The 144179-nt window shown below is 35.1% G+C and overlaps 14 protein-coding genes and 1 pseudogene across 21 annotated transcripts in view; 12 read left to right on the top strand and 3 right to left on the bottom strand.

Moving 5' to 3' along the window:
- Positions 1–11347: 11347 nt before the first annotated feature.
- LOC125195363 (B3 domain-containing protein REM9-like) lies at positions 11348–12521 on the bottom strand. The gene is made up of 5 exons (XM_048093521.1): positions 12490–12521; positions 12301–12376; positions 11932–12196; positions 11679–11761; positions 11348–11587 (listed from the first exon to the last, which is right to left on the bottom strand). The coding sequence occupies exons 1-5, from the start codon at positions 12519–12521 to the stop codon at positions 11348–11350; spliced, it is 696 nt and encodes a 231-aa protein (XP_047949478.1).
- A 1885-nt stretch (positions 12522–14406) lies between these two features.
- On the bottom strand, positions 14407–15438 carry LOC148929396 (uncharacterized). Its single transcript, XM_089056834.1, has 2 exons — positions 15106–15438; positions 14407–15000 (listed from the first exon to the last, which is right to left on the bottom strand). The coding sequence occupies exons 1-2, from the start codon at positions 15376–15378 to the stop codon at positions 14407–14409; spliced, it is 867 nt and encodes a 288-aa protein (XP_088912960.1). The 5' UTR covers positions 15379–15438.
- A 33509-nt stretch (positions 15439–48947) lies between these two features.
- LOC125195719 (low affinity inorganic phosphate transporter 1 pseudogene) lies at positions 48948–51885 on the top strand (annotated as a pseudogene). The gene is made up of 2 exons (XR_016128915.1): positions 48948–49069; positions 50066–51885. The product of XR_016128915.1 is annotated as a low affinity inorganic phosphate transporter 1 pseudogene (transcript).
- A 762-nt stretch (positions 51886–52647) lies between these two features.
- Positions 52648–54680, bottom strand: LOC125192863 (phosphoenolpyruvate carboxylase kinase 1-like). The gene is made up of 3 exons (XM_048090532.2): positions 54296–54680; positions 53151–53589; positions 52648–53015 (listed from the first exon to the last, which is right to left on the bottom strand). Exons 1-3 carry the CDS (start codon positions 54638–54640, stop codon positions 52960–52962), a joined length of 840 nt encoding a protein of 279 aa, XP_047946489.2. The 5' UTR covers positions 54641–54680; the 3' UTR covers positions 52648–52959.
- Positions 54681–58989: 4309 nt separating this feature from the next.
- LOC125196231 (malate dehydrogenase, cytoplasmic) lies at positions 58990–61163 on the top strand. Its single transcript, XM_048094657.2, has 7 exons — positions 58990–59148; positions 59591–59749; positions 59839–60014; positions 60164–60441; positions 60532–60667; positions 60749–60860; positions 60969–61163. The coding sequence occupies exons 1-7, from the start codon at positions 59106–59108 to the stop codon at positions 61061–61063; spliced, it is 999 nt and encodes a 332-aa protein (XP_047950614.1). The 5' UTR covers positions 58990–59105; the 3' UTR covers positions 61064–61163.
- Positions 61164–62205: 1042 nt separating this feature from the next.
- Positions 62206–64803, top strand: LOC125192523 (Sas10/Utp3/C1D family). 2 transcript variants are annotated; one of them, XM_048090122.2, is made up of 9 exons: positions 62206–62334; positions 62467–62563; positions 62661–62748; positions 62903–63082; positions 63307–63486; positions 63612–63785; positions 63868–64022; positions 64141–64267; positions 64501–64803. In XM_048090122.2, exons 2-9 carry the CDS (start codon positions 62517–62519, stop codon positions 64510–64512), a joined length of 963 nt encoding a protein of 320 aa, XP_047946079.1. In that variant the 5' UTR covers positions 62206–62334; positions 62467–62516; the 3' UTR covers positions 64513–64803. The 2 variants fall into 2 exon arrangements, with proteins under 2 accessions (XP_047946079.1, XP_047946078.1); XM_048090121.2 differs by having other exon boundaries at positions 62216–62351.
- Positions 64804–65557: 754 nt separating this feature from the next.
- LOC125191997 (uncharacterized) lies at positions 65558–70270 on the top strand. Its single transcript, XM_048089450.2, has 8 exons — positions 65558–65839; positions 65992–66087; positions 66485–66568; positions 67543–67703; positions 68186–68303; positions 69013–69148; positions 69244–69422; positions 69766–70270. Exons 1-8 carry the CDS (start codon positions 65576–65578, stop codon positions 70003–70005), a joined length of 1278 nt encoding a protein of 425 aa, XP_047945407.1. The 5' UTR covers positions 65558–65575; the 3' UTR covers positions 70006–70270.
- A 1185-nt stretch (positions 70271–71455) lies between these two features.
- On the top strand, positions 71456–75257 carry LOC125195871 (putative E3 ubiquitin-protein ligase XBAT35). Its single transcript, XM_048094137.2, has 9 exons — positions 71456–71748; positions 72227–72341; positions 72709–72789; positions 72889–72977; positions 73058–73149; positions 73466–73547; positions 73685–73787; positions 74196–74281; positions 74357–75257. The coding sequence occupies exons 1-9, from the start codon at positions 71647–71649 to the stop codon at positions 75035–75037; spliced, it is 1431 nt and encodes a 476-aa protein (XP_047950094.1). The 5' UTR covers positions 71456–71646; the 3' UTR covers positions 75038–75257.
- Positions 75258–79549: 4292 nt separating this feature from the next.
- On the top strand, positions 79550–80717 carry LOC125195872 (protein LIGHT-DEPENDENT SHORT HYPOCOTYLS 4). Its single transcript, XM_048094138.2, has one exon. It carries the CDS (start codon positions 79897–79899, stop codon positions 80485–80487), a length of 591 nt encoding a protein of 196 aa, XP_047950095.1. The 5' UTR covers positions 79550–79896; the 3' UTR covers positions 80488–80717.
- Positions 80718–87757: 7040 nt separating this feature from the next.
- LOC125195870 (putative methyltransferase PMT3) lies at positions 87758–91807 on the top strand. Its single transcript, XM_048094136.2, has 8 exons — positions 87758–87948; positions 88888–89329; positions 89420–89584; positions 89705–89887; positions 90010–90604; positions 90690–90802; positions 90894–91114; positions 91201–91807. The coding sequence occupies exons 2-8, from the start codon at positions 89063–89065 to the stop codon at positions 91511–91513; spliced, it is 1857 nt and encodes a 618-aa protein (XP_047950093.1). The 5' UTR covers positions 87758–87948; positions 88888–89062; the 3' UTR covers positions 91514–91807.
- A 5986-nt stretch (positions 91808–97793) lies between these two features.
- LOC125192696 (uncharacterized) lies at positions 97794–103465 on the top strand. Its single transcript, XM_048090323.2, has 14 exons — positions 97794–98164; positions 98844–99188; positions 99494–99668; positions 100157–100240; positions 100324–100565; positions 100651–100870; positions 101341–101420; positions 101510–101594; positions 101793–101924; positions 102005–102118; positions 102201–102248; positions 102713–102797; positions 102913–102969; positions 103048–103465. Exons 2-14 carry the CDS (start codon positions 98965–98967, stop codon positions 103146–103148), a joined length of 1647 nt encoding a protein of 548 aa, XP_047946280.1. The 5' UTR covers positions 97794–98164; positions 98844–98964; the 3' UTR covers positions 103149–103465.
- Positions 103466–104109: 644 nt separating this feature from the next.
- LOC125192697 (uncharacterized protein At4g14342-like) lies at positions 104110–106276 on the top strand. The gene is made up of 4 exons (XM_048090324.2): positions 104110–104232; positions 104345–104430; positions 104552–104675; positions 105997–106276. The coding sequence occupies exons 1-4, from the start codon at positions 104227–104229 to the stop codon at positions 106042–106044; spliced, it is 264 nt and encodes an 87-aa protein (XP_047946281.1). The 5' UTR covers positions 104110–104226; the 3' UTR covers positions 106045–106276.
- A 97-nt stretch (positions 106277–106373) lies between these two features.
- Positions 106374–109372, top strand: LOC125192694 (Tetratricopeptide repeat (TPR)-like superfamily protein). Its single transcript, XM_048090322.2, has one exon. The coding sequence runs from the start codon at positions 106593–106595 to the stop codon at positions 108528–108530; it is 1938 nt and encodes a 645-aa protein (XP_047946279.1). The 5' UTR covers positions 106374–106592; the 3' UTR covers positions 108531–109372.
- Positions 109373–112404: 3032 nt separating this feature from the next.
- CKL10 (casein kinase I-like 10) lies at positions 112405–129781 on the top strand. Of its 2 annotated transcripts, none has more exons than XM_048090345.2 (14): positions 112405–113142; positions 113242–113282; positions 113577–113646; positions 113740–113888; positions 113976–114071; positions 114786–114856; positions 115263–115324; positions 115461–115524; positions 115610–115694; positions 115847–115973; positions 116078–116151; positions 116250–116310; positions 128860–128990; positions 129072–129781. In XM_048090345.2, exons 1-14 carry the CDS (start codon positions 113067–113069, stop codon positions 129345–129347), a joined length of 1383 nt encoding a protein of 460 aa, XP_047946302.1. In that variant the 5' UTR covers positions 112405–113066; the 3' UTR covers positions 129348–129781. The 2 variants fall into 2 exon arrangements, with proteins under 2 accessions (XP_047946302.1, XP_047946301.1); XM_048090344.2 differs by having other exon boundaries at positions 112407–113142; positions 116247–116310.
- A 13056-nt stretch (positions 129782–142837) lies between these two features.
- Positions 142838–144179, top strand: part of LOC125196083 (COP1-interacting protein-like protein) — an 8110-nt gene continuing 6768 nt past the window's right edge. Inside the window, exons 1-3 of one of the 5 annotated variants that reach the window (XM_048094446.2) lie at positions 142838–143018; positions 143139–143241; positions 144064–144179. The exon at positions 144064–144179 is cut by the window's right edge and continues 64 nt beyond it. In XM_048094446.2, the coding sequence (XP_047950403.2) occupies positions 143183–143241; positions 144064–144179 (175 nt within the window). In that variant the 5' untranslated portion in view covers positions 142838–143018; positions 143139–143182. The remainder of the gene's footprint in view (positions 143019–143138; positions 143242–144063) is intronic. The other 4 variants (XM_048094445.2, XM_048094448.2, XM_089057379.1 and 1 more) reach the window with 4 other exon arrangements.

The following is a 144179-nucleotide window of genomic DNA, read 5'->3' on the forward strand; positions in this document are numbered from 1 at the left end:
AATAGAATTGAAATGCGGAAATGTAAATACTAAAATTAAAAAATATTGAAGAACTTTGAAGACAACATTTTGATAAATGGCTTGATTGGTTTCTTCAATAATATAACACCCTTATATAGGGTATTACAAAACTTGTGCTCCAAGTATTCTTGGGCACCAGTCACCAAGCTAATGTATTTCTTAGCCTCTAAGCTAATTGTTTCTTGTCCTCCAAGCTTTCTTGATCTCCAAGCTAATATCTTTTCCTTTTTCTAACACTCCCCCTCAAATTGAGTAGTGAGATCTCCGATACTCAATTTGCAAAGAACATCTTCAAAGCTTCTTGAGTTGGCTTTCTTGATTCCTTAATTTTCTCTTAATTGATTTCTTCATTCCAACAATTACATCTTCCTTGCGCTACTGCGGGTGCGGTGTATATAGACAGGGAGAAAAAAATTAATTCTATTTGGTAATTAATTCAAATGTTATTTAATGAAATACATGTATATATGTACATATATATTGCATTAATTTTTACGTACTCAATTACAAATTTTTACATGCACTAATCATATAAGAATTTAAAACGAAGGAGTAGTAATTTAGTAAACAAATTCGGATGCCTATTCAAATAAGGTGGATAGCCACTTTATTTATTTTACCAGTTTGGTTGGTGTGAAAGTATTTTCATAAAGCCCAACAAAACATTCAAAGCCCGCTCTCTCGACCAAAATCTTTTTGTTTGGGCCCAAAACTTCGTCTTCGTAATAAAGATGCAAGATTATTTGTGGAGATCCGAGTTTAATTTCCAATAATTTTTGGTGGGTGTGTACTGTATTTTCTTCATAACAATTTTGTAATTGTTCAATGCATAATGTTTCCATTGTTCTTCATAATCTTAAAAGGTATCGCAACTTGAGTATTTCCTCGTTCCGAATTTAGAGTCTCACGGAACAATTCCCTTTACATAAATAAAATAATAACGCAACAATTAGCGCGAGAAAACTACTAATTAGATGCATGCATTCTAATTAAAAAAAATTTCTCGTTTCTCGATTTTTGCATAATTTTTATTATTCGGCGGCCGCCCAAGGCGTCGCGTACGACGCCGGTCGGCCGCTTGCGCCCACGAACTCCTCTTTTGAATCCTCGTATGTTTCCCCCACGAAGTAGAATTCAATCCCAAGATTTAATTAAGCGTGTAATTAAATGCGCACAGTTTATTTTTCCCCGAATTAAAAATTATTTCAGACTTCTCATAAACTATTCACCCTTCGAAATATTCGTGAATTAAATAAATAAGTCCCCCAAAAATTAAATAAAAACTTCGGCCCAGAGGAATTAAAACAGCCCAAGTCTTATAATTAAACTAGCCCATCAATTTAAGTCACAGCCCAACTAATAATTAATTAGTAGCCCAAACAATTAAAAGGATGGAGGCCGAAGATTTAACTCTCAATTTAAAATAGGAGGCCCAAGAGAGCAGCCCAATTTAAATTAATTCACTCCCAAAATAATTAATTAATAGCCCTCTATTCTATATATAGTGCACAAATTTGTTATTAATACATTATTATATTTATCTTTAATAATTTAGCAATGTTGAAAATATATTTGATAGGGGTCCTATGCTTATAGCATCCTAATCCAAAATCAAGAGTAAATCTCTACCATTGAATTTTAAAATGAGTGGATGAGATTAAAGCTCATAAATCTCAATAAATAGTAGACAAAATATCAACAAAAGGGTAATATCGTCATTATGTTATCATATGATAATTTTCGTGTGTGTTTTTTTATATCAATATTGTGTATTACAAATATCAACAATATGACATTAGAATATCAATACAAGGACAAGAAAAATATCAACACATTTTTATTGAGATTGGACATGCATAATATTGAGATTTTGACTACAATATATTGAGATTTTTTGTTCATTTGTTGATAAAAGCTGCTTATCAATATGTACGAAAATTGAAATATAATTTATCAAATTTCATCACCCGAACATCGTCGAAACATATGCAATTGAGATCTCGTTGGAATCCTTATTAAATTATATTTAATTTGATATATTTTTTGCGAAAAAATAATTTAAATTGAGAGAGCTACGTAAATTTAAAGATTTGAGATGATTTTGAGGAGAGAGAAAGTAGTTAGTTATAATTACTACATGTAGGATTTGACATTAATACCCTTTTTATTTAATTAATAATTATTTAAATTTAAAATACATTACACTTGACATTATATTAACCACAATATGTTCTAATCTAATGATTGAAAATTAGTCTCAATTTAGGATCGATAATTAGTTAGCAATTGATTAGAGAAAATTTCTAAAAACAAAAAGTATCCGACAAATTTGGGCTTGACTTTTTGAGACCTTTCATAAGGGGCTTGAGGTGATAGTATTTGGGCCGATAGTATGAAGGAGGGAGAAGAATTTTAATTGGGCTGATCCTCTATTTTTTTTATCACACTTTGGGCCAGCAGGAATAGGGAATTAGAGTGGGCAACAAATCTCATACTCCCTCCATCCACAAAAAATAGATCATTTTGTGTATGGCACGGGTTTTAATATATAATTGGTAAAATAAGAGAGAGAAGAAGAAAAAGTAGGTAAAGTAAGAGAGATAGGGAGAAAAAGTGAGTAAAGTAGGAGAGAGAGAAGAAAAAGTGGGAAAAATATGAAAGATAAACTTTCCATTTTAAGAAAGTTTCCATTTTAAGAAAGTGATCTATTTTTTGTGGACGTCCCAAAATGGCAAAAGTGATCTATTATTCGTGGACGGAGGGAGTATTAGTACATTGGAATAATTAAACTGTTGGGCAAAATAATGTAATTGCTGACCAAATAGTTAGCTAAGCATGTGGTGACAATTTTAATATCAGAAAGTATTCACCCTTTTCTCCAAACTTCAGTGGTTTAAAGATAAATTTAATTCATAGCCTCATAGCTCTAAAACTTGAAATTAAAATCAAGTACGACTAGTTAATCTAATGAGACAGAGACGATAGTAACGGGCTGCTATTGCATTTCGATTTGCTTGGGCTGGAGATGAATGCTTTTGGGCCCATAGTTAAAGAGAGGAGGAAGAATAATTTTCATTGGGCTGATCCTTTATTTATTTTTATCACACTTTGGGCCAGCAGGAATAGGGGTTGGAGTGGGCTGCAAATCCTTATATTATTAATACATTGGGTTGAGTGGACTAACTTATTGTTGGGCCAGATAGTTAGTTATCGGATTGACTAATTAATTTCCGAGACAACGATTTAATTAGTTATCGTATTGACGAAAGGTGAACACACACGAGATAGAGGCAATGAAACCTCAAAGACAGCGAAAGTAATATTTCAAAGCGAGAATGTTATATAAGACTTGAAATTCGCACGGTGTAGAAAACAAGGTGATAAATTAAAATCATTTCTTTGCAATGAAGTAAAATAGATTCAAAATATTAAATAAATTGGATTATTCTAGAAGATGAGTCAACAACGTTGAAAATGTTAATTTTCTAAGAGAAACTTGAAATTCGCACGAGAATATAAAATCTAATTAAAATTTTGAAACGCTTAACTGTAATTTGTTAGTAATAAAATGGATTTTAGTGATGTGAATTTTGTCTAAATGTAGTTTTATTATATATAGACATCCTTAATCTAGATAAAACTATCAAAAAATTAGGCAGTATAGTTTCCCACTCCCACTCCCACGGACATCTGGGTCAGCCTTGGCTTATCATTTTATTTGGACTGATATTAAAAGAATATTTTAGAGGGACCTCACGGTGGACTCCTACATCTACATCGATTGAACGTCTGAACGGATCTTTCTTAGTTATGCTTTGTTTTACTACTTGTGTATTGCCCGCGAGATACTCCTCCACAGTCAAGCTCCGGGCAGACGCCGGCTTGTTGACAAGATAGATGTCCTCAATGTCTAGCATATAGACACTGAAGCTTCCGTTCATGCTCGGAAATCCTGCATTTACATAAAAAAAATTAGTAATACTATGTAAAATAAAGTAAAATACTTAATAATAATAGTAATAACACCTTTGAACGCCGAGTGGGCATTGAATAACGCCCCCTGCGCCCGGGACTCTTCGTCGGAGTTTGGAGCCAGCTTGCGCAGCTGAAAAAATGAATTGATTAGAGCGTGAGAGAGAGGCAAAGAGAGAGAGAGAGACCTGGCCGAGGAAGGTGATCTTAGAGAAAGCGGGGGACTGGGGGTCCGAGCCTTGGCAGTCATTGAAGCTGATCTCGGAGACGGCGAAGCTGGATCGCACATCCGCCAGGACGTCCATCCCGACTGGGTCGAACCGGGAGAAGTAGAACAGCGGGAAGCGTTTCCATCGTCGGCGTAAGACACTGGGTAGGTGAACGAGGTGGAGGAAAGGGTGTTCGACGCGATCACCCCTCACCGACGGCGAGATACACCTCCACCGTCAGGCTCCGGGCAGTCGCCGGCTTTTTGACAAGATAAATCTAGTCGATGTCTAGTGTATGGACTTTCATTCAGGACTCGGAAATCTTGTATTATAGAATCAAAATTAGTACTAAAATGTGAGTAAGAATGAGTTAATGGAATATGAGGTATAATACCAAAAATGGTAAAATAGTGAAATGCACCAAATTTTATGGGAGGGACAAAAATGGAAAAATATGACAAAACTTAAGGGACAGAGGGAGTACTATTGAATAAATAATGAATAATCTCACATTTTAATAACTTGAAATTCGCACGATAATATAAAAAATAGGATTAAATTCCAGAAGATAACGCGACAATGTTGAAAATGTTGATATAGAGTGACTTGAAATGCGCACGGTAATATTAAAATTCAATTAAGTTTCAAAAGATGACTCGACAATGTTGAAAGCGCTTATATAGAGTGACTTGAAATTTGCACGGTAATATAAAAATTGAATTAATATTTTGATTGTATTTTGTTAGTTATAAAATGGATTGTAATGATATCAACTTTGTTGAGTCATTTTCTAGAATTTAATTGAATTTTTATTTTATCGTGCGATTCTCAAGTCATTCTATATCAATTTTTTCAATATTGTCGAGTTATCTTATGGAATTTAATTGAACTTTTTTAATCGTGCAAATTTCAAGTTACTCTATATCAACGTTTTCAATATTGTTGAGTCGTCTTCCGAAATAACACATTAGGTTTTTAATATTAAAAATTAATTATTTTAAATTTATTTTACTTCGTTTGCAAAGAGGACTAGTGAAGCGAGGGAGAGTGGGAGTGTGAGATGAGAGGGAGGATAATAAGCAAAGTGAGTGACAGATGATAAGTATTTCATTAATTCAATGCTATATTTATAGTTACAAATTTATAAAACAACAATTTGGCAACTTCTCACGATTTTTTTTTTCTTAATTCAGGATAAGTATTTCAATAAGTCATAGCCATGTGCCTTAATTCAAAGAGTATTTCAGCCAAACCTAACTTGCCTGTCTTCTTACAATTTGTTGATATTGTATCCATTTTTAGTATCCAATATGTGGTAGATAGCACTAATTTTTCAATTCAAATACCCATGATCTTATAACATGCAAATATAATTAAGTCGGCAGTAAATATTGATCTGATATTTTCTCTGGAAATAGGTATTGTCAGAATTTCTATATATATTAAAAAATGGCAAGCATGATAAAATTGTTTCACTTTTATTATTGGTTTCATAATAAAATGTGAAGGATGTGAATTAGTGAAATGTGGAACTTACTTACAATTTATGGTAAAAATAAAGTATGACTCTTGTTATAGGATAGACCAAAATAGAAAACCGTGACTTTTAATCAACTACTCCCTTCGTTTCTTCATAGTTGAGGAGGAACTATTTGGCACGGAGTTTTAAAAATGAATGTTGGGTGTGTTGAATAAATAGATAAAAAAAGTAAGAGAGAATAAAAGGTAGAGAGAATAAAGTATAAAGTGAATAAAGTAGAGAGAATAAAGTAAGAAAGAGTAAAGTAAGAAAGAGAAAAAAATTACTATATATAGAAATGACTCAACTATAAAAAAACTTTTTGAAATGAAAAAATGACTTAACTATGAAGAAATGGAGGGAGTACTACATAATAGGACAAAAATTTGTGCAACGATGAAGGACAATTTAGAGAAAAGTGCAAAACATAGATTTAATGAACATGTGTTCGTCTATATTAAATAAAGTCAACGGGAATATTGATATGAATGCACAATGTCGTGGCCCGTGGGTGATGGAAAAGTAGTTATAGGATTCAATATTTTTTAAGAGAATGACAAGATAAAGATGTTCTATTATGGATGACCTAATAGTAAACATATACTCCAGTTAATTAGATAAATAATTAATTTAAAAAATTAATAGAAGTATTAGCAATAATAATTTATTATATGTGCGGAAAATTTTGTGCTATTTATTTCCATGAAGTTTGTGTTTAAAAGGCAGTTTTCTTTTACGGATCTCGCTAGGATTATTCACTTTGTTTTGTGAGGAAAGAATCCAAGCGTATTTCGGGTTCGATTAAGAATATTATAACATTAATTGTGTGAGTTATTATTATAATTTTATTACTACTATTATTTATGAAATATGGGCATGCACGTACTTGTTAATTTTTCTATCGTGGTAGAGTTCTTTTAATTAAAGATTAAACAACTCCACTAATTATGCAGAGGATCCCTCTCTTTACGTTTTTATTATATAATTATGAGCCGGTACCCAATCAAACCAATCTCTACGACGTCTACGTAACAATAAAAAAGTCTCTGATTCTTAATTAATGTCTAATTCACGTATGGAAACTTCGAATATAAACGATGATGGAAGAAGCCCCATAAATGTTGCAACTATTTCAAAGTTCTCAAACTAAGAATCAATTATCGTAGTAAGTATAATTGGTGAAAGCATAAAAAGGAGTCGACCGTAGTAGATTGGTTGACCGGGAATATCGCTACGGTGCTAATAATTATTTTTGTTGTCTAACGACATTTTTTTTACCAAGAAATAATAATTTATATGCTACGTCTTAAAACTACTTAGAAAATTAATTGATTTCATAAATCTTAACAAAAGTAGATAGGATCGATTATACCAACTCAATAGTGTAACATGTAAGAAACATTGAAATACTAATTGTCTTTGATTTTGATTTTGATTTTGATTTTGATTTGTTTTCTATCAAAACGTACATTTCTTTCTTGAATCAAAATAGTAGTACTAATGTGATGGCAAGATTAAAAATAAAGTTTCAAAAAAAAAATTAACGGTAGCCCTTGAAATGAGACCACCATTTTCGAGCACGTGCAATGAGAATGCGTCACTTGTTATGATCTTACTTCTAAACATTAAAGCGGGAATGAAAATGCATATACAAATAATTTCTTAGAGAAAATCCAATCTGCATAGTTTGAATAAGTCTTAAAATTACAAATTCAAACTCGTCAAAATCATGAAACTGACCATGATCTCTATGCGAAAAATAAATATCGTCACGAACGATCAACTATAATGAGCTACCGTGGACACAATTTTCAAGGCATGCATCTAAAAGTAAGTACAAGTTGGATATTGTGCTTCTTAAGGAGTCGTTCGGTTGTGGATAATTGGCCAGATAAGGCCCCAATTCTTGGGAATAACCAGTGTTCGGTTGTCATTATATATTTCTTCATGGGCCTAGAATTAGCACAAGGCCCACACTGTTCACCAGAAATGAAGCAGAATGAAAACCAAGAAAATGGATGGTATATAATTCTGCATTGATTTACGTCTCAAGATATGGAAGTATGAAAGACTAAATTAACCCTTCTAGAAAGGTTTCCCCCATTATTTTCACCCAAAAAAATCATTTGAACCCTAGAACGACCTCTCACCAGCTACGGCGCGACGACTAATCTGAAACGTCTCGCGCCAATTCTTCCGGTGGCTGGCTTGGTATCGTGTCATTGTTTTTGCCCGGAATCGTTTGGTATGTCATAAAATTGTGCTGAATTTTGATATTCCTCTGTTTTGTGAATACCCATCTAAGTCAGCAATACGTAAATTTGTTGCAGCAGTTCGGGCGATCTTCGAACGTCTCCAACATTGCAACTTTTCCCGCAGCTGAAGTACGAAAGGTACCCTCTGAAAAGTGTGAATTTATTTGATTTGTCAAGTGTTTGATGTATATTTTGTTATGGTCCTACGCACAAAGATAGTTTTTATGCTACACTATGGTTTGTCTGCTTCAATTACTTTGAAATACGGTTTTCTGTGGGAACGACACTGAAATTATGGGCAAAGCGAAACGAACACCGCAACTCTCCCCATTGCTATGTACTACTCTATTTGGTTATTGTTCACTGTGAAAATTAGTGGGGGCTGTCTAAACTGATAACGCATGTTGCAGTGGTTATTGTGGGGTTAGAAACTACCGTAATGATGCGAATACGTTCTTGTACTTATGCTCCGTTGCGAGAGCTACTTGAAGATATAATGCTTATATATCGCCTTGAGACAACTGTCCTGTTACGCCGATATATGAGTGCCCGAAGCGGCAACCGAAAACGTCGAATTTTTGAGCAAGCCAGAAAGTATAGCATTCTGAATAAGATACCTCGACAGTTAGAACACATAGACCGACTTGTCCACCTAACGGACGCAGATTGTATTGCTAACCTCAGAATGGACCGTAACGTGTTTGTGAGGTTGTGTCGTGTTCTACGTGAACGGGGCGGACTACGTTGTGGTCATCATGTAGGGGTTGAGGAACAAGTGGCCATTATGGTTGGAGTACTTGCACATCACAATAAGAATCGGGTTGTCAAGTTCACATTTAGGAGGTCTGGGTCAACAATTTCATATTATGTTAACAAAGTTCTTGGGGCAGTTCTTTGTATGTCTTCAGTGCTCCTTCCTAAACCAACACCAGTTCCGGACAACTGCGATGACAACCGTTGGAAGTGGTTTAAGGTATCTTCAATGTTGTTGATTTCATATATTGCATCACAAAGCATTTTATTGTTAGTTTGATTTGTTGAATTTTTTTTTTAAAGGGATGTCTTGGGGCTTTAGATGGTACACACATCAGTTTGTTGGTTAGTAATGAGGACAAGCTTCGGTTCAGATCGCGGAAGGGGCAAATTTCAACTAACACGCTGGCTGTATGTGACCGTAACCTGCAGTTTGTTTACTTCTTGGCTGGGTGGGAGGGGTCAGCCGGCGATTCCAGAGTACTGAGGGATGCAGTTGCCCGTCCAAGAGGTTTGAAGGTTCCACAAGGTCGGACATCTTTCACCGTACTTCAATTAGACAGTTTTACTATTTATATAACATAATATATTTTGATATTGCAGGGGGTTATTATTTGTGCAATAATGGCTATGCCAATAGTAACGGTTTCCTAACTCCGTACAAGGGCGTACGGTATCACCTTCGTGAATGGGGTCCTGGTAATTCAATGCCTGAGAACCATAGAGAAATGTTCAACATGCGCCATACCAAAGCTCGGAACATAATTGAGCGCGCATTTGCAGTGTTAAAAATGCGGTGGGGTATATTGAGGTCTCCTTCGTTTTACCCGATAAAAACTCAAATTCGTTTGATCATGGCCTGCTTCCTATTGCACAACTTCATCCGTCTTGAGATGCCTATTGACCCTTTCGAAGCTGAAATTGATGGAGATAGCTCGGTGATGGGTGAGGAAGAACAAAACATCGGGCTGGAATATGTTGATTGCATTGAACCAACGGCGGAGTGGACCCAGACGCGTGATGATATAGCCATGCATATGTGGAACAATAGATAGAGATGTTTTTTTTTTATCGTTATTTATTTTTTCCCCTCTAGACTGATGTGAATCTTTTGTACTTGGCCTAAATATTATGCATTGATAAGTATTAGCTATGTGAACTCCCTGTGAACATGGTTTCTTGATTTATTGCAACCTTATGTATAAACCTTATGTATACAGGATTTTCGATGTCTGATATTCCACTGTGTTCCTGCGGCAATGGGAAAATGGTGTTGCGCCGTGCTGGGCCGGAAGCTAAAAATGCTGGAAGATACTACTACAAGTGTCCAGTGCGTGGGCAACACTCGGGTGACTTCAAGTGGGCTGACGAATATCACGCAGACAAACCACGAAGATGGCAGGTTGTCGACCTTGACAAACACCAGTGGGGTGATTTTGTAGACCAAAAGCCGGTGTTTGCTGTGGGTGGCTGCAACGGCGGTGCGGCCCAATGTTGTGGAAACAAAACATCGTATCGCATTGTTGCGCAGGTTTTAATCGGTGTCATGTGTGTGGTATTGGTCATCATTGGTATTTTAATTGGAAAGGTCATGTAGCAAGCTACGAGTGATGTGTGTGAATTATAGGCACTCCATGCTTGAGACTCGCAAATGCCTCATTTTGTTTACCGCTTTAGTTTGGTAGGGTATGTAACTGCAAGCACTAACTTTCCTTTATGTAGGCCTTTTGGAAATTTTTTGATTCAGCGTCTCAATTATAAGGAACTGTCTGTGAATGTAGATATATTTCATACCCTGACATTGCTACTAATATGAATACATTTTGCGTACACAAGAGTATTTTATAATATTACACACCAAGTCATATTACGTACTTGATGCGTATTTTAAAGTCTCTGATTCAGTTCACACAAATTATCAAGTTTAATTAATTAACTCTAATAATACTACGATACTGCAATATGTCTGAATCCCCTCCTCTCTTTTCTCTCTTTTCCTCTCCCTTTTCTCGTGTCAATCCCCTCCAAAACCGCCCCAGAAACCAATTTGAAACCTAAAATTTGGCAGTATTCGAGAAAAACGCCCGACCGGGCAAAATGAAATGCTGACCCGGGCGTTTCCTCTGTCCCCGGGCGTTTTTAATGCTGAAACGCCCGACCCGGGCGTTTTTGCCGGTTTTTGACTGCTTCGCGCAACCTTCGTCAAATGACCATAACTTCTTCATCCGAGCTCCGATTAAGGCGTACAATATACCCACGCAAAGTTATTTCAAAGACGAAGATAATGGTGGTAAGATAAAAGAATTTGGACACAATCTTGATAGGCAATGAACAGTTTCAATAAGACCCTACTCCACATGTACATCTATCAACTAATATATAATAATCAAACCTTAATGATCAATTGATAGATGATTTAAATATACAAAATAGGAGAAAACTTGGAGTAGAATTAGCATCATTTGATTCACATCAGTACTACACATACAAACAATTCATTCACTACCCACCTTAACATATCCATACTAAATACTAGTACCTAACTGTCACTGGACCTTGTTCTAAGATATCACAAAATATGAAAGGTCTAACCATCGAGGTGATTTTATTTCTTTGGATCACCGTTCCACACTAACATGGAAGTGGATACCATCTGACGGAACAAGGTTAAAGGTGCACCGGTCCCCTGTTCCTAGGTCGTTATCACGAATGAAAGTCTTCCAACCACCATGAATGGCATATCCAATGATCTTTTTGGCTATAAGCACATCCCATGTGCGGTGGTGCACGGTAAGGCACGCCTTACACTTGTCACCATCCATTGATATGTTAGCATTCCAAAATTCAGTTGGTATATTCTGTGGCCATGAAGATGGAAGGTGTCAACTAAGGTAATAGAACAAAACAATATATGAAATAGTAGCTAACAATAGAGTATCTAACACGCACAAGATGTTGTTTTATCGGAGACCCCCCTAGAACGATGGTGAATGATGGTTGTGTGACAATTTCGGTTATCTCGGCATCAAGGCCTGGACCGGGATAGTGAATCGATTTCAGACAGTGAATCTAACCATCCGTCAGACGAATCCACATCCACTTGGTCGTCGTTTGGTGTCATTGAGAGACCCCCAACTACAATAGAATTCTTTGTTACTATACAACTATAAAATATTACATTAATAAAACCATCAACACTTACTCTCGAGATCACTACGAGGTGGGCATCCACTCGTAAATAGAAATCGCTTCACATAAAATAGTCCATCGCCCGTGTAAGTGAATGTGAGCCATTCTCCATTCGAAACATGATTGTTGTACACAAACTCAGACCACCCCTCGCCAAAGTACCAACCACCAGGCCTTTTTGCTATAGCTACTTCTGTTTTCTGGAAATTTGGCATTGCGAGTAAACATTGCTCAGGGATTGTGTCGCCGTGCTCCGACACAAACTCGGGAGGTATGCGCTAGAAATTTTATGTACAAGGGTTAATTGAAATGATCTAAAATTCCAAATCTTTTTGGATTTAACTTCACAAATGTAACGCAGGTATGTACAGCTTAGACTCACCAAACTGTTCGAGTGTTGGATCGTGTAAAACAATTTGAAAAACTGGGGGAGCAAATTGTATTCTTCGAAATAAATTCTGGCACCATATCATCGGGGATTAGTCACTCTCAAATATTACGAAGTACACTGGCTTAAAAACAAGTGGTGTAACCACTTTTACGAATACATGAAAGCTAATGAGTAACATACCTCTTGTCATTCATGTTGGGATCGACAGCCATGTCAACTTACTCAACAGAGATGGAGAATGTGGATATGTGTTTAAGGCAGTTTTGGTTCAGTGGGGAAGACATTATGGAGTTAATGCAAAGCCACCAACTTCATCAACCAAATTAATAGCATCTAGTCAATGTTAATGTGGTTGAGCACGTTTCCATTTACTTCATTCGGCTGTGAATAGTAATGAATGACAAACTAGCCAATAGAATACACACAGCTGCATGAGGTCTTCTCAGATGATATTAATGTTGGTAGTTTGATGTCAATCACATTAGATGCATTCAAATTTTTGTTTATAAAATATACAAGCCAACCGCTCTGCATTCCACTTGCAAATAGAACCTCCGAAAATACCATAATCTTTACTGCAAACATGAATATCCCACCCCAATCAAAATTCCTCTACGAAGGAAAATGGTCCCCGTTGGTGGACAATATCCTTGTTGATACTATAATTCGTTTAAAAAATATGACGGCTTGGACTCTGCTAGAATTCCCCTCCTACTTCTTGCTTACGGCAGCAAAGGAGATTCACACCAAAACTTCGGTGCATTTCACTGAAGTCGAGCTCACTGACCGTGTGGGAAAGCTTCATATGAGGTATCGGACATTCAAGGAACTTGTCGCGGTAGATGGCGTCCAGTGGGATATGCCTACAAAGTACGTCAGTGCCGAAGATTGGCTCTGGAAGAGAATATGCAAGGTAAGTATGAAACGGTTTGTTATATGTAGCTCAGCCCATGTTGCACCAGAATGTATACTACTATTTCTCGCGTTTGCTCATATCTTCTCATTTGGTGTTTAGGAAAACAGCTTAGCCGTTGCGTACTACTACAACGATGAGCCTCTCCATAAGAAGCTTGCATGTTTGTTTGGCATTGACGACATTAAGCTTGAGTCAGAAGAAGAAGTGATTGTCATCTCTGAGACTACGGAGAAGATTTCGATTGACGAGGGTCCGTGTTATGATGCGGGTGAAGACAACGAGGAAGTCAACTCTCCCTTTGTCATGCCGCCAACGAACGTCCGCCGCAAGCTTTTCGTAGAGACAGAGGATCCTGACGATAGACAGTCTACAACGGAGAAATGCATCGTCTTTGTTGATCTCGGAGAGGATGTCCAGGTAATTACTAGGGTCGACAAGGGTAGGAAGTTAACTAAAAAGCTACGGACCAAGCCGGACAGTGCAGGGCCGTCGGCATTCTCTCCGCGTGGGAGCTCATGTGCCTCCAACTCGCCCATAGGGTCGACCGCACGCCTCCACAAATGATGACAGCACCGGGGGTGAGGGGAGATAGTGGGCGGTCCTCGTAGGTTGATGCATAATATATTCATGTAGAAGGGGAAGGGGTCTTGGCCAATATGGCCATTTTTTTGGTAATTAGATGACTCCCGGATTCATATATTTGCTCTAGTTTGTTATGAATCTGTTTGTAAGCGTCCTTATAGCCTAGTTTCTTATGTTTTGGCTATGTAATTTGGGCTATCACCATAATATGACATTAGTTTCCAGAGTGTATTATGGTAACTAACAAGTGTTAATGTGGTATGCAATATTTGTAGTATGACCAAATGTTACTCTGAAAGATATGTCCATACAAATTGATTACAGATGGAATCCCAAATGCATACAGATGATAGTTATATTATGCATCCATAATGCATGATTCAACTGAACCAAGCAACAAAAGTCACAAGAGATGTCTCAAAATAACAACTGCGATACCTAAAGGGGGTAGTGGCTCACCCAAAAATGATCAGGCCATGCCATCATATACTATGGCTATGTATAAGGCCGCACCATACGATAAACTACTTCAGAATGCAATACTTACATTCAAAACATAAAAATCCAATAACGACTGAAACAACACGCTGCCAAGCTACTTAACTGTTATCCTCAATGAGCATGAGAACGTATCCCAGCTTATCACATTCTGGTATGCCATTCAAAACCTCAAGACGCTGCGGTTTGTCACCAAGGATATTACACAACTTGTACTTATGTGCCAGAGTAAGCCCCTCCACACTCCCCAGCTTGGTGTAAATTGTCTCCCTAGCCTTCGCAACATCGAATTCATACCCAATCCTTTGAGATATGGCGTCCAATTGAGAGTTTGTATCTGCATGAAGATTTCCAAGGAATTCCATCAATGCAGCATCAGCAGGATGGAGTTTACGTTTCTGACTCCCAGATTTGGTGCTCGACGCTTGCTGCTCCGTGTTGCCAGAAATGTTGTTCTGGTTTGGTGTTTCGGGCACAATATGTGGCACATCATTTGGCAAAAAGTCCTCGAAGCTGGGATGGTAGTCGTTGTCATGGTCAGCACTTCCCCCAGCCATTCGATCACGAACCTCATCAGCTGCTACTTCAAGGTCTTCAGCAGTTCCTCCAGTCGCACGATCTTTGCCGAATATGAGTTTCCAATCCTCCCACAATGGCCAAGACTTATACCGCATAAACTTGGCTTTCTTATCCATCTGCAAATGCCGATGTATAAGTGCATATCAGACACGATTAACGCTTGCAATCGCATCAAATGAGAAAATAATTTATGATGATACTTGGATAGATTGAACACGCACCTGAACGACTTGTGCCCACTGGTCGTCATCTATGTCGATCCTGTGATCCCCATGGTTGTTGTACCCAACTCCAGTCCTTGCAAGAATGTTTCGAAGGCTGTTGTAGTTTTTTTTCCATGCACTCATTCTGGAGGTAATATGCGGTGTCGCCTTGACATCAGAGTTGGGAAACTCCTTGCGGATGTTCTCTTCTATCTTCTGCAAATATCCAGAACGGAATCCATTATCGGCTTTCCAACCCCGGGCCACAAGATCCAGCAACGTGGCGGCCATTATTTCCTCTTCCCTGATGCTCCACAGTCGACGAGTGCGATCTCCCTTCCGATACTTCCGAGGTGTAGAGTCATTACTACCTGATACAAAACAAGGAGACACACACAAATATACGCTTCAAATAGAACATACATGAACATATCAACATATAGGGTCACTGATGATTAAACCACCTTGAACGGAGCCACCACCCTGACTAAACCCACTTGCACGTATCGAACCAGACATACCACCTGTCACAGTCAAGACGGCACAATATTACAGAATGTGAGTCACCGGCAGTTTAACTGAATAAATAGTTCACCGATCGTTGTCATTATTTCACATAAGATTGCACAACACGAAAAAAGTAGAACGAAATTGAAATCGCATCAAATTACGCAGATGACAGAAGAACACAATGTTGGAAACATTACGATACCGGTTACGGAGGGAGGGATACCAAAGGGTCGAACTCTATCTTCGTCGACGGCAATCTTCTAACACGTTTCACAATGAAAATACCGGTGATTAAAACTCATCAATGGATTAAATACAGCGCGGCTTCACTTCAAAATTCAATTTGGGAGGGAAATGTTTGGTGAAAATTTTCATTTGCCGCGCTTTAGGGAGGAAGGGTGGTGTAGGGAATCCATAAAAATATTGAGGGGTTTTTAGTCAGATCATTGCAAAAAAGGACCCCTAGTTTAAAAAAAAAGAAAAAAGCAAAAGGAAAAATCGCCCAAATCACAACAACCGAACGCATGTATTGAATTTCAGTTTGGTGGGGCCCCCACCCTCAAATCTGACTGCATACAATTCTGCCCATTTAGGAAAAAGGGCAAGCGAACGACTCCTAAATAAATAATGAAATTATGTACTACTACTAACTAAAATACCCAAGAATAATATCACTATCATTGACAACAATTCAAAGAATCAAAACAACAATGCTTGCTCACGACTTAAACATAGAACCAGCCAATTACCACTAGTAGTACTCATAGTTTCAACATATATACAAACAATTGCATGAACAAGGTAGGATTTAATGTAAATTTAATTACCGCTGAAGCCATGAAGAGATTAAGGAATAAACGGCTTGCATAATGATTGAGTACTAATTTTATTATTATGTAAAGTTCTGACCGAAATCGACAGAACACAATTACTGATCAAATTGTGTAGGAAATGAATATTGATATTTAATTCACAAATACAACTATACAATAAATCAAATTCCACACACTATAGTGCACTTGGTGTAGCTATAGCAAAACTAAAGATGATCAATTTTAAATCGTAGTAGCATTTTAAACAAAATCTTAATGAACAAATTGGAATTAAGGAGATAATTTGATGAATTAAGTACATGCATATTATTCTTAAATAAAGCCATATACTCGAATTAAAACTTGATCCTAGATCCGTTACTAATGATATCATAAATTACTTTGTTATTCAATTTTAAGCATAAGCCACTAATCCAATCATTGGACTATGTTAGTTTCACTAACACATTTATTTTTTTCATTTTCTAATTATTTGTGTTTAGCATACAGTTTGCTCACTTCTATCACGGCAATGACCAAAAAGAGAATATTATCAATACCAATTTAATGGTGATGTTGGATGTCATGAACTATGAACTCTACTTGTACGATTTATTTTGTGTACCTAACAAGGAATATTAAAAATGAGGGCCTTTCTGAACCCTCTAATACAAGAAGTGAAACAAGTAAAACTCCTAAATATAAAAGTATGCTGCATTTAGGAGGATTTATTATGAAATCATAGAGGAAAGCATAATAGCACAAGTTATATACTCCTACTTAAGAAACACGAAATCTCACAAACGAGCAACTAGCGGATGGTGATTACGTTTACGTATGATCAAGATTCAAGGCCATTGGGTACAAGGGTATGCAATTCTTATTTGGTTCACCTAGTTATACTAAAAATGACATGTAAAAATTAAGAGCCCAAATAAGACTCTGGAAATTCTCTAATGCTATACTTTTATTTTGTTGAAGACTCAATTCAACTAGTTATAAGTAACGGATTCACCCGTATAAAAACATGTTACACTTGTGACTAAAAATAATAGCACGTGGTACTAAAAAAATAGGTCTATTATAAACGATTGTGATTGGGAGAGGGCATTATTTGTGATACATAGAGGGAAAATAAAAATTGTGCCAGGGCATAATAAGCATACTTTATTAGATCATTTATCTTTTGATGTACCTTAGCTTGCTGAGAAACTACAAGAATAGAATAGTTCAACTCATCCTAGATAGTTTTCTATAAAGTAATCATATAAGAATGTAAAATGAAGGAGTAATAATTTAGTAAACAAATTAGAATACCTATTCAAATAAGGTGGATAGCCACTATATTTACCTGTTTGGTGTGAAAGTACTTTCCTAAAGCCCAACAAAACATTCAAAGCCCGCTCTCTCGACCAAAATCTTTTTTGATTGGGCCCAAAACTTCGTCTTCTTAATAAAGATGCAAGATTATTTGGGGAGATCCGAGTTTAATTTCCAATAATTTTTGGTGGGTGTGTATTGTATTTTCTTCATAGGAATTTTGTAATTCTTCAATGCATATTGTTCTTCATATGGATATTTGATGTTAGATTGTTCAATTGTAATCTCAAATAACCACGAAATAAAACATTGATATTACTACTAACATAATAATGAAACACACACATACATACTAATATATAATAATATTTAAATACAAAAATAAAGTAATAAGGTTATTTTGGTAATGTCCAAACTATCTACGGATAAATAGAAAGAAAAGTGAGTTAGTGGAGAATAAATCACACCCTATTAGAGAGAAATCAATTTTCTTAAATAGAAAGTTTTTAATTTTAGGGGATGAGCCAAAAAGAAAAGTGTTTTTTTTAGGTGACGGATGGAGTAATTTTTTAGACAATCATATTGATCAACAAACATCATACTCCCTCCGTCCCATAAAAATAGTCTTATTTTTCCATTTTGGTTTGTCATATATAAATAGCCTCTTTCTATTTTTGGCAAGTCTATTTTCTCTTATAAGGTAGATTCCATTATCATACTCCAATAACTTTTTCTTGCAGCAAAAAAGGCGAGTCCGTCGCCTTGGCGGCCCCCACACTCCGGTCCGACATTATATGAGAGGGTTACATCAAAGTACGCAGTAGCCCGTTAAGGAGGAGGCCTTAACCCACTGGTTGCCAGAAGCCGATGTCCCAAGGCCTCACACTGTGCCTGAGAAATGGAAGCAACTACACGACAGCAGTGAGATTTGAACCCAGACTCATTACAGCAAGATCTGTCCCTCCGTTGCCAACTGCGCTACGCCCATGCGGACAACTTTTTCTTTTTACACCTCTCTCACTTTATCAAAATCACTTTAAAAACCGTGCCGTCCCGAAAAATTCTATTTTTATGGGAAGAAATGAGGGAAAAAATGTACTAACATTATCTTAACTTCGGCTTGAAAACTCAATATCAATTATCTGGTTAATTGTCTTAATATCTTATTATATTCAAACCCATACAACCAAATAAGCCCTTAATATATTTACCACTTATTGGAAGTGAAAGTAATTAAAGAAAATACTGATGAAAGCCAAGTAGGAAATATAGATTGTACTGATGAAATGCTATATTATAATTCACGAACTTATTAAGAAAACAAAGAAAAATTGATTCTTGGTAAAAAAGCCATCTCGATTTTCAAAATTTTCAGTTCAAACGAGACATGTTAAGAAGTACGAGTATACAACACAACATCACAAGTGGTAAAGTCTAATTTGAAGGATTTATGAATGATGTCTAATCTAAACCGAGATAATGAAAAACGAAAGTAGAAAACATTTGTGAATTGTGATATTAAATTTATGTACTAATATATAAATTTTACATTTAACATTAATAAAAGCAAAACATGCAATATTATTAAATGAAAAAATAAACGATAATAAAAGCCAAAAAAACTTGTATAAGGAAATGCCATATGAAACGAATGACATTGTTCTATTTTAATTTTGCCAACTCCAAATTGTGAACTATCAGACCACCATATGTCTAAGGAAACGCCAATATAGTATATTAAGTTTGCGATACATATTTTTAGACAGCGACAGCAGTCCCCTCTCTATTCGGTCCAACGTCGTTTTGTATGCTTACCGTTGTCTGAATTTGTATTTGGAAGTTTGCAGTAGACCAAATAAACTCATAGAGGAGGCAGTAGAGCATTCAAAAGTTAATGAGCAGTTATTATTTTAATATTTTAATAGTAGTTTTTAGTAATCCTATTTCCTTAATTATTAACAGTATTATATTATTAAAACTTAAATTCTTTAACTATTATTATTATTGGGGAGTGATCAATTGTTAACTCATCATTTAATTGCTAACTACAACTAATTTAAGGCCATATGATTTTAGAAAACGTGTGGTCTATAATTTGCCACGTGTAATTTTCGTTTTTATTAATTAAATCGAAAAAGATAAAAAAAAAACTCCAAATTAGGGTTTTGGATGAAAATGTCAATATAGTGTTCCGAAAATATCAACTAAATGCTTTGAGAATGTCAACACAATGCTTTAAAAATGTTAACCCATTGCTTATATTGACATTCTACATTTATTATATTGACATTATTTTATATAGTATGTTGACATTTCTGCTTGTACGAAAAAATTAAAAATTTTTGATTTTTTTTTTAATTTTATTGTCGGAACATATGCATGTATGATATCGTTGGAATCTTTATGAAATTATCTTTAATTTGATATATATTATATGAATTTAAAGTTTTGGGATTTCTTTTAAAAGTTAGTTATAACTAAACATGTAGTTAATTGACATTAATACCCCTATTGATATTTTTTGGAATTAATCATATGGCCTTATTGACGTTTTTCGTTGATCGTATTGACATTTATGGATTAATGATCTAAGCCCTCAATTTGAATATGTAATGGCTATTATTTAGTTATAGTTAGCAATTACGTTATGAGTTAGCAATATAACACTCCCCTATTATTATTATTATTATTATTATTATTATTATTATTATTATTATTATTATTATTATAATCACTTTTAAATTATTATTTTTCTTCCTTTCAATTTATTGATACAATATTTGAATTTGTTCATAAAATTGTACACTTGCTCATATGTAGTAGTAATAGTATTATTAAGACTCAAGAGTTCGTTTCACAGTGCCGTTTTCTTTATAAACTATACTTTAAAAATGCAATAGATATATACAGAGAGAGAGCGTTTTAGTAGTAGGGGTCATCTTCTATTCCTTATAGCATCCTAATCTAAAATAAAGATCAAATATCCACCCTTAAATGTTAAAATGAGTGGATGAGATTGAACCTTACGAATTTTAATAAATAGTAGACAAAATATCAACAAAAGGGTAATATCGTCATTATGTTATCATATGATAATTTTCGTGAATGTTTTTTTATATCAACATAGTGTATAACAAATATCAACAATATGACATAAGAATATCAACACTAGTACAAGAAAATATCAACACATATTTATTGAGATTTTTATATGGTTTTATTGAGATTTTATATGCATTATATTGAAAATTTTTGATGTATTTTTGATAAAAATTTGGTTATAAACATTTACGAAAACTAAAATATCAAATTTCATCATCCGAACGTCGTCGGAACATATGCAATTGAGATCTCGTTGGAATCTTTATAAAATTATCTTTAATTTGATATATTTTTTTTGTGAAAAAATAATTTAAATCGAGAGGTTACGTAAATTTAAAGTTTTAAGATGATTTTAATGAGAGAGAATTGACATTAATATCCTCTAATTTTATTTATTAATTTTCTTAATTAAAAATATAATCCATATTACATTATTTCAACTACTTGATCTTTTAATTTAATGACTAAGATTTAATCTTAATAATTTAAGATTGTTAATTAATTAGCAATTGATAACTCCTATTAGTAATAACATATGTGTTTCCTTAAGGATTTAAATAAAAGAATAGAAAACATGTTCGGTCTTTGACTTTAGAAGGTGACTTTATAGACACACATGTGTCAGTTAAATTTACTTTCGAATCTTCGATGTCAATTTGTCATTCGTCTATCGTCGTATCAAATCCTTCGTAGTATAATTTTCGAATATATATCTGCTTTTTTCCAGTAATTTTCTCTTTTTTTGAGAAAAGGCACCCAATGAATTCTCTACGCAAACAACCACTTTATTAATGATTGACCTCATCAATTAAATATTCATTTTTCAAAACCAAAATCACACATTTAATGGGATTTGTTACCTAATTAAGTTAGAAGACTCCAATTGCTAATTTTCTCGTTCGATGATGGAATAAATTCATAGTCGTTTACAAGTTAAATTAAGTTAGAACCGTCTACTTTACCATTATAATTTTGAAAAAAAACTACCTTATTATCTTTTTATATTCCAAAAATAAAAGAATCACAATTGAAATGAAAACCATTAATAATTACTTACGGCTGTGATCAACGCATAAATTTCACAAATCTAAGAATTTATTATAAATTATACTCCATCCGGCCCCGAAGAATACGTACTTTGGGGACGTATTTCTTTTAGTCAATTCAACTAGTTATAATAGTTTCGCCCGCATAGCACTACTAGAAACGATTGTGATTGAGACGAAACTAAAATTCTTTCGTGATTGTAATTAGGAATTGTGAATTTATGATCTTGGTTGATTGTGTTATTATTTATTATCATGTTTGATTTGTTTTAGATGCTTTTGAACTATGTTTAAATTGATAAAGGTGTGCAAATGTGGAGAACGAAAATCATATTCGACTGCATACGTAGAAGAACGGATATCATGTCCATGAAATGAAAATTTATTTGTTAAACAAACTGAACACCACAAACTTCTGAAGAAAAATTAATCAAACTATTTGAGAATATTGACAGAGGTTATTTTTTAGCTACGTACCGGCTGACACGACACACACACATCACAAAAATAACAGTAACTTTAGCTTGTCGCGTTATCATTTTGCCACTATAATTCTCAATCACTAAAAAGTAAAGAATAAAAATAAAAAAATCCAGGTTTTAGATTGGAGAAATCAAAGAATTCATAATCGACGATTTAAAACAAAACAAAAAAAAAGGAGAACCCACTCAAATGGAAATAATTAATACTTATAGTATAAATAAATACTCTCTCCGTCCCGCTTTAGCAGTCTCATTGACTTTTCTGCACTCGTTTTGTAAAAATGATAATAAATAGTTAAAGTGGAGAAATAATAAAGTAAAAAAAAGAATAATGTAGATAAGATTTTTCTCTATATTATTCTCTTTTTTACTTTATTATTTCTCCACTTTAACTATTTATTATCATTTTTATAAAACGAGTGCAGAAAAGTCAATGAGACTGCTAAAGCAGAACGGAGGGAGTATTAAAGTAGATGTCTGTAGATTAATGTTTTATAGATATGTTTTGTACACTATCTATCTGTTCTTTTATTTGTTGCGGGCATTAATATTGTGATGACAGTGATTTGCTTAAATTGGTGCAACGGTAGAAAAACAGCTAGAGGTCAAGTCAAAGAAATGCGAAACTTCTGATTTTTTACTTTAGAGTTTAGACCCACTCCAAAGTCCAATGTTCAATTACTTGTAAAGAGATTTATATAATTAATTCTAATAGCTGTATATTATTATCATTTGCATAAAAGTGAATCCATCCTATCTTTCATATTATTCCTATCTCTTTACCAATTACTACCTCTGTTCCTGAAAATTTGATATAGTTTACTATTTCGATCCGTCCCTGAAAATTTGATACACTTTACTTTTACCATTTTTGATAATGGACCCCATATTCCACTAACTTATTCCTACTCATATTTTATTATAAAACTAATACTTTAAAAGTAGGACCCACATCCCACCAAACTTTTCAACTCACTTTCCATTACATTTCTTAAAACCCGTGTCGGGTCAAAGTGTAGCAAATTTTGAGTGACAGAGGTAGTAATAAATACTAGTACTAGGCAAAAGTACATTTTAAGGTCCCACTACTTTTACAGTTCCGTATTACTACTATGTTTTAGTAGCTAGATTCTTATGTACATTTTTTATAATAAGACTTATATATACTTATACTAATTGATAAGATCAAATTCTTATTTAATGGAGCCAATATATCTTATAACTTTTTCGTCAGATATTATTGATGGAGAGTGACAAAGAATTATCATAATAATAATGTGCATCATGCTCGTGCTTAGGAACTAGGAGTATAATACTCCACTACTTCTATATCCATAGGCACGTCTGCGGCTTCCACTACTTCCACTATATAGAATAGAAGAGAGATTTGGACTTATCATACGTACTTATATAAAATATGTTTAGATAAATTGTAAATTAGTAGTACTTCTCAACAAAGTGGTGAACGAGTTGGGAAAAATTGAAATTCGACTTTTGAACTACTAATATCGATCTTACCTCTTTATATTTTATCAAAGATTGATCTAAATTCTGATAGTTTTGAGTTCAAATTTATAATGTTAAAAGTCAAGAGTACGAATTATTTCGAAGATGTGCCCCTCTCAATCCTATTAGAAAAAGTTACGTACATTTTGGTAGTGATGGGCGATTGAATTTATGCCTTGGATATACATTACATATTGTAGACTAACCATTCGCTATTTTGCATAGTTTAATTATACCAAAACAAAAAGGCAAAAGTATTTCAACGTCTTAGTAATTTTTAGATATTCAATATCGGGGGAGAGTAGAAATAAGGTATAAAATTATATTCTCTCATTAAACACTCTTTCAAGTTCTTTTGGAAGTTGAAAATTTCATTCATTTTGGATTTATTTTGCCATCGTTTTCGTGGCGTGCGTGGGTTGTTTTGCCGAATCGTCTTCCCTACCTTGAAGTATGTATGGCATACTATTATGGTCTCAAATCGAATTTAATTCGAAACATGAAAATTGGTTGTGAAAAACCCTCGGTCAAAGCAGATTTTTGAAGTCCATTTCAAAACATGTTTTGTGGCAGTTTTTCGCGCGACTTTTCCGACTCGTTTGAAATCATTTTCCTTTGAAACTTTGCAGATCTGTAGCTTGATAAACCAGCTACGTATATATGTTTTTAGACATGAATTATGTGAATGTTTGATAGTTGTTTTAAGCCTTAGAAAACCCATTAAAAATGAGACTTTCATGTGGAAAATGATTTTGTTTTGAAGTCTGATTTTGATTCGATATTTTAGATTTAATTTAGCATTATGATGAGTGCTCACAAACATGTTATTGATTTTGGATTTGTGTTGGGGAGTGTGTTTTGGAGTTGGTTAAAAATCAAGTAATTTTTTGAATTACCTTAAGGTCTATTTTTCAAAGTATTTTATGGACTGTCTTTTTGAACCCTATATTCAGGAACAATATATATTTCCAACTATTGATTTTCTGTTACAAAGTTATTTAGTTATTTTTAACCAAAAGGAAAGTGTATTGTTTGTGTCAAATTACTAAAAATGTAAAATACTATGAATATAGGGTTTTGTAATTTTGGAAATGTTAATGCATTTCTAATATTATTGCAAACAATTAATATTAAACCCAAACAAAATATTTTTAGCCTTATATCCCTATTCCACATGTTTTGCTTACTTGGGCCTCGTTTTATATCCTTAATGGGCTCATCCCGAATTGCATGTCACCCATCTCAATAAGTACATCTTCAATAATTGGAAGTTTAGAAGTAAATGTTGAAGTTTATATATTTTGAGACTTTACACCAAGTACATTTCATTATTCCTATAATTAGTCAAACCAAATAAGAATTTCATACCCTTGGTTAAAATTTAATTCACCGTACATAACATATGTATATTCACCACGATCCACCGCCCGATTATAACTAGTGTCTTTCAATTGTTTCTTTAATGCATCAACTTGTCTTAATATAATATCCTCAATAATATCACTATTAACCCTTCTAACAGCTGCATAGTTATGTTTAGATAGTTTTACTTGCTTTATTTCAGATTCCAGGGGAGTACGAAGTACGAAGTTCACCATTTTGATACTTTTCAGGCACGTAATAATACACTGTGTGGGTCGAATTTAAGGCAGTAGAATTTGAAACATCCATCATTAATACTGGGCCTATATTAGAAGTATCAAAAATAATCACTCCTTGGATATACATAACATATTGTAGACTAACCATTCGCTATTTTGCATAGTTTAATTATACCAAAACAGAAAGGCAAAACGTCTTACTGTCTTGGTACTTTTTAAATACTCAATATCGGGGGAGACTAGAATGTTTAATATATCCATGTTACATAAATTTATACTCTCACCATATATGTAGAGTTGTGTCATACGTAATTATGCTAACACACAAGATATCATAATAACACAAGTACTAGCTAGGTAGTTAATTAAACTAATAGTAAGATTGCAGAATAATCATCAGATAACCCCTCATTCCAGCTCCGCGGCAAGATACTCCTCCACAGTCAAGCTCTGGGCAGACGCCGGCTTGTTGACGAGATATGAGACTATCCAACCACATCAATAAACACATTTTTGAATCTTTACAATGCTAGGAACTCTACCGTAATAAATAAGTTCTAGGAACTCCATAAACAACAAATAGTGGGCAGCCATTAAGTACTTGTTTCTCTTGTTACTATGAATGAATGATAATTATTTACCAAGTACAATGGAGTATTATTTATGTATTGAACGCGTAGCTACCTACTAGTGTTGTTTTTAAAAGTACATCGAAAACAAAATATAGTACTAATAGGCCAAAAATTTGTACGATGAGTGATGATTGAGTAAAAAGTGAAATGTGCCAAATTTTGTGGGAGGGACAAAAATGGAAAAATATGACAAAACTTAAGGGGCGGAGCTATTGAATAATCTCACATTTTAATAACTTGAAATTTGCACGATAATATAAAAAAAATGGATTAAATTCCAAAAGATAACGCGAAAATGTTGAAAACGCTGATATAATGTGACTTGAAATGTGCACGGTAATATTAAAATTCAATTAAGTTTCAGAAGATGACTAGACAATGTTGAAAACGTTTATATAAAGTGACTAGAAATTCATATGGTAATATAAAAATTGAATTAATATTTTGATTGTATTTTGTAAGTTATAAAATGGATCGTAAAGATATCAACTTTATCGAGTCGTTTTCTTGAATTTGACTGAATTTTTATTTTACCGTGCGAATTTCAAGTCACTCGCAATCAACGTTTTCAACATTGTCGAGTTATCTTATGGAATATAATTGAACTTTTTTATCGTCATGCGAACATCAAGGTACTCTATATCCGAGCCCTGGCAGTCATTGAAGCTAATCTCGGTGACGGCGAAGCTGGATCGGACATTCGCCATGACGTCCATCCCGACTGGGTCGAACCGGAAGAAGTAGAACAGCGTGAGTGTCGTTTCCATCATCGGCGTACGACGCAGGGTAGGCGAACGGGGTGGAGGACGGGGTGTTCGTCGCGATCACCCCCCATTTCCCCTGGCTCACCAGCCAACGGGCAAAACGGGGGACGTCGTCCACCGCCGAACGCTCCCCACCATAGGCGATGCTTAGCACCACCAGCACCATCAGTGTGAGTGTGTTAGTGCAAGCTAGTGAGTGTGAGTGAGAGAGTGAGACTGAGAGTGAGAGAGTACAAATTAGAGAAAAATTGGATCTTTTTACAATGATTATATCTTACTAATAATTAGTGATTGGGACAAATACCCAAATCCAATCATAATAACCTTGATCAATTTTCTCCTTGCACAATCACTAAAATAACTTATGCCCTGCATTTAGGATATCTTGGAAGTTGTAATAACCAAATTAGTTTCAAAGATCCTTTCAACAATGTATGCATATTAGTCCTAAATAAAGCAATATACTCGAAATAAAATTTGATTTAAGATCCGTTACTAATGATATCATAAATTGCTTTGTTATTCAATTTTATCATATAATATTGTAAATAATATAGCATCATCCCTTAAACCTTGAATATGAAAAATAAAAATTTGAAATTAATCATGTCTTTTAAACTAAATATATTTATAACCTAAAAAAACCTTGTTTTCAAAAATTTAATGAATACAATTTTGGTACCACCAATTGCACATTATGTGTGTTAAGAAGGTACATTTGTGCGGCAATTTAAAAGAACAATTTGAAAATTATTGTTTTACACCTAGAATTTTCTCATCATCTGACATTACCTAATCCCATGTGAATATTTTACCAAATTTTGCTTGCTAATTTTGATAAAAATATACTATAAAGAAGTAAGAGCCCATATTTTGAAAATTTTGGGGAAAAAGTTCATCAATGACAATTACTACTACTCCCTCCGTCCCACAAAAGATGTCACATTTCCCTTTTTGGAAAAAGTTTTTTCTCACATGAATATAAAAATTATATTTTTTCTCTTCATTTAACACACAAAACAAAACCTCCTAAAATCCCGTGTCGTCCCACAAGTGTGACATCTTTTGTGGGACGGGGAGAGTACTATATTGGGAATCTCAAAATTTGTGGTGTTTAGATATAAAATAGAGCATAAGTTTTCTGGTATAAAAATTGACATAAATATTGTGGAAAGCAAATAAAATTAAATACTTGATCCTTAGACCCGGGCTTTGCAGGGTTCCCGAAGACCAATGGGAGCTTCAGCGTCTACCGGCTGGACATCCTCCGCCTGTTTCTCGTCAACCGGTCTGGGCCGAAGAGGGACCTCACGGTGGACTCCTACCTCTACGTCTACTGAATCTTGCCCAGTGGCATTTTTTAGTTAATGTTAATCTTTGTTAGTTATGCTAATAGTAGTACATACTTGTTTCTCTTGTTACTATGAATGAATGATAATTATTTACCAAATACAATGGAGTATTATTTATGTATTGGGCGTGTAGCTACCTACTAGTGTTGTTTTTAAAAGTACATAGAAAACAAAATATAGTACTAATAGGCCAAAAATTTGTATGATGAGTGACGATTGAGTAAAAAGTGAAATGTGCCAAATTTTGTGGGAGGGGCAAAAATGGAAAAATATGACAAAACTTAAGGGGCGGAGCTATTGAATAATCTCACATTTTAATAACTTGAAATTCGCACGATAATATAAAAATTGGATTAAATTCCAGAAGATAACGCGAAAATGTTGAAAATGCTGATATAATGTGACTTGAAATGTGCACGGTAATATTAAAATTCAATTAAGTTTCAGAAGATGACTAGACAATGTTGAAAACGTTTATATAAAGTGACTTGAAATTCATATGGTAATATAAAAATTGAATTAATATTTTGATTGTATTTTGTTAGTTATAAAATGGATCGTAAAGATATCAACTTTGTCGAGTCGTTTTCTTGAATTTGACTGAATTTTTATTTTACCGTGCGAATTTCAAGTCACTCTATATCAACGTTTTCAACATTGTCGAGTTATCTTATGGAATATAATTGAACTTTTTTATTGGCATGCGAACATCAAGGTACTCTATATCCGAGCCCTGGCAGTCATTGAAGCTAATCTCGGTGACGGCGAAGCTGGATCGGACATTCGCCACGACGTCCATCCCGATTGGGTCGAACCGGGAGAAGTAGAACAACGGGATGCCGTTTCCATCATCGGCGTACGACGCGCGAACGGGGTGGAGGACGGGGTGTTCGTCGCGATCACCCCCCATTTCCCCTGGCTCACCAGCCAACGGGCAAAACGGGGGACATCGTCCACCACCGGATGCTCCCCACCATAGGCGGTGCTTAGCACCATCAGTGTGAGTGTGAGTGTGTTAGTGCAATCTAGTGAGAGTGAGAGTGAGAGTGAGAGAGTATAAATTAGAGAAAAATTGAATTTTTTTACAATGATTATATCTTACTAATAATTAGTGATTGAGACAAATACCTGAATCCAGTCGTAATAATCTTGATCTGTTTTCTCCTTGCACGATCACTAAAATGACTCATGCCCTGCATTTAGGATATCTTGGAAGTTGTAATAACCAAATTATTTTCAAAAATCCTTTCAACAATGTATGCATATTAGTCCTAAATAAAACAATATACTCAAAATAAAATTTGATTCTAGATCTGTTACTAATGATATCATAAATTGCTTTGTTATTCAATTTTATCATATAATATTGTAAATAATATAGCATCATCCCTTAACCCTTGAATATGAAAAAAAATTTCCGAAATTAATCATGTCTTTTAAACTAAATATATTTATAACCTAAAAAAACCCTGTTTTCAAAAATATCATGAATATAATTTTGGTACCACCACTTGCACATCATGTGCGTTAAAATGGTACATTTGTGCGGCAATTTAAAAGAATAATTTGAAAATTATTGTTTTACGCCTATAATTTTCTCATTATCTGACAATACCTAATCCCATGTGAACATTTTACCAAATTTTGCTTGCTAATTTTGATAAAAATATACTATAAAGAAGTAAGAGTCCATATTTTGAAAATTTTCGAGAAAAAGTTCATCAATGACAATTGCTATTACTCCTTCCGTCCCACAAAAGATGTCACACTTTCCTTTTTAGTTTGTCCCACAAAAGATGGCACATTTTCATTTTTGGAAAAAGTTCTCTCTCACATGAATATATAAATTATATTTTCTCTCTCCATTTAACACACAAAACAAAACCTCCTAAAATCCCGTGCCGTCCCACAAGTGTGACATCTTTTGTGTACGGAGGGAGTACTATATTGGCAATCTCAAAATTTGTGGTGTTTAGATATAAAATAGAGCATAAGTTTTCTGGTATAAAAATTGACATAAATCTTGTGGAAAGCAAATAAAATTAAATAATTGATCCTTAGATACTCCCTATATTTTACCAAATATACATAGTACTTACTCTCCCTAGGGGTGGAAATTGTGCGTGTCGGGTCGTTATTGTGTCGACACGATAACGACACGAACATGATAATAACAAAACGAACACGACCCGTTAAGAAAATCCCAAACACGAACACGACACGAACCCATTAACGACACGAACCACTTCGGGTCAACAAGACACGATAACAACACGTATTGGAAAGTGATTAAATATTTAAATGATTTAAATGAGATATGACCGTATGAGACTATGAGAGTCAATTTAATAAGTATTGAAATGAAAATAATAAGAATTAATAATTTTAAATTGTTATTTGTTAACGAATAACATGAACCCTGCATGAACACGACACGAACACGTATTGTTAACGGATAACATAAACCCGACACGAACATGACACGAAAACGACACGAAATTTTTGTGTCCTTAACGGGTCAACCCGATAAGGACACGAACCCAATAAGCTCTGATCCAAACCAATTAATTTCGTGCCGGTTCGTGTCGTGTCAAAAATTGTCAGCCCTAACTCTCCCTATAGATTATTCAAAACATAAAATATAATTATGAGAAAGAAAATGAGGATATCATAGTATAAATACATTAAATTAAATAAGCAAGTTTCCTTTTTCTCATGTCAGCATATACAATGGCAAGTACTTGTATGAAGTATAAGCGAAATTGAAATTACGGCCGTTATGATATTATTATATAGCCGACTCTTGTCTTATGGGCTGTGTATATGGCAATAATGTATCATATGTAGATGATTTTTCTAAGTATAGTTTTCTAATGGCATGGGAATATACATGTTGAAGCATTTAGTAGGTGAATATTTTATCAGAAAAAAGTTAATAATACTTAGATGAATATGTTGGAATCGTGTTTGGTTAATGGACTTTGACCAATATAAATGTGACGAGACATTTAATTTTGTAAAATTAAATGCAATAGCGACGATCTACTTTTGGAGTAGATGTTTGTGGTATATTCATTTTCTCTAAACCGATTCCTAGTGAGTGAGAAATTATGAATTTAAGTTTGTCACAGTGGTGAGCTATAAAGGAGCTATGAGATAAAACCAAGGGATTAATTAAAAGATTTAATTATCTCACGTTGGTGTAGAGAACCTTATTAAACATTGATTTAATATGATAAATTATTACGTGTAATAATTTTAGTGGACCCAAGTGCACAAAATATGCTAAAAGGTCCACGACGGACCCCGACATATAGCGGGTCCCAAGAGGTCTATGACGAACCCCGCCGCATAGCGGGTGACAAAAGGTCTCCGATGAACCACGACGTATCGTATGACCAAAAGGTTCACGATGAACCTCGTCGTGTAGCGTGTCCAGATGCATCAGTCTCCTCTAGCTCCTGTAATGGCTAGTAACCCCAGGCGATTACAGTCAAAGTCATCATGGCACACATAATGGTCGTTGACTCCATCAATGCTCATGAATGGACTTGACCTATAAATAGGCATGCATCCACTGCATTCTCTGCACAACACTAGACACAAAAGATTGCATATTATTTGCATAGCTCTCTCACCCTCTCTGCATAGTCTTCCATCGAAGCTCTGCCCTGGTCATCATCCAGTTCGCCGGAGCTTGTTCTGTTTGCGGTGCTGCAACGAACAAGACGAAGCCGTTTTATCTTTGGGGACGACATGCCAATCAGAGAGCACTATCGGGGCGTATCTTGTCTTGCGGAAAGAGGACTCCTCGACTCGGCTTACAACTTAATTACAGTTTATAGTTTCGATTATTGTTTTGTTATTTCAATTCAGTTTATTGTAATTTTATCTTCGTTTACGCCCGATTAATGTATCTTTGTACCACAGTGAAAATAAAAAAAAAAAAAAAAAACAACAAACGTAACTCAATCGCTTACACTTCATTTTATTAGGAGTACTATAAATTAAGTGTTTCATGATGTATAATTAGTCTCATATAAACACTAAAACACAGCACATATATTAAACTTAAGAAATTTAAACGCACCTACATAGAAAAAGAGAATCGATTATTAAACCAATACTAGTAATTTTGTGAATTTGATTGTGACAAAACTAAAATGAGTTATATCTATGTACACCAGAAATCACATGAATACCATGTAATTATATTATACCTATTCTAGTTTAGGATCCAATTAACTAATTACAATTGACAATTAAGTGCTCAGTGAAAGGCCAAAAGTGCTCGGGGAAATTGGGAAATACCGATGACTTCAAGTGCTCGTTATTTGTTTCGTTGGAATATTTATCCGAGCAACGATAAAGCTCACCAAACTGGTCAACGCAACCTTGTGCGATCATTCCAAGCACTTGTTGTGCTTGGAACACTTGTGCTGAATAAAGCGAGCATACTTTTTTTTCACATTGGTGCACCATTAGGCATAATGCAAGTGTTATAAAAACTAGAGGATACGGAGGAAATAATTTTCTGGTCGTGTAATGTATCAAGCTTGTCGACCATTTACTGTTATTCACAGTGGAAAAAAATTGAAATCATAAATCACAGTCAACCTTTATAAATCACATCTCCGATCTTCCACTCTGCATTTCTCCGAACCCAATTCATTCGCTAATATTTGATCATGAGCTTCATTTTGGTAGAAAACTTGCCCGGAAACAGGAGATGCATTGGCGACAGCACGAAGAGAGGCCGGGGGGAGAGGAGGAGGAGGAGAGGGTGGCGGTGATCATTGTTTTGAAGATGTGGTGAATTGTCATGGTGTATTTGATTGTGAGTGAAGTTGGAGATTATTAGAGTTTTGAGTTTTGCTCATTATATAAGTACTTTTGTCCATGAAAATTTTATTTTTATTGATTGCTCAACAAAAATATCGTGTATACGAGTAGTATATATTATAATTAGTATGATTGACACATTTCACAATATCCACCATGCATTTAAATGACCCCTCTCAACTAATTACAATAATCACGACACAACCAATTACGAATTTATTAAAACTCGTACCAGCTACATCAAGATACGGATGTAGTAAATTATTAGGATTAGGGATGGTTTTATCCATAATTAATGTTTGACTCGTAGTATATGGTTTCTAAAATTAAATTCGTACGTATTTTTATTGGTTTGAAGTGTTTGAGTAATCACCAGATGTATATGGACACGATGATTCGTTCAAAATTCTCACAACTCAAAAACTTGCGTCACAATGAAATTGTATAGAGAAAAATGGGGAATATGCACATCTTTTTGAATCTTTTGACTAGATTTCTACTTGAGTCTTATGACAATTAATTAAGTTTGATGACCAAATAATATATCAAAAAATTAGAATATGAGTATATCGTTTTATTTTAAATTTTAAAGATTTATATTAATAAAGTAATAATAAAAATATTATACGTATGCAATTTTGAGTCGGTCACCACGATTGTCATAAATGAAAATTGGTGGATAGAGTTGTGCATGCTTGTTGCATTGATATATAAGTCGTACCTAATTTTTTGTTCCAGAACAAAAGAATAAATACAATATTATCATTAAGTACTAGTATTTGATTTTCTTAAGTAGATGAATTGTTATGTGTATGTAGTATGGTTTATTGACAGCTTATCATAGCCAAAGAATTGAACTCGTCAAGCAAATTTGGGCATTATATGGGGGCCATTTTTGTAGTTAATATTGATTCAGACAGTAATGCACATAATTATACTTTTCCAATACTTTAAAACGAGATATATAATTATATAGTACGAAGTAGATCTTATTTCATAGTATAGATTTGCAATTTTGTAAATCGATATTGAAATTTATTATAAGAATGGTATGCGATTTTTGAAATATGAATTTAGTCCGGCTACTACAAACGTGGTTAACCAATTTTTTTCTTTCTAAAATATACTCATAATTTTAGATGAATTCAAACAAACAAGTATAGTACGAATATAATTATTTGTAAAATAGAGTGGAAAAATTAGCACTTAACTGTTCAAACGGCGTCGTATACTTGTGCACTATTCCTGAGCTACCATCGGCGGCATATTTTTTTCAATTTAATTACTTACTTCGATTAAACTAGCAATTTAATTATTGCTCAGTAAATTAAAAAATATCTGAAGTAATATTATAAATCATTTCTTAAAGGAACTATTGTTCAAAATCATTCTCAAAATAAATATTGTCACAAACAATCGACAATGAGCTACGGCTACCATCAACAAAAATTTTATCTTTATCTAAAGCACCACTTTCACTTCACTATGCGTTGAATCTAAGAGACAAAATATTTATGAATTTAGTATAAAATATTAATAAAAGGGGGATGAGTTCGGCCAAAAATCATTTCTTAAGTTAAATTCAACGTGTGATTAACGAATTACACAACATTTATAATTTACCCTTTAAAAAATAAATTAGATAAGCATTCTAAATCAAATTTTAAGAGTGGATTCCTTGTGACAGATTACTAATTTTAGAAATAAGAATCGGATGCAAGTTGACATCTATGATAATCATTTCTTCCCTGAATTTGGTGTTCAGGCAGCCACCGGCCACTTCTTGCAGCAATAAATATTTTCATTGCGTGAGAATTAAGTAATGTTTGTTTTTATTGTAAGAACTTTTCTTAAAATTGAAATATTTTTCCCTAGTAATGCATATATAATTGAAATTTTCAATTTAAAAATATTAGTACAAACTATGTATACAAACTTGAGAACGTTGGTCTCAAACACAAATCATTTGACCACTAAATCAATATTTACATGTATACACACTTAAATAAGGAGTACAATTTTTAGATCTCCTACATTAACCACTTTACTATTAAGCCATAACACCGCTCATTTACTTTTTTAACACATCCCTCATCCCTTTGAGCAATTGTACCCACATGCTTGTAATAAATTTGGTTATATCAGAAAAAAGAAATATGGACAGCCAATGGTCCCAAACCATATAGTAGTAGTAATACATAAAATTACAATCAAAATCCAATGTATATTTAATTATATATACATATGCTACTGATTCGACCAGCTGAACCGTGAACCAGTAGCTTCACCGATTGCTTACCGATTCGATTTTTAAAACATTGAGGATATAAGCAACGACCGGAGGTGGCCCAAAAAGTACACCCGGGATCGAGGAGCCGAAGGCTTTAATTTGGCATGCATTTTCATCAATGCAACAACAGATAAGCAACGACCGGAGGTGGAAAAAATACAGATATCTTAGAATAAGATCGATATGAAGTTTAACGAGTATAGGGCACTTGAACATGATTACGATATGCTATAACTTTTGCTTCAGCTTTTATCTCGAACTAGACGAATCCAGGTCTAAATTCCATATTTCGTAGTTGGGAGAATTTTTTTAGTTCCATCAATTGGGTCGCGATAGAATTCAAGTAAATCCATCGATTGCATTTTCATACTATTAGTTAATTCGTACACATGGTCCCTCTAATTCTTAACATAGAATTTCCTGAGAAAATCGAGTATATGAAACGAGCATTATTAAATTTTAAAAGAAATAGTTATTCAATAATTGAAACACCATAGCATAATTGCGTTTATTATTAACAATATTTCTTGATGGAATTTAAAGCATAATCTCGTTTATTATCAATAAAATTTGACGTGGTGCATTTTAAACTATGTTTATTTCAATCCGAAATTTCTTTATTAATTATATAAATATTCAAGGCCAGTACGTACTGATAATATGAACAATTCCTCACACAATACAAATCTTTAAAGAATATTTTTTTTCAACTTTTTATTTGTCGTATGTGGAACTGGAAGAGGTTGGGTTGTGCTATTAATGTTCACTAACTATTCTATCTTCATCCAAAAGATTTAAAAGGTGTCAATATTCAAAACATAAAATATAAACATAAGAAAGAAAAATGAGGGATATGTATATGGAGTATATATTATTCAAGCAATTTCCTTTTTCTCATATCACTATATCAGCACATATAATGGCAAGTAGTTGTGTGAATTGTAAAACGCATTAGAATTAAGGCAGTTATGATATTTCATTATGGTTAATTATGTGGTGATCTGGCAATTAATCTTAAAAGGTTGGCCCGAGTCATGGAAATTAACTTTTTCATTCACGTAAATGTTATTTTTATTAAAGTATATGGTAGTTTTTATATTTTAATTTAGAATAATTATTAATTAAGTTAATTAGATTATAATTAAGTCAATTTTTTTATTTTAAGTGAATTTCCTTTTAATTTAATCAATTTTTATTTTAAGTGAAAAATATTTTATAAATTTTAATATAAAATTAATTAAGTTAATTAGGTTAATTAGATTATAATTAAGTCATTAATTTGGTCAAACATCTTTGACAGTTAGTTTTAACACCCAGAAGTTTTTTCTACATTCTACATTTAAGTATACGCACATATAACCTCCAAACACTTTCTTATATTTGCCCTCTTTTATTCCATAAAAGAAAAGAATCAGAATCAAAATCAAAATCACACCATTAATTATTTCTCAATCTTAATTAATGTAGTCTAAATTACATGTACAGATCTCAAATTCGAAACGCCAACATAATCACAACTTGTCACATATGGTTTATTACAATATTAATGACTAATTTATGAGAACTATTTTAACATGATTCTTTGTGACTATATATATACCTCTCAAATCGAGCAAATGACAACATTATAAAATCAAGCTCTTCCATTATTTTCTTCGAGAAACATAATTTTTTTATCGATGATTTTTTCTTGCATTGTTGTATCAAACTGCAAAGGTTATGAAACTGAATGATACGGTGGAGATGGTGCTCTGGTGTAGTGTAAAAACATTATTTGTAGTGACAAAAACTTTCAAATAAGAAATTACAGCCAATCATTATGGATAACAGCTTTGACCATCAAACAATATTCAACTATAGGTGGTATTTAACAAGGTGGACGAATGTAAGTTTTTTTTTTCAATATCATTCATTTTTATTTTTCTATGAGCCATACACACTAAAAATCTTATTCTAATAAACAACCATCAAACATTTCAACCACGGGTGATCTTAAACAAGGTGGGCAATTATAAGATTTTTTTTTCAATGGTATTTATTTTTGTTTTTCATGAGCTATAGAAATTAAAAAGTTTATTCAAATAAACTTATTATGATTTGATTTTATTTAATTAGATATTCGGTGTGAAAAGATTCAGTTCAGTTCATCCATAAGATTTTCAAACATAGATAAGTTCTCAAATAAAACCAGAATTCATTATAAAGTAGTTATAGTTTTCCTTTCGAATATTGTCTTGATATAAATCACGGATTATCTTATTAAATTACTCAAAATAAAAGGAGTATTTCCCAAAGAATATTCTAAGGACTCGTTTGATACAAAAGATGAGATATGAGAAGATATGTAAAACAAGATAAGAAATACGGGCTTCATGTGAAGATATGCAAAGATATGATTTTTTCGTTGTTGTTTGATAGAAAAGAAATTATCTAAATTTGTATTGTATATTAAATAACATGGCTTAACTTGACAAATTGGTGGGATACATAAACAAGGTTAATGTTATAATTTTGGTAAGATTAGATAGGGCTCTGGTCTTATATTGGGCTTTGAGTTAAGCTTAACTATGATATCAAACAATTAGAAATGTCCATATATAATTTTCTATCTTGGTATTACTAACTTATCAAACATGTCCTAAAAGAATAAAAGAATCATGATTAAAATGAAAACGCTTATTATTCTCCTCCGTATAAATGCGTATATTTTACAAATTTAAAACCCATCAGATTATGGGGAGTACGTTACGCAAAATTTGTTATATCATCCTAGTCAATGATTTTTACTATATTTAACTTTACCTCTGTATAAATGCATATATTTTACAAATTTAATACCCATCATGGGAGTACGTAACGCAAAATTTGTTATAATCATCCTATTCAATGATTTTCTTTTTCTACGTTTAACTTTACGAACTTTTGGTAACGCAATCACAACTTGTCATATATACTTAGTTACAAGATCAATGACTAATTAATGAAAATATTGTCTAGTATTTTCCGTGACTATATATACTCCTCTTAAATTGGTAAAATAACATCGTTACTATTAAGTTTTTACAATGTCAACAAACACACTTTGTTTATTGATCATTTTTTCTTGCATAGCTTTACAAGAATGCAAAGGTCGTGAAACTAGAGGATATGGAGGAAATGGTCCTCCAGTGCAGTGTAACAAAATTGATTGTCCGTTATTTACTGTTATTCACAGTGAAAAAGATTTCGAAATAAGACAATACAAACCAGCTATATGGGTAACAGCTCCGAGCGTCGAACAATTATCAATTCAGGGTGGTGTTGATAAAGGCGGAGAAGTGTAAGTTATTTTTTCTTTATCAATAACTTGTTTTTTTTTTTTTTTTCTCTAAACAATAGAAACTGTAGATTTAATTTAGATAAGTATATTTTAATTCGCCTCTACTAAAGAAATTCACTATTGAATCAGTGTCATAACATATTCGATTTAATTCATTAATTAGACTTTGAAATTCTCCATTTTCTTAACTCTTCTAATTATTTGTATTTTGCTTGCAGATTGTATGATTACTTTTTTGAGGATAATAACGGTTTCGTGGACATTATGGGGAGTGATAGAGGTCCAGTATTGATGACGGATGTTTTAAATTCTACTTATACGGTCTATTATTATATACCTACCAAATATCAAGATGGTGGAATCCCGGACCCTGTAGATCCTGATGTAGTGCAAGTGACACTACCTAAATCCAGATATGCAGCCGTTAGAAGGGTCGATGGTGAAGTTATTGACAATCTCGTATTAAGCCAGGTTGACATACTAAGGAATAATTTGAAAAGGACTTATTACAAGTGGGCAACGGATCCTCATCAATTTACCTATGTTATGTACAATCAACAAAATTGGGTAGAAGGTTACGAAATTCTTATTTGGTTGAATTAGATAGACTAGAAACTTTTTGTTTAGTTTCATCTTTATGAACAATAGATTCATAATATCCTATTTTTGTTTTTAACTTCAGTAAAAAAAATTATATTATCATATCAAAATATGTGATAATATAAACGAATCACCATTGCTAACGCATAAATATAATGTTCACAAATGGATGGGAGATTAACGTATTATATGATTTCCAAAAAAAAAACATAACTCGTATGAACAAAAACTCAAGAATTTATTGTATGTTTTAAATTAATTATATCCAACAACTAAATAGATGAAATTAAGTGCCTAAATATAATAGAATAATTTGAGAATTACGATTCATTTACCCTTGCGCTCCTTTGGCAGTACGCCAGACCTGTCCTAATTCCATAGTAAAATTTTCTTTTTTATCATTTTTTTACTGATTTTATGGAAAGTAATTAAGGAAATAAAAGACAAATCCTAATTTTCTTTTTTATCATTTTTTTACTGATTTTATTTATTTTCTCTAATTTATTCCAACCTAATATCATTGATCAAATCCTAATTTTCTATGTAGTTTGAAAATCAACTACTGAGATCATGGAGTACAATTTTTTGCTAGTATTCTATTAGTGAAAAATCGGTAAACTATATATCTTAAATTATTGACGTATAGACTGCCTTAAATTTGATGCTATACTCCATGTGAGCATTGAAAAATGATGTCATTTCTTAAAAAGAAACCAACATGGTTTGAATTTTATGAAGAAAAATTGGTGTATTTGTGCATGATATAAAAAATAATAACAATAAAGCGTATGAACAAAAACTTAGGAATTAATCCCGTCTTTTATACTAGTTCATTCTCTAACTATATGAAATTAGGTGCCGAAATATGAAGACAATATTGGAACTAAAAATAACTTAAAAGAATAATTTGATAATTACGATCATTTTACCCGTGCACTCATTTGACTGTACCTATCTTAATTCTAGAGTAACACTGTACAATTTTTTACTAATTTTAGTAATACTCGTATTTAAGCAAGAGAGAATTTTAAAATATGTTGCGGAAATTAAAGGAAATTTGGTGACATTGTTTGTTTGTTTGTGTGATTCATTATTATTAAGAAATATGGATGAACACGTACTAGTAGATTCTCCTATCATGATGGTTTAAATTATACACTCCTCTATATAATGTGGTTTAGCAAATTCCTTCTTTATTCTTTGATAATTTTAAAGTGCTGAAATATAAAAAACAATATTGGAACTAATTAAATACAACAACAAAATAAGGAATTAGAAGTTAGAGGCGATTATAAAAGTTGAGTTAGATCGCTAATCTTAACCGAATGAAATTCATCAACCAGTTTTCGAGTTGAACATCAAGAATTCATCCAATGAATAGTATTGGTACCAATTGCAGAGAGATCACGTGAGTGATATTTGCATTTGTAAGGTAAATTCGTGTTTAAAAAAAAATACTACTTTGAGAACTAATTCTATTATGTACCCTGCCCCCATCTGACAAAGTCTATTCCAGAATAACATTTTACAATTTTTTACTTATTTTAGGTAAAAGTATTCACAAAGGGAATTTGACAGAAGGAATAGAAATGGAGTACTCCCTCCGTCCCATTGAAGATGACCCACTTTCCTTTTTAGTTTGTCCCAATCAAGATGATCCATTACTTAAAATGGAAATCCTTTTATCTCTACTTTATTCCATCTCTCTCACTTTACTCTCTCCACTTAACACACAAAATAAAGTTGCATAAAATCCTGTGCCGCCCAAGAAAAGGGTCATCTTCCTTGGGACGGAGGGAGTACCGTTTATGGAGAATTAGATACGGGTAAGAAATTAAAAGATAGAATGGGTGAATGTGATTAGACGTTTACCCAACAAATTAATTTTGGTGATCAGCATTGTTTTATCAGACAAATTATTTGAAAAAACGTCATTTATGATTGTAATAATTTTAAAAAAATTACAACTCACATACAGCTATGGTCAGATGGCACAAACTTCAGCCTATTTATTTTGAGGAAGACGTTTTGCTAATTGATTTGTGTTAAATCGTCAACATTATTAGTACTAGTTTTAACCCACGCGCACTATGCGCGACTTAGAATATTTCGTATTATTATTTTGATTTTATGAATAAATAAAATAAAATAAGTGACAATATCATTACATAAGATTAAAAAATGTAGGAGTATATACCAAGAGTATAAAATCTAATAAAATATTTAATATACAAATAAAATATTAGGAGACAATAATATCATCGCAAAACGATAAAAATGAACTACAGAACAAATAAAAAGCACAAATATCAATATTAATAAAACTTAACATTAAGTAAATAAAACAATAATTCATAAGTTATGGAAAAAAAATTTCCTATTTGTAAACAACCTTAAAAGTACATTAATAAGAATAGCAAAATAAAGAAAATAAATAGTAAAACAAAAACCAAACCAAACACTCACTATCAGCGCACGTTGCAACTCCTCTCCCTGCTTATTTATACACGAAAGGCCGAAACTATCGTTGACTCTTTCCCTCGGCCTTATTTTCTTCTCTAGTCTCCAATTTGATAATTATGTACGTGCGCATAAAGAATATGATATTTTATATTCTTCGTCTTCTTTCCTCCCTTTCGCCATTTTGTTGACTTTGAGTATTTTCTTTGCATGAAACCTATCGAATTATCGTTGACTCTTTACCTCAACTTTATTTCCTCCTTAATCTCCAAACTAATGATTTATGGAGTGAGAAAAAAAATGGGATATTTTATGTTCTTCATCTTCTTTGCTCCCTTTCTCCATTTTGTTGACTTTGGATGTTTTTTTTGCATGAAACCTATGAAAGTAGGCGACAAACGTACAATTTCAGCTTCAAAATATTACAGATAGTCAGCTTCTGCGATTTCTTTATTTGAGAAAAAATCACTATTATAGCTAAGATGAAAAATATTCAAACAAAATTAAAAAAAATAAAGAAAAAATAATAACAATAAGAAAAAACTTAATTATGAACTAAAACATTCAAATAGAGAATGGTCCTCAAAATAAGATTTAAAAGTGCTATTTTCTTTTCACCTTCTCTTACACGACCCTCTCTCCACAACTTCCGACTCGTGTCTTCGGTTCTTCGCCTTTTACAGGACTATATCTTCACCGCCTCCGTCTCCATTAATTGTTGCAAAAGAGCTCCTGTCGTCGATCGCTGAAGTTGAATCCTTTGAGGAGTAATTTTGAAATTTATCTAATGTTCATTGAAAAGATAATTCTACACTGAAAGAACGTGTATTTATAGAAAAAAACTTAAGGCTACCAATAATCCTAGAAACAAAAATGCATTTGTTTAGGTAATCCATAATAATTAAAATGAATATTAATTTATGATTTAAATTGGATACATTTAGTCATAGATTTGAAAAGTCAAAAAACGCATAGAAAATTCCTCATAAATCATTGAATAGAATTATTTAGTATACCATAATCACATTATAATCGGCCGTTACATATGGGGTTACATTATATTATTAATGGTATTAACATTAATTTGGCCATAGATTGCAAAAGTCTATCAATTTTAATCTTTTCCCCAACCATCGGCAGTTACATATTCCTACATTATTTTATAAATGACATTTACTTTAGGGAGTCATTATGTGATTTTAATAAAACGTTATGTAACATTTTATAACCATCACCCAAAATTTCTAAATTTTAAGATATTGTCCAAAACTTATATATAATCCAAATAATGGCCAAAACTTGTCTTTTATATATGTATAGATTATACAAATGAATTAGGAAACTCAATAATATACAAATACAACGGCCCAACTCTAGAAATAAATCCATAGGTTATCTATTAAGCCCACCCATAATAAAAATCTAATTTTCCACCTAATTTCAAATCATTTGTCACATTTCACACACACACGCCCACACTATTCATAGGCCATAGCCATGAATTCCATTCTTAATCTTCATTTATTATTTAATCTATTATTTATGGTCTTAAATATAGCCAGCAATCAATTCTTAGATGGACTGTTAAACATAATTCCACTCTGAATGGCCTTCATACCAGCTGGGTGGGGTGGGGCTCCTATAGCCTTTACTATAAATTAGGAAGAAACTTCTATTCTCTATATAGGTGCACAAATTTGGTGTTAATATATTTTCATATTTATCTTTAATATTTTAGCAATGTTGAAAATATATCTGATAGTAATAGAAAAATTCTAAATACAAAAAGTATCCGACAAAAAAGGGCTTGACTATTGAGCTCTTACAAAGTGAAACTTGACTTTTGAGCTCTTTCACTCCAAGGTATGCAAAAGATATTTTCAACGATGTATGCGTATTCGGTATTATTCTGGGGAAAAAAAATACAAATTACGTGACAGTTTCGTAAACAATATTTTCACACAAACAAATCAATTTTGATTGCTCACTAGTATAAAACGTTACCATCAAATTAGAAAAGAAGTCACATATACCATGAAACCAACAATATGAAAGCATCAACCACCTATATTGTTTTTCTATGGAAACTTATGACAGTGTTCATGAATCATGATTATGAGTTGAATAAAATAGGGGCAATTTCTTTTGTTAATTAGTAAACTAGTTTGTTTGGTTTTGCTCCTGGTATCTTTAGGTTATTATATTGTCTAGTTGTCTTGTATATATAAAATTCAAAATTAGTATGCTAATGTGTGTTTTTTTTCTCGCATTGAGGGGCCTAGCTTGAGAAACTTGTGGTATAGTATAATATTCTTGACTATTATTGACTACACAAAAATACTAATTAAGGTAACAGTTTTCAAATTTGATACATTTTAGTTCACACACTTTATTGGCACTTTCCGGCGAACGAAATATAGCAATATTCCCATTTCCCAACATACTAATACTCTTTCTCCGTCCACTACTTGAATCTCGAAACATATTAATCTTGCAGTTGTCTCATTATAATTGAATTATTTCAGTTTTTAATAAAAAAATATATATATTTAGTTCCACTTATTCTATTATCCATTTATCCAAGTAATTCTCTCTCGCACACTCTATTTTCTCCATTTAACTAAATTCAATTTTCTTAAAATTATAGTATGCCCCCCAAAAAATTGGCCTTTCTTCATTTGTTTCTGTTTTATGCTTACAAAATAAAACATACTATTATTCTGTATATTTTATATGGATCAAGATTAAAGCTATTTTTTAGTAATAGCCCTTATATCAATTACTCCATGTACTTAAGGTGTTGCTCACAAGCATGCTACCCATTGACTATTCAACCATAATCAATAAATATTAAAGGTTTCTATGATATTTCTACATAATTAAATAATAAATTTTCTTTCATTATTGTACTGTATGATATGGCTGATATTAAACTCCATCTTGTTGAAAGTCGTCTTCCGCGAAATTTTTATTATGAGGATGACCCCATTGCACTTTTTTGAAAAGAGTAGTATATATATTGAATTTTTTAATAAATGAAGTCAAACTTGCAATTTCTTTATGTTAGACTTCTATAATAATTATATAATGAACTGTTAGTTTTAGTCTCTACTCCTAAAAGTCCTATATTTCAGTCCTTTTTTTTTGTAGGACCGATACTAAATGTTTATTTGTGTTAACTTAGAAAAGAGCGTTCAACATTTTTTTGTTATATGAAGATTATTAGTATGGATTTTTTTTCTTCATGTAAGTTATTAAGATATACTCTCCTCTATAAATAATTTTGATAGTAAAAATCATAAATTTTATTATAAAATTAGTAACGTACAAGTGAAATAGACTGAAAAAATAGTTGAAATAGTTTTAAAGTACCGTGAACGGAAATTGAGGCTCTAGATAAATTGGCCAAAAAATATACGACTATTAATATGAACATATGAAATATTGATATTTGATTAATCTGAATTAAGATGTCACATAGAAAGAGACATATCTGTCTAATTAGTACCACTGAATTTTCTATAAACTATACATAGACGAAAAGTACACTCCTACTATATTATATAAGCAAAGTATAGATGGAGTATTTTTCATGACGCATTAGCTATACTTAAAATAATATTTGAATTTAACACACATTAATTTTTTCTACTCCGAGATTATTATTAATTGAATACCTAAACTAAAATCTTTGTTCCGTCACTAATGATATCATTGCTTCGTTATATAAATTTAAGCATAAGTCGCTAATGACGGTCTACATATATTTGAAACGTGTCACACTTTTTTATTAGTAATTCGCCGCCCGCCGCTGCGGTGTGCGGCGGAGAAACGTTGTCGGATGGCTACACTATCGTTTGTTGTTTGACATTAAAATATAAAAAAATGAATATACAATGATTGATTAAACTCTAAAGTTGGGGATTTATTCATTCAAATTTTGTCCTCTCAATGTGGATAGGTGGAATTCCCACAATAAATGGCACACTAAGTGTTTTTGTGTAGTTTATTTGTTTTCTAATCGGACTTCTTTTATAAACTGATCGAACGCTTGAGTCAGAAAACGACGAGCTAGAATTCATTATACAAATAAGAAATTCAAACCGTAAAAATAGAAAATTTATGGAAGTAAACAAAAATTAATGGAAGTTATTTTTCACAAGTTAATGAAAGATGTATTTCTAAGTTATAAGTAAACGTATATTAGAATATTATCGATTGAGACAATAATTGGACTACCTTGTGCGCCGCGAAACCTGAATAATTTAAGCACTTATGTCAAACTAGGAGTTCCATTTATTCTTCTAAAGTACTTATTTTATCACTCCATGAGACTTAAATGACAAATCGTTCTCTTCTACATGCATTTTCTTTCCCTTTTTCTATTTTTTTAAAAAAATATTATAAATTCAAAAAAAGTGTATCTATGTAAAAGATCAACCATATTTAAACCGCTTTTCCAATACAGTTGTTTGGAGATTGTTTCTTTTGAATTGAGAGTAAGTTTGACGAAAGCCTAGTTTCCAACTAAAAGTACTTTACTAATACTAGTATAATTTATTTTTTTGGTGATTAAAATCAGTTAAGGTTGGTTTTGTGATCACACTTATTTTTAATAATATCTATAAATATAGAAAAATTGCCGGTGTGACAGCCAAAATTATAAAACAGAGGATCTCACATATCTTTCAAACTTGTAATATTTGGTAAAATTGAGCCTTTAATCAATTCTAATTGCTTCATTCAGTCCATTCTAGATGTTTAATGATCTTGTCAAAATATACATTGGAATAAATTTTACCGACCCACTAACTTAGAAACGAGATTAATTAGTCTGATAAATAAGTTATAGTGTTGGATTCATCATTGTATCATAAGAATTGATGCAATTTAAGAAAGGACTGATCAAACTTATATGCGAGGATATTCCTCAATATAATTGCTCCACTATGTAAAAAATATTAAAAGAATTACTATCCCATGATTCTCATCATTCGAGTTTGGATTTGTTGCAGAAAATAATCATTCTCTTTTTAAATTGTCCAATTTTACAAAAAATATTCGGAAGTTTCCTAGGAGCTCATTACTAATTTTCAACTCTAAAATATATAATTCACATATATATCATTCACACACAAAAATCGGAAACAATTAATAAAGTACAAAATATACTCCATTTATATGACACACACAATACGTATTGGTATGATAGATTAAACGTCGCAATTGAGGTATTCAATTCATGATAACTCTAGTGTGTCTGTGACAGTTGACTTGGACTTTTCTCATATGTGCCAAGAAAAATAAAGATGAATATGGACCCCTAAATGATAATTAAGTGTGAATGGGCCAGCTGCAAGCATGTAGTTGGGGAACAATAATAATTTAATACTACTATGCACGAAATTACTATATACATATAGGGGGCAGAATTCCTAACATCAAATTAAAAATTAATACCAAAATATTTAATCTGGTTGCAATTATTCGGTTGGTTTAATTGTTGTTAGCGCTTAAAATGAAGCATCGCTTGGTGTGACTCTTACTTTAATTTTTCATTATAACCTAAATTAGAGCATTTTCACTATAATTTTGGTGTAACCAACGTCGTATATTATATGATCAATGTAAACTCAGCTTGTACGCCGAGGTCATCTTAATCAACCACATATTTTAAATTTGTTTTTGTCGTAAAAATGGATTCACCACTTCTTATCCTATAATTTATAATATACTATATTTATGTAATGTGTAATTTGTGTGCATATCATTTATTGGTGATTACTTCATACGGTCCAGCATCGTTTACTCATCGTCGACTTTCGATGTCCTACTGAATTACATCGGCTTGCAAGCAAAAGAAGAAGACCTCGTTTTTATATTTTTATGTGGAAAAAGTACTCCACTTTGTGATTGAATATGACAACTTAATTATAGGGAAATAAACTCGATTGCATGATTAAGTTGTTTAAACTTAGAGTGATTTTTTGTACTAAAAAAACCTTAACAATGAATTAAGGTTACATTAGGGTCTCAGGCACATACTAAATCATTACAAAAACTTAACTATATATATAAAAATTATAACGGCAATCGATTATTTTATGTTGTTAGGTCCAAATTATAGAAAACTTGTGTTTCCAACTATATAACCAACACTTCAAATTCAACTAAATGAAAGCATCCTAGTAAAATAAAAAATTAAGATAATTTATTCTCAACTTTCGGTCACTTTCTTTTATATCCTAAATTGCAGTTAATTTTTAAAATTTTCTACACAAAGTAATTGCGTATAAAGATTAGCCTTATTAACTGTATGTATGGATAATGGATTGAACATATCAAGACGTATCCATTGAAAAAAAGAGAAAATGACTTTTTGATGCAATTTTTCCATGTTGTATTTAATTCTACTGACGGTGTGTCAGTTACGTTGCTATGGAAATTTCATGGAAATCAACCAAATAAAATGACAAGGATGTAGGTCAAGAATTTCCTTGGTCACAAAAATTAAAACACAATTTTTCTCTCAAATTTAATTTGCTGAAATTACTAATTGGCAAACATTCTTTAACAAAATACCAAATTTGACTTTCCTCGGTCACGAAAATGTTTTCTCTCAAATTTAGCCGAAATTACAAACAGGCAAAATTCTTTGAAGTTCATAATTTTTGTGAATACCAAATTTGATTTTTCTATTCTCTCAAGTTTAGACGAAATTACAAATAAGTCCATAACTTTTGTGAATACCAAATTTGCCTTTTCCTTGGTCACGAAAAGTCACAAATTTGCTCTCAAATTTAGCCGAAATTATAAACAGGCAAAAATTCTTTAAAGTTTTTAATTTTTGTGAATACCAAATTTTATTTGATGTTTGGTACCGCTAGCATACTAAAATACTACTACCTCATCTTAATACTCCGAATTATACCTTTTCCTTCTTAGGTAACAAGGATATTCTTTTTAAAATACCAAAGTTTTACTTTCCAAAGAAAAGAGAGATATGAGTAAAGAATCTGATGAGGTAAAGTTAATCTTTAAATCACCCATCCGTTGACCAATAGAGTACGAAGTCTAACCAAGGGCAAATTGCATTCAAGGGAGGCCCACCAAAGATGACACGTGTCAAACCTAAAAAGGCAGAGCTGTTTGGATATTGGACCCGTATCCCGAATATGCCGCTTAGATTCTTCACTTCGTATATAAATACCAACCAAGTATTTCTCTACTTCCACATCAAATCGAATCTGTTCCCTCTCTCTCCTCGTCTTGATTTTTTTCTCTGATAATTACTGAAAAATATTTGAAGGAAGAGTGAAATATCGATTCTGAAGCACAGCTGAGGTCAGTGCTGTTAAAATATTTATGTTTTCTTCTTTTATTGGTTTATATCTGAATCACATATATGAAGTTCAAATGCATTTGCTGCTTGAGGAATGAATATGTGAATAGAGGACTTTTTTCACCTTATTGAAAAGGGGATTCCATCTAATTATATAGCTCTTGAATTGATTGTGAATTTGAGTTTGAAGAATCACGTAACGATTATTACAATTCCTTATTTTATGCTTGTAAGTTCTAATAATGAAATTAGGAGTAGAACTATTTAGTTTGCCCTATTTTCAAACGGCCTTTCCAAAGTTTCTGGGAAAGTGCCAACTGCCAACCTTTTGCGATCTCTTTTTGTTTGTGAACCACACGTTTATGAAATAAATCCAATAAATTTCATTATACAACATAAAATTTTATTTTAAAACTTTGATTAATACAATTATCATACTCAATATTTTGTACTTAATGGTACATATAAAAATATTAATTATAAATAATTAATAAATGTATATTTTCTATTTGACGGCGTGGGCACATACGTAAATTGCGGAATGAGCATGTTCGATAACGATAAGTATTGAAATTTCAACGTTCAATAAAATAAATCTAGGGATCTGTGCCATAATAGAAACAGCTGTGGGCATTAATTCAAAATCCGGTCATTGATTTTAATCCATATATTGACTTATACTACCATTATTGACTTCAGAAGGAGAGTTTTCCCCATTTCCATGTCCTATCTAAACAACCATTCAACTCTTCTGTTCAATAAATATCTTAAATAAGTAGAAGTAGTATACTTGGAAATATATCGTTTTCCTATATGATTTATCTCATGTACTACTACTAATTCAGAAAAAAATAATATTTTCTTAATTATTTAAAATCATGTCAAAATTTGACATGATTTTTTATAGTCAGAATCTTCCAAAACAATGCATTTTAATTGAAGCACGTTTATCTTGATTCGCATCATTATTTTAATTGTATCTTGGATTAATTTTTCAGGTAGTTATGGCTAAGAAACAATTAGAAGTGCTAAACGCACTAGACGTTGCCAAAACACAATGGTACCATTTCACGGCGATCGTGATCGCCGGAATGGGATTCTTCACCGACGCCTACGATCTCTTCTGCATCTCTCTCGTCACCAAGCTCCTCGGCCGCCTCTACTACACCGTCCCGGGCGCCGACAAGCCCGGCACCCTCCCTCCTAACGTGGCCGCCGCCGTCAACGGCGTCGCCTTCTGCGGCACCCTCACCGGGCAACTCTTCTTCGGCTGGCTCGGCGACAAGCTCGGCCGCAAAAAAGTCTACGGCATGACCCTCATGATGATGGTCATCTGCTCCATCGCCTCCGGCCTCTCCCTGGGGAGCCAGCCGAAGGCGGTCATGGCCACCCTCTGCTTTTTCCGCTTCTGGCTTGGCTTTGGCATCGGCGGCGACTACCCTCTTTCCGCCACTATTATGTCCGAGTACGCCAATAAAAAAACCCGCGGCGCATTTATCGCCGCGGTCTTCGCCATGCAGGGATTTGGCATCCTGGCTGGCGGAATGGTGGCAATTATTATGTCGGCCGCATTTAAGGCGGCCTACCCCGCCCCGGCCTACGAGGTCAACGCGGCCGCCTCCCTCCCGCCCGCCTCGGACTACGTGTGGCGGCTTATTGTTATTTTCGGCGCGCTCCCTGCGGCCCTTACCTACTACTGGCGGATGAAGATGCCCGAGACCGCCCGGTACACCGCCCTTGTCGCGAAAAATGCGAAACAAGCGGCGGCCGACATGTCTCGGGTTTTGCAAGTGGATTTGGAGGCGGAGCCCGAGCGGGCCGGTGCGGAAAATCAGAAGCAATTCGGGTTGTTTTCGAAGGAATTCCTCCGGCGACACGGGCTCCACCTCCTCGGGACCACGAGCACGTGGTTCCTCCTCGACATCGCCTTCTACAGCCAGAACCTCTTCCAGAAAGACATCTTCAGCGCGATCGGCTGGATTCCGGCCGCCAAAACGATGAACGCTCTAGAAGAAGTGTACAAAATTGCGAGGGCTCAAACGCTGATCGCTCTGTGCAGCACCGTCCCCGGCTACTGGTTCACCGTCTTCTTCATCGACAGAATCGGAAGGTTTTTCATCCAAATCATGGGCTTCACGATGATGACAATCTTCATGTTCGCTTTAGCCATCCCCTACGACCACTGGACTCACCGGGACAACCGGATCGGGTTCGTGGTCATGTACTCGCTGACGTTCTTCTTCGCGAATTTCGGCCCCAACGCCACGACGTTTGTAGTCCCGGCGGAGATTTTTCCGGCGAGGTTCCGGTCGACGTGCCACGGGATATCGTCGGCGGCAGGGAAGGCCGGGGCGATTGTGGGCGCGTTTGGGTTTTTATATGCGGCTCAGTCAAAGGATCCGTCGAAGGTGGACGCGGGGTACAAGCCCGGGATTGGGGTGAGGAACTCGCTGCTGGTGCTCGGGTGCGTGAACGCGTTGGGGGTGTTGTTTACTTTCTTGGTGCCCGAGTCGAATGGGAAGTCGCTGGAGGAGATGGCGAGGGAGAACGAGAATGAGAATGAAGATGGGAATGGAAACGAGATTACGGAAATGGGTGTGAGAGATTCTAGGACGGTTCCGGTGTGATTGAGATGGAATTTTTATAAGTGTTCGATTTCCTAGATAGTAATTTTTAAGTCATCTTGTATTCGATGAGTCGGATTTGAATGTGTGTGGTACATCACATAATCGATTAGTGATTAAGTCGTAAAACGCTTTTGTTAGATTGGTACCTAATTCGATTCACCAAAGTAATGTAAGTTGGAGTATTTTGTTAATATTTCATTAAAAAAAATATATCATAATCAATATTTATTTGGATATGATATACTCCGCACCTTAATTTGAGTCAACTCTAATAATCAATTTTTATCTAATAAGAATGACAATAAGTTAAAAAAGAAATTATTACATACTATAATTTGATGCAACAAAATCTTGATGATAAAAAGAAAAATCAGCTGAAGTATATAATAAAAATAGTAAGTGATTTGGACTCTGATACAAACTGGATCTCATTTTGGCTATGTGCAACTATGAAGATTCCAATCGCCACCATTCCAACAGATTTGCCAAAATATTGCGGCTGATTTGTATACAAGTTTACTCACATAGTGATACAGATTAATTATTTTTCCTATTGTTTAGTTGATTATGTCTAGTATGTTTAGAAGTGAAAATTTTTACACCAACACAAAATCACTAGACTTGATGAAATTGATGGGCTGAGTGTATAGCCTTATCGTATCGATCCAATAAGACTCGCAGTTTCATGTTGTGTTTGGCACTTTGGGTAGATCCGTGTCATTTTGTATAACACGATAATTTTATGTCATGTTCAAATCAATGTCAATGCACGTTCTAGCTGTGGGAGATTGTCTTCTTGAAAAACTAGAAGATAAATTCTTACAAAACAATTTCACTTGTTCTTGATTTCAGATTAATTAACAAAAACTTAACAGTACAAAGTGGAAATTTGGCAACTTATAGCATTAATATATTGACAAACATAACCTGATGCAGATGAGAAGTTCAAAATCTTATAAAAAGAAGACTTGATTCCATCAGCCAAATTTACAGGTGATCTTGGGGGTCTCTTCTCTTCAACATACTAATAAATTGAGAATCAAAGAAGGGAAACACAAAAGGCTAGTGCTTATACAAACACTTCCATTGAAAGGAAGGCACTCGCCATTTGATGCTACTAGTTCCGATTTCTGAACGAACTTTGTACAAGACCACGGTGCAGAACATTCTTCTACTATATATCTAGCTAAGTTTATGGACACGGTGCCTATAAAACGGGTTCATATCCATTTACTCGGTTCTTGGCTGCATTAAAAACAACATTCTCAAGCAAGAAGACCCACGTCTATGGAGTCGCCACCATTTGTCATCCACAGATGCCCTTCACAAACAGATTTTGAAAGCTAGTTTAGTATCACATTGTTCATAGTATATAAAAGCAAAAAGAGAGGATATGCAGCTTCTAATCACTAAAACAGAGAAAACAAGACGGTTATTAGTTGGCATATATGCTTACTCAAGACTTGGTCAGCTGAGAACCTTCGAGACACATCCTTACAAAGCATTCGTCTCAGCAGATCCTTAGCTTCTGCTGAAACTGAGCTGAAAACCTTCCTCGGGAATCTCAGATTCGCCCTAAGCACAGCCTCAAAAATCTCCTGTGCCGACTCTCCATAGAAAGGAGGGATCCCAGCTAGCATTATGTACAATATGACACCTGCACTCCACACATCCACCGTTTCGTTGTAGTCCCTGCCTGCTAATACCTCCGGGGCAACGTAGTAGGGGGTCCCGACAATCCCAGACATCAGCCCTCCACCGCCAAAACACTCAGCTGAACCAAAATCCGCAAGCTTTAGCTCGTTGTAGCTGTTGAAGAGAATGTTGTCGGGTTTGATGTCACGATGGGCTATTCCGTGGTTGTGGCAGTGTGCTATGGCCTCCATTAGTGGCAACTGCGTTAGTGTGTCATGATCAAGTAAGTTAGCATAAATATCATACAACAAAACCATCTTTGAAGAAGGCAACTCCTCTACTTTTACTATAGTTGGGAATACGTTACTACAGACAGTTACAGCTATCAACTAATGAAGAAAATTGGTTGCAAAAACAGAAATTTCCCTAATTCATTATCTCAAACAAGGAGAAACTTTACATGTGCTCAAATCCCACATTATTTAACTCAAGAATGGTCAATGACAATCTCGTGTAAATCTTTCCAATGTCCATTCCAAGTAAATAATCATATAATTTCCTAACTTCAACTTAGGATTTTATAAGATAAATAACCGGATTATAAATAATCATATAATTTCCTAACTTCAATTTAGGATTTTATAAGATAAATTACCGGATTATAACTACAATGAACACCTTGTCAAATTTCTCTAAAAATTGCAGTAAGATATTTTTATTTTCAAGCTCAACCATGATTTTACCAGAATTCCTCTGGTTTTTAATTTTTGAGAAACTGCTTCAACAAAAAAAGGTTTTCTGGTAACAAATTGGGGGAAAAAGGGGATTCTTTTGAACCAAATTGGGGGAAAACATTCTAATAATAATTTTCAAAAAAACAAAATTCCAGAAGCTAAGCATAATGTGTGTACAAAATCGCATTCAGCAGAAGAATAAAAATGAAATTCATGGAAAAGAAGAACTAACGAGGAATCGGCGGGCTTCGGACTCGGCGAGAGCGGGGCGGGCCGTGATCCGCTGGAAAAGATCGCCGCCGGCGCAATACTCGAAAATAAGATGCAGGAAGTGGTCGTCCTCGTAGACATCGAAAAGTCCGACGACATTGGGGTGGGCGGAGACGAGGTGCATGAGCTTGGCCTCGTTTCGGAGGCAGAGGCTGTCGACGGGGTCGTCCTGGATGAGGCGCTTGTCGATGGACTTGAGGGCGAAGCAGTCGCCGGTGAGGGAGGAGTGACAGGTCGAAACGACGCCGTATCTGCCCCTACCGATCTCGTCGCCCACTGTGTAGTCTCTCTCTAGCTCTCCACTCATCACTTTTTTGTTTTGTTTTTTCTCTACGGGATAAGCAGTTCGTACGGTGGGTGGGGTATATTTATGAGAGAGGAGAGAGAGAGAGAGAGTGTTTGGTAGTTGGAATTTCGGAGAGGAATATTCGGTTTAAATAGGAAGCCAATTAGACGAGCACACGTGTTATCCGAGTTGACGGAGGCTTGACGGTTTCCGATCAGGTGTTTCCTTGTTGCGTCGTAGTAATAGATGAATATTTTATTTTTGCTTCAGCATAACCATACATTGATTAAAATACTCTATTTATAATCGTGATTCCAAGTCTATTTAGGATTTCTAAATCAAAATTGAAATATAAAATTGTAATAACCCTTCATTATAGGAATAGATAGAAATAAATATAACGATTAATTGTGGGAAAATCATGAATTTGGGATTTAGCTGCGAATATCCTATGTGGAATATATCAGATTGTCTACGCGTAATATACTATTATTAATGTTTAATAATTCTTTCTCTTTCTTTTTGGTACACCAGCGGGGAACACTCATTTTATATTTCTTATTCATATTGATTGCTGTAAAAGTATTAAAGATGGAATGTTCTTCATGTGGTAATCAAGATATTAAGATGATCGGTAAGGGATTTACTCCATATTATGTGGATAAGATCACTCCAATTCTGGAATTTGTTATTAGGATTTAAGGATTTCATATTAATCATTAGATGCGTAAAGCTAGAGGATAATTTCGACTACTTGAAAAAAAAAAGAGAGAACTTAAAAGATCTAGAAGATATATACAGGGAATTTTCTCTATTTCATGTTAACATCAACTATATTATTATAATCGTAATATTATAATAAATGGTACTAGTATAAGATTTGTAATACTTTAGTAAAAGGAGTTCATATTAATCCGGAGATATGTAATTAATGTGATATTCGATTACTTTAAAAACGAGAAAACTCAAAAGATCTAGAAGATATATCTATAGGCAATTTGCTTTATTTCATGTAAACATCAACATACAACAATATTATAATAATCGTATATTATATTTTAATATTAAGATTTAAATAAAGAGCATGCTGCTTGATCCAAGGAAACACAAGTGATGTGGCAGTAATTAAAGTAGTGTACTGTATATCTTAAATATTATGATGGGAGCTCACCACTAGTAGCTCGGATAATTATATTTGGAACATCATGAATTTGATCATATGTATAGTTATAGTGTGAGCATAACGGTCATATTGGTTGAACAAACTTTCCCCTCATGTTAAAATTAGATAATCAAAGACTTAATTATTTTCATATATGTCAATCTAACAAATATCTTCCATCTATTTTTATTCGATTAGGACTTAAGAGTCTAATTTTTAGATGTACATTTGTTTGCTATAAAAAATTACTTATTCAACATAAGTTACATAACTTATTATGATGCATGAAGGCAAATATGATATTATAAAACATGTCAGTATCCTAAAGAGTTTGCAATGTCGCCCCAACATACACACGTCGGCAAAATGTGTTTGTGCAACTTGAATTTTAGCATTGTAAATTATAATAATACTTACTTAATAGGCTTAGGTATAGTAATAGATTTTTGAAGATGGAATCTGCTTTAAAAAAATAAACGGCGTGACTTAGGAATCAAGTGGGACGACTCCGTACGTAGACGGTTGGATTTGGAATCCAGATAAGAATCATGAACCGCATATTATAGATAGGGGCGGGTTATTATTGTCTACATGGGGTCTATAGTAAGCGGGTGGTGTACCCCAATGGGCGAGCACCATAGGCCCACCCACGCCCCTTCGCTGCTCTCAATGGCTGCTTTATTATAACTTAAACTTTGCTTTTGTAACACCCAATTTCTTAGTGCGGCTGACTATATATCCAACACCATTATTTTACCAAGAATAATGGAGTAATATATGATTTGCATGATTCCATACCTGGAAATTTGCCTAATGTTACTATAATATTTTTCATGAGGTCTGGTTTGAGTAGCATAGTTCATAAAATGCAGTGTGGAAAATACTTCATCCATACATTTAGTATAGCTATAAGTTTTAACAAATGTTAAGGACTATAGATGAAAAATATTGACCATGTACTTTACATATTCACTTATAACTTAGATCCAGTGCAACTCAAAAGTGAAAAAATAAATTCAACTCATCAGTTATATGAGTATAAATTACTCATTAAATTTTTAAATCTTTGTCAAAATTATGCTAATTATGGACAACCCTCTAAGCAAATCGTAATAATATAATGTCTCAAAAAATGAAAACAATATGATTCTATAAAATTAATCAGAGCAAAATATCATGATAAAAAAAGGCTAGTGCATTTGACAGATCCTATGGTTGATAACTTATAAGTACTAGTGTGAGTCCCCTACCTATATGGTTGATATCTTATACTCCATATATATGAGTTGTCTTTATTATAAATATCCGAATGTGTGTGTGTATTAGAATACTATTCATGGCATATTGATATAAATATAATAATGATAATTCAAGAAGGTCTTCAGATCAATAGATATGTACATTCCACAACCATACAGATCGCAACTTGTAAATTTGAGGGCTTATTTCAGTGCCTTTTCAATGGAAGCAAGGGTTGATATATCATACTTCCATTTGGAAATCAGATTTTTTTTCCCCACTTTTTTTCAGATATAGACATTTCGAAGATACAAGACACATAACAATCACAATAAAAGGTTGAATATGACAATATTTCTTCTAGAAAAAGACAACAATTTAATTCTTTCATTGTTAATATAAACGACACATATATAGGGACGTGAAGACTTTTCCGAGCATGTCTTATTTGACAGCTCACATTTCTTAATTCATCCTTGGAATTCTTTTTGTACATATTAGTACTTGTCCAATTCCTTTCGTGTCGAAATAAAAAATGCACAAAAATAATACGGAGTAACATTTTTTTTTATATTCGTGCCAGGCTATACAACATTATCTTCTTCCTTAATGATAAGGGGATTGATTGTTTGTCTAACGTAGAAACTTCTTTCTTTTTCTTTATTTCAAAAAAATGGTTAGGAAATTTATGTTTTGGTTGATATCTACATAAATACTTTAATGTTGATAATCAGGTACCGCCCTAGATGAGATCGAGGTCGACTTGGTTGTTGCTCCTTATATATTGCAATAAAACTTTGTGCTCCAACCACACAACCACCCTGCATTTGCCCTAATTCGTGAAAGGATACCTGAGATGCCAAATTAAGATATACTATATACTCTTGACTCCATACTCCATGACACAATTTTGGAAACATATTATCGGACATGGATGGTTGAGATATAATGAACATAATGAGCCAATATATGCTCATCTGGAAAAAGATGAGTATATGTTGTTGTTTATTTGAAGATTTTTTAAAAAGTTACGGAGTACTATATATTTTGGCGACGACCTTCTTCTTCACCTAATGAATTTCAACCTGACAAATAAATTGCTTCCCGATCCTTTAGTGAAGAAATTTCCATCGTATTTGTATGGATTGATTATTCGGTGATTTTGTTGTCATTACATGTCAAAAACTAACTTTAAATTATTGTTCATGCTCGTATAATTAAGTCATTCATCAAACTTCGAATATAATAGAGAAATTACGCATTTGTTGATGTTTATAGTTTGTTTATTCAACTTGTTGTATCCTACGAACAAAGTAAGTCGCATAGTCATAATATTATGCCGAGAGAAATTTATTCAAAGTGGCAAAGCTACATCTTACTACATTCCTATATTGGAGTGAGTTGTAAATTTAATACTTAACATTCCAATTTATTCAAAGTGGCAAATCAGTTTGCACCTTACATTCCTGTTGGAGTAAGGTGTAATTATAATAAATGTTACATTCCTTATTCCTATCCTATGTCTATTTGAGGTTTTAAATAATGATAACAATATGAATTCTTTTTACCATTCTAAACACAAATATCTCATGAAAATATGAAAAAGCATCAATCTCATAATTAAACAAACATTACCCACAGTTTATTTTATGTTAGAAAAAAACCATGCATTTTTGTCAAATTCTGATTCATTATGCAACTTAAAAAATCAAATCATACAAATCATTAATTTTAATATTTTTCTCAAATTTTCAATGTGATATTCAAAAAATTACTAAACTTAATAACGCATAAACGTCATCAATTTAAAAATGTGAATTTGACCAATTTTTTTCCCTAATTTGCCATTTATTCTAAGTGAAACTACTGTATTTAATTAGTGAAAACCAAGTGCACTCCGGTTTGAACACAAATATTTAGCGGGTTCGTTTTTTTTTTCTCATTCCTAATCACAGTAGTTTGTTAATGCTAATCGAGTTTTCCTCATCAACAATTTTGCATATAAATACTTGACGTACCTAAACCATCGCTTTCACCGCAGATTTTAAGCAGAATCGATCTCACATCACAATTCAGTACGAAGCAATGGCGAAGGAACCACTACGAGTTCTCGTCACCGGCGCCGCAGGTGAGATTTTTTTTTTTTTTTTTAAATCTAATGATTTTGGATCAGTTTTTAATTAGCGAAATAGTAGATCATAAATCCGTTGATCTTGTGTGAGTGAAGTTTTTCTGTTTAAACGATTGATGCTTATTGAAAGGAATAGCTGTGTGTTAAAAATGTGGAAATTTTTATCGTCATTTCCAGAGGTTTATGAGATTTCTGGTATTAGCCTGAATTTTAATTGTTTCAGTTCTATCATTTGACACTGGAATCTAGGGCTTATAACATGATTGGATCTGTGATATTGCTTCTGTGCCTGTGGTGTTTGATGTTTGAACCACAACGCTGCATTTCGAAATTAAACTTGTGTGATGAACTCGATCTACAGTTTCATGATTGCTTTAAGTGGTTGTAAATGTTATTAGCAGCGGCATCCTGTTACTAAGGGCTTGTTTGTTTTTAATAGGACAAATTGGATATGCTTTAGTGCCTATGGTTGCTCGTGGAGCTATGTTGGGACCTGATCAGCCTGTGATTCTCCACATGCTCGATATTGCGCCTGCAGCTGAGGCGCTCAATGGCGTCAAAATGGAATTGGTCGATGCAGCATTCCCTCTCCTTAAAGGTAGCATATATGCTTGTCTTGCTAAGTCCTGACTACTTGTATGTATGCTTATAAACTGAGACATGTTTGATTGTGCTGTTGAAAATCAGGCGTTGTAGCCACCACCGATGTAGTTGAAGCTTGCACCGGTGTCAATGTTGCTGTCATGGTTGGTGGCTTCCCAAGGAAAGAGGGCATGGAGAGGAAAGATGTGATGTCAAAGAATGTGTCCATCTACAAGTCTCAAGCCTCTGCTCTTGAAAAGCATGCTGCACCTAACTGCAAGGTTAAATTAGTTTCTGGTTTCAGTGAACACTAGTTAGTAGTAGTATCATTTATTTGGTTAGAAACCAAAATTTAGTCATAGTTTGTGTGTTTACATACTATAAACCTTTTACCTCTTTAATTCTTACTGTGTGTAGTTTGTACTTGCAGGTTCTGGTTGTTGCTAATCCTGCCAATACGAACGCGTTGATTCTTAAGGAATTTGCTCCATCAATTCCTCAGAAGAACATTACTTGCTTGACTAGATTGGACCACAACAGGGCCCTCGGACAGGTTTCAGAGAGATTGAAGGTGCAAGTAGCAGATGTCAAGAATGTGATCATTTGGGGGAATCACTCCTCAACACAGTATCCCGATGTCAACCATGCATCCGTCAAGACTTCATCCGGAGCAAAGCCTGTGCGCGAGCTCGTTGCCAATGATGAATGGTACTACATGAGTTAGTTTGGTTGAACAAACAAAGAAAAAAAATAAAAATTCATCACCTTAGAAATTTAAATTCTTTTGTATATTGCCAGGCTGAAAGGGGAGTTCATTACAACTGTGCAGCAGCGCGGGGCTGCTATAATCAAAGCTAGAAAGTTTTCTAGTGCGCTATCTGCTGCGAGTTCTGCTTGTGATCATATCCGCGACTGGGTCCTTGGCACTCCGGAGGTATGTTTTTGCTTGCTTGTTTATTCAGCTTCCTTTATGTAGACTTTAGATTTATATGATATTTTGTTGGATATTTTATAGGGTGATTGGGTTTCAATGGGTGTATACTCTGATGGATCATACAATGTCCCAGCTGGTCTCATCCATTCATTTCCAGTTACCTGCAAGAATGGAGAGTGGTCAATTGTTCAAGGTTAGAATACATTACTCCATTATATTTCTGCTTCTTACTATCTTACTGCATATGAGTTTTCGGACATATCATCGTAGTTTCGTGTCACTAATTTAATTGTGTGTTTAGGTCTGTCGATTGATGAGTTTTCGCGGAAGAAGTTGGATGCAACTGCTCAAGAACTGAGTGAGGAGAAATCGTTGGCGTATTCTTGCCTTCAATAGTTTTGATATAGTTGCAGCATTAATAATGGCATTTGCCTCTTCTATAATGATATTCGTTTTCATAACTTCCATAAAAAGAAATTGCGTACATTTTATAGTAGCAGTATTAATTATTTTGTGCATTTCAAATTCGACTATCACAAATTGCATGCGAATAAACCAAACGTTGATTATTATTATTGAAGAATTGAACATGTAAAGCAGTGTATACTGGGTAGTCCTCCTGGATATCATTCACACGACACGAGAGTATTATTTGAGTTAAATAGATGGAATTTGACAACAATCGAAATAGTAATGTTTATAATTTATATTAATTGTATGTGCTAAATCACGCGCACTATGTACACACATAAACTAATGCAATAACTGGTAATTGAAAAATCGTATTCGAGATTGGAGTAGAATTCAAAGAGAATAATAAGAATAGTTAATCAAAATAAGCATCTTTGATAAGAAAAAATTTTGGTTTGAGAAATAGAAGTGAATAATAAACCAAAGTTTTCTAGTAAGATCAATACTGGTGCGAACCATTAACCCATAAGTAACTTTAATATAAAAAATGGTTATAAATCAGGACATTCATTAAGGATTTTAAAATTGCTTATCCAAAGTTAATGATCAATATTCCATCTACTTTTAGTTAAGAATGATCGAGTCTTTGTTAAATCGTTTCAATTGATATGTCTCAATCTTAGGATAATGTGGAGTTATATTCACATTTCAATTTTCTCTTAAAAATGTTAACAGAAAATATTGAGATTATCAAGCAAATACCAAAATATACTAGTATAATTTTCACAATTAATACATTCACTTTTGTGAAATTTAATTTCAATACATAATAATATGTTTACACATTTCAATATTAGAGATCAAAATCAACTCAATTCTAACTATGTATACAATATTTAGCTATTTAAATATAAATATTTTTATAAATTATACAACTTGAATACCAAATATAAATAACTAAATTTATTTACAAATATAAACCTTAAATAATTGCAATATGCAGAATACTGAGAATAATAAAAAAGTGAATAAATTTGTATGTACTTAAAAGTTACTACTACATTTACTTAAATAAAAAAGGATTTAAATTTAACAATAAGTCAACAATTTAAAAGCCCAAACTAGTTAGTCCAAACGGTATGCACACACCAATATATTTTCTCAAACCCTACATATCCTTCTCTCTTCCCTTCACCGGCGAAACCAGCCCAGCCAGTTTCAATCGCTGCGCCTGCCTCACCGCCTTGCCGCCAGAGGTAATTTATCATAACGAGTGAGTTTTATTTGTACTTTGTTGCGCATAGTATTTCGTTTGTTAGTTAATTCAACCAAATTCTGCATTTTGAGTGAATGCAAATTTATTGAATCTCTACTTCTTATATGCTCAGGAGCCATAGACATTGATAGTTTGTGAAATCAATTTTGAGCAGCAGAAAGAATGACCGAGGTACTTAGTTCTACGCCTAGCGATGAACGAATTAGTAGGTAAGGATATCAGTTATCATTCGATTTTTTTTTCCATTTTGTCAAAAAAAAGAAAAAACAAAAAAAAACTTACGTTTATATGAAATGAATGGTCCAGAGAATCTCCACAGTTGGTAGCTCTGTTGAAGGAAATGAAGGAAGGTTTGGATAATGTGACGAATAAAATCAAAGTTTTGACTTCTAAGGTGTGTCTTGATATCTTTTGGATCTTGGATCAGCTGTTATTTGATTTGATGCGATTTATGTTATGAACTTCTCATCTCTCAAGCATAATAGGGATGAATATTGGATGATGAAATCGAAGGGTTCCAATGTTCACGTAAACTGTTTTAATTACAGGTGAAAGCAGGAAATTTCCCAACATCAGATGGGATAACCTATCTTGAGGCCAAGCACTTGCTTCTGTTGAACTATTGCCAGTCTCTTGTCTATTTTCTGCTTCGCAAGGCTAAAGGATTATCGATTCAGGGGCATCCAGTTGTGAGGAGTCTTGTTGAGATTAGATTATTCTTGGAGAAGGTATCTCTTTATATCTCCCATCACATTGACTGTAGAAATAGAATGAAAAGAGACGAGAATAAATAGCGAACCAATTACTTAGGGAAGCGTGTGTTAATCTATGCTCACATTTGTATATCAAAGATTTGAAGCTTAGATGACTTGTAGTGGTGGTGCACTGTGGTTTTCAATTCAGTTCAGTTCATTTAGGAAATCGATTCCCTTATCTCTTGGTTTTCTTGCAGATTCGCCCAGTAGACAGGAAAATGCAATACCAAATTCAGAAGCTAACAAATACCACTACGACAACGGAAGAACCAACTCTTGCTCAGAAGGGAACAGATAAAAGTGAGAAGCAGGAGGACTTGTTAAAATATCGCCCAAATCCAGATTTGCTTATCAGCAAAACCAAAGCAACTTCAGAGGTGATTAATAGTACTCCTACCTTAATTCAGCAGCTATTAGTTATTAGTATAATTATCTATTGCTAGTGTTTGTGGGTTATCCTCCCATCATTTCCTTTAAAGAATAAAATGAGATTGTTCTATAGGATGGTTCTGGTGTATATCGACCCCCCAAATTCGCCCCAACTGCTATGGAGGAAGATAAGATGTCAAAACAAGAGAAAAACGCTTTGAGGAAAGAAAAACAAATGATGCGACAAGCGAAACAGAGTGCTTATGTTAGAGAGTTAATGGATGATCTTGAGGGAAGACCTGAAGAGGTGAGTTTATGGTAGAACATTAACAATATAGTAGACATTTTTTTGTTATGGGTTTATATGTGCTGAATCATGCTGAATGCAGATTAGAGAAAGTGTGGGAGCAGAGAGTAGAGAAGCAAGGAGGTACATTGAAAAGATGGAGGAACGTGCACGACAAGAAGAGGAACTTTTTACTCGTGCACCTATAACCAAGGCTGAGAAACAGAAGATGAAACACTTAACTAAGTCTAGAAACGGGTAAGTTCCTGGGGACCATAGACCAAAGCTGCATTGGATGAGTCATCTCCCATGATAATATTGTTTCCCCTGTGCTATTCTAATAAATCAAGTGCTGCTTTCTTTTTTGTTGTGCCAGGTTGCTTGGTCTCACTGAAAGTTTCTTTGACGAGATAAAAAGTTTACCCCTTGATGGTAGTGCCCCGGAAGAAATGACCAGTTTTAACAATGCTGGCAGCGGAGATAGGAAATTTAAGAGGCGCAAGGTATGGCTCTGTATTCTTATATGTCTACTAGTTGCCATCCCACGAATTAGCTGAAAATTGTCGTGTATGGTTTTTTATGGATCCACCATTCAATTCTAGGCACAGGATCTTGATATCATGAGATTGAAACTGCTGCTGCTCAAAGCAAATCTCATTTCCTTTCCTCATTAATTTGATTTATTTTGCCTAGAAAATCTCCTAACAGAAAGCACTGTGAATGCCTTCTTTTACAGAGAAAGCATTGAGTCGAGGAGATATCAGGAGACATTGAGACAGGAAGACATGCTTGAGAATAGGATGGCCTTTGTGCTGTTGTGTTGAAGTTTTGCCAAATATAAGTAGAGACCATTGTGTTGGTCTCAGCCTAATGAGTCTAATGACATGAGCTTATATGTTTGGCATTGAGAGATTATATTGTAACATATGTATTATTTTTCTCCTTGACTATGAGATAATGACTAGTGTAACACACATGAAAGGATCCTTTTGAGTTACAAATCCATACCTTTCATTCATAAAATATTTTTGACCTTTTACTTTTTCTTGTGCTCTGGTGTTGTTAGTCTTGATCAACTGTTCAATATAATGATATGAATAAGATGAATGTCTTGAGTTAGTAGTACTTTGCTTAAAAAAGATGCTAGTGAATATGGTTCAGAACATTTTAATACATGCTTCCAATTTCACATATTGAATTTGTATGTTACAGAAAATTGACGATTAATTTAAATTTTTATGTTATAGAAAATTGACGATTAATTTGAATTTTTATGTTATAGAAAATTGACGATTAGTTTTTTGAAGTCACAAAAATACTTCCATAGTTGCATCTAGCATGATATTAGTGTTACCTTGCGCATAGTTGCTTCATGAGCTCATAGAGATAGAGATGGAGATAATTGTTTTTCATGCTACTACTAGCTAGTACTACTCATTAAAATTTAAATGGAATTAGGTAGGGATGATCGATTTGATGAATTATATGAATATTAGTAGGAGTATTATTTATTAGGTTGAGTTAATATAGTGAATCGATATTTAATAAGGATAATGACATACTATTAGAGTAGACTGAGTAGTCTTGACTTAATGAATTTTAATCTTTCACGAGAAATGAATATAGGCAAATTCAGTATTGAGAAATGAGAAATGCGGCAAATGTGACTACAACGACACCCATTCAAAAAGTAAAGGGTGTGAAAAATAATAACTTAGTAGATGGAGGACCTAAGCGCAATATAGTAATAATCTAGAGAACTGGTTAGGCCATATAGGCTCAAAGGCAGCTATCGTGTCATCAACGAATCCATGGCTTCATCGCTCAACTCCTCCGTAATTCTCGCGTCTCTCCTCGACGCTAGATGTTCCACTTCCGCCGTCACTCGTTTCCCGTTACACCAGGCGCCGCCGCCGGTAGGCGGCAGGAACCTCGCGGTGCTTTGGAGGTCGAAGAGGAAGAAGAGGAGCAGCAACAGCTTCGTTGTTTTCAGCAAAAAGCAGCAGGAGAACTCGTTGCAGTACAGAAAGCTCGGGGACTCCGACCTCGTAATCAGCGAAATCACTCTCGGCACTGTGAGTTCTCTCTCGATTTTGATTCGAATTGCTGCGTTTTGAAATTATCCGTCATTTTATGGCAGAATTTTCAATCACATTGTAAATTTGTAATGCGGAGGTTTTAGTTATTCTAATAGAGTGATGGAATTGTGTGGTTATGGATATTACAGATGACTTACGGCGAGCAGAACACGGAGAAAGAGGCTCACGAGCAGCTCAGCTACGCGTTTGAGAGTGGAATTAATATTCTAGACACCGCGGAAATGGTAAGCTCAATCACACTTCACCAAACTATACGTGCCACTGCGAATTAGAATGTGATGAATTCATTATAAATAATCCTACAATGGGATGGGTTTGCTAGTTATATTTGGATGGAGACTACCAATTTTTCCTGCACTTTGTCTCTGCACATTGAATCAAGCATGTTAAGTCCATCGTTTTTCATTAATTTTTTCAAGTTTTTTGTTCTGGCTGTGATGCTTCGCAACAGAAGTTTCATAAGTTTAAAACAGCCTGTTTGAGCAGCTTTTCTGTTTTAACAGACGGATTAGAAGGGTTCACATTTTCTGCAAAATAGTAGTACTATCTTCTAAGCACATTTTCTGTTTGCCATTTCTGGTTAATAAGAGATTCTGTTTCTGTTTTTCTTGCCCTTTAAAGTATCCAGTACCACCGCGAGAAGAGACCCAGGGGAGGACAGACCTGTATATCAGTAGCTGGCTGAAGACTCAACCCCGAGACAAGGTGCGTAGTTATATTAACTCTAGTTTTGTTTTGGACTTTCACTTCATGCTTGATTGGTATTCTCATTGAGTTTTGGCCATTTTTTCCTTCCTCTTCTCACTGTTGCAAAACCTTGAGAGTCAGAGGGATTTAATGTTTTTGTACGATCTATCTATAACCCATGATCCAGGATTCTTGGGGTGTCATAACTGTCATAGACTTTTTACAATATCAATGGCCACATCTGTTAACTCGTAAATCTTACTTGTGATAATCTCATGGCTGTAGCCTAGATATTTTTGCTAATTTTAGGCCAAAGAACTTGACAATGTAAGGCTACAGACTGTCAAATACTAATGAATTTGTTATTCCATTAATTGTTGAAAGTTGTTCATTTTTTTTATGGAAACAAGGCGAGAAGCAGAAATGCATTACTGTCCACAAACAAATCAAACTGAATATGAACTCTAGATGACTTCCTCAGCATGAAGTGCCATCCAAGCTAATGGCTGCGGAAATTTGGAAAACTCTAGACAACATATTTAATGGTGACCAGCCTTATTTTATACCCTAATGCAATCCTACCAAAATTAATCAATGAAATAACACATAACTTAATGAGATACCCCAGGTAGAACCTCAATCCAGGCGCAAATTACAAAATCCATTGTCTTAAACCATAGCTTGATCATTCTTTTTGCTGCTATACAGGTGATAGTGAGAATTCATATAATTTTCAATTTCATACTCAATGTGGATCCTTCTGATAAGTCTCCCGAAATGTAACCTGTGGCAGCCCCCAGCTTACTCTAAATGACCAAGATTTAATGTCATTACTGTGTCACAATGTGTGGTACAGAACTTACAGAAATAATGTGCTTCGTATAACTTCATTGGATCATCAACATGTAATGCATTAGATATAATAGTCCTCTTATGGTTTTGCATTATGGCAGAGTTGCGAGACATCTCAAGATCTCTTTTCTTCAAACTAGGTTATTCTGGCAACAAAAGTGTCTGGTTACTCAGAGCGATCCCGTTATTTGCGTGACAGTAGAGAGGCTCCGCGAGTTGATGCTGCTAATATCAGGGAAAGTGTGGAGAAAAGTCTTAAACGTCTTAATACTGATTACATCGACTTACTCCAGATTCACTGGTAACATCCATTACATCTTATAAGTTATACCATATTCAGTTCTTATTCTTCGATTGGTAAAATAAAAAATTTATTCTTCTTGTTCGGTGCAGTACATTTTAAGTTTAGGTCATTGCTTGTAAAAAGAAGCTTATAAACATCAGATCAGATTCCATATAGAAGCAGTTATCCTGGGTAAATGAAATTTTAACTTTGTTTTAAAGATATAGGTTCGACTCTTTATAGGTTTGAGACTTGTAGCTTCCTCTCAAAGGAGGTATTTGTGTGGAGTTGTTGTGCTAGGAAATTCTACTTGTCTTGTCTATATATCATTTATTTGCACAAAATATCCTCATTGATAATGATGCAGCTGTAGCCGGTTTAGCTTTTAGAACAATTGAGATAACAGAGAAATGGCATCATAGACTCTGCAGTCTACACATGAACACACTAAGCCAGTTATCCTTGCAACTCTGCTCATAAACAACTACTTGGCATTCCAGGCCAGATCGGTATGTTCCATTATTTGGGGAATATCTGTATGATTCTTCAAAGTGGAGGGAAAGTGTACCGTTTGCTGAGCAACTGAGGGGATTCCAAGAACTCATTGATGAGGGGAAGGTATACTTCTGTTGTTTCTGTAATGTTTTTGGCATTTGCAATAGTCAAAAGTAGAAGGGAACAGGTTGTTTCCGGAAAATTTTTACCTTATTAACTGAATATGTTGACCAAATTGATCAGATTCAGATTATTTTATTCATTGATGGCATACCTTATTTACTAAGTTTGTTTTCACAAAGATATAATCATACTAATATTATGACCTCACTAATCTGGATAGTATGAACAAAGACCTCATATATCAAGCACATTATAGGGCCATTTACTAATACACTTGTTTTGATATTTTTTAATCACTATATCACAAAAGCAAGAAAAAAACCTCACCGTGAAAAGATGATAGCAGATAAGACTCGTAGCTATTCAGATTTTGGGTGTATATGTCGTTTCTTGACTCCATGGAAATGAAATCCATGAGTTTCTGATCAGATGAATGACTGTGGTTCGGATTGGGCTGCTCTTTTGAATCTGTTTTGTAAGATGCATTATTACACGCTTCCATAGATCTCATGTAAAATTTTATCTAGGAGAACACATTGCTTGGTCTGATATAACATTGCTTAGTCTGATATTACATTGCTTAGTCTGATATTACATTGCTTAACTTGAATTCTCTCAAATAAATAAGTAAACAATGAACAAGTCAATGCCAAGCAGTTTATTATAACTACAACTCAATAATGGTTGCCAATTACCCAAATTTAAACAGGTGAGGTACATTGGCGTTTCCAATGAAACATCATATGGAGTCATGGAGTTTGTTCATGCTGCAAAAGTTGAAGGACTACCAAAAATTGTCAGCATCCAAAATAATTATAGTATGCTGGTTAGGTGCAAATTCGAAAGTAAGTTATACTTCAGCACACTCAAGATATCATAATTTTACCATGCAGCATTCTGTGTGAAGTCGAGTTAACTAACATACTGTAATAACATGCAGCCGACCTGGTTGAAGTGTGCCATCCAAAAAATTACAACATTGGTTTGCTTGCGTATTCTCCCCTTGCCGGTGGATCATTGAGTGGGAAGTATCTAGACATCAACTCGGAAGCTGCAAAGAAAGGCAGGTTTAACCTATTTCCCGGCTACATGGAAAGATACAATAAGTCTTTTTCTAAGGTAAGGAAAGATGCTACTCCACTTCTTATGAGCACTATCATCAAATACTTTATGCCAAGATCATTATTGTCTACATCGAGCTATGGCTTCTTCTATTACTTCACATATACATTAATATAAACATTTGACATTTCATGCTATTGAATCCTGTAAGGGAGTGCTTGCTTTGGGCGATAAGTTAGATAAAACTTATATAGGCTAATCCACCTCATGCTGTCCAATTTCAGTTGTTTAATCATCTAATCCTGTAAATACTTACTCTTATCACATGGACTATCAGTCTAGATGCCCTCAAACATAATGAGACAGCACTGATCTAACTGTATCTAATATAAATCCCCAGGAAGTTACGATCAAGTACCTCGAGGTGGCAAAGAAACACGGGCTGAGTCTAGTTGAGTTAGCTCTTGCATTTGCACGAGACCGACCATTTGTAACCAGCTCGATCATAGGCGCCACTACTATGGACCAACTAAGAGAAGATATCGATGCATTTTTGACAACTGAGAGGCCTCTGCCTCCTGAGGTGACACAGGATATTGAATCTATTTTCAAAAAATTCAAAGATCCTGCAATTGACTAGCCTAGTCAATCCAAACTATAACCCCTTGTGTTTCTCTGGATATTTTCTCTCAGATTTCAGTGAAAAAACAATACTGTGATCAATAATCTTCACTATTCACATGTATGCATGTCAACATGTGGGAGAAGGCAATAGTTGAATAGAGTATTGTGACTTGAGATTCTTTTCTTTTTTTGAGGGAACCTTCAAAATGTGAGATAGTACTTTTTTGTGTTACTCTATATTTTTATACGTAAATGTGACTTATATACAACTACTTGAATAAGTATTTTTCTTATAAGTTGCATGAAATTATTCCCCAGCACTAGCTAGCAATTGAGATGATGCCATTATTAACAACGACTAGACCACCTGCCCCGAATTATTAAAGGTTTTCATATGTATTGTCGGTATAATAATATTAACTGTATCTATAATATCTTCGTTCAGTTCAGGGGCACCCAAATACTCCTAGTAAATATCTTGTGTAAAGAGTGAGATTATTTACTTCGATCCTCATCGTTCCAAAATGGCAAAGCCTTTACTAAATTAGAAACAAAAAAGAAAAAGAAAGACGAGTATAAAACTTGAAAGGTAGCAGTATTATAGGCCTTGATAATCATCCTTCAATGCACCTCCGGGTCAGACCTGATCTCATCTAGGCCTAACCCGGAGGATGCCCCGATGTTTGCCACCACAGACCCTCAGCCATCCATAATCCATTTGTGCCAAGATGAAGATCCCACTATCCGGCAATGTACATATCATCTTATTTCTATATTTCTCTACATGTCATCCATTGATGAAGTTTCCTCTTCCTTTTTAAACTACTCCGTATAAATTTGAAGTCTATATACTACTAGGGGCTTCTTGGTATGATGGAATGGAATGTGGTTCCTACTTCCATTCTATCCATTTGCTTGGTGTGATGGAATGAACGAGTGAATGGATGAAAATGCAAAGGAAATCCAAGAAAATTGACATTTCATTTCTATCTTCATTCCAACCTTCATTCCATTTCACCCTCATTCCATTATATCATACCAAGCATGCCCCTAGTATTATCCTGGTATTGGTAAAAGAGTAAATAAGACAATAAATTACTCCACTACTAATATATACAAGGAAGCACCCCCTCCACCTAAAGTTACACAAATTAGTAAATTAGAAACAAGGATATTGGAAGGTGATTGGCTTCGAGCCGCGCCTGTAATTATAATTTCATTTATTTAAACTTACTCTCGAATAAATATATGTTAAAAAAAAAAACTCTTTGCTGAACAGTGTAACGATATCACTATCGCTATATTTCTTGAAATATAAAAAAAAATCAGCAATTTTCTTTGATTTATCGTATGGAAAACAAAATTTTTGTTTTGGAATGAGTAAAGATCGTGGAAAGTAAAGAGGCTAATTATTAAAATTCAGTCAATTTCATTAAAATAAAATCATGGAAATGTGATTTTCATCTCTTACTGAGTAAGGAACTGAAACTTCTCCATATCCAGACCCGCGTCGCCCCCAATTCACCAAATTCTCTGATTATATAATTCCACTTTTATTTGTCTCTCTCTTATCCCTTTTTTGGGATAACGAATTGGGCGATCAATTTTCCTTCGTATTTTCCTTCCTTTTTGATTCTTCCAAGAAGGAAGAAAATCAATGGGGCAGCAAACATCTAAAGATCAATTGCTGTTTCAGCAGGTGAATTATGGGAATATTGAGGGCATCAAAGCTCTCAGAACTCAAGGTGCTGGTCTTGAGGTATCCCATCTAATCAAATTTCCCGTCTTTTATATTTATAGGTTTCATGTGTTTACGCTGTTGATGTTAGTCAATGCTTATCCCAATCCGATTACATATTAAATGGCACAATTGGCTTATATGTGAAGCTGGGTTTGTGTTGCTTTTGTTTTAACAAGTTTTGAGTGTGATCGGTAGCAAAAGAATTCATTTTGTTTTAGTAGCTAAATTGATGTTTGGTGTTTTATTAATGCTGTTGTTTTATGGGTGCATCATACACATTAATCCTATATCACTTGATGATGCTCCAAGCTTGAATCATATCGAATTAAACTTGATTGGAAGTAACAGATTAACTAGTATGAATCCATAGTTCACAGGGTTGGGGATGGGGTAGTTTGTTTGATGTTATTATGTTAAAGCCGTATTTATATATAAAAAATATATCCAAGTCCAATGAATTTACTTTTTGTGTGCTGAATTCTTCTTCTGGTGGCAGTGGATTGACAGCGAGGGCAAGACTGCGTTGATTGTAGCTTGCATGAACCCACAGCTTTATAACGTAGCAAAAACTTTGATTGAATTGGGTGCCAATGTCAATGTATACCGTCCAGGTAATTGCGTTTGATTGTTCCTTTCATTCCATTATATGCAGTGTTTCATGATTTAACTTGCCTACCTTCTCATTTCTAATAGTGCCTATCCCTATCTGCAACTGCAATGTGCGAAACTGGAAATTGTCAATAAACTATTGCTTGCTAATTCATTTAGAAAAGAAAATTGATTGTCAGTTGATTGTGTTCATGCTACTATAATCACATAAATCACCATTAGCTATGTTTCAAGTTCTCTCTGTTTCTCGGGTGATTTCAAGTACATGCTATGGTACCTTATGATTCAAATTATCATTGTCTATCCCAGTTTTTATTTGATTCTCTAGCATGTTTCTTTATCTTCCAAAACTTTCTTTTTCTCTTGAAGGTCGCCATGCAGGAACTCCTTTACATCATGCTGCCAAAAGAGGGCTGGATCAGACTGTTAAATTACTTCTTTCACACGGAGGTGAGCATTCCCACACCCTCGATTTGCCATGATTCTGAGTCGAGTAGATTAAAAGTGTTTGTTATCTCTTCTTATTTGGATTTTCCATTGAAACTTCAGCAAATGCCCTAATAATGAATGACGATTGTAATACCCCACTTGATCTTGCTAGAGCCAAAGGGTTTGTCAATGTTGTACGAGCTATTGAGGTATACTCAAACTCGTTCTGGTTCAGTTTCTTTGCTAACGGTGATTCTGATAGCTCACCTCTTTCCGGTATGCTGCTCAGAGCCATCTTTGCTTGTTCGCTGGTTGGCTGCGGGAACATTACGGACCTGGATTTCTGGAACGTTTTGCGCCTCAACTGCTCTCAAGAAAAGTGTGAGTATAAAATTGGCATTTCTGTATAAATTGTTTAGTGTAGAGTATTCGTGTTGGAGTTGGTCCTTTGGGTGATACCTCTCTCGAATATAGCTTGGTTCTCATGTCATTCAATTCTCATGCTGGATTACAAACCAATGTCCATATACCACATTTCATTCGATTTGATTAAGAAGTGGGAGCCATTAGCTTTCTTCTGATCTAGACCCTTTGACTTGAAAATGGTCTTCTTTGCCTTTCAATTTGCTCTTCTAGTTACATAGATTTATGTTCTTGATAACACCTACCTTGACTTCTTTCTCTAATATCTTTGCAGATGGGTGGTTGTCTTGCCGTGCGGTTCCCGTAATCTTGCAAGGCCTTTCAAGTTGGAGCTTGCTATATATAACGGTCCACAGGTACCTTATTAGATTTCTTCTGTGCCAATCAACTGTAGTGTGTGCTTATCTGTCGTAGAGAGGTTACAAATAGTTTCATTTGTAAGAATATAGTACTTTGCAACAACCTGGTGATTTTTTGACGTGGTAATTATCAGGATGCTCAACCAAGCATGACTATTCAACTATGGAAGGCCAACTTAGAAGAACCAAATTTCAACCAGCCTGATCCTGCAGCAATCATATCTGATATATCTAAAAGTAAGTCTTTACATTTATTCTTTATTATGATTACCCATGTTAATGCTAGTTTGGTCCATTCATTAGCTGAGGATTAACTAGTTGATGTGCTGTGGCGTGGCATATATTGGGTAATAGCTCTTTTAATAGGAGACTTTAATGGATTTTTGCCCTTGTTTCTATTCCTAGGCCAACCAGTGGCGCAAAATTTTGTACACTTACTGCTTTATTTCGTTCACTCTCACTTTCGATAAGGGGATCTATAATTATGACAGAAAGAGTTGAGGAAGTGCTGCTAAAATGTGTTATTGATACTTTAAAGTTTGAACTAATCATCGGTGTCAGGGATTTATGTCGTTCTTCATGAACATAGTTTGCAAACATGTGTCGTTGAAGGCGGAATCATTTTTGTGTCTCCTGCATTTGCAGGTACTCGAATCAAACTGGCACCTGCTATTGAAAGTGAAAAGCACCAATTGCAAAGGTTTTGCAATGCCTGTAAAGGAATTCCTCAGGTATTCACATTCTCTCACACACATTCATGTGTTGTTATTTGAATTCTTGAACTGAATGAATGGATTGAAAATCAGGTGATGCATCCGTCATATCCTTTCGGCAACCAACCCCCCACTGCTCCACCGACTGCAGCTGCATCAAGTGCAGAAGACGACGAGCTACTGGCAATGGCGATCAATGCTTCTCTTCAGTCAGTCACACATGAGGGGGCATCAAATGCTGACACATATCTTGGATCCGAAGCCAGTCCATCCGCAAGCACAGCCAGCTCAAGCAATAGCTCCAATCAAGTAGAGCCTCACAACAAGGGAGCAGCAAGCGGGGTCAAATCAGAAACTCAGCAAGCTGGATCTATAGCCGGTCCATCTTACGTCCTAGAAAACGACCACACTGGCCCCTCTGTTGTCCAACCAACTCCCGAGGCTCCGTTGTCCGTTGCTGTTCCATCAGCTCCTCCCGCTTCAGATGCTGATATAGGCACCGGTCCCATTATTTACCCGTCTATCGACACTAGCCCAATTGATCTATCTTCTTCCACTGTGGATGCCTCGACTGGTGAAGCCAATGCAAAGGAAGGCGAGGAAACGACTTCGTCTTGTACTATATGCCTCGATGCCCCGCTCGAGGGCGCATGCGTCCCGTGTGGCCACATGGCCGGATGCATGAGGTGTTTGAACGAAATTAAGGCGAAGAGCTGGGGTTGTCCCGTGTGTCGATCCAAGATTGATCAGATTATTCGTATATATGCCGTTTGATTTCCGATTATCGGAAGCTGTTGGCATCTGCAGGAATTGAGGATCAAAGGTCGAAGTTTTTGAACTAGTCGAATGAGTTGTAGTAGCAACTCAAATCGAAGTACATTATGGTGAAGGAATTGTAATGAGAAGTTGAGTTTGTGATTGTGTGCTATACATATTTTGTAAGTGATAGTTATGTATATTGTGTTTTCGAATAATATTATTGTTCTTGATCAAAGTTGTACATGGCGACCTAAAAATGTGGTAAATGCATGTTATGTGTCACTAAAGAAAATAATACATAGAAGATTGAGATATGATAAAATTTTGATGTTGATGGAGGAGATGGAGATTGACAATTTGATATAAGAAAATTGATGATCTAATGTGGACTGCTTACCCATAATAAATGAGGGAAAATAATAAATATATATATCCTTGACTTTATTTTTTTTTTCTCCATACATTTTATAAATAGTCTCTTATTTCATTAAGGAGGGAAAATAAATAAATATATATATCCTTGACTTTACCTTTTTTTTTCTCCATACATTATAAATAGTCTCTTATTTCATTAAGAATACTTCATATATAAAAGCATAGTCTAAACTCTAAACCATCACTTTCAACAATATAGCTGAACATAATATATGTTTGAAATTAGCATATATTTGAATTGATGAATAATAGTACGAAAATGTGTCAGTATTTTATTTCCGATTACATTGAATATAGTTTAATAATGTGTGGAAAATGAAGTTTTGAGGACATGTAGGGGTAGGGTTTATTTGAGTGATCATATCGACATGTGTCAAAGATTATGTGGTAGGACTCTATATAAAATTATGTACTAATAAACACATCAAAGTACTTACTAATTAATCTATTTCAATCTATTACAACAACACTACTATTATTTATATTGGTTAAAAGTTATTCCGGTTAGGCAATGGTAGGAGGTAAAACAATAGTAAATATTCTTAAATTATACTTTTAAATACAGTACTAAATTAGCTCACAAATTAATTTTAATTACATGATGCGCGCAAGTGGCACCAAAAAGTAAAAATGTCTTTATCTTTTAAATACTACTACTAAATTGCCGCAAAAATTATTCTTTTAAATGATTCGATTAAGAATCCTTAGATGATAACTAATTTAACTCTTATTCATATTTAGTTCGCCAATATTATCATTTATATTTCAGCACTTAAATTAAATCTCTTTCTCACTCCGCCCCTTATTTGCGTTTGAGAGCCTTTTATTTCGTAGTATTATTAATAACTAAGTCAAGATTCTCAAGGGAAAAAATTTCAAATACTTAATGTGTTGAAATTGAGGTGTTATATTTAATCCTCACAGAAATTTCTCAGATGATTGTTTAAACTTTTACATAACACGAGCACGTGCTCTGGTTAATCAAAGTGGAAACAAGAATAATAGAGGCCCCCAAGAACTTAAAATTAATTCAAATCTATATATCTAACTACTATCAGTTTCTTCACACTAATCTCTTTTTCTAAACTATTAATTAATATCATCGTTAGAGTTGATAATGGCATGCAATTTGGTGCATCTAATTCGATTTGTTTGAATTCGACATGTTGCCAAACCAGAAGAATTACAATAGATTGTAGAATAACTCATTGTCGATTTGCTCGTATAAGTGTGGATTTAATTTGTAATTAATGAAAATGAATTTTAAAAGATACAAAGGTGCGACCGTCTATCTTCTATCGCGCCAACCCAAACCCTAGCTGCCTCGGATATGGATCTACCCCGCACCTACAACATGATTTCAATATATCTAACAACCTTTATTAGAAATGGGCACTCACCCCTTAAAAGGTCTCATGAGGGGGAGGGTTATCCATCCTTATATAGAAGAGATAGGATCATCACTAAGCCGATGTGGGACAAGATATTAGACCATTTCTAATATGGTATCAAAGCAGGGCCCAAGTCGATGATGGTTTATCTCTTTATCTCTTCTCTTGCCTACCCACGTGATGGAAGTCCGATGTGTCATTCCGACCCACACGTGAGGGGGCGTGTTAAAATTCTAATATCTTGTCTCACATCGGCTTGGTGATGATCCTATCTCTTCTATATAAGGATAGATAACCCTCCCCCTCATGAGGCCTTTTAAGGGGTGAGTGCCCATTTCTAATATGGTATCAGAGCGGGCCCAAGTCGATGATGGATTTCTCTTTATTTCTTATCTACCTCACGAGTGGAAGACCGATGTCCTTTCCGGCCCACATCGATGATGGTTCTCTCTTATCTCTTGCATTGCCTACCCACGTGATGGAAGACCGATGTCCTTTCCGGCCCACACGTGAGGGGGCGTGTTAAATTCTCTCAATTCTGTCTCACATCGACTTGGTGATGATCCAATCTAATCTATATAAGTGTGGATAACCCTCCCCCTTATGAGACCTTTTAAGGGGTTAGTGGCTCATTTCTAATAACCTTTAGTTTATGTGTTCGTCATTGCTTTCTCGTATATCTTGTCATCAACGACATGTCTGAAACTAATGCTATTTGCATCATAGCTCGATAAGGTCAACCACTAGAGTCGAAGAAAGGTGAATCGTCAACCACTAGCGTCGACGAAAGTGATACCACAACAATAGTTTATGAGCCTAGTTAAATCTCCTTGACATGCACTCATATATGGTGATGCCTTGAACTTAATTAGGCAAGTTCTGATAAATTATCTAAATCATTTGTACTTTTTTTTAGTAGTTGGCCACTAGAGCAATGTAAGACATTTAAATTCTCAAATATTACTGATTGGCGTAGTTCAAGGCTATATATAATTTAATTGTTGTTTACATTCGAGATTAATTATGTTTCTTGCTTTGGTAGTTATTTGATCCGTTGTTTATTTTCGTTGCTTTGCCTTGGTGGTCTATTATATTCTTTTTTATTATATTCTTAGCTAGTTGATAGACGATATATCATGTGTTTTATGATTGTTTGAAATTTTATTTTTTTTACGTTGAAATTGTTATGAAACCACACCTCTTATAAGGTGGATGAGTTTGGTTGACACCACCAAGACTCTTTCCCTAGTAATTCTGTTGCTTTTCTTCCGTAGTAATTATAAATATAGTTTTTATCTCTATGTTCAGTTTATTGCTTTTTATTTTCTAAATTATTTATATACTACTACTACTTCATTACTCGCTATTTTTTTTTTACTTAGAACATTCCATAACAAAGAAAAGTTCATTATTCCTTCCCAAATAGTAGTTGATTTCATGATGGTTATGATATATCGATTCAAATATACTACTATATATATATGTTCCAACATTTTTAATGCTATTCGTATTTCCCTATTAAATTTATTAATATAGTAGTAGTAAATTATACTCCTAATTCATAGTATATTATTCAAAATACATTGAATTCAGTTAACCCACACGTAGAGTGAGAATGCCCTAACTTGATTGGTTTTCATTCTTCTCCGAGTTCATTGAATCACAATCTCAAGTCTCTTTCATACAAAAGACTACTATATCTCTATCTACTTAGATTGTCCAGGACGTCGACTTTTCAAATAAATGGCCTCTATTTCATTTACAGGGACCCAATTTGACTTACAATTCATTTAATTGCCGAAAATGGAGTAAGTTCAAAGTTGATAGTACTTGTATCTAAAAAAATATTAGGAGTACTACAATAATTATATGGACCTTTTACTACAATAGGTATTCACATGGAAACCAATTATTAATACCCCCTAGCTACTTCAGTACTAGTGTTGACGGAGGACGACCTTCCTAAATAATTATAAATACACCAACGCGCATCTCATGGATATAGAATCTATTTATTGTTAATTATGTTAATCATAAATAAAAAATTATTAAGCCATATAGCATCACTAATTGGAAATAGTGAAAATACTGTATCAATTGGCTTAACTGAGACATTGTGGTCACTTATAAAGGTGTTGTCATATCAAAGAAAGTGTTTCTAGACTTTGCATTTCATTTAGACTCACACTAAAAATATATGCATATATATGTGGCTTTGCAATGCACATTCCATATACTTCCACGTGTACATAAATAAAATATGCATGTAATGAAACATTTGATGAGAGCTCACAGTCTACAAAAACACTCCAAATACTCGCTCAAAATTCTACATGATCTCATAATCTATTAATGATAAGTAGTATTATACACCATTAAATACTACTCCCTCCGTACTAGCATATATACAAACATAATCCACAGCACTAGTATTAAAAAATTATTAATAATAGAGTAATTAAGGGGTTCTAGGTCCCAATTTAAGCATCTAATTATATTATCTATAATCACCCTGCCCTACCTTGCAACCTCTTTTTACATCCACAAAAACCCTACTAGGTCCATCTTTCCCAACAACCTATACTACCATTTTCCATTTTCCAATTACCAATACTCTCTCGTAAAAGCACACTAAATCACATTTCATACCATGCTACTCCTACTACTACAGTTGCTCCCTCCATTTTAGGAAAGTAAATCCCCCAACCCAATCCCTTCATTTTTCTTGCAGCCATAAAAGCTAAGTTTTCTAGGATTGAACAAACAACAGCCCAAAAAAGGAGACTTTAAGGTCAATGTTTTTTCCCACTGTTCAACCAAATTAACAAAAGGAAAAAAAAAAAACACAAAAAATCACCCCCTCCCCCCCTTTTTCAGTCTACAACCTCAATTTCCCATACAATTTTCACCTACCCCTTATTTATGGTAAATTACCCAAACCCTATTTCCTTCCCTTCATGCTCAATCATTGCTATTTCCTCTGTTGGTTAATTTCTCCAACCCTAGCTCAGATCCTCCCTCTCTCTCTCTAGAGAAGATCACCAAACCATGGATCCGATCACTCAAGAAATGCTCTCATCAAGCGGAGAAATCAACACCTTCAGCATCACCACCTCGTCCTCGTCCTCGCCCTCGTCCTCATCCAGCGCGGGCGCCATGATGGGCCCCGCAGCCGGCTCCTCCGCCACGACCCTGAGCCGATACGAGAACCAGAAGCGGCGCGACTGGAACACGTTCGGGCAGTACCTCCGCAACCACCGCCCGCCGCTCTCCCTGGCCCTCTGCAGCGGCGCCCACGTCCTCGAATTCCTCCGCTACCTCGACCAGTTCGGCAAGACCAAAGTCCACACGCAGCTCTGCCCCTTCTTCGGCCACCCCAACCCCCCCGCCCCCTGCCCCTGCCCCCTCCGCCAGGCCTGGGGCAGCCTCGACGCCCTCATAGGCCGCCTCCGCGCCGCCTATGAGGAAAACGGGGGCAAGCCCGAGGCCAATCCCTTCGCCGCCAGGGCTGTGCGCCTCTACCTCCGCGAGGTCAGAGACTCGCAGTCCAAGGCCAGGGGGATCAGCTACGAGAAGAAGAAGCGGAAGCGGCCCCCGCCCCAGCCCTCCTCGTTGCCTCCCCCTGACCGTGGGATTTGATCATTAGCATATTATTGCATGGGATCATCCTATTTTTATAAAATCTATCGTTTTAAGACAATGATGCTTCTTCATCTATTTAAGGTACCCTAACTTTTCCCCCCTATCTTTAATTCTTACAAGATTGTTGTTGTTTTTGTTGTATTGTATTGTGCTATTTTTAGTAGATTTTATGGGGTTTAATTAGTTGGTGATGAAATGGAAGGTTTCTATTTATGGTTGATTGGTAATTCATGTTGTAATGAAACCTCAAACATGGCAGGTTCTTTACACTATAGTGGCAGGTACTAAAATCTATGTGAGAGAGAGAAAGCAATGTTGTGAGAAAAAAAAAAAAGAAGCAATTTATGACAAGCAAAAATTGGAGATTTTGCATATCATGTTTGGTGTTCCTTTTGAAAGATTTTGAGGGTTTTTTAATAGGTGTTGGCAAATCATCCAGATATGAAAGGGAAAAGGATGAGAATCATATGTCAGCATTGTCTAGCACTAAAACTTGTCATTTGCTCTAGGACGAGTCATTCATCATCCCTTTCTATATATACTTGTTTCCTTTTGCTAATTTTGCAATATATAAATGTCACTTGTTTTGTTCATGTCAAAATAATTTAGATCTACTATTCTTGCCCTTTTTACTCAAGTTGGTGTGTTTTTTTGGGTCTGAGATATTCTTTTAGTATTTATGCGTTTTTGTATCATCCATGCGATCATGGGCATGAGTTTTACAAGAAAATTGATTAAATATAAGTTTGTGGTTTTGTCCATTTGTGCAAGTTTATCTATAGCTCATAAATATGCGAGTGATCTTATCATTTTTGCAAGATTCAAATGTGTCATATCACTCTTACATGTTCCCCAAAGGGAAGATAGCATTTAATAAGCCGAGTAGACTCACATGAACTCTTTCAACGGTTAAATTTAGTTAGGTATTCATTAAATTGTACATCTTCATCCATATATGGAAAAAGGAAAAATCAATTGATTTTGTTGGTACGTAGGTTCGATATCGACATGTTAATGGCTTAATTAGAAGCCATCACTTTAACAAAACCATCACTTAGTACCAAATTACCAAGAACCAAGTCACAAAATTTTCGAGCATTTGCTGCTGCTTGGTAAATAAACAAACATTTTCAAACGACAAAATGAAGACAATTTATCGAGTAATAACTTGTGCTTTTTCTAGTGTATATACTCCATAAATTATCGAGTACTGCCACGCTCGATAAAAATTTGTGTGTACCATGAATTCATCTGAAGAATAGTATTTATCAGTTGTGGTTTTCAGACAATATGTTTAAGGTTCTTCGATTTCATTGTTTGCATGATTAAGTAATTGGCTGGACCTTAACTAATTTGGTCCGTTTTACTATGAAATGTGTAAAAATATAAACCTGAAATGCTTTCTGCAGGTTGATGACTTTCATAATGTTGTGGAACTATATGTACACTATTTATTAGCAGTGAACTGACTGTATATATCAACAAGTTATGCATCTTTTTCTGATAATGAAATTCTATTTTATTCAACTCGTGGCTGTTAATTCATCCATATATATGAAAAGCTGTCGGTTCAATTACAATATTAGAGACCAAGATAAATTATGTCCCCTATAGAAGAGGTGAGAAAACCGGATTAACTATTTGCTAATTATCAATTAAAAACAGTAATGATGCTTCAAATTAATGACATATGGAGTTTTTATTTCAGTTTATTCAATTGTGCTTCGTATAAAGATCTAAGTTCTACATTTGACAATCTATTATTAATAAGTTTATTAGATAAGCGTGAGTAAGTTACTTTCTATAATTGTAGTTATGGTATAGTCTAAAATTTTTCCCATTATATTATTTTACCTCGATTTTAGCTACTTTTGCGGGTCAATAATAATAATAATAATAATAATAATAATAATAATAATAATAATAATAATAATAATAACATTAATAATTTGTATTAAGAAGGCCCTAATACTGTAATTAGCTCATTGTAGATGGTTTAACTGGTTAATACCTATGGAGATAGAATTATAACATTTTGATGAGTATACTACGACACTACGGCAAGTACGCTTTAATCTTATGATAGTACATAGATTTTGCTGCTGACATAACAAAAATTGAAACAGTATAATGAATATAATTCAACTCTATAACGAGAAATATGTTGGAATTTGATGATCAACTCAAAATAGTAGTATGATGCTTGCATGCATAAACTCCGACGCGTTATATAAAGGAAACTAATGATAATCGTATTAAAACGATACTTATATATTATCAAATCGTAATATAATGACTTTTTTTTATTGTGATTTGGTGTAGGCATGTCTGCTGCCTTAAATTTTGCATTTTATAATATACAATTTGGACCCTATTAATTAATCTTTTGATTAGAATATTTCAGCAATTTTATCCATGCAAATTTTCATCTCATAAATAGAGTATTATACTCCATTATCTTTATTTTGCATTAGGAATCTAGCTTCATCCTAATCCTAATGTACCCTATAAACATTATACTATTACTCCTAATAAGGTATGAATGTGCTTTTGATCAAGTTTATTTTATCCATGCATAACTAAAATTAGGGTAGCTAGGGTAGCTATCCTAATTGTAATACTACTACTATAGAAGCTAGCTGGTATTATCAATCTCTAAATACAATTTGGATTAGTTTATAAGTTTTATTCTAAATGATTGGTTCAGCTCAGCTTTAACAAAGTAAAAATGTGTGTATCGTCCGTGAGCCACATCCACCCTTTATTATTTAATTGGTGCCCACAATTTCGGAATAAACAATAAAACAGGATAAGAACTAATGATTTAATTGTTGAAATGGAGATTTCATTCAAACTAGGTATGTAATGTTCGTAAACACAGTTGTATACGAGACCATGAATAGTGTCATAAACTTAGTTACATCTATTATGATAAAATTTAATAACGTTTGTAGTATAGTTTTGTTACATGTGAAAATAGAGGTAAACTTTGTTATATACCACTATATATTTTGTCATATATTCAAAAATAGTTGTCCATCACAAAATGCCACAATTATAAATGTTACGATTCTTCATAAATTATAGTAGTAGTAGTATTTATTCGGAATTGATTATATCTGTTTATGCCATCATAATATGAATTGTATACTATGATTATATCACAAGTGCATGCATCTTATGCGAGTTTGAAATACATGATCACGTCACAAGATGAATATGGTTCAAACGGACTTTATTTTGATTTCCAAAATTACGACTTTATCTCGTGATCACGCAAGCACAAATTTTGATGTGTTTAACTGCACAAAGATGAATTCGTAAATTGTAAAAGGGAAATTAATTAGGGTTTTTAATAAACCCTAATTGTACGAAGCGAAATACTTCAACTTCAAGAAACGACTCTCTCAAATCATTTATTTAAGTTCAGTTGCATATTATTGATAAGATAGAAAATAAATGGTTCTTATTAGTATTTCGCTAAATATCTAGTGACTCCATTGAAAAACCTTTTTCCCTGTAATTTTTAAATTTTTATTATTAAGCCAACGAAAATATAATGTCAAATCATAATTTATTTTTTTTAACATTGTATTCTCTCTAATTTGTAATAGTAGCTGTCCCACACACTTAGTGGGATTTGATTTGCATTATCAAAATTTTATTATATATTTGCCAGTTTGTTTGTGTCGTTAATGGTAAACCGATCTATATTAATTCACTTATGCTTGAATAATTGATTAACTAATTCCAACATCATGATCTTAGTGAAATATTTACATAGTACATGCACAAACACATTTTGTCCATTCCCTGTTTTGATCAAATGGATAATCCAGCAACCTGCGTCCTGCAGCATGCCTGATTTTCATTTGTGCTGCGATTTGGATGTAATACTCCTACTATATAGTAAAATGATAGCTAACAAAGCTGAAAAAATCACAGTCTCGGAATGGATTGACGTTCGAATGGGACTTGCGGGACAACTGAGAAATCAAATTCAGAACTACATTGGACAAGTAATTTTGATGCATAATAGATTTTCACCCTCACACATCATTTGAATGAAAAAATTAACATTTTACTACTTTTCAAATTTCATTTCAATTATAGTAGTAATTGTTTCTTTTTCAACAATTAGGCTTCTAGATCTCATATAAACCACCGGAAATACTATTTTTACCATTCGTTTTAATTTGGATATTAAATTAAGTTGTTAAGAAATTAAGATTTCTTTGATTTTTCTCCTCTTGGCATTGGAATCATATAGCACCAAAGCATGATTTTATATTCATCTTTCATAAGGAAAAGGATCAAATTACAATTTGTCTATTCCAAGGGTACTTTAACATTTAAGTCATAATTAAAAACATTATTTTCAAATTCCTTACAACTTATAGTCTATTAATCCTAAATAATTTAATCAAATCACTATTTTAGAACCCGATCCCTCGAAATGACTTCACCCCAAGCTGGACCAAATCTTAAACCAACAACTCTCAATTCCAATTTCTTTTACTATAAAGTAAAGTAGCGTATACATATTTGCTATCCCTATAATGCTAGGTTGTCATTTTCATAAACTTTCCCACCCTCATCAAAAAAAAAGGAAAAGTGAAACATAAAAATCACAAAACAGAAAAAACATCAAAATAAAGGAAAAGAGAAAGAGAAAGAAAAAGGAAAAGGAAAATAGAGGTTCATATATCTAAAAACGAAAGGGGTACGAGAATCCCTCTGAATTCACTCACCAGTCCAAAACTCTCAGTTGTGAGCTGACTTGACATAAAGAGCTCTAGTGGGGCCCATGGGCCTGCTCATCGCACGTGGGCCACCGTCACTCTGTCGGCCCAGTTTCAACGTTAGTACCGCAGCCTCGTCAGATTACGCCACGTGGAGAGATCGGCGGTCACAATGCCGTGTTGTCTATGTTGACGTGGACCATACGCCCCCTTGTCCGGTCTTGTCCGCGCCAGAGATCCCAAATTTTCTTGCTTGCTTGGTTTTTCACCATTATTTGCCACGCATTTCACTATCAAGCGTTTTGATCGTTTTATATGTATTTACGCCAAGACTGTAATTAAAATACAATAACTACTACAGTGTTGAATAATTAAATATTTGACACATTAGTGTAACAAAATAAGGAGTTATTACTTAGATGGAGATCGTTACACTAAATAAGGAGTTATTACTTAGATGGAGATCGGAGGACATTTTATACTTGGTTAAAATAAACAAGAGTACTACTCCATTAAATAAGTGTTTGCTAGAGTGTGTTAGTAAGTCTCATTTCATTCTTTGTCAAAGCTACTTCCAATTCATTCGATGATTTTATTTATGTCTTGATTGAACAATGACCTATGTTTCTTCATTTATCTTGGTCTCTAATTTATCTCTGGTAGACTCGTAGTTTGTGTGGTTCTATACAATTCATTGGATGAGTTTATAGGATTTTAAACAAAAGGCCTAAAATAACAATAATTTTCAATCAGTTTTTAATGGACACAAGTCTCTCTATCCTCGTAATAGAGTTTCGCATATATATCTTGCGCGCCTTAATGAAGTTCTGTAGAAAAGTTGTGTCAATTTTACAAAAAGCGAAAACTGTTAGAAACAGAACTAAACATGAGGCTAGAGGACTTCATCACGCGAATCCCGCAGCGCATAGAGTTTTGTCGAAGTGGATCAAAGGAGAAAATTCGTAATTTTTGAGGATTTACTTGTCTTTAGACACTCAATCTCCTACGACATAAAATATAGTATGAGCTTATACTGATAAATAATCATCCAATGAACTACTATGTTTCTCTATGATGTATTATCATGATCCATAAGGATAAATTATTCCATCATATTTTCATCAAGTTCTTCATTTGGAGAAACTCCGAGGAGCGATTCAAGTAAATGGTTTAGATAGATTCTTCAAGCAAGTATTCTACGTACCTTTACGGTTTTGATCATGTTATTTCTTATTCTTGGTTTAGTTTAATTTTCTAGGGATAGAGTGAATCAATAACGATGTTTGTTTGATTTCTATATTTTATGTAACTCAATATATTTGTTTTAATGCTTTGAGAGATTAATAAGTTGTGTAGTAATATCAATAAATGAAATGATTACTTATTATATCGAAGAAACAATCCTATCAATTGGGCTAATACCTATCATCCCATTTAAATTTTGATACAGCTAACTTAGAAGAATTTGCTGTCACTGAAGTGAAATTGGGCTTAGGTCCAATAAGATATGAATAAGCCCAATAAGATGTGAATAGGCCCAATAGAAATGTCGGCATCAGTCCAGCTCAAGAGAAGCTACCGACAGCATGATTCTCTTTCTTGCTTTTGTCCAATACCACCGCGTGACGCCCATTATTTCTTTTATTTAATTATTATTCACAATAACCAACTAATTAATACCCATTTACCTCATCAAATTTAACAGCTTGCATTTAATTCGTTCGTCTCAAAATAATGGCTTGCCCAATTCATGATTACCACATTACTCATAATTCTCTTAATTCTAGTATAATTATTTTTTGTAGGTCAAGGTAAATACGAAATTTCCACTTGGAGACTATTGATTTATTATTATGTCCTATTAATATGCACCTAATTAATTGCATATGTAGGCAGATTACAATCATTGTTGTTTGAGATGGATTAAGTTGAACATTTTATTTTCATTTATTTGTTCCAGAAGCACATTAATTATGGCGGTAGGGTTTTCATTATATTTCCCTTCAAATTGCAGATAGTTTGAACTTTGAATAGACATGTTTATTAATGTCAATTTACAGATCTAAATAATGACTCCTTTTGCGTTTTAAATTTTTAATATTTTCCCGTTGTGTTTGTCACGCAAAATTAATCTGATAAACTTATATTTGAGTCCATATTATAAAAAACAAATCAAATTACTGGCAAAAAGTATTGCAAATGAGTAAATATTGTTGAATACTCCGTATAGCTATCATGCGAAAAATTATATTGTGAATCTTATTTATATTATAACGTATTATTAGACCAATAGTAAAAAAGAAACTGAGACTTTTTTAGGAACAAAAAAATGACATTTTAGTTTCTATTTTAAGTTTCGACCTAGATATTTATGAAATTTCTAGTATTTTCCAATTAAGAATACTATAAATTGAATTAAGGCCCACACAAAAATAAAAGTTTCACTTTTTCCCCTCCAAATAAAGGAAAAAACTCACACAGTAAAAAAATAAAAAATCACAGAATTTCATATCAGATCTAACCCATTTCATTAACTCTCTCTCTCTCTCTCTCTCTCCTGAGATTTACAATTGTTTCCAATCATCATAATATAAAGACGGCAGCTTTAGCTCTATCTTCACTCACTCACCTCTATTGGATGGATAAACAATTGATTTGTACTCTAATTATATCTCCAATCTAACTCAGATCCGCCGGCCTCAATATTTTCGATTCGGTAAGCAATTTGCTATCCTGATCCGTTTTCTACTTTTGGCGTATGTTTACAATTAATTGAAAGATTTGGATGATTGATGTATCTGTTCGTTCCTACGGAAAGTTATTAATGTTTTTTAATTGCAATGTGACTTCTGTTAATGCATCATGTAATTGGATGGGGATTCGAGGTTTCGTTTTCGTAGATCTGTCTCGATTGAGCTGTTATTCTCGGTTATTTTGTGGAGAAAGATTCGATTTTGATGCGTGGATTTAAAATAAAAGTATGGAAGCTTTGCTTTTTGTAAATGGATTGATTTAAGTGTGGTATCTTCAGAAATCATGTACTACTATCTTGCTTGTGATGATTCATCGAAATAGGCAATGATATGCTACATTTATCGATAACTGAATCTGAATATTTGTTTCTGCAAATTTTCATTCTGCAAGAAAAAGTTTCATTTAACTGGGAATCTAGTTGCTGAGATACTTGGTTCCTGACTTCCTGTAATCGAGATTGGTTGTTCTATGATAATCTCATGATTTTTCATCTTCAAATACTTAGTGTAATACTTATGCTGTAATCTCACTTTGTGATTTGAGTCGGTGTTAGTAGTACTTAACCTTCAAATCATGTTTGCTTTTTTGGTTGCGGTTTATATAGATGTCTTGTTGTGGCTATAGGGCGACAAAAGCATTACAATCGAACAGTTATATCTCTCGACTAGCAATATATTTTGCTAGATTTGTTATGTGAACTCTGTATTTTAAGACTTGTAGTACCTAATTGAGCTTACTCTATTCTGTTTAGTTAAGCATCCATGGGAGGAACAGTAATCAATTTCTTCTCATAAATTATTGTGGACAAATGTTTTTATTGTTAAATTTCCTGGCTTATTTTGATGAATTATTTAGATCCTCTTACTTGTCAGATTTATCTAACTGCCGATTGATGTTACAGGTTTCTTCACAGGCCATATTGTACTGAATAGTTGTGAGTGGTATTTCTTCACAAACTCAAAAGCCTCTGTAACACGACTATTCCTGAGGTAGTAGTTTCACCCCAACAAGAAAAAAGGGAAAAAACTTTGGGTGGTTGGAGAGGCGGAGGCCTAAGTATTAGTGAATCTACATAAATGTCGAGGGGACGGCCAGATGGAGCACAAAAGAAGCGGTTGTTGACTATTATATTTGCTGTGGCTCTGTTTCTTGTTTTTCTATATGTCTACCATGGCTCTAAGAATACCGGGGAGTCTGCGTTAGAGTATGGGAGCCGGTCTTTGAGAAAGCTGGGGTCTTCTTACTTGGGTGGAGATGAAGATTCCGATCTTGGTAGTAAGCAAGATGAAACCAAGTTTGGGCTAGATGACAATGAGGATGGTATCACTCCCAGGAGCTTCCCTGTAAGTGTTTAGACAGCACATTTCAAGTTAGTCTATCATCATAAAAATGATACATGAATTGTATCTAATTGACTGTGTTTGGTTTCTAAGGTCTGTGATGATCGCCATTCGGAGTTGATTCCCTGTCTGGACAGAAATCTTATTTACCAAATGAGATTGAAACTGGACCTATCATTAATGGAGCACTATGAGAGGCACTGTCCGTTACCTGAGAGGCGATTCAATTGTTTGATTCCTCCTCCTCCCGGGTACAAGGTGAGGTGTTCGAGCTCTAGGTTTATAGAACTGATTTTGAAGTTTGCTATTTATTAAAGTTGGTGAATTGATTGTTTCGCTTGTTTCTTTAATTCTTTTTACCCTTTTTTGGAGCTACAGGTCCCGATTAAGTGGCCAACTAGCAGAGATGAGGTTTGGAAAGCTAATATACCTCACACTCACCTTGCACACGAGAAGTCGGACCAGAACTGGATGGTTGTTAAAGGCGATAAGATTCGTTTTCCAGGAGGAGGCACCCACTTTCATTACGGAGCAGATAAATATATTGCGCACTTAGCAAATGTAAGTGTCTCGCCATCGCAGTGCCAAGAATTGCATAACTAACCCGATTAAGTAAAAATAATAGTACTGCATTTGCCGATTTATCACACATTTTTACTTGTAATTATACTTTCATTTGGCAGATGCTCAACTTTTCAAACAATGTATTGAACAATGAAGGAAGATTGCGCACAGTTTTTGACGTTGGATGTGGTGTGGCAAGTTTTGGTGGTTACCTACTTGCATCTGATATCCTTACCATGTCGCTTGCTCCTAACGATGTGCACCAAAATCAAATCCAATTTGCTCTGGAGAGAGGGATACCTGCATATCTAGGTGTTCTTGGGACGAAGAGGCTTCCTTATCCAAGCAGGTCTTTCGAACTCGCTCACTGTTCTCGTTGTAGAATCGATTGGCTACAGAGGGATGGGATCCTTCTCCTTGAATTAGATCGGGTGCTTAGACCAGGAGGCTATTTCGCCTACTCGTCCCCTGAAGCTTATGCTCAGGACGAAGAGGATCTGAGAATATGGAAGGAGATGAGTGCCCTAGTCGAGCGCATGTGTTGGAGAATCGCGGTTAAGAAAAACCAAACTGTCATTTGGCAGAAGCCATTGAGTAATGATTGCTATTTGGAGAGAGAACCCGGTACTCAGCCGCCTCTCTGCCGTTCTGATGACGACCCTGATGCTGTCGGGAGTGTGCTGATGGAGGCATGCATTACTCCTTATTCTGACCGTAAGCATCGTACTGAGTAAATTCATTCTGCCTTTGGCAAAGTTTATCTGATATAACTTTATGACATTCTGTTTCCCGTTATCAGATGATCACAAAACGAAAGGTAGCGGACTGGCACCATGGCCTGCTCGATTAACTACTCCTCCTCCACGCCTTGCTGATTTTGGCTATTCGAGTGATATGTTTGAGAAGGATATGGTAAACAGTCACATTCTTTCTCTATTTTTTGAATCCTTAGAACTCGTTATACAGGCAAATATATTGATATTACCTTTCTGATTGAAAATAGGAACTATGGAGGCGGAGGGTTGACAACTACTGGAGTCTCTTGAGCCCGAAGATCTCATCTGACACTATCAGGAATGTGATGGACATGAAAGCGAATTTGGGGTCTTTTGCTGCTGCCTTGAAAGACAAGGATGTGTGGGTGATGAATGTTGTAGATGTTGATGGACCCAAAACGCTTAAGATTGTCTACGACAGAGGCTTGATCGGCTCAGTTCATAACTGGTACGACCGAGGCTTGATCGGCTTGATCTTCTCCTTAGTGATCTAGTAACATTTGATGATTTGAGTACTTGTGTAATAAACTGCAGGTGTGAGGCCTTCTCTACATACCCAAGAACCTATGATTTGCTCCACGCATGGAATGTACTCTCAGACATCGAGAAGAAGGGTTGCAGTGGCGAGGATCTACTGCTTGAGATGGACCGCATTCTAAGGCCCACCGGATTTGCCATTTTCCGGGACAGGCAGCCAGTCATCGACTTTGTGAAGAAATATCTGGGCGCCCTGCACTGGGAAGCAGTGGCGACTGGAGAGGCCAGTCAGGACGATGGAGACGAGGTCGTTTTCATCATCCAGAAGAAGCTGTGGCTGACAAGTGAGAGCTTCAGAGATGCAGAGTAAGCTGCTGTGGTTGGTTGATGTGCTATTGTTATACTTGTTCAACATATTCTTGGGATTAAAGAAGCATTTCCCCAAGAAGTAAAGGGAAATTCATTTTTCTCTTCCATTTCTTTTTCTTTTTGCCCCTTTTTGTGCTAATTTATGCTTTAGTGGACTATGCATTAAGTAATTTTATTTATAGGCAATATTTATTGTGTTATTGTAAAATTAAGATTTTGGGGAACCATAGATGCTACTCAGAATAATTTACTAGCCAAATATTTATGTCATTATTTATATTTACGCGTTTCCTCATTTTTATTGTTTTCTTTTATTTTCTTATTATTAGAGAATCTCCATTTGAGATAATTACACAAACCCTTCATATGTCAAATTATAATTTCAACTCATTAAGTATATATGTAGATTAATTCGTATATAAATAGCATATTTCTGTGAGTTTTTAATTTCTAGCTTATTTTGCAAAATTAATTATTTGAGTCTGTTTTCACTAAGATAATAGTACTGTACTAGTACTATATACGAATAACATGTTTATATACAACTACAAGGACAACCTGTCTAAATGAAATCCAATGAAAGTGATGATGATTTTCTTTGAAGGCATTAATCGATCTAGTTCCAACTTATGATGTGAGAAAAAATAATTTTGTGGTTTGTGTTTAGTTAGTCAATTTCTGCAACCTTTTATTTTTACAAAAAAATAGGGGACAAGAATTGAGAGAGTACATTATGTGTGAATTATCCGACAAATTTTTTCCTAAAATATTCCAAACCAGACACACACGGCCTTATAATGGATAGTACTTTGGGCTCCATCACATGTACATCTTCATTTTATTTTATTTTATTTTCTAGATCAAAAATCATTGCACATTTGAACTATAGAACATTCCATATGAATAGGCTGCCCCATTCATGTTTGATTTATTTGATGGGGGACCCATGAATCATTTCATTCATCATATCTATTTTCTCTTTAAATCTCCATGTCCCAAATCTAAATTTGCGCTTGTTATATTATAAAAATATACTCCATTATTATTTATCTCTTTCTATAAAGTAGGGAAAATGTACCACCACGATTACTTTCAACAAATTCAAATTAAATTGAATTAGTAAAGTGTTATACCCACTTATAAAAATGAAACAAATAGAACTTCTAAATACAAACGTGACAAATCGACTAAATGAAATATTATCGTTTGACGAAGCATTCTAAAAAGTGTGATTAGGACAATCATATTTATATATTATACAAATATTAAATAAAAATGTGAAAAGTGGGCTTTGATTCTAGTAGTATTTCATTTGTGAATTGATTATATCGATAATTATAAATAGAAATATTAACAACAAGTGAAATGCTCGCGAAAAATGCTAACAAATAGTATTAAGTGGTATATTTATTTACATGAATGTATTTATTTGTTCACACGTGTTTTGCCAACCTACAAATTCATAAAATTGGCCATATTCGTGTCACCACTTGGACTTATCACAGCTCACTAGCCTTCGTATAATTGTTTTATATTTTTAATTAAAAATTATATGTGTCAACTATATTATAGTACTATAAAGTATTTTAAGTTATAGAATTGATAAGGGAAAATAGGAAAGAGGAAGAGAGATTCATAAAATTTTGGGCACATGCGATGCCACTCGAATCCATATGCTAACACTCAATTGGGAATTTGTCCTTAACATTGGTAACATGCTATGACATGTGGTCCCTTCTACAAATATTTTTTCCTCATAAATATTAACTTAAAATATTGGAAAAATCTAACAAATATTTATATACTCTCTTTAACAAATAAAGCATGCCTTATATATAATCTGGCCAATTAATTATTTAACTAAAAAATTAATTACATTTTCTATTGAGGAATTTATTTGACCAGTTTTAATCTCACAGTATTATAATAGAACTATTTCAAAATTGCATAATTTTGTGAATAAAATTTGAAACTCACATTAATTTTTTATGAGATTTCACCAACTGAAATTGTAAAAGGTACAATTCGAAATTTCAAAACTCATATTAATTTTTTTTGTTAAACTTTATAAATTCTAAACCCAAATAAAAGCTTGGTTATGTTGATTAGAAATCATAGTACTATATTGGTAAGTTCGTTATTCAGTAAAGTAGCAGTGAACTACATATGAGTGAAGAACTTTAGCAATAAAGTCTTTTTGACTAGACAAGAAATATAATAAATTACAACTTTATAATTAATTATTGAAATGGTAATTAGAATCAATCGCAATTAGTGGCATGATTTCAAAAGCTAATCTCCGTGGAATGCCTTTTGCTCTTTAATTTGTTTGTTCAAATAAAGGTCTATTAATGGACCCCTCTTATATGCCTTAATTTTGGGTAACGTGCCCTTTGTTGTGGGGCAATTTTCTACTACCAAATTTGTAGCCACCTTTTTTACCTTTCTCAATTTAAAAATTTCAGACCTTGCGCATAATTTATTAGGGTTAATATTAAGTTGATTTGTAATTAACAAACGTACGTACAATCTTGCATCCTAAATTTATGATTGTTAAATGTTCTATTTTTTATTTGAGTACAATTTATGTTCTTTTAATACTTGTATTTTATTTTTACTAGTATCAACCCCATGCATACTTACTGAATTTTCTTCATACAAAATAAAAAATATCAATTAAATAATGAAATGGTAAAAGATAAATATACAGAGTTTATAAATCACATACAAAATTATCTAGAGTTCATATATAATATTATATGAAGTTATGATTAAGTTATATGCATTTTATTCATAATAATGATGAGAATTCAGTTAATGGTAACAAAAACTACTAATTATCAAATGAAAACGGTAATTTTAATAAATTTATATGGTAAGTATATTAATTATTGTATTATTTATTATTGTTACTAATATATTATCAATTAATAACTTATTAAAAAAATGTGGATACACTCACTAAAATTACGAACCATATAATACAATTATTATTATATTTTTCATTATTAGCTTATTAAGCAAATGTTATTGTAGTTTTAAATGTATTGATTATATTATTAGTAACATCATAATAATTTACTCAATTAAAAGTTAATTGAAACATTTTATTTCAATTATTATGTAAAAATTAGATAATTTAGTTATTATGTCAATTAGTTAATTAAATTTAATTGATTAATATGTTCAAGTTCGAATAATCTTATCTTTATTTGATATTTAAACATAAGATAAGTAATTTTAAACAAACACATCCTCTGTAACACATTCCAAGAAATCATAGTAGTAAATTTCTAGAAATAATACTTTGCGATAAACAAATTTGGCTTAAAACAATTGATCAAAATGAATTCCCATGATATTATGTCAATTATATAATGTGATGTAGTAATTTACCTTTGAGAAACGCATTTATCTCTAGTTGGTTTATAGTTGTAGTATGTATTTAGATAGTGATATCGAATATGAATTAGTTGCAGAAATTTATGGGACTACGGTATTAGGTATAACTGTATAAATATATCTTACCCTTAAATGGGCAGATAGCGTTATTTTTTAAACAATATGAATAATTATATAACGTGGCAAAATGACATCTGGAAATCGATAGTCTCGGATTTGATATTTCGATAAAATATGGTCAGTTATAATTATTTCATTTTATTTCAAAACGAAATATAGACAGTTATGGAGAATAAATTAATAAAAAAGTCAACAATCAAATCCCAAATGGAAACATCTGTGCTAATTAATAATAAATCACGTTAATTATTTATTGAACATCGTGAACAGAAAAATAAGTATATGCACAGGAATCCATATATTGGTGGCTAAGGAATTAAAAAAATTATCCAGTCATACTAATAATAATTTTAATTAATACTAAGATATTTACTTACGCTTTCCCACTAATTTTGAATATGGATCATGACTATTAATTTATTTTCCATTTTTGTTCCAATCAAAACTTTTCAAAGGCAAAACCTAAATGGCTATTTCTTTAATTTTATTTTATTAAAAGAAAAAAACTTACATATAGTTTAAAATATAAAATTTTATTTTATGAAATTAATTTTTTAAAATAATGAATTATTCTCATTATTTTTTTTTTAAGAAATGTGTGGTAGTCATAATATAACTTGTTTAACATCACTCGGAAAAATAACAAGATGCCCAGATTTATTATCATATACTCCCAAAAATTAATTGCCTAGTTAAAGATGCAAGATCTGAATCCTGAGTATTATATTTTTCAATTGTGTACCTAATATGTACGTCCCTTCGTACACGAACTTGGTAGTAGTTGTTTATTAAAAAATACTACTACTGGTATACAGAGCGGTAAGAATATTCCAAAATTAACTTCTGATTTGGATTAATTTGTACATTAATATATTTTGTGTGAACAACGTCGATTTTATAGTTTGGTCGATGATGATACATCTATTTAACAATGAATATGGTTTTAATTTGATGATTAATTTGTGAATGAACATGGTTTTAATTTGATGATTAATTTGTACATGATGAATATTGGTTCATGCACTTAATATATTTGGGTTCAAAACGGGGCTTTGAAATTTGGACACCATATGAATGTAGTATAGGAATACACACAAAATTAATAAATTGGTGTTCTCGCATAAACGGAATAATGTCGTGTCGGATTTCGTGTAGTAATAAGTTATCACTAATATTATTATTGCAACTTTTTGTTTGTTAGTTAAGTTTATTTGGGTATTAGTTTTTAAACATTGAAAATTTAAGCCTTATATGACTATTGAGATTTCTGAAATTAAGTTTTTATCGTGTCGTGTCTTTATTAGGCTGTGACATCACAAATTAAAATTGTATCATGTTCGCATTTTTCGTGTTTGTACGAAGAGTTTTCTTATCGTATTGTGTTTGAATTCGGATTTATCGTATCCTTTCATTATATGACATGATAATGATTCAACTCGCATGCCCCATAATACCCATTTAGATCTACGAGAGCATCCACAACCCGGCACGGATTCGAGCCCCAAGTCCCCTCCATGTCATCATTCCCCAAAATTTCAATCTCAGGCCACAACTCTTCTAACCCTGCAGGCACCATCCAGGCCACACTATTAAATTACATTGTTCACAATTACAACATATTTTACTCGTAATATATAATACGGTGAACAACTATCTAGGCACTGCATTTGGGTTGGGCGATGTCGGTAGGTACCAGTTGTTGTCGTTGACGAACGCGTTCATCTGTCGTCCGTCGCTATTAAACCACTCCATGACAACCACACATATTGAAATAATTTAGAGGATAGAAATGGAGAAATTGGTGGAAGAATGTTGAAGAAATGAGATATAAATAGGCAAAAAAAATAAAAAAATATATACTATATAAAAATTTTGGGGCTTGCGGTCTGGCCCGAAGGACCTCCATCGTCGGGTCGGGACTCGTTGGGGCACGGCCCGTGTGCCTCCAACGCTAGGTGGGACGCGACTACGTCACCAGGCGCGGCGCAAGCTGCCAAAATGCTCCCTCCAACGCGCCAGGACCGAGCCGGACCCTAGTTGCGGCCCGGCCTGGCAGTGTTAGGTATGCTCTGAGTGTAAAAGATCGAGTCCTCTGCTAAAACTCATGCTAGCTTATTAAGATGAATAATTATAACTTTCAATTTTCTATGCTAATATGTCAACTAATAAATCCCCTTCGTGAAAAAAATGTCTACTATTGTTCAAGGGGCCATTAATATTACCTACTCGTATCAATATTCTAGACATATTTGTCAAACAATTCAAACAAGAGTTGTGACTTTGTAATACACGTGAAATCAAGGCCAATGGAGACTTTGTTATTGGTAAGAAGTTTCAGTATATCCAATCCAGTATGTTTCCCACTCAACCTTAGTTTTTCGATTGTGTCTTATTGATTAGTCCTTGGTGATTTTTTCGGTGGTGATAGAATGTACTTATCTTCCTCTATTTGCATATTTTTATTGTCCGTCATTCGTTTGTCCTGTTTACGGTTTTTTTGGTGAACTTAATGTTTGCATTGTTTTGTTTATTCTTATAAGTGTTGTTTTGGTGAATTTTGAGATTTGTCAACTTTTTGTGTGAACATTTCGTTCATAAAAAATACAAAATCAAATAAAAATCAAAGATAAGCTAGAAAATGTGTGTAGGAGGAGAGAGGAGAGTGAATTTTGAGGGAGAAAGTTGGCAATAAGCATCTTTTAAAGACAACGCGTTTTTGCCGAAAAACGCGCGACAAATTCCAGTTAAACCCAACCACTGCAATTAGTGTTAAACAGAGGTTTCCACTTTCCCCTAAATAACAAAATCGTGATGAAGAAAATGGTTTTATCACAAAATTAAAATTAAACAATGATTTCTCTTTCTCTCTCTCCTCTCTCCATCTTTTAATGGCGAAATGATGCCACCAAAGCATAAAGCTTCCATTACAAACCTCTTCTTCGATTAGCTTCTCTCTCTGCAGATAATTCTAGGGTTTGGAAATTCACTGCTTTTTTTATTGGAGTCCAGAGCTTTTAAATTTTTATGGTGGTATTTATAGCTCATTAATAGATAGCTGCTTTTATGGATTCTGGCTGCTGGTTGGACGGTTGACGCAGTTCTACAAGCTGTCTGATTCAATTTTTTGCAGGTGAGTGATTTGACTAGTTCGTCGCTTTTGGTTACGAGATTTTGGGGATAATGCTGTTGATAGATCGCTTCGATACGGTCAATTGTGATGCGAGAGTTTGAATTTTGCTCAAAAAATTTGATTTTCTGGAAGTGTTTACTTCATTTTGAGAATCTTGTTATTGGATGAGCAATAATGTGGCTCATCGAATAGAATACAAGATCATTTCCGTTTTGATTGTATATGGAAAAATGGAAAATTTGTTGTCTCATTTAGTGATTCTATTTTTTTTAAGGTTATGTAGATATGCTATTTGATTGTGTAGCTTTTCCTTTCTCTTTTTCTGTTTCTCCATTTGAGGGATGAGTTTATTTCTGGACTTATCCTTGATCTCGAATTTTTTTTTCCTGGACTTGTCCTTGTGTGTGTGTTTGTTATAAAATTCTATTTTTGGCATTTGGGTTTATGTTTGGAGCAGTCTAAGTAGGAGGTTAGTGCAAAAGTTTGTTATCCAATCAAGGAAAATTGTTGAGAATTCAACACGAGATCAGAAAGGATGTATTTTGAATAGTATAAAATTAATTAGAGTCATGATATGGAAGTTTTGGATTTGCTAACGACCAAAAAGGCGTTTCTTGGCATGAAAGAAGATTGACTACCTTTTTTTATTTATTACATATTATTTCTCTGCTTTACGCAGCGTTCCCAATGTACTGGAAGCTTGATGTGGAAGGATGGATGTTATTTAGGACACTAAATTTATAGCATCCGAAAATTCGCACCTCACCCGAGTTTTGGCAACAAAAGAGGAGTCGAAGTAGATGGAAGCAGTTAGGCGTTGGTGTTCTAAGCTCCATTCTAAGGAGAAGCATAAGACTTCGAGCAAGAAGACAGAGCCTAGGCCTAATGGAAAAGAAGGTATGAAGGCACATTTGAATGAGGAAACACCTTCAAATGCAACTAAACAGAAGGCAGCTGCAGCCAAGCAGTATATTGAAAAGCATTACAAGGAACAAATGAAGAGCTTGCAGGAAAGGAGAGAGCGGTATGTCATTGTTCTATCTTTTGTTGTGGATTTTACTTGACAAATTTCGCCTCATGCTATATTTCGCCACAAAATTTGCTTCTTGTCCTTCCATTTGGCCAGATCCTCAATTCTACTTTACCTATGGGTTCCTGTTTGCTGTTCCCCAAAAGAGCATTTTAATTAACTAATGCCAAAGCTGCATCTCATTTCTTGCAATTTCTCCCGTTCTCTGTTTTGGGGGTTGTTTTGAACAAAGCCATTCCTGTTGATTTGTCTTACTTCAGGTGCAGATACTGAATTAAACTTTTTCTGTTTTCTTTTAGACGTGATATGCTTGAGAAAAAACTAGCTGATGCTGATGTCTCCGCAGAAGAGCAAAACAACATTTTGAAGTACTTAGAGAAGAAGGAAACAGAATATATGCGCCTTCAGAGGCATAAAATGGGTGCTGATGATTTTGAGCCATTAACCATGATTGGAAAGGGTGCATTTGGGGAGGTCCTTTCTTTCTCTCTCTCGTGTGGATTTGATACAATTTTCTGTTTTTGGTCTTGAGTACTAAGTAACATATCAGCTCCTTGATATGATATTTGTTGATACGGCTACATGTTTCTAGTCTTACCTTTTATCTTCATGTAAAGCTGGCATATGCAAATATCTCAATTGATTCTAGTACCGAAATTGATAGTAAATGATTGCAACATGGGCAATAAATCATCATTCAAAAGGAGGACTTCCCTCCAGGTTGTGGTTGAGGCCCATGCAATTTCATTCATTGAATGTAGAAGTAAATTTTGTTTAAAGCAAGCCAGCTTAGATTATATGAATTGGTCAGTTACTAATCGCACTTTTTTTCTTGTTCTTGTACTGATGGGCATGTAGAATAGAAGTTTGTCATAGCAGTTGATGCTGATTTCCTATGCTGCATGTTAAGCTTTTTCCATATATGTGTCTCTAACTTTTTCTAAAACAATCGTCCTCTTCAGGTTAGAATCTGCAGGGAGAAGAAAACTGGCCATGTTTACGCCATGAAAAAGCTTAAGAAGTCCGAGATGCTTCGTAGGGGCCAGGTAAATTAATTTCTCATTCAAAACAAATAACAACTGTGTGAATTTTCTCTATTGTGCTTATTCCTCTCAGCCTCCATCTCTAGGTTGAGCATGTAAAAGCAGAACGGAATTTACTGGCAGAAGTTGACAGCAACTGCATTGTCAAACTCTATTGCTCTTTCCAAGATGAAGAGTATCTGTATCTAATAATGGAATACCTTCCTGGTGGAGATATGATGACTCTACTGATGCGTAAAGATACATTAACGGAAGATGAAGCCAGATTCTATGTAGGAGAAACAGTTCTTGCAATTGAATCTATCCACAAACACAATTATATTCATAGGTTTGTCTTACTTACTGATTGTCCAAGTTGAATGATGTCCTCTACTATTTCAAATTGATATCAGATCTTTCTTCTTTCTTTTCAGGGATATCAAGCCTGATAACTTGCTTCTTGATAAATATGGACACATGAAGCTGTCTGATTTTGGATTGTGCAAGCCACTGGATTGCAGTAATATTCAAGAAAAGGATTTTACTGTAGGCAAAAACTATAGTGGAGCTCTTCAAAGTGATGGGCGCCCTGCAGCACCCAAGCGCACTCAACAGGAGCAACTGCAACACTGGCAGCGGAACAGGAGGATGCTTGTATTTTTCCAACTCGTTCCAATTCTTAATTTTACATTATTGACCTAATCAACACTTAGCTTCTAATTCTGATATGATGAGAGTTCGTGAACTTCATTTGTTCAGAGTTAATACCCACAACTTTATTATTAAAAAAGGAAAAGGAAGAAAAGATAGGACAATGGGAATCAGGAATCACATTTTGTTTGTTTGTGTCTGCTTTAAGCACGCGCATAACATTTTCTTACAAGGTGTTGAACAAACATGTGGACAAGGATGAATATAAAGACACATATATGCATGTGTGTGTGTGGCTTAGAGGGACTTATATTCGCCTAGTGCATAATAATATCCTAGTGTATCAACTTGAAATTGTGCCTTGATGATATAGGCAGCACTGTTATATGAGATTACATTCTTTCTTAGAAGAATGTTGGCAGTCGTAAGGACAGCATGTGATGAGTTCAATCTCTTCCTTATTTTTGCTGTAGGCCTATTCAACCGTTGGTACACCTGATTACATTGCTCCAGAAGTTCTGCTGAAAAAAGGATATGCAATGGAGTGTGATTGGTATGTGTTTCTCAATGTTTTTGTTTTCATCTGAGAAGATATAGTGATATTTCAGATTTAGACTGTCACACCATATCCCAATTTTTTAGGTGGTCTTTGGGGGCAATCATGTATGAGATGCTTGTCGGGTATCCACCATTTTATTCTGATGAGCCCATGTCTACCTGTAGGAAGGTAATGAAGGATTCTTTTTCATTTGCTTTGCTGTTCTACATGCAGCTTCCTTGTAGACCCTTTTACTTATTACTGTACTTGGTTATACATTACATTACGATTACCAATTTTCATTTGTAAGGTAACAGATTTTAGCACAACTGAGATCAGCACTTTATAAATTCTTGCCTTAATCTGTATGTATTGCTCTTTCTGCAGATAGTTAACTGGAGAACGCATTTGAAATTTCCAGAAGAGGCAAAACTGTCGCCAGAAGCTAAAGATCTTATCTGTAAACTCTTGTGTAATGTAGAGCAAAGGCTTGGTACAAGAGGTGCTGATGAAATCAAGGTGATCTTTTTGCTGTTCTAAATGTTCTGAAATGGTGATAGTAACGAACCATCAATTTATCTGTTTCACCATCTTTTCAGGCTCACCCGTGGTTCATAGGCACTGAGTGGGATAAATTATATCAAATGACTGCTGCATTCATTCCTGAAGTTAATGGTGAACTGGATACCCAAAACTTTGAAAAGTTTGAAGAGGTTTTCCCCCTTTCTAGATTAACTTTGTCTGTTCCTTTCCGCTTTCCGATTATTCTTGCTTACGATTTGGTTTTTTTTGCAGGCTGACAGTCAAGTCCCTTCAGCAGCAAAATCAGGCCCCTGGAGGAAGGTGTGTACATGCTGCTATTAACCTTTTTTTTACCACCGTTCTCGTTGTGATATGCAATCATAAATTATCATTGAAAACCTGGTTTGGTACTCAAGAGAGCATGGTATTTTGTTTGTTTGATGCTGTCTATGATTGTGGTATGGATCAAGATCCCTCATGTAGCAATGTGTTCTTGTAGCTATATGAACATATCTGCCCATACATCAGTGATATGCCCTTGAAAAATAATGTGACAAGCTTAATGAAAATTGAGCTAGCTTCGGTGAAGGTTTCCAACAACAGATGCGAAGGTTGACCTCAGAACGGCTCACATTTTTTGTACCATGACTTGAAAATAACGCAATATCATGAAAAGAAAGAGAAGATATTGTCTGGGAAAGCGATCTAGTGAAGCTTGTCATTTTATTGCTGTACAAGTCTCTGATGCTGCAACAAGATCTGATATTTATTTCTTTATTACACAGATGCTTTCTTCTAAGGACGTGAACTTCATGGGATACACCTACAAGAACTTTGAAATCGTGAATGATCATGAAGTCCCAGGAATGGGTAAGTGTCATATTATCTGTTTCCATATGCTAGTCTATTTTTGGTAATCCATATTTTTCTGTTTCTTGAACTAAACAAGTATCGACTGATTTCAATGTGCCTGTGTTTCTACCAGTTGAACTGAAGAAGAAGAACACTAAGCCTAAGAGACCTACTGTGAAGTCCCTTTTCAGTATGATCCTTTTCCATCTCAGCTAGTTTATAGATATTGTTGGTACTTGCCCTTATATTTTCTTGTTACTCGTATTAGGCGAGGAGTCAGACTCAGAATCCACTCAGTCTTCATCAAATGGAAGTTTCCTAAACCTGATACCTCCTAAATCAGATACCTCAAAACAACGCGATTTTTAGAGCTCGATAGCTACCAGAGTGAAGGAGTGGTGTAAAGCATTTTCTGCATAGCTTCATTTGGGTTGTCTTCCTTCTTCATGCGCTTGAACAACTGTAAGTGGCCATGATGATGGCAGTTTTCCAGCTATATTTAATTGATTCTGCAACAGCTTGTGTAAATCATACCCTCATTGTACATATTTCTCCTCACTGCTTCTCACAAAGGATGATGTAATTCTTTTTGAATTTTCAAGCTGTAGAAACTAATTCATTGTTCATAGGATCAATGTGAACAAACTACAATTTTGAAAAAAAAAATGAAGCTTTGTTTGCTGCTTTGTTGACTGTTGTTCATACTAGTACTACCTCATGAGTTCTAGAAATTATACTCATGCGATTGCACTAAGTATAACGAAACTAGGAAATCATAGTGTTCATATTTTTGTTTTTATTGTAATTTATACTAATTTTGATTTTTTCAGTATCATTTTCTGAATATATAAAAAAGTAACAGGGACTAAATGTCAGTAGGCTTTTTATTAGTAAGTGGCATATAGTGTTTAATTAGACACATTAACCGATTGTATATCAATGCATGTTGTATTTGTGCAAATTGTGAATTATGCATTTGACATTAATAATAATATTATTATATGAGTATATAATAATAATTTAAGTAGTACAAAAATATAATTAAAATACTGTATAGTAAAATAAATCACAACTAATAATTACTAGGGTAACTATTTTTGTAACAACTGTGAAATGACAAATTACCATGATAAAGGTAATAAGTTTTCACGAGTAATTTATCGATAGATTGATGTATCTTTAAATTAATAAGTTTCACGATTCCAAAATTATTGATTTATAAGAAAAATTGCCATAGTAAATTAATATGCACCTGCTTAGATAAGGAAAGAACAAGAACAAGAAAAAGATAATATTACTAATACTCATGTGCTTACATAAAACGCGCGTTTACAAGAGTCGCTTTTTATCAGTTCTCTCTATAAATCTATAAACATACTAGTTTACAAATTACAATCAAAATCAAACCGCTCTTTTCTTCTTCAGCTCTCTCAATCCAAGTATCAATATGCAGGTAAACAGTTTAAACCCTTACTGAAACCCTAGTTCTTTCCTTCGAAATTCACCATCTCTGGGGTTATTCAAACTTTGATGGATGCTAATTTGCGTGGCTTTGATCGGTGTAGGCGAGCGACAGGTTTAATATCAACTCGCAGCTCGAGCATTTGCAGGCTAAATATGTCGGCACAGGGCACGCCGACTTGACTCGATTGTAAGTGCCCTAGCCACAACCTGAGGAAAGATTTCTTATTTGACTCGATTGTTTTCGACGAATCAACTCTTATTTTTTTCTTAAATGTTGTTAATTTTGGGGGAAATTGCTTCTCTTGTAGTGAATGGGCGGTGAATATCCACCGAGATAGCTATGCCTCGTACGTCGGGCATTATCCGGTTCTGGCCTACTTTGCGGTCGCTGAAAATGAATCCATTGGGAGAGAGCGCTACAATTTCATGCAGGTATACCCTCCGCTGGATCTTTTTGTTTTATTTTGTGGTGTTTGGTTTTGTCTTTGGTTGTTAATTTAGTCATCTGGTGAAAGCAGGGTATTTCAATTTTTTGGGCCTGTTGAGTTTTTCAAGTTTTATTTTATAACCTCCTTTAGTTTCTTTATTTCTTGGACTTGGTGGTTGGTTTTTGTAGATTTGTATGGTGAATGTTTAACTGATTGTCTATGAAAATTATTCAATGAGATGTGAGTCGGTTGGTGCAATCTTTTCATTATTTGGCCTTTCAGCTTTGAGTTAGGTTTTCTGGTCTAAATTTACAATGTTTTGCGAGTACTTCTTGGTAGTGCTAGTACATATATTTTGATTCGGTGTGGAAGGTTTTTGAAGAAGATGGGTGGGTGTGCCACATTTTGTATTGTTTTGGCTTCAATTGGTCATTGTACAATATGCATGAACAGAAATGAATGAATAATGTCATTGATGGTATGTTTGATTGGTTTTATTCTTACAATTAATCAATGGATTGATGAAAATACCGCTTATACAAAGTATCTGGCTTACAAGTTGTTGGTTTGACATGTCTGAGAAATTGGTGTTATACTACTATATAGTATTTTTTATTTTAACATGATTATCTATGCTAAATGGTTTCCTGCGTCATTCTCGCTGAGTGTCTTATTCTGCCAGCATATATGAGAGTAGATTCTTGTAAAGTTGTTCATATTTGGCTCCAGCCGCTCATCTGCCCAAACCAAAGTCAGTTCAGGTGACTGATTTTTGGATTGGGTGAGGGGTCAGTGGTACCACCAAAACTATTGATTGGGTGGCTGAGAGAGGCACTCCAACCCCGGTTGAGGATCTTATAATTCTTTTGATTTAAAGAATGTTTATTTGCTTTATAACTGATTGAGGGGTCACTTCTTTGAAGAAGTATCTTGCCTCCCTTGGACCCTCAGTTTCTCTTCCCCTCTCCGTTGAGCGCCACATTCAACACCAAGCCTGCCAATATTGCATCCACCCACAACCCAAGTGCACTGCATGCACAAACAGAGTTTTGGACTGCCACTATCACCTCCCTTTGTCCCCCCCCCCCCCCAACCCACCTTATAGTCTTAGTGGTTGAGGTGAAGGTTTGCTCTCCTAACTGAACAAGACAACCATAGTCAGCTTCCCCATTAAACACCTGTTGTTTCTGGTGAAAAATAGTAATCAGGAGACGGTGCAGCTTTTAGAACATCTAGTACTTCATATGTTTGATATTTTGGAAATTGTTTGTGGCTTGGTTTTTGTATCAAAGCTAATATCTTTCGAATTCCCAACTTCCGTGCAGAAAATACTTTTGCCATGTGGTCTTCCTCCCGAGAGAGAAGACGACTGAAATGCCTCTGGAGAATGTTGTGGCTGGTGAAAGCTAAAAACTGCACTTGAAAGTTCTCAGAGACCCGGCCATGGCTTCCGCCTCTATCCTCCTATCTTAGCAATTCTAGATTTGGCACTTAAGCTTTAAATCATTCACGCTAGTCTGCTATACTTACCATCTCTTAAAACAATGCCTGATTTTTGCAAGCAAAGATTGCTACTTTTTCTAGTTGCGATTTCAAGAAATTCAATCTTGTTGTCTCTCTTTCAGAAAAGAGATAATCTTCGGTTTTGTAGCCATAGACTTACACAAATCTTTGAAAATTGATACACGAATATTGCAAATACTATAAAGAAATACATTATGGTTAATAAAATGACAAAAATAAAGTTAGTGGTAATCATAAAAAAGTTACAGAATAACAATATACATAAAATTCATTTTTTCGAAAGCTATATATAGATTTAAATTTAAAAGAAGGAAGAAAAGACATCTTCACTGAAAATCTGAACTCTGAAGTTGAAGTGTTGAGGTTGAAGTGAGGAATTGCTGCGACAAAAAAATCGATGAAAACCATCGCAAACATTTTGGGAAATCCTTCCGTCATCAAAACTAGCTCTCAAGCCAAACAGCTCCACGCCCAAATCGTCAAACGCCAAGGAAATGCCATTCTTTTTGCTAAATCATCTGCTATCATTCTCTCGGTTTACGCCAACTTCAACCTCTTACGAGACTGCCTCGCTCTCTTCAACGCTTTCCGCTATCCAGCGCCGGGCAAGGCGTGGAAATCAATCATCAGATGCTGCGCTTCCAACGGAAATTTCGAAGAATCCGTAGCTTTCTTCAAGAAAATGAGGGCCGCGGGGAAATTCCCGGATAGGAACGTGTTCCCTTCTTTGCTGAAAACGTGCGCCCATTTGGGCGATTTGAGGTTTGGTGAAGCGGTGCATTGCTGCGTGATCAGGGTCGGCTTGGATTCGGATCTTTTTACGGGTAATGCGCTCATGAATATGTATGTAAAGCTGGAGCCTTTGAGCGCACACAACGTGTTTGATGGTTGTTCTGAACCAAAATGGGCGTTTCAGTTCGATAATTGTTTGAATAGGACTGTAAGTTCAGCTAGTTATATGCAAGATTGTAAAGAGAAGTTTGAAGAGGTTGTCGAGAAATTCAACTGTTGTGATGAAAATGCTAGTGACGAGTTGATGATTGTTGATGATTATGTGAGTTTGAAAAATTGTGTGGGAAGAAGTAATGTGGATTGCAGTGATGGGGAGATTGTAGCTGTTGGTAGTGTTTTAGAGAGGAGGAAGAATAGTGTGGAGAAAGTTTTCGAAACAATGCCAGTTAGAGATGTTGTATCTTGGAACACGGTGATCGGAGGGCATGTGCAAAATGGGATGTATACGGAAGCTTTGTTGACATTGAAGGATATGGGGCAGGGGAACTTGAAGCCTGACTCTTACACTTTATCTACTATCCTTCCACTCTTTGCAAAGCACGTGGATGTGATGAAGGGAAAAGAGATTCATGGGTATGCAGTTAGGCATGGTTATGACAAAGATGTGTTTATTGGTAGTAGTTTGATTGATATGTATGCAAATTGTATGCAGTTGGAGTATTCATACAAGGTATTTGGTTTACCTCCTCGAAAGGACAGAGTTTCTTGGAATTCCATGATAGCAGTGTGTGTTCAGAATGGAAGTTTTGATGATGGATTGAGATATTTTAGGGAGATGTTGAAGGCTGGCGTTGAGCCCGTGGCGTTTTCATTTTCAAGTATCATGCCAGCCTGTGCCCATCTCACGAGGCTATGTTTGGGTAAAGAGCTGCACGGCCACATTATTAGGCGGGGCTTTGATGATAACATCTTTGTTGCTAGCTCCCTGATGGACATGTATGCAAAATGTGGTAACATAGAGACTGCAAAGTGGATTTTCGACAAGATGGAGTTTCAGGACACAGTGTCGTGGACAGCCATGATCATGGCATATGCCTTGAACGGGCATGCCCTTGATGCCATTTCTTTCTTCAAGAAGATGGAGATGGAGGGGGTGAAACCAAACTCTGGTTCTTTCCTTGCTGTTTTGACGGCCTGTAGCCATGGCGGATTGGTGGATGAAGCTCGGATGTTTTTTGACAGGATGACTCATGGTTATGCTATTCCACCAGGGATAGAGCACTATGCAGCAGTCTCGGATCTTCTTGGCCGTGCAGGGAGATTGGATGAAGCTTATGAGTTTATTAAGATGCATATCAAACCAACAGATGCAATTTGGTTGACGTTGTTGTCTGCTTGTCGAGTCCACAAGAATGTGGAACTGGCTGAAAAGGTTGCCAAAGAAGTATTAGCAATTGATCCTGAATCGGTTAATGCTTATGTTCTGTTATCCAATGTGTATGTTGATGCGGGAAGGTGGAAAGAGGCTACAAAGTTGAGAACCACCATGAGAAGGAAAGGGGTGAAGAAGAACGAAGCTTGCAGCTGGATTGAAGTTGTATAAGTACTGATTTGTAAGATATTGTGCGATGAATGCAGCTTGAATGGGACGTGCCAACTGCCAGGCACGAACATGGTGCTGCATGGTGTGGATGAGGAGCAGAAGATACATATATATGGTGTCCAAGATCTTGCACAGATGGATTGTTGTTGGGATATCGTTCGATTTCACCATTCAAGGAAGGTGAATAACTCAGAGGGATTGTAGAGTCGTTTGAGCAAAGGAGTTGAGGTTAAGAACAATAGTAAATTTTGCTGCTATTTATACTTGAAAAGTTTGATTGATGAGGACTATATCTATGTTGAACTAGTTTGAACTGTGAGAGATGTTTTAGAACTATACAAATGCTGCAATCATGTGACAGAAATCAATTCTTGAATTCAAGTTTTCCTTTCAAAATGTTATAAATCCATTTGTTGCATATAGAGAATCTCCTCTGGATTAATTCGATGCAAAGCAAAGAACCTTTCGCTTGACATGCCACGAATCCTCTTGAAAGATAGGGTGTTGGGTTAAATCTCGCAATGAGCATAATCCTCGTGTTTAATTTGGAACCTTGGACGGACTGTCGGTGATAATTCGGAGGAAGGTGAGGATGACGTCAAGTCATTATGCAATAGGAGACACATGTGCTACAATGACCGGGGCAAAGGGTGTCCGTGCCTCGTCATCATCAGTGCACGTCATGTGTATCAAATTCGTCGTAGAATGAAGGTTTTAATGGAATAAGCGCATAGGGAGTTTTTTTTTTCTTTAAACTTTTCTGCAAATTGATTTGTTTTATTTACTTTGTTTTTAATCTTGACATGATATGTATATAAATGGACAATAGTTGGGTCCTGTTACTTCTGTTTGTGGTCAGCGTGTACCTATTTTATATTGTTATGGATAATTTATTTATTTAAATTTATGTCGTAAGATGGAATTGTCACAATCTTATTTGTTGTTTGCTCATTTTCTCGACCACTGTATCTCAATGGGACTAAAAAAATCTTTTAAGACTTTTTTCTTTTATTGATTGACAACGAAATATTTGGTGTTACATTTACATATAAATTATTGTTAAAAGGTCATGCTTTTTTATGCAATCTCGGTAACGAATTGGAGATTAACATGGACTTAGTCATGAAGACTTTAATTTTATATAAAGGGGAAAAATAGAATTCTCATATATCGACAAGTGCCCACAATTAAAAGAGAGAGATATTAGTAATTCACGAGAAAATTCCGTGCACACGTTATCTTTACTTTCACATAGAAGTTTCTTCAAAATAATAATTTAAACTAATAATCTTTTTAGGAGTACTACTTTATGCTACCAAAATCCCTAATAAGGGAAAATTATACCCTAAAACCTTGAGAAAAAAAAATAAAAAAATTACAGTCTATCACAATTTTTTTTAATAATAAAATAGAAAAGAAAATACTTGAATGTTAAATAAACATGTACTTATCTTTTAAAATAAGAATATTCAATGTAATTTGATTTTCATAATGAGATTTATAACTATCCAAAATAACATTATTAGTCAAAACTATAATATTAAGTAGTACTATGGAAAAAATATAATGGTGTTTTGGCATAGAATTCTTGTGTCAAAAAATCATTTTCCTTATTTGAAATATATGATAATGCAATTTAATTTTTCGTCTGTCTACCTGTCATAAATTAAATTTTTAGCAGCAACTCTTTATCCTACCAAAAACCCTGAAAAAAAATAAAATTTTACACTAAAACCCCTGAAAGGAGAAACTACAGTCGGTAAAAAAATTATTTTTTAAAGAGAAAAAAGTTATACTTAAATGTTAAATATAAATGTACTATCTTATTCAAAACAACGTTAGAATGTGGAGTAGTATTTGTCAAAAGATAAATATAATTAAAGATGAAAAATAAGGGGTCATTACATTATAGTCGTTGTGTAAAAAATCACTTTCCTTATATGATATAATCATGCTATTTTATTTTCGTTTGTCTACTTGTCATAAACTTAATTAATTTTTAGTTCATTAACGTAATTGTATTTTGACTTATATGTAAATGTAATTTATTTGGATAAGATATTTGCGTGATCACAGAATTCTTTGTCATTTAGTAGTAAGTAGTAGGCAATGAGTCTAATACTATTGTGTTGCTACAAATGTCACGGTTTATCTAGATATTTTTCGCATAATGCACTTCACACGAATATATTACTCCATCCGTCCCCGATTAATTGTTACTTTTTAACAGGGTACGAGTTTTAAGAAATGTAAACAAAAGTTAACTGAAAAAGTTAGTAGAATGTATAACTCACTTTTTTATATTGGTTTTATAACAAAATGTGAGTGAAATGAGTTAGCGGAATATGTGAACTATTTACCATTTATGGTAAAAATGAAGTGTGATAATTATTGATGGACGGACTGAAATAGAAAAGAGTGACAATTAATCGGAGACGGAGGGAGTAATATATTAACAAAATTAGATTTTAAATAAAGTCACACAAATTCTTTTTATAAGAATGAGTAAATCTCAATTTTTTACATTCCTCAACTAATAAAAATGGAGTATCACATATCTCGACTAAAAAAAGAAAAAAATAAAGTTCGCTTTACACGAGTTTATTCATTAGATAATTTATTCATGAGTTTAATTGTGTTTTATCTTCATCCATATCGATATCTACTGAATTTGTGGAGGGTCTTACTGATGTACTAATACACTGATTAATCTAGTAATAAAATTATTTGATTACATAATTAGTAACAACCTCTCTATCAAACTTACACGTTTTATTTGTTTACCTTATAAGGACAATATGAGATTTTTTCAAAGACTTCTTTCCATGTGTGTTTACAACTCAATCTCTATTTCCACAAATCAATTGAATTTATGAAAACACAAAGGGTACAATAATAGTAGTGCTAATAGATGTTTCTCTCTTATCTTAATAATATAATATGTGTAATCCGTAGGTCCTCTTATTCAATTGGTTTACATCGTAACCAGTCGATTAACTGACAATTTAGAACCGTCAATTATTGAAGTGGAGCCGGAATCATTCAAGGTTCTATATATATGCATACACTAACTGATTGTTTAGTATAAGAATCGAATAACCGAAATTATTTGTGTATGGGTTGATTCCGAAAAGATGCGTTGTGGAGATTCAAACTCAGCTCTACGACTAGTGAAACAATACACTGCACCACCACTAGACAATTCTCATCTGTCTGATTATGTTTACTTAAATATTCAAAATTAAAATTAAGTTATAAACATAAAAAATTAACTTAAAAATCAAAATTTGAATTTAATTTTGGTTTTTAGATAGGCAGATACTCCCTCGGTCCCAGTTTAAGAGTCTTGTTTTGCCATTTTCGTCCGTCTCAGTTTAAGAGTCTCATTTAGAATTTAGCATATCTGGACATAGAATTTAACCTCATTGTTGATAAAATTTACATTCAAATGTCATCACTTTCATGAAAATAAAATAAAACAAAATCCTAAACATACAAAAGTCAAAAGAGTTCCACTTTTCACTATCTCAATTCAATTATTACACGCTCCAACAATTTCTTAAAACTCGTGGTTTAACTAAATTGCACTCCTAAACTGGGACGGAGGAAGTACTACCGAGTACCGATGAACCCAAAAATGCAAAACACGGACCAAACTGAAAATCGCTACATCGGTTATCGGGCCCGTGATACCAAGATCCGATTAACTAAATGACCAACTCAAAATCCATGATAACAACAGTAAAAAATCAACCCTTGAAATTAGGTTTTCAAATTCTTCTTTTTTAAATCCGGAAAGGAAAAAAAAGGGAAAAAGGAAAATCAAACTCACACATAGATATACACACAAATATATCTATATGCGTGTATATATACACACCAATGTATTGCAAAGATATTCAATAGATATCCACAAATGTTATCAATCAGAGCAGTCTGAATTTGCTATTCAATTCTTGTCTCTGTTCTCTCCCACTCGGATCTTTTCCAGAAACTATAAACTGAAACTCTCACCGCTACTTTTGTTTTCTTCTTTCTCTCTCGCCTTCCACATCCGGCATTTTGCTGTTGAAATACTTCTCCCCCCTAAATTGATTTTTATTTCCGGATAAAAAGAGAAGAAAGTATGGGGTTTTGGTTGCCAAGTCCCGGATGTTGACTTTGCGTGCACAAATTTGCGCAGTATCCCCTTTCCTAGCGGTGTCTTAGTTATTAATTCAGTCCCTGCTGTTCTCCTACTTCAAGTCACGAAGATTTGATTTTTTTTTCGTGTATGTATATTTTGTGATGTATCGAATTTGAAGCAGCTCTTGAATTATCGATTAGCGTAATTTTTTTCCTGGGTGCCTTTTTGTATCGGTACTTTGATAGGATCTGAAGGGTTCAGCAGGAATTTGGGATTTTTGATTTTTGATTAGGGATTTGTCGATTAGCGTAATTCTTGATACATTGAGCTGTGCGTCGTGAAATAAAAAGAGATTCATTTTTTTGGATTGATTTTCTGGAGAATTTTGGGTTGATTTTTGAAAACCAAGTATGGATAATGTCATCGGAGGGAAGTTTAAGCTGGGGAGAAAGATTGGCAGCGGATCTTTTGGAGAGCTTTACTTGGGTATCCTTTTTTTTTTAATGATATAATTACATGATAATTTTCTGTTGTTTTGGAGTAAATGAGTAAAAAGACTAAATGCATTGTTTTTCATTCATTCAGGAGTAAATATACAAACTGGAGAAGAAGTTGCTGTGAAGCTGGTGAGCTGGATTTCTGTCAGATTTTAAATTTCTTTTGGGCTGAGTTAGTTTTGAGGAAGAATCGATGAAGTTTTGTAGCCTAGCTTATCTTTTTATTCCTGTTGATTGACTGGTCGATCTGCATATTTGGCCCTTGTTTTCAATTGTGTAATGGTTTTAGAGTTCAGTTTTGAGCCAACAATAGTACTCCATCTTACTATAAGTCATGGTGCACATCAAATTGCAACCTTTGAGTTTTATTTAATATATGCAGTATTCTGATCTCGTGAAGGAACACATTTTTCTCCTTTTCAGGAATCTGTTAAGACTAAGCATCCCCAGCTTCACTATGAATCAAAGTTGTACATGCTTCTTCAGGGGGGAAGTGAGTATTTGCATTTGCAAAGTTTGAGTTTTTTTTTTTTTTGGGTAATGCGTAGATGTAACACGAATTAATGTTCATGTTTCTCTCCTGAAGCTGGGATTCCCCACCTTAAATGGTTTGGAGTTGAAGGAGAATACAATGCCATGGCTATTGACCTTCTTGGCCCAAGCTTGGAGGATTTGTTTAACTACTGCAACAGGAAGTTCTCATTGAAAACAGTTCTTATGCTAGCAGATCAATTAGTAAGTATGCTTTCATTTAAAAAATGAACTACATTGTTCATTTGTTTTCTTATTTCCTCTTTACTGACTGCCATTTGTCATATGTAGATAAATAGAGTTGAATACATGCACTCTAGAGGTTTTCTTCATCGCGATATAAAGCCTGACAACTTCTTAATGGGATTGGGACGCAAAGCCAACCAGGTAACTTTGCTTTTGCTCCAACGTCACATAGTTTATGTCAGAATAGTCGATACTTGCTTCCTTTTTGATGCTCATAGATATAAAATTTATGTAGCATTTGGTATCACTTGCCTGGTAAAAGCTGTTTATAAAATTTGTTGAATTGCTTCTCCTTACATCAGAATCTTAAATCGGCTTTGATAAAATATGCTGGGAAGGTGTAATGTATTGTTGGTTAGAAGTTCAAGTTGAATGCAATCTTTTAGTTTCTGTCATATTATTATACATCCAATATACCTATATGGAATCTTCAATTCATGTTGGATGTTTCTCTCTGATTCCTGATAAATAGCCTTGGAAATTGGCATTTGGAGCTTTTGGATTGAATTTGTAATGTTGAAACCCTTATGTGAGCCATCATAATTTTGTGGGAAAGTTGGAATTGGTCACCAGTCCAGATTAAAGCACATTATGTGTAAAATAATCTACTTTCTGATAGGTGTTCTGTTTCCAAGCACATTATGAGTACAGGATGGTTGCCTTTCTCTAGTTAGTTGTTGTTCGGAATGATATATCGGTTCATGTAGCTATATATATGCATTGAATGGGTGATTCGAAACCTGAATGCAATGGTCATCAGCCAAAGTTGTTGGTTGAAAAACTTGAAATATTTTGTCCAGTAGCATTTCAAGCCTGTACCCTGAAGCAACTCAACTTCATTTATCTTTGTGTCAGGTGTACATCATTGACTATGGACTTGCTAAGAAGTACCGAGATCTACAGACTCACAAGCATATACCTTACAGGTATTATCACTAGGTCAACAAAGTTTGCCAACTAACCTTTTTCATACTAGTCCTCTTTCATCCTCGCCACAACCCTGCCCCAGAACAATCATGAATAATTCAAAGTAACTATTGGACTTATATAATTGCTGATGTGAGTAACTAACTGTGGGATTTTTATTTGATTGATTGGTATCTTCTGTCCTGTGCGATTTATTTTACAATTTACCTCTAGATGACACAGAGCCTCAGAGGTTCTGTTGCATAATATATGACCGAATAATTATTTTGCACGTATATATGAATCTTGAGTGCTGTCAAGTATACATACAGATGTATAGTATTTGTTTCACTTGTTCAAATAATAAGTATTAAGTACTGATTCTTTTCTCCTATAAAATTTCACTCATGTCTTTCTTATATACAGGGAAAACAAGAATCTCACTGGCACTGCTCGTTATGCTAGTGTTAACACTCATCTTGGAGTTGGTGAGTGACCATCGTGCTTGTTACAGTAGACTCAAGATAACATTTGCTTTCTCATTCTTCTGTCTCAGAACAACAGATGAATTTTGTCAGGCATCTTCTTTGTTTGGTTAAGTTATGTTTGTGATTTTTATTACAGAACAAAGCAGAAGGGACGATTTAGAATCTCTTGGCTATGTCCTTATGTACTTTCTAAGAGGAAGGTTGGGTTTAAAGCTTTTATCTATATCTTTGTTCGTCAAACTTGTTCACGCTTAATTTGCTTCCCCTAACTGATCTTTGTTTCAGCCTTCCTTGGCAGGGACTAAAAGCTGGCACAAAAAAGCAGAAATATGACAGGATCAGCGATAAAAAGATGCTTACTCCAGTAGAAGTACTGTAACTTGCCCTTCATTAAATTTATTTATTTCATGTTACACTATGATGATCATGGCAGCATGAAAGCCAAGTGCAACATGTATATCTTGCATTGTTGCAAGTGTAACATGGTAGATGATATGAAATTATTTTTGCATCTGTGCACAGGTGCTTTGTAAATCTTATCCATCAGAGTTCATTTCGTATTTTCATTATTGTCGGTCATTGCGATTTGAAGACAAGCCTGATTATTCTTACTTGAAGAGACTCTTCCGAGACCTCTTTATTCGAGAAGGTACATTTGTGTAGGAGTGTTTACGGTTGCTTTAAGGCCATGTTTTTATAAATTTACCTTGCAGTTTTGATATCAAAAAATTAATTTTGTATCATTATTTCCAGGTTATCAATTTGATTATGTATTTGATTGGACCATACTGAAGTATCCACAAGTCGGCTCTAGTTCTAAAACAAGGGTTTGTTTCACTTGATCTTTATTAATACTATAATTACTAATTGAGTTATATATCTTACCCTTTTCCACTCTTTTTTTTTATATTTTCTTTATCAGCAGCCAACAGGAAAAGTCCCTTTAAACCTAGGACAGTCTACAGAAAGAGTTGAGAAGACACCAGGTATTGGGAGATGGTTATGATTACAGTTGTGAAGAGTTGATTTTCTGCTTGCTGTATCCTTTCAATTTCTAATTACACACTTCCTAGATCCAGTAAATCAACTAGATCACAAGGTCTAGAGACTCACAAGACTGGAAGTCTGGTCGTTGGTACGCAAGCAAACCTTCAAAACCCTCAACCACAGATACTAAACTAGCACAGGGAAGTAGGGATCGATCCCACAGAGATGGACTCGTAAAATACATGCGTAGAGAATTGGAAACTATTTTTGGGTTGGCTGCTGCCACGCATATTTTGGGTTGAGGAATTTAACTAAGTGAATTTGGAAATAAAGTATGCTATGCTAACTGCTAGATCTAGGCAAAAAATGAATTATGTATAAGAACTAAGTCAAATCAACTACTAGATCTGGGACTTCTACGAACATCTCTAGACCAAGGAGATTAAAACAAGTGGGGACCAAACTCTGAAAAAGGTAAGTACGGACAGAATCGAATCTGCAGCCTAACTAACTAAAGCATCAACTGAAAATGACTTCATCTTCTTCAACGAACACAAATAAATGCAGAGATCAAGAAAAACAAACTCAGATGTAGATTGGAAACATAATTTTAACGGTAAACGAAACAACGACGGAAATCACACTACTAGACGAAGCAAACCAAGCAGAACAAAATCCCCATAATCTCATGCACAAATTTCACCTCCCCTGTTCAGATCCACACTTCGGATGCTAAATCCACTCCGGATCCAAGCATCCGAACAAAAATCCAACCGAACACAACTTCAATACCACGATTCTCGAATCTCCTAAAATATTCAGCAACAAATTCAAGAGAACATCTCAAATAAACAAACCAAAATAGCAAGCGTCATAATAATCAACACGAAATCCAACTTCATCAAGGCAAATCAAACGTAAACAGAACGGTTAAACTAATCCAGCAACAAAAACAGCAAGCTCGACTTCCAAAAGTGAAGTTCGAGACGGAACAGAGTAGTAAACAGAAATTAAGAGAACAATTGTTTCTTCGCCCTCAAGGGACGGTGATGCACTGATACGAGACTCCTGAAAACGAAAACCACCCCAAATTTCCCATATCCCTAGTGTGTGTGCTAAGAGCGTGACTGTGTGTGGAGTGTAACCGATCTGCCATTCTTGTTGCGCACTCCTTTATTTATAAGCTTCGAGGTGGGGCCCAGCGAGGTATTGATTGACTTGATTGCCCTCAGCTTTTGGCTTCCTTCCTCTAGCTTTTCCTCGTGATTCCGTTCCTGCTCCTCGCTAGATATCCTCCTCCAGCATCTCCTGGATCTAGCGCTACACACACACCTGGCTTAACAAAACTTGTTAGATCCAGCAGAAATGTGATGTTTTTCACTACATAACCAATGCATGAAATTAGCCTTATCAAACTGCTCACACTTAAACCATACTTGTCCTCAAGTATAAAGACAAGAAGAAAAGAAGAATAAGGCGAATTTCAGGCATGGTTATCCCCTTGACCGACTCTACAGACTCTAGACAAAACTCCTACACCTAGACACAACTGAGGCAAAGCTAGACACTAAAACAAAGAGTACATAATCACATAGGATGAAAACATATAAACACATATGCATGAACTGGTTTCAACTTTTAGACAACCGTCCCCACAAGATTAAGGTCAATCCAACAGGCTGCACTCCTCCAAATAGGCCCTTTTCTCCCCTCTACCTAGCCAACCTGTCAGCTCGTCAAGATAGCCTGTTACTTCCCCAATTGTTAGATTCACTCGATCGCTCATTCCTTACCAGGGATGTTAGGACCGATTCTCTCTTAAGTTATTGCCAAACCACTGAAACCTCGGGTTATGAGAATTCCTCCTTCTATCCTCCGTCACTATCCCCCTTTTTTTCTTTTTTTTTTTTTTTTTTTTTCTTTCTGGACTTCGTCCAGCTTATACCTCCTTGATTTCCTGGACTTCGTCCAGCTTATACCTCCTTGATTTTTTTCTCTCTTTTTATTTCCTCCTCTGGACTTCGTCCAGCTTATACCTCCAGATTTTATGATTATATATTTTCTCCTTTCCCTTTTTTTTATTATTTTTTTCTTTTCTCTTTTCCTTCAGCATTCAGTGGCAGACTTTTGACATGTGTTAGCTCTAAGTGTTATCACAGGCTTATAACTCACCTCTAGAGTAGGGCTTCACAACTAGGCAAGTAAAGGCATTTACTATCGTTCTTGCTTCATTCAGATTGGTTCGGCTTACTAAAGAATCAGGCTTCTAAGTTGGAATACCTCCTATTTTCAATTACTCTCCCTAAGGGAATCTGCCGTATTATATCCACTAGTTCATGCGACACACCCCTAGACCTACAACTCCTCAAAGCATAATAACACTGCATTGATTCCTCTCCCCCTCCCACTTCACTCAAGCTTGTCCTCAAGCCATCGTCGTGAAGGGGGGAAAACAGAGAATTCAATGCAGAATTAAACAACAATTTCACTTCTCACACTTAGACCGAGCAACGGGCTAAGTGGGAGAAGAATAAACCAACAGAAAACATAGAACTTCTCACACTTAGACCAAGCATTGGGCTAAGTGGGAGAAGATAGCATAAAACACAGCAACGCATGGAAATAAAACACAGAAAAAGAAACACAAAAACTAAAATTTACTTGGTCTGGGGAAATTGCTCATTTCTGGGGCTGGCTCCCGCGAGAGCCAGACGGTGGTGGAACACTGGGGCGGTTTGTTTTCACTTTCTTCTTCGCTGGTTGCTCCAGCTCTTCCTTTCCTTCTGCAGCTTGATCGAGTCCTGGTTTCCTCATTAGCATTTTCGTCCTCGGTGGATTTGGAACTTTCTCGGGAATAGTCGGGGTGGTCAACTGCTGGAATGGCTTGATCGAGGGACTGCTGTGGATGATCTTCTGTGCCTCGCCACTTGACCCAGGAGTCGACTTCGACTGGGTCAAGGGAAGCGTCTGATGCAGCCATTTCAACATCCGCGTAGATATCTCCACAGCTTCCGCCACTCTTTCACTTTGTTTGGCACATTTCGTGGCCAAATCTGCTACGTTGCTGCTCAGAACTTTTACTTCTTCCCGACTCCCATTGAGTTCCTTCCGTATTCCCCCGAGTTCCTTCATCATCTCCTTTTTCATCAGTTGCATTTCCTTTTTCATGTCCTGCACCTCCTTCCTAAGCTCTTCCACCTCTTCACTTGGCATGGCCTCCTCAGCTTCCTCCGGCTCCGCCTTCGCTTTATCTCCCAGCGAATAGAAGTAAGTCTTGTTGCCTTGAGTTTGCAACAAGCCCTTGTTGAAGAAGTAGTCTACGCTGAAAACCTCTGGGCGGTCGCACATCACGACCTCGGGAGCAAGCTCGGCGATCTTCACCTCAATGTTTCGTTGCAGGTAGGCGCCGATGAGGTGGCAAGTACTTACTTCCCAATCAAACTCCTTTGACCCAAGAAGATAAGGGCGGAATTTTCCGAACGAGTAGACGACAGCCAACATTTCCTTCTCCGTAGTATCGTAATTCTTCTGAGCTTGATTTAGTGTCTTGGACGCATAGAAAATTACGTAGTTTTTCCCATCTATCTTCTGCCCTAGGACGGCTCCCACAGCGAAATCGCTCGCGTCGCACATTATCTCAAAAGGGTGATTCCAGTCCGGTGCCCTGATAATTGGTGCGGACACTAGTCTCTCCTTGAGCAATTGAAATGCCCTCTTGCATCCCTCATCAAACTCGAACTCCACATCGTTGTGCAGCAAATGAGTGAGTGGTTGCGCAATTTTTGCAAAGTCCTTGATAAACCTTCGATAAAACCCTGCGTGACCGAGGAATCCTCTAACTTCCTTTTGATTTGTAGGGTAAGGTAGCTTTGCAATCACTTCCACCTTTGCCTTGTCCACTTGTATTCCTCTTTCAGAGACCACATGACCTAAAACAATCCCCTCAGTTACCATGAAGTGACATTTTTCAAAATTCAGAACTAGATGTTTCTCTTGACATCTTTGCAGCACTAGGTCAAGGCTGGCTAAACAAGTGTCAAATGAGCCTCCATATACAGTGAAATCATCCATGAATATCTCGATGCACACCTCTAGTAGATCCGAAAAAATACTCATCATACAACGTTGGAATGTCCCTGGTGCATTACATAGACCAAATGGCATCCTTCGGTAGGCATAAGTTCCAAAAGGGCATGTAAATGTGGTCTTTTCCTGGTCCTCTGGGTTCACGAAAATCTGGAAATAACCGCTATATCCGTCGAGGAAACAGAAATACTGTTTGCCAGCCAGCCTCTCTAGCATCTGGTCAATGAATGGTAAAGGAAAATGATCCTTTTTGGTGGCTTCATTTAGTTTCCTATAGTCGATGCACATCCTCCATCCAGTGACCAGTCGAGTAGGCACCAACTCGTTCTTGTCATTCTTCACCACTTGTATTCCAGATTTCTTCGGTACCATGTGAACCGGACTGACCCACTCGCTATCTGGAATAGAGTATATGATTCCAAGGGACAGTAGTTTCAGAACTTCCTTGAGCACTTCCTCCCTCATGTTTGGATTCAGTTTCCTTTGTGGATCACGCCGAGCCTTTGCCCCTTCCTCTAGTCTGATGTGGTGCATGCAAAGATCAGGGCTAATTCCAACTAGGTCAGAAAGTGTCCACCCTATGGCCTTCTTGTTCCTCCTTATTACTTCCAGCAGCGCACTCTCTTGGTCTTCAGTCAAGCGGCTGTTAATTATCACTGGACAAGTTTCTCCTTCCTCCAGGTATGCATACTTTAAATTTTCAGGCAAAGTTTTCAACTCCTTCTTCGGTGTGATGGCTTCCTGAGGTAAAGGGTTCTCCGCCTTACTTCTTGGCGCCATTTCCTCTAGATTCGCTCCCTCGTCTGGGCTCTTCTCCTGAACAGATCTGGCTGATTGGAATGATAGTGGCTGGTGGCAGAATGCCATGATCGCTTCATTGATCTGATCATCTGTCAAGTCCTGTGTGAAAAAAGTTTCACACCATCCTGTCACCTCCTTTTCTACAGTCTGGCTCAGCTCCGAATTGTCAAACTGTTCCTGCATTAGTTCAGTCTCAAGATATTCTTGGACTAGGGGGTTAATTACATCTACAACATGCAAGTTTTCAACATCAAGCGGTTTTTTCATAGCTTCTTCAATGTTGAAGGTGTATTTCTCCCCATGATAGTCCAGGCATATGGTTCCATCAAACACATCAATAACAGTCTTCGCGGTGCGAAGGAAGGGTCTCCCCAGTAACACCCCACTAGACTCAGCAGATTCATTACCCCTCATTTTTATCACATGAAAATCAGCTGGGTATAGGAAATCATGCACTCTGACTATGACATTTTCCAATACTCCCTCAGGCGATATGCATGTTCTATCGGCCAACTGAATCACTACTTTAGTATCGACCAAACTGACTCCCACCAATTTTTTATATATTGACAGCGGTAGGACATTTATCGAAGCACCTAGATCACACATGGCATGCTCAATTTTAATATCACCTATAGAAATAGGAAGAGTGAACATACCTGGATCTGTACACTTTGACGGCATCCTCCTCTTTTGTATCACGGCGGATACATTTTCTCCTATAACAATCTTCCCATCAGGTTTGGTTTTTCCTGCTATGAATTCCTTGATGAACTTGCTGAAGGTGGGTATTTTCAGAGCCTGCAAAAAGGGTAGGTTAATCTCCAGCTTACTAAATATTTCCACAAGGTCCTCAGTATCATCTTTCTTTTTCTTGGCTTCTCCTCGATATGGGAATGGTTTGGGTCGCTTTACTGCATTCGTGGAACTCCCTGCTGGGGCTGCACCTGTCTCCCTGCTTCCCTCTTTAAGTTCCAACTCAGGTTCTGGATCAAGGAAAAATGGGTCACTTAGTCGAGGCATCGATCCCCTTAAATCTCCCTCCTGGAGGTCATCCTGTATAGGAATTTCTCTGAGTCCAGGATCATCTCCTCGAGACTTCTGATTCCCCTTTTCTCCGTTCATCTGTGAGGGTGTCTCCTCGTTTATCACTTGCTTCGGTCCTTCATAGCCTTTCCCCGATCTCAAGGTAATTTGACTAATATTTGCTCGGTCTGGTGGTTTGACAGTGGCAGGCAATTTCCCTTCATTTCCCCGCATTTCGTTCAGCGACGTGGCCAACTGGGACATCTGCTTTGCCAGCATGTCCATGGCAGACTTCTGCTCCTGCTGGGCATCTTGAATTTTGTGCACCACGTCATTGTTAGCCTGCATGTTATTCTGCATGTGTTGTTGGGAATTTACCAGATCATGCACCATGTCATCAAGATTCCGCTGTGGTCGGAAACCTTGAATTGAACTGGGATTAAATCCTTGATTTTGATTGGTTCCAACCACCTGGTTCTGGCGAAAATTTCCCTGACCTCCTTGATTATTGTTGTACTGGGTTGCTGGACCTGGGTGACTCTGTTGGAAATTTTGATTGTTTCCTGAATTGTTCCTCTGATGCGGTGGCACATAAGAATTCCCTTGGTTGCTCTGGTTCCTGTTGTTCCAGTTATGCTGATCCCCTTGGTTACGGAAATTCCAGTTGTTCAGCCCCTCTTGCTGCTTCCCTGCCCAGTTAGAATTATGCTGTGGTCCTTCCTGATTCCGGCTGGGCCATGTCTGCTGGTTCTCCGCTGGACCTGGGTGTTGTGACTGTGGTTGTTGGTTCCCTTCAGCCCATCTGAAACAAGGATTGTCCCTCCATGGTGCCTCCTTAATCTTCCACTGGTTCCAGTTGGTATTTTGATTACTTTGATTCCAATTCCCCATTGCATTCACTTGAGCTTGGAAATCTCCATCGAGTGAGGGATTATTGTAAAATTGAAGCTGATGTTCCTCTTGACCTGGGTTTTTTTCCTTATCAGTCGACCCAGGGGTATTTTTCTTTTCAATGGCATTTAGCAGTGCCTTCTCCAGTCGATCTATTCTGTCTCTAACCTCTTCTCCTTCTCGTTCCTTAACTGTGTTCGCGGAGCTTCTCCTCATGATAGCACGCGGGCAGTCATACGCCTTCTTCGCGTCGATTAATCTTCCCAGAATCTCGCGTGCCTCGCTTGCCTTATTCTTGGTGAAATTCCCCCCGCTCGAGGAATTCATTAAGTCCTTGGACTCAGGATTTGCCCCTTCGTAGAATAGATAAAACGTTTCAGCCTCCGTCATCCTGTGATTTGGGCAAGCGTCAAGCAGGCCTTTAAACCGAGACCAATATTGGCTTAAAGATTCATCGTAGTCCTGCTTACACTCTTGAATTTCTTTTTTCAAAGCGTTTGTCTTATTGGACGGAAAGAAATAGTCCAGGAACTCCAATTTGAAATCCCTCCATGTGGTGATCGAGTCAGGTGGAAGCCTCAGCAACCAAGTGTTTGCCTCTCCTTTCAATGCAAATGGAATCGCTCGCAGGCGATAGTCCTCCTCGGTAGTTTCGTTAGGCCTTTTCTGGATGCTACATAGCTTACTAAACTCGTTCAAAAACTCATAAGGACACTCATTCCTCCGTCCAGAGAATGTAGGTAAAACGCCCAGCACATTCGTCTTGATCTCAATAGACCGCTGACGTTGATTTGACACTATGGCATGAGCTGGCTCTCCGTCGAGATGTGCAGTTAGCGAACCAATCTCTGGGTCTAGGTCCACTAAGTTTGCCATTACAGACTCCTCTTCCTCCCTTTCCGAATGCTCAGTTTCTGACGACGACCGTGAATCCTCTTTCCCCGATGAATTCCACTCTTCTTCACTCCCTGATTCAAACGGAAATGGATCTACAGTTGACAACCCCGATCTGGTAGTTATGGCGGATGTTGATTCCTTAACTTGCCACTTCAACTGCACGTTCCTTGACCAAGATGGGTTGCTCCAGATTCCTGACCTTGAGCCCTTGCTCATAAACTGCCAAAAGCGAAATTCAAAAGATTAAAACTATTTACACCAAATCTCTAAACACATAAACAAACTACGCCATCCATCCCCGGCAACGGCGCCATTTGAAGAGTTGATTTTCTGCTTGCTGTATCCTTTCAATTTCTAATTACACACTTCCTAGATCCAGTAAATCAACTAGATCACAAGGTCTAGAGACTCACAAGACTGGAAGTCTGGTCGTTGGTACGCAAGCAAACCTTCAAAACCCTCAACCACAGATACTAAACTAGCACAGGGAAGTAGGGATCGATCCCACAGAGATGGACTCGTAAAATACATGCGTAGAGAATTGGAAACTATTTTTGGGTTGGCTGCTGCCACGCATATTTTGGGTTGAGGAATTTAACTAAGTGAATTTGGAAATAAAGTATGCTATGCTAACTGCTAGATCTAGGCAAAAAATGAATTATGTATAAGAACTAAGTCAAATCAACTACTAGATCTGGGACTTCTACGAACATCTCTAGACCAAGGAGATTAAAACAAGTGGGGACCAAACTCTGAAAAAGGTAAGTACGGACAGAATCGAATCTGCAGCCTAACTAACTAAAGCATCAACTGAAAATGACTTCATCTTCTTCAACGAACACAAATAAATGCAGAGATCAAGAAAAACAAACTCAGATGTAGATTGGAAACATAATTTTAACGGTAAACGAAACAACGACGGAAATCACACTACTAGACGAAGCAAACCAAGCAGAACAAAATCCCCATAATCTCATGCACAAATTTCACCTCCCCTGTTCAGATCCACACTTCGGATGCTAAATCCACTCCGGATCCAAGCATCCGAAGTGTGGATCTGAACAGGGGAGGTGAAATTTGTGCATGAGATTATGGGGATTTTGTTCTGCTTGGTTTGCTTCGTCTAGTAGTGTGATTTCCGTCGTTGTTTCGTTTACCGTTAAAATTATGTTTCCAATCTACATCTGAGTTTGTTTTTCTTGATCTCTGCATTTATTTGTGTTCGTTGAAGAAGATGAAGTCATTTTCAGTTGATGCTTTAGTTAGTTAGGCTGCAGATTCGATTCTGTCCGTACTTACCTTTTTCAGAGTTTGGTCCCCACTTGTTTTAATCTCCTTGGTCTAGAGATGTTCGTAGAAGTCCCAGATCTAGTAGTTGATTTGACTTAGTTCTTATACATAATTCATTTTTTGCCTAGATCTAGCAGTTAGCATAGCATACTTTATTTCCAAATTCACTTAGTTAAATTCCTCAACCCAAAATATGCGTGGCAGCAGCCAACCCAAAAATAGTTTCCAATTCTCTACGCATGTATTTTACGAGTCCATCTCTGTGGGATCGATCCCTACTTCCCTGTGCTAGTTTAGTATCTGTGGTTGAGGGTTTTGAAGGTTTGCTTGCGTACCAACGACCAGACTTCCAGTCTTGTGAGTCTCTAGACCTTGTGATCTAGTTGATTTACTGGATCTAGGAAGTGTGTAATTAGAAATTGATAGGATACAGCAAGCAGAAAATCAACTCTTCAAATGGCGCCGTTGCCGGGGATGGATGGCGTAGTTTGTTTATGTGTTTAGAGATTTGGTGTAAATAGTTTTAATCTTTTGAATTTCGCTTTTGGCAGTTTATGAGCAAGGGCTCAAGGTCAGGAATCTGGAGCAACCCATCTTGGTCAAGGAACGTGCAGTTGAAGTGGCAAGTTAAGGAATCAACATCCGCCATAACTACCAGATCGGGGTTGTCAACTGTAGATCCATTTCCGTTTGAATCAGGGAGTGAAGAAGAGTGGAATTCATCGGGGAAAGAGGATTCACGGTCGTCGTCAGAAACTGAGCATTCGGAAAGGGAGGAAGAGGAGTCTGTAATGGCAAACTTAGTGGACCTAGACCCAGAGATTGGTTCGCTAACTGCACATCTCGACGGAGAGCCAGCTCATGCCATAGTGTCAAATCAACGTCAGCGGTCTATTGAGATCAAGACGAATGTGCTGGGCGTTTTACCTACATTCTCTGGACGGAGGAATGAGTGTCCTTATGAGTTTTTGAACGAGTTTAGTAAGCTATGTAGCATCCAGAAAAGGCCTAACGAAACTACCGAGGAGGACTATCGCCTGCGAGCGATTCCATTTGCATTGAAAGGAGAGGCAAACACTTGGTTGCTGAGGCTTCCACCTGACTCGATCACCACATGGAGGGATTTCAAATTGGAGTTCCTGGACTATTTCTTTCCGTCCAATAAGACAAACGCTTTGAAAAAAGAAATTCAAGAGTGTAAGCAGGACTACGATGAATCTTTAAGCCAATATTGGTCTCGGTTTAAAGGCCTGCTTGACGCTTGCCCAAATCACAGGATGACGGAGGCTGAAACGTTTTATCTATTCTACGAAGGGGCAAATCCTGAGTCCAAGGACTTAATGAATTCCTCGAGCGGGGGGAATTTCACCAAGAATAAGGCAAGCGAGGCACGCGAGATTCTGGGAAGATTAATCGACGCGAAGAAGGCGTATGACTGCCCGCGTGCTATCATGAGGAGAAGCTCCGCGAACACAGTTAAGGAACGAGAAGGAGAAGAGGTTAGAGACAGAATAGATCGACTGGAGAAGGCACTGCTAAATGCCATTGAAAAGAAAAATACCCCTGGGTCGACTGATAAGGAAAAAAACCCAGGTCAAGAGGAACATCAGCTTCAATTTTACAATAATCCCTCACTCGATGGAGATTTCCAAGCTCAAGTGAATGCAATGGGGAATTGGAATCAAAGTAATCAAAATACCAACTGGAACCAGTGGAAGATTAAGGAGGCACCATGGAGGGACAATCCTTGTTTCAGATGGGCTGAAGGGAACCAACAACCACAGTCACAACACCCAGGTCCAGCGGAGAACCAGCAGACATGGCCCAGCCGGAATCAGGAAGGACCACAGCATAATTCTAACTGGGCAGGGAAGCAGCAAGAGGGGCTGAACAACTGGAATTTCCGTAACCAAGGGGATCAGCATAACTGGAACAACAGGAACCAGAGCAACCAAGGGAATTCTTATGTGCCACCGCATCAGAGGAACAATTCAGGAAACAATCAAAATTTCCAACAGAGTCACCCAGGTCCAGCAACCCAGTACAACAATAATCAAGGAGGTCAGGGAAATTTTCGCCAGAACCAGGTGGTTGGAACCAATCAAAATCAAGGATTTAATCCCAGTTCAATTCAAGGTTTCCGACCACAGCGGAATCTTGATGACATGGTGCATGACCTGGTAAATTTCCAACAACACATGCAGAATAACATGCAGGCTAACAATGACGTGGTGCACAAAATTCAAGATGCCCAGCAGGAGCAGAAGTCTGCCATGGACATGTTGGCAAAGCAGATGTCCCAGTTGGCCACGTCGCTGAACGAAATGCGGGGAAATGAAGGGAAATTGCCTGCCACTTCTGAAAAAGGTAAGTACGGACAGAATCGAATCTGCAGCCTAACTAACTAAAGCATCAACTGAAAATGACTTCATCTTCTTCAACGAACACAAATAAATGCAGAGATCGAGAAAAACAAACTCAGATGTAGATTGGAAACATAATTTTAACGGTAAACGAAACAACGACGGAAATCACACTACTAGACGAAGCAAACCAAGCAGAACAAAATCCCCATAATCTCATGCACAAATTTCACCTCCCCTGTTCAGATCCACACTTCGGATGCTAAATCCACTCCGGATCCAAGCATCCGAACAAAAATCCAACCGAACACAACTTCAATACCACGATTCTCGAATCTCCTAAAATATTCAGCAACAAATTCAAGAGAACATCTCAAATAAACAAACCAAAATAGCAAGCGTCATAATAATCAACACGAAATCCAACTTCATCAAGGCAAATCAAACGTAAACAGAACGGTTAAACTAATCCAGCAACAAAAACAGCAAGCTCGACTTCCAAAAGTGAAGTTCGAGACGGAACAGAGTAGTAAACAGAAATTAAGAGAACAATTGTTTCTTCGCCCTCAAGGGACGGTGATGCACTGATACGAGACTCCTGAAAACGAAAACCACCCCAAATTTCCCATATCCCTAGTGTGTGTGCTAAGAGCGTGACTGTGTGTGGAGTGTAACCGATCTGCCATTCTTGTTGCGCACTCCTTTATTTATAAGCTTCGAGGTGGGGCCCAGCGAGGTATTGATTGACTTGATTGCCCTCAGCTTTTGGCTTCCTTCCTCTAGCTTTTCCTCGTGATTCCGTTCCTGCTCCTCGCTAGATATCCTCCTCCAGCATCTCCTGGATCTAGCGCTACACACACACCTGGCTTAACAAAACTTGTTAGATCCAGCAGAAATGTGATGTTTTTCACTACATAACCAATGCATGAAATTAGCCTTATCAAGTTGCTAGAAAGAAAGTAAAACAAGAACATATTTGAATTTTCTTTTTTGGGTTTGATAATTTGATACCCAGAGACGTGAAGTGATAGTCTTTATTTTCCCTGCGTAATCCTCCTCCCACCGACCTCCCAAAACAAGATTTTTTTGGGTTAAAATTAGCTGCTGAGGGATAAAAAGAAAGAACTTGGTACACATATTTGAATTCTCCTTGTTGTCAATGGCTAATGAAAGTTGAACCCGTGTGTCATGTAGTGAAGCACGAGATTCGGGATAGATTATCTGGTGCAATGGAGGCATTTGGCAGAAGGAATGGTTCTAGCACAGGCTTGCATGGAGAAAACTCAAGAAACAGATCTGATGAAGTACCACCATCTAAAGACGTGGTGCGCTAAAATTGACCGCAGTCTTTTCTTTATCATACTTTATTTGAGGAACTGACAGACTCTTGCTTGTTGATTTTCTAGAAAATTGATTCGGAAAGAGCTCGGCTTTCTCGGACCGGCAGCAGCTCAAAGAGGGCAGTCGTGTCAAGCAGCAGGCCCAGCTCCTCTGGAGAACCCAACGACAATCGTCATAGCCGGCTTGGCTCAGGCAGTGGTCGAATATCAACCACGCAAAGATTACAACCTGGATTTGAGTCCAAATCCTCTTCTTTCACTCGTGCTTCTGCGAGAGGCGTGCGAGACGAAACTCTCCGTAGCTTTGAGCTGCTGACTATTGGCAGTGGGAAGAAGAAGTAACAGTCTACCACATATAGCTCAGTTCTGCTTTTTCTGAGGCCAAACTATGGCAACACTGCAGCTGCTCATCATCTTGTCTCTTATTACCCTTCACTTGTTATGCGTATATCTATCGTGGCAGCCTTGGTCAATATGGCGGATACACCAACATCACCGGTCACTGTCAATTTCCGGTGGCAAAGCCTAAATCTTTGTTTCTCGAGTTATGACTTATTCTTGCTCGATACATCGCGTAAGTATAAATCCACGAAGACGAATGTATTGATTTGCTAAGTGGAACTACTACTACAACTACAACTACTATTAATGTTTGTGATTCTACTGTAATTCAAATAAATACTGTCTCCACAACTGTATCAAAAATGCTGCCATGTTAGTGCCTCAAGGTGCACGATGCTATATTCTTCTGTGAAAAACTTTACATGATTGTTTAAGCTCATTTTGCTTCAAATTATGCAAGTCACTTCCCGAATCTTATATGGAAAACTAAGCTCAGTATTTTGTTTTTATTTTTCGTTATTGATTTTTGAAAATTTTGTTATGTTTGATCTGTTTCCGGAATATTTGAATTTTGGGCTTTTTAGTTGTCTTCAAATTGAAGTAATATGAGGTGCTACCAATAAAGTTTTGATAACTGACACTTTTTCTAGGGCAAATTGTTGAAAACTCATAAAGTTTGGTCGGATATCTGTTCAATTGCGTGATACCTAAAAATAGCCGATTTATGTTAATATTTACAAACCTCTCATTGTCCTGTGGCCATGAAATCCGATGTCCTATGTGTCTTCATTTTTTATGTATAGAACTCCGTTTTTAGTATTTTTTTTTTGTGTCGTAAGTTTATCTTTGAGCACTCAAGTATAAAAAATGAAGACATGTAGTTGGATTTTTACTATGAATAATTGAATTTTTTTATTAAAGTTTAACTTATGAGATTGATGAGAAAATTAACTAGATTTAGTGATTCATTTGACAATTTATCCCTTTTTATAGCAACCACCAATAATATAAGCACACTCTATAAAAGATGACTCGATTAATCCTATGTTGTGAATCTAAGACCAATTGTCTTACACATTGATGCGAGGAGTTTCAATCAGATTACACAATTGGTAAATGGAAGATTTTAATCCACTAACTACCAGGAGCCCATCTCTCGGTAGACTTAACTCTATTCTAAACAATAGTACTATAGAGAATCACACATACTGATACTACTATAAACTTCATTTTCACGGTTTCACCTGAGAACTTAATTCCCAAAGCATAAACTGAAAATCCGAACAGCCAAATTTTGCACCTTTTTCAGAACCCTAATATTTAAACCCCTACGATTACTGAGTTCTAGTAAAAGTCAATCTAAAGAGGTTTTTGGTGACGCGCGAGCAGCAATGGCGCATATTGCACCACAAGGTACATTCTCCAGCTCATCATGTATATTTTTTTCTATACATTTTGAGGAATACAAGCAGATTCACTATGCAGTCATATTAACCTTCTCGTTGTTCGTTTGAATTCTTGAGCGTGCGAATTAGGGCTTCGTAATCTTGTTTTGTTTAATCTATCTTGATACCATGAACATTACTTTTGGCAGTGAATTATATGCCCCCTCTTTTTGTGGTGATATGTTGTAAAGTTTCGTTATTTGGTAGCAAAGGGTTATTTCTAGTGAACTCAGGCAATATTTTACATCACTTATGGTGTGGAGACTGTCATGTGCTCTATTTGAGCTCATTTTTTCTCAGTAAAGCATTTAAGTTGTGTTTTGTTTTGCTGTTAGCAGCAGATTTTGAACCTTGCGTACGTGCCAGCTCATATAGTCGTGTATAATAACGGTAGCAGCCACGAGAGTGGGTCACTACTATAAAGCTGATGCTGATTCAATAGTGAATGATATGCTAATCCGTTAAAGGTTGACATGTAATCACCTATGTAAACATTCTTGATATAGAAACCACCTATACTAAATTAGTTGAATAATTGATCTTTCCAATCACATCTGCTCTGCCGGCTTTCTAAATCAGCTCACAACATTTTCTATTGAAGTTACAGCAGCTCCTAGTACTCGTGCAAAGCCCTTTTAGCAATTAAATAGTTCAACCTGAGTTATGATTTTGTTGACCTTCATCTTTTTGTTTGATATGAATCTTAATAATACCTACCTCCGGCTGGATCTCTCCTGAAAGGGTGTGTGCATTTCTCGAGTATCTACAATCCTTCCGACTTTTCTTTTGCACTGCTAGTGTTGATTTTGTATGAAGCTGTGAGATTTTTTGATTTATTGTAAAAAGATATCTTTTGTACTCCAGGCCTGTCACTCTGATTGCTCTGTTTTTGGTGTAAAATACATAATATACTCCGACCTAGACTGAATTTAGTTGATGGGTAGTAATTGCGGCACTGGAAATATGACTGGTGTAAAAGTGCTGTTGACATATAACTCTTTATGTGGTATTGACCCTATATCTTATCCTCAGAAGTGGAGCGCATGCATTGTTCGTTTTGACAAGAGAAGCCATGGTTTGTGTATCGTGAGAGGCTAGCAAATTGCAACATAACCTATAATTTGCTTTAGGTATGACCATAGACTCATAAATGTGAAGCCATATGTTATAAATTATAATTGTAACATATTGGTTTTGTGTTATTATTAATTCAAACTCTTTAATGTCCACTTATCTTTAGTATTATTGTTGAATTTGTTGGATAATCGCCTAACCTAGAAGCTTAGAGGATTACCTTTAAAGTTGTTTTAAAATTTGCTACCTCTGCAATTGAGAATTGTTTTTCAGCACTACTAAATTTATAATTATTCCAGTCGATCAAGTCTGACATGTTGACAGTTTTTTTCTTACATAGACATATTTTCCAGCAAATAAAGTGACACTACTTTTTAAAAATATAATTGTTGGAAAAAATCACTGCTTGTGAGAATAGTTGCACATTTGAGACTACTTTTAAGTTTTAAAATCAAAGACTTATGATTTGGTTGTTTTTCAACCCCCAAAATTTCAGCATAGATTTACATTTTTTGGTTCTTAACTTCTTATATAATATAGATAACGGATGTCTTCCACAAGCCTCATTTATGGATATTTGAACATTCAAACTGTAAACTTGTGTTTTTTTAAAATTATTTGAAATACTATTAAGGATCATATTGAATGTGCAACTATTCCCAGAAAATCATGGTTCCTTTTCTTTTCTTTTTTTGCCATAATTCTTGTTGGAAATGGAAACTATGTCCAGTAAGGGAAAATCCGATTGACATGTTTGAATTGAACAATTTGAAAATTTTTGGAATCTTCAAAAACAAATAAATCAAAATGTGGTGTCCTAAATTTCTTTATTTTAAAATTAATGCCTATTTGGAATTTTGTCAAAATATTGCAATTTTAAAGCAATGCACGTGAGCACTATTGTTTAATATCTACTCCCCCTCCCTCTTTAGAGTGTGCACAAGCAAGGAAGAAAATCACTATATAATGTACATTGAAGCAATGCACATGAGCACTCTATGATAAACAACTGTGATGATATTCGAACTAGGACCTTTTGTTTGACATAACTTTATTACAAGATGACCATCATATAACAACCTGCAAGCTTTTGAATGAGCATCATGTAGTATTTGAATATCTTGAAAAGCAAGAAATGTTCTTTTCTTTATTAAGTTAATTGGCATTGCGATGTTGTGTTGCTTGAAGTTGTAGGTTTAAAGCACAATATAATTAAAGTCATAAATCATAACATAGATTCTTTCTGTAGCTAGATATTCAATTTCCTTGTCTGGATTTTGTAATTATGGAATTCAACAAGTTAATGTTCCTTACTAGACATAACATACAAATTGAATATTTCCTTCTTCATATCCTAGTAGTTATGTGTTATATCTACTCTTAGAGAAATCATTTTTGTCTTTCTGTTGTTTAATTGCTCGTTTTCTAAAATTAATGAGATAAAACTTGATATGTTTGACTAAGATAGATGCCTTTTTCTTCAAGAAGGCAACAATACTATATTATTTGAAGTATGTACAATTCGTATTAGATATGTAACCTACTGTTTGGTTGGGTGTACTAGTCTATGCAATTTCAATTTCCTAATATATCCTAATTTGCAAGAAAGTTTTAGGGTTATAATAATGTCAATGGGTATTTTAATTGAATAATAGATTGCTATATTATGTAGTCGAGCATATGTCGGTAAGAGGCAATTGCGCAGAGCGGCTAGCGACGATCGACCAAAAAACCGCCACAAGGCTATGGCGGTCGCCATGGCGGAATATGGTGGTCAATAAATAAATAAATAAAATATTAATAATCTATTCATAAAAAGAAAAATTAGAAAATGATGAAAACACATCATCTCAAAATCTTAGAACAATTAAAACATAAAGTCATAAACCATTACATAATATGTCTAATACTTGAAGTCTTAGCTCAGTAACTAAAATGTAAAATCGTCGTACATCAGTACATAAATATTATGTCTAAATTCAAATCCTCCTCAACCTCAACATAGGCATCCTCTTCCTCGTTGTTATCTTCGACATCCAACGAAACAAATCATTCCCACTCTTCACCTTCAGATACATCAATATTCCCAGCATGTTATCGATCAAAATTGTCATCTAAGCCCTCTCTAACGAAACAAATCATTCCCACTCTTTTCTTTTTCTTAGGCCTAGTACATGCCAAAGGCTCTTCAGCCCCCAAAGTCTTGTAGACCGCAATCCAATCAAGTGAATCTTCATTAAAAACCAAATAATTGCCAAATGCCAACACCATCAGCACGTCCAACTCTCCAACTAACCACTCATTACACTCATCAATGTCATTAAGTGTACCTCTATGGTTGTACCTCTCATGCAAATTTTTGGCTATATTTAACATAAACCAAAAACCATGCTTCTTCTTGTGCCCGAGCCTATTTTCTCCTTTTTGAACGAATCTGGCGCATAAATATAATTATAGGTTTCTTAATTATAATATTATATTTAGAATTGAAAATATAAATATATATTGGGCGGCGCTGAGGCTGAACATGATGCAGCAATTTGGCGGAGCTGGAGGCTGAACGGGGGGCGCCGCGGAGCTAAGAGTTTGAACAGGAAGTGGTGCGCAGATAGATGTGGAAAAAGTACGGTTTGCGTTCTAATATCTGAATCTAATAAATGGAAGTGGAATAAATATTAAAATCCTATTTCGAATATGTAAAGGGTCAGAATTTAGTAAATGGGCTGGGTTTTAGGCAGTGGGCTTATATTATTTGGGGAAATGAGCCGGGTTGTGGGTTAGTGGGTTACGAGGGACAAAACAACTGCCATAAATGCCATGGCTCCTCCATGGTGGCACCATCAAACTCAGCCACAAATCGTTGTGGCGATGACGTTTTTATAAAATATCGCCACAGAAAAGGGCCATGGTGGTGCCATGGCAGATATTCAATGACCCTGGTAAGAGGTACCAGGTCATTATGGTGGCGCCATCAAAGTCAGCTACAAATCATCGTGGCGATGGTGTTTCTATAACATACTGCCACAGAAAAGTGCCATGGCGGTGCCATGGCAGATATTTAATGACACTGGTAAAAGTTGTCACGTCATTCCTTTTTCAAGAGCTTTAATTTCTAAATAATTTGATACTATGCTATATCATCTGTATCATGCCATAACAGCTTTATAAACCATCACTATGTTGAGAAAATTTATAAGGTGGCAAGTTGGCAACTAATTAAATGCAATGTGATAGAAGTGTTGCCTTATGCTAAAATAGCTAGTAGCTTATTAAAACGACCAAAATAAAAAAATGGGTTGCACCATTGTTGTGTCTTATGTTAATTGTTAAATAATCTTAAAAACAAACAAGCAAACAAAAAACATAATGAAGAGTGGAGAGAAACAAACAAATTTGATTTTCAAAGTTCGAATACGAAACAAAATGAATATGCTATATACGAAACAAAATGAATATGCTATATACTCCCTCCATTCTTGGGTGTCCCACTTTAGGAGTCCCGGTTGGAATATTCCATAAATGGTATTAGACCCCACATTCCACTAACCTTTTTCCACTCACATTTTATTATAAAACTAATATAAAAAAGTAGGACCCACATTCCACTGTCTTTTTTCACCAACTTTCCTTTACATTTCTTAAAACCCGTGCCGAACTCAACCGGGACTCCTAAAGTGGGACGGAGGGAGTAGTATTGATTGGTAAGCTGAAACCAAACTCACTTGTTTAGAAATCAAAACTACCACAACTTAGTTTCTTTTTTGAATTTTCTACCGAATTGAAAATCGAACCACACTAATTAGCTCATTTGAATTTTGAAAAGATTCGTTGTTAGGCGAGTAACTAATTCGTTCAGCGCTTTCGTTCAACATTGGATTTTGCAATAGTGACAGCAAATATGAGCATTTATTTCGTGTAATTACAGATATGAATTAGAAAGGCCTCCAGATTTTCTTCTATAAATCTGGTGTTCCTTAGAAGACCTATTGCAGCGCCTTCCTTCTTCGTACCAAATACCCCTTTTCTCTTTTTCCTTGTATTCTTTATCTATCTTCTATCTATTTTTTCTTCCTTCTTCTACACACACAACATGTCTCTAAGAAAGCCAGCATCCAATTATCGATATTCAGAAGAATTTGGAAATGGGAGCCCCACTGGTCGGCGCAGAATTCCAATTGCATGTCGGGTGTGTGATAGGGTGTTCTTCGACAATGTTAGCCTTGTGCTACACTTTGAGTGCCATTTGACAGACACAGACTTAGAATCTTTGCAAAGTGAGCAGCATTTATCTTCAGGCTGGTCACCGCGCTCTTATTCTTCTTTAGGTGAAGTGTTTCAGAGGATGGATGACTGCTCAAGGTCTCGTCCTTCAGCTATCCCAGTGTTGAATGTATCACAACCAATCACGTGTCCCCCCCGGTGCAGCAGCAGTGACGCCGCCTTTGAGAGAGCAGAATGGAAGGCAGAATTGCTTTCCGGGCTTTGAGAATCAAGAGATAATTGTCTTAAGTGACGATGATGACGAGGAGGGGGAGGAGAAGGAAAACAAGTGCTCCGTTGAGATAGACTTGACGTTAAAACTTTAAAAAACGCATCCATATGCTTATCTGGTCATGATATGTTGCCATTGTTTTTTCCATTAGTAGATCTTGTTATTGTTGTATCGTTGTATCATGTTATGCCTTTAATGAATGAATGTGTTGGGAAATAATATACGCACAATCTGAATGAATGTGTTTAGAAAAAACACAAAAAATCATGAAAAAACAATAAAGAACTTCAGAATCGGTTCCCCAGATCGTATCTACAAGACTATGTCTAGAGTAGCCGCGAAGCTAGAGATTTTCACTTGAGAATTTCTGAAGTTGAGAAAAACTATAATTTCTGAATCCTAATCTGACTAGAATTCCTCCCAAGCCTATAGGCTTTAATTCTAATCCTTATCGAACTCCACAACACAGCATAATGTTTTTGTTTCTCTCTTAAATTGATGTGCAATGAAACTGCATTAGGAAAAGGCAAGATATCTTATCAGTTATTACTGTTTTGGTAATAAGAATTAAGTAGTAAATTTTATGTCATAATAGTAGTTATATGAAAGCCTTTTGATGATATTGTTTCTCTTTCTCTTCTATGTCAGTAAATCATAGACGGTTTTGGCTTCTTTGTCAAATTCATCATTTTGATAATATTTATCATAAAAAGTTACTAATAAACCCCAATTAAAATTTGTTACTAAAAACTGAAGCTTAAAAAAGCTATACACCTTAAGTATGGAATAATCAAAGACTCTTAGAAATGGGAGATATTTCCAGCTTTAATTCTGTCTACCATCATCTCTTTCATCCTTACTTTGTATAATTTTTGCACTAAGTCACCCCCACATTCATCTTTTATGTAGTAATAGCTGAATTTATTCAAACCATTCATAGCAACTTGTTTGCTGAAGTTGTGTGGCTCTCTGTTACAAGAAATTAGTACTGAATGGAATGATTTCATTTCATCAAATAATCTTGCTGATATATGAAATATACTCACAAGTCAACTTGTAATGTATTTGGTATTAGTCCATATTATTGTGTGATTCTCCTATTCACTATGGCACATCAATGTGCATGAATTGAACTCCAATTTGCTCCCCTGGTCTCCTCCATTTTCATAATGCATGTTTTTATTCATTTTCCCAACATAAGGTGATTTATTTTGAATTTTCTATTTGATGATTGTAGGTTCTGGACCTAGTAATGTTGTTATGCGATCTTGAACACAAGCTGACTCGATAAGATTAACTGGTAAGTAAGTAGGTTTTTATGGCCCGGGTCTTATATTTTTACTCCTAAAAAGCAGGTGCTGTAAAAGTTTTTGCTCAATCATATGTACACCTTGATTGTATCTAAGTGCAGTATTTTACATCTCATTTTCTTCTTTTAGTTATTTTTGGGTTCTTTGTGGAAATTCGGGGAGGGCAAAAGATTTTCTAAATTCTAAGGATGTCTTTTAGGATGAAGATATATACATAGGGGCAACTTTGTTAAAAATTAAAAAAAGGGTGGGTAGTAGGACCGGACGTAGTTTTAGATAACTTGTGTTAATATACACTTCAAAAAAAGAATATGGTTTTCAGCATTTTTGGGCCACTTAGAATTTTCCTAATAATTTTCAAGAATAACTGATTAAAGGTTTGTAAGAGCTAAACATTCCTAAAATTGGATCATAAAAAATGTAATTTGATGTAGAAATAGTAGTAACATTTTGGATTTCAGAGGATCTCATCTGTATACTGTATTTAGGAACTACTGTGTTTATGTCTACAATTGCAGAATTTATCATCAGCAGGCTAAAAGGAGTAGTTGGACTACATTCTATTTTTGTATGGTGTAATTGTTCGAGTTCTCATTTAATAAATACTATAGTGCTGTAAGTATTCATTAATTTTTACTTATTTGTTGAGGGTAATTAGAGTTTTGATTTGAGTTGATTAATCATCTTATTTCCAAACTGCGCTATATGCCTGGTCGTTTAATTTCGATTTTGTTTGCAAATTAAGGTGGGTGAAGTTGCAGTCCCACAACTTTAGAGTGGTAACTATCTAAGGTATTGAATGAATAGTTTTGTTGAGGTGAAATTAATGTTCTTTAACTGGCAGAGGTAGAAGGCAATTGTGTTATTTATATGCCTGCCTGATGCAATAATGAAAAGGTGGAGCCTTGCTAACTGTCTTTACTATACTGTGGTATTGGTAAATATGAGTAATTGTGAATTCCTAAATAAAATAAGGAATCTCAGACAATAGTTTTTTTATTTGGGGACACTTGAAAAGGTGTGTGTAGATAAGTTACATGTTTTATTTTTTATTTTTATAAAAATCCCTTTTTATTCATTGCGTAACAGATAAGTGTTCACTAATCTTTTTCTACTTTACATTTTCGATATGTGACAATTCATGTGATTTTCTCAATGGATACTTTTGTTTTGGTGAGTGTAGTATTATGCTATGTTATTGTTGTGAAAATGTAAGATGTGTTATTTCCATTTCACAATGTTGTCACTTATTCTCAAATCTTTATATATTTTTCAATTATACTCTTCGGTCGAATGGCAATTATTTTGGTAGTGAATGGAGACTAGTTTTGATGCAAAATTAATAAAATATTATAGATAAAAGAGAAGAGAAAGTGGTTTGAATATTATGAGTGGATAATATTACCCATCTCTATAAATCATTACAGAGATAAAATTATGAAAATCGAAAGGTGATTAATTTTTGTGGACTGACTAAAAATGGAAAAGAGTGATTATTGATTGTGTACGGAAAATCATGATTTATTGATGACTTTAATTTGGAATATAAGGCTGTCAATACTCAATATGCTTTCTTTCTGGTAGAAATAACAAAAAAGGGGGCATGAAAAAAATGGTCAAAAAGTATTATGGCAAAATTAATCACGAAATCATCACAGCCACTGTGATGAGAACGAAATGATTGCAAAAGACCAAAAATTATATTTGTCTTCTTATACTCACATTCAAAAGAAAGCCTGCATATTAAATAAAACCAACCAAATTTTAATTGATGCCATGTAAATTTATAAATGTATAGTCACATTTAATGTGGATGGGTTCATGAATACTATGCCACCACATTGAGACTGGTCAAATTGGAATTCAAATTCATATTTAATATAATTTGTTTTTAATTGAGATTCAGATTTTACCACATTAAATGCTCATGTATCTGTTAACAATTGGTGCATAGGATAATATTTGTATTCAAATAAATTTTAGATGCTATAACTGGAGTATTTTGATAGATAACAGTACAAATATCAGAGTTTATTGAATTTGTTGTCAGGCACTACATAACATGTACTAGTACTAGTATATTTTATATAACTGTAACTAATTTTATATTTTATCATCTCCTCCCTACTATACTATTTTCAATCAGAAATTGGCAGTAGAATATACAGAAATTACTATGCGATTTCCAAATAGGAAGAAAAAAAAAGTGCCCATCGGAATTCTCCTCGAAACCAAAACAGTATGTTTTCATATTTGTCATAACACAATTTTCAATCATTTATCGAATCTATCCATCTTAGATAGTACTACTTAGTAAGGAAAACTATTCGGAGTCCTTAAATAAAAAAATAATTCAAATTGTTGTCACATTACATATACTCTAAGTTAGCGCATTCACAATGCAAAGATTGGGTCGGGATGGGATCTAGGCAACGGACATGGATTAGTCCACTGCAAAGCCCACAAAGGGAAATTGCCTCAGAATCTTGTCCAATTAGGCGCTAGCACTACCACGTGATAGCGAGCATTGCCAAATTTGAATTGTTTTGTAACATAGTGCGATACAACCATTGAAGCAAAGCAAAAAAAACTTCGAGGTAATCCATTACTAGTGTAGGTCTTTGAAAGTCTGAAATGGGCGTCATTATACTGAAAATTACAAGATCAACATACTAGGTCTATAAAATGATTTGTGCCAAAATTTATTCAAATTTGGTGTGTTATTTGCCAATGACCCTAATTATAAATTGCTCCATACAGTATGGACACACAATTATGTGCGTGACATCATAATTTTTAGCAGACAGTTGCCATTAAATAATACTCCTAATAAATTAGACACAATGAATATAGCCTATAAACTTCAACACATTGAATATAAAACTAAAATTCAACTGATATATGGTTGCTGCAAATGTGTGCAGACCAATTACCTCCAGCGTGCCTTATCTATCAAAAAAAGAAACAATAAATTTAGATTCTCATAAAAATAAAAATAAAAATTAGATTGACCCTGAATTCATTCAAATTAAGAATATACAAATCAATTTATGAAATTCCTAAACTACTCCAAGCTGCATTATTGCATAGGGAGCACTTAGGGAGGAAAAAGTGTGGTGCGAATGTGATTGAGATTATTAAATTTCACTCTTTAATTATAAAAGTAATGTAAGAATTAGTACTCCATTAAACTGGTATTTAGCTTTCAAAAGGCAGAAGTGGGCATCATATGCTGTTTCCACAGATTCTTAATTAATCATTATAGCCTGGCCCCAATTCGACACCCTTTTAATTTAAGTCCAATTTATTGCTCTCAAATTTGGTTACGAACACGTGAACCTTTATTATTATTTTGATAATTAAGTATCATATATACATGCTAAATGCTTCTAACAAAATATAATTGCATGTTTGTACAAAATATAATGATTTATAATTATGATTGACTATTGTCATGACATATGGGAGTAAAATTATGCGTACACGTAAATGAATTACCTGGTCTATTGATTAATGGCCATAATAAAAATGCGAAGCTAGTTTTAATTATTCGGCCCATGATTAAATGAGAAACGGATTACTAATATGCGTACATTAGTATGTTTCTGGGTTAGATAAAATTTAGTTTATAGTAAAATATTATTTAGTTGGATGGATTCGGCCCAAAACTGAAATAATGCCAATAACGATGCATAATAAACTACCAAACGATTAATTTACTACAGTGGGGAGTGTTATATTGCTAACTCAATGCTTAATTACTAACTATAATTCAATAATAGCTATTAGATATTCAAATTAAAGGCCTAGATCATTAACCACAAAATGTCAATACGATCAACAAAAAACGTTAATAAGACTATATGATTAATTTCAATAAAAATCAATAGGGATATTAATGTCAAGTTAGTTATAACTAACTTTTAAAAAAAATCTCAAAACTTTAAATTCATATAACATATATCAAATTAAAGATAATTTTATAAGGATTCCAACGATATACTACATGCATATGTTCTGACGTCAAAATTTAAAAAAAAAAAATCTAGAATTTTCGTATTTTTCGTACACAGGCTAATGTCAATACAACTAAGATAATATGTCAATATAAAGCATATACAATGTCAATCCTAAATTTGTGCTGACATTCTCAGAGCATTGTGTTGATATTTTCGAAACACTATATTGACATTTTCATCCAAAACCCTAATTTTATGTTTTTTTTTAATTTTTTTCGATTTAATTAATAAAAACTAAAATTTCACGTGACAAATTGTAGACCACACATTTTTAAAAATCATATAGTCTTAAATTAGTTATAGTTAGCAATTAAATGATGAGTTAGCAATTGATCACCCTCACCCTCACGTAATTGTACATACATATGAATATGTTATACAATCATGCAAATTTGTATTATGAACAATGACCGTTATTGCTCTCATAGTGATATACAGTGTAGTTGTAGAAAATGAATAATATTAATGGGCCGATAAAAAGCACTAAAGTTTATGTGCAAAAATTAATTAGTGGTCCATACTAATTATGTGATAAAATAAGTGTTACACGCACAAATTTAACCCATATAAGATGGTAGAATCCAAGGACCCCTCTACCCAACCCACGCGTACATTAACATTAGTATAAAAACTTAGGATTATTATAGAATATATTTCATATGTCACATATAATTATACACGATTGGAGAAGAACATTCCTCGAAGCATCTTTCTGCGCAAATTAGCACCACCAACTCCCAAAGCACCAACTTGAATCCACTAAATTGAAGTGCCATTTCGTACTTTCACACCAACTTTTGTCAATTTCTATATCAGTATTCAAAACATAGGAAGAGATGAATGAGTAGAAAGATTGTGCAGAGAATAATTTTTTTATTTCATTTCATTATTTCACTTTTTAATTGGAAACGATGACGTTTTGTTAATAAACACTTACATAAACACTACCAAAAAAACTGCAAAATTTTAAAGTATAACTTAATTTAGAAGGCGTGTAATTGACCAAAATCTGCCCCTTTTAATTAATCTGATTCAACAAATTTGCTTTTTTTGAAAGGAGCTCCATAGATTTAAATGCAAAGGTTTAAATCTCAAATTTGAAGTAAATTAAATGAATAATTTAATGAACTCCATGACCAAATTTCCAACATGTAAATACGATTATTTCACCTTTTGATTTTGATTTGCAGCATCCAAAGTTACTCTGACACACTTTTCAATATACATACACATTATTGTCTCTATCGCCGCTCTCTCGATTTACACGGAATGGCAAAAGTGCGGTAGCGTGCGTCCACTTGTAAATGCAGGTCTGTTGGTGGGGAAAGCCTGTGAGCTCTCACTACCAAAAATTTCCTTTCTTTGAGCTACTATTTTGTTTCGTTCCTTGATTTTTCGTTTGAAATTGTATGAATGTTGTTTGTAATGTTATGCGTTTTGCTTGTTTTTAGGCATTTATTTTGCGGCGAGATCTGAAACACTAGTGTGGGAAGGTATGAAGTCGAGCACTCGCCTCAGCTCGGCTGTATTTCAGCTCACTCCAACTCGGACTAGGTTTGCATTTCGCCCTAGCTCTATTTAATTCTCGATTTCTGTGAGTGCGCGTGTGTATCAGTGTGTGTGTTAGGTTGGAATTGTAATGATATGAACGAGCTGATGAAATGGAGCTGTTCAAACTCTCTTTTGGCAGCCTGTCAGTTTATTTTTGAAACAGCCTGAGAGGCAATAGTTTTTATCTGTTTTTGTTTGACTATATTGGCATGAAAATCGTTCAGTGACTTCAGTCAGTTGTGCTTCATCATTGAAGGAAGGCTACTGAGACTGCAAACAATTAAACCAAAGATGTCTCTAGTTTTGTTTAGATTTTATCCGGTCACTTCTCCAAAGTAATGTGTTGATAATCCAGGAGGACGAGGCTTGAAGTAGTGTAATCATGATTGCGGTTGAACTATAAATAAAAAGGATCTGGAAACTTCATTTTTAATGAGTGTCGATCTTTTTGTGTTTGTTTGGTCATTATGCGGTTTATTTTCTGATATTTAGTTTTTTTTTGGCTTCCTCTACTCTACTTGAAGTAAAGCATAGGTATTTGAGAAGTATGATGTTAGTAGCATCATATTCTGAGATTGACTCTTCTACTTGTTCTTATAAAAATTGGATAGCACGCAGGAGTTTAGTAGTTGTCTGCGATCATCAGAAAAGAGTCGTCATATTACTATTTCCACAGTTTCACTTTCACTTTGCAAGTTGTCTGCCAGACTATCAGGATTCATTGTTTTGACAGCACATATATCTTCTGTGATGGTGATGCAGTTGAGTTGTGTTATACAATCCTTGTTTTTCCTGCTGGTAGCCTGATGGTTTCCCACTTATCAGGTGTGATTTGATTATCATAGCAAATGACGGGAAAGAGAAAATTGCTTCTGGATTGCTAAATCCATTTCTTGCACACCTAAAGACTGCCCAAGATCAAATTGATAAAGGTGGTTATT

This window comes from Salvia hispanica, chromosome 4 (assembly GCF_029641045.1).
Source record: "Salvia hispanica isolate PSC_SH4W2 chromosome 4, Shi_PSC_v1, whole genome shotgun sequence".
NCBI classification, from domain to species: Eukaryota; Viridiplantae; Streptophyta; class Magnoliopsida; order Lamiales; family Lamiaceae; genus Salvia; species Salvia hispanica.

Bases quoted from the DNA above. Each gene is read 5' to 3' on its own strand.
- CKL10 (XM_048090344.2), top strand. From the start codon at position 113,067: ATGGATAATGTCATCGGAGGGAAGTTTAAGCTGGGGAGAAAGATTGGC. The intron at 113,647-113,739 runs GTGAGTATTTGC...TCTCTCCTGAAG, and splicing joins CATGCTTCTTCAGGGGGGAA to CTGGGATTCCCCACCTTAAA. The intron at 116,152-116,246 runs GTTTGTTTCACT...TTTCTTTATCAG, and splicing joins GCTCTAGTTCTAAAACAAGG to CAGCCAACAGGAAAAGTCCC.
- LOC125192523 (XM_048090122.2), top strand. From the start codon at position 62,517: ATGACCGAGGTACTTAGTTCTACGCCTAGCGATGAACGAATTAGTAG. The intron at 63,083-63,306 runs GTATCTCTTTAT...GTTTTCTTGCAG, and splicing joins TTAGATTATTCTTGGAGAAG to ATTCGCCCAGTAGACAGGAA. The intron at 64,023-64,140 runs GTAAGTTCCTGG...TTGTTGTGCCAG, and splicing joins TTAACTAAGTCTAGAAACGG to GTTGCTTGGTCTCACTGAAA.
- LOC125196231 (XM_048094657.2), top strand. From the start codon at position 59,106: ATGGCGAAGGAACCACTACGAGTTCTCGTCACCGGCGCCGCAG. The intron at 59,750-59,838 runs GTAGCATATATG...GTTGAAAATCAG, and splicing joins AGCATTCCCTCTCCTTAAAG to GCGTTGTAGCCACCACCGAT. The intron at 60,668-60,748 runs GTATGTTTTTGC...GATATTTTATAG, and splicing joins GGGTCCTTGGCACTCCGGAG to GGTGATTGGGTTTCAATGGG.
- LOC125195872 (XM_048094138.2), top strand. From the start codon at position 79,897: ATGGATCCGATCACTCAAGAAATGCTCTCATCAAGCGGAGAAATCAAC.
- LOC125192863 (XM_048090532.2), bottom strand. From the start codon at position 54,640: ATGAGTGGAGAGCTAGAGAGAGACTACACAGTGGGCGACGAGATCGGT. The intron at 53,590-54,295 runs GTTAGTTCTTCT...ACACTAACGCAG, and splicing joins CCGAAGCCCGCCGATTCCTC to TTGCCACTAATGGAGGCCAT. The intron at 53,016-53,150 runs GTAAGCATATAT...CTGTTTGTGAAG, and splicing joins CTCAGCTGACCAAGTCTTGA to GGCATCTGTGGATGACAAAT.
- LOC125192697 (XM_048090324.2), top strand. The intron at 104,431-104,551 runs GTAAGTGCCCTA...CTTCTCTTGTAG, and splicing joins CACGCCGACTTGACTCGATT to TGAATGGGCGGTGAATATCC. The intron at 104,676-105,996 runs GTATACCCTCCG...ACTTCCGTGCAG, and splicing joins AGCGCTACAATTTCATGCAG to AAAATACTTTTGCCATGTGG.
- LOC125192696 (XM_048090323.2), top strand. From the start codon at position 98,965: ATGGAAGCAGTTAGGCGTTGGTGTTCTAAGCTCCATTCTAAGGAGAAG. The intron at 100,871-101,340 runs GTATTTTTCCAA...TTTTTGCTGTAG, and splicing joins AGCGGAACAGGAGGATGCTT to GCCTATTCAACCGTTGGTAC. The intron at 102,249-102,712 runs GTGTGTACATGC...TTTATTACACAG, and splicing joins AATCAGGCCCCTGGAGGAAG to ATGCTTTCTTCTAAGGACGT.
- LOC125191997 (XM_048089450.2), top strand. From the start codon at position 65,576: ATGGCTTCATCGCTCAACTCCTCCGTAATTCTCGCGTCTCTCCTCGAC. The intron at 66,569-67,542 runs GTGCGTAGTTAT...TCTTCAAACTAG, and splicing joins AGACTCAACCCCGAGACAAG to GTTATTCTGGCAACAAAAGT. The intron at 69,149-69,243 runs GTAAGTTATACT...AATAACATGCAG, and splicing joins GGTTAGGTGCAAATTCGAAA to CCGACCTGGTTGAAGTGTGC.
- LOC125192694 (XM_048090322.2), top strand. From the start codon at position 106,593: ATGAAAACCATCGCAAACATTTTGGGAAATCCTTCCGTCATCAAAACT.
- LOC125195363 (XM_048093521.1), bottom strand. From the start codon at position 12,521: ATGGCTGTCGATCCCAACATGAATGACAAGAG. The intron at 12,197-12,300 runs GTGAGTCTAAGC...TAAAATTTCTAG, and splicing joins TCCAACACTCGAACAGTTTG to CGCATACCTCCCGAGTTTGT. The intron at 11,762-11,931 runs GTAAGTGTTGAT...ATCCCGGTCCAG, and splicing joins ACCTCGTAGTGATCTCGAGA to GCCTTGATGCCGAGATAACC.
- LOC125195871 (XM_048094137.2), top strand. From the start codon at position 71,647: ATGGGGCAGCAAACATCTAAAGATCAATTGCTGTTTCAGCAGGTGAAT. The intron at 72,790-72,888 runs GTGAGCATTCCC...TTGAAACTTCAG, and splicing joins ATTACTTCTTTCACACGGAG to CAAATGCCCTAATAATGAAT. The intron at 72,978-73,057 runs GTATACTCAAAC...TATGCTGCTCAG, and splicing joins ATGTTGTACGAGCTATTGAG to AGCCATCTTTGCTTGTTCGC.
- LOC125195870 (XM_048094136.2), top strand. From the start codon at position 89,063: ATGTCGAGGGGACGGCCAGATGGAGCACAAAAGAAGCGGTTGTTGACT. The intron at 89,585-89,704 runs GTGAGGTGTTCG...TTGGAGCTACAG, and splicing joins CTCCTCCTCCCGGGTACAAG to GTCCCGATTAAGTGGCCAAC. The intron at 90,803-90,893 runs GTAAACAGTCAC...GATTGAAAATAG, and splicing joins ATATGTTTGAGAAGGATATG to GAACTATGGAGGCGGAGGGT.
- LOC148929396 (XM_089056834.1), bottom strand. From the start codon at position 15,378: ATGGCCGCCACGTTGCTGGATCTTGTGGCCCGGGGTTGGAAAGCCGAT. The intron at 15,001-15,105 runs GTGCGTGTTCAA...CGGCATTTGCAG, and splicing joins AGTGGGCACAAGTCGTTCAG to ATGGATAAGAAAGCCAAGTT.